Source organism: Dermacentor silvarum, chromosome 3, assembly GCF_013339745.2.
Source record: "Dermacentor silvarum isolate Dsil-2018 chromosome 3, BIME_Dsil_1.4, whole genome shotgun sequence".
Classification (NCBI taxonomy): domain Eukaryota; kingdom Metazoa; phylum Arthropoda; class Arachnida; order Ixodida; family Ixodidae; genus Dermacentor; species Dermacentor silvarum.
Genome location: NC_051156.1, coordinates 61,453,127 through 61,560,101, shown reverse-complemented (window position 1 = coordinate 61,560,101; position 106,975 = coordinate 61,453,127). Strand labels below are relative to the sequence as shown.

General features: G+C 48.1%; 1 protein-coding gene across 1 annotated transcript; it reads right to left on the bottom strand.

The window, feature by feature from the left end:
- Window positions 1–15,622: 15,622 nt before the first annotated feature.
- LOC119444419 (eIF-2-alpha kinase activator GCN1) lies at window positions 15,623–96,050 on the bottom strand. Its single transcript, XM_049664586.1, has 22 exons — window positions 96,035–96,050; window positions 84,288–84,493; window positions 79,724–79,945; window positions 77,296–77,364; window positions 76,725–76,863; window positions 75,965–76,161; window positions 75,657–75,846; window positions 74,790–74,860; window positions 70,335–70,550; window positions 67,832–68,034; window positions 65,118–65,241; window positions 63,706–63,804; window positions 60,766–60,909; window positions 47,349–47,612; window positions 46,154–46,357; window positions 43,679–43,819; window positions 39,968–40,161; window positions 36,834–37,045; window positions 35,738–35,886; window positions 29,586–29,690; window positions 26,288–26,506; window positions 15,623–15,833 (listed from the first exon to the last, which is right to left on the bottom strand). Exons 1-22 carry the CDS (start codon window positions 96,048–96,050, stop codon window positions 15,705–15,707), a joined length of 3,513 nt encoding a protein of 1,170 aa, XP_049520543.1. The 3' UTR covers window positions 15,623–15,704.
- Between the last annotated feature and the right edge of the window lie 10,925 nt (window positions 96,051–106,975).

Below are 106,975 nucleotides of genomic sequence, written 5' to 3'. Positions count from 1 at the left end.
AGCGCACCCAGGATCCTGCTGCCAGGGGGTGGGGGGGGGGGGGGGGGGGGGGGGGTGGGGGGGGACAGTTTGCCAACATCTAAACAGCGCTAATTTTCGATTTATTCACGGTAAATTGTCAAAAAATGCGCTTTTTTGCGAGTGTCAGCCAATTGCGCGTCTTACATCTTAGTTTTGTACTCAAATGCGTAAGGAAATAAAAGGGTTTAAACAAAGGGGGGGGGGGTTAAGTCGGCCTCAGGTGGGGGGGGGGTTACACCCCCGAATCCCCCCCGCCCCCGTCGGTGCGCCACTGCAATAAAACCCCTATATATAAAAGTAGCGACCTCTCCTCCTCCGCCTTCCCTCCTCTTGGTTTCTCCCTCTTTCACGCTCCTTTTTCGACCGTTGCTCCGCCTACACCGCTTGAAACACGTGCACTTGTTTATCTTTCGCCGCTGATCAGATTCGACGATCGCCGACTGTGTTCGCCGCTATCGTTGTGCTCCTCGCCAGTCGGTAGACGCTTCTCGGGCGAAAATGGCGATGGAGCGTGATCGCAAACAAACGCAGCCAGCGACCGGCGGCGCGACGGTCACGTGATGCCATTAGGCCAATACCGACGCGGCATCGGCCTCGGACAGGGTTGCGAGGAGCGGCGGCATTCTTCAAAGCGTGACGCTACTTTTAAAGACGATAGTCTTTCTTTGGGACTTAAACGCTGAAAATTTGGTCTGTCTGTCGTCTGTCTGTCTGTCACCACCCGATTCAGCCACCCGGCAAAGTTGGACCATTGCTTACCGCCCACACTACTTAAACTGGTACGGCTGTTCATACTTGTGAACGTTATCGATCACCAAGTAAATATTACGCATATCTGAGGCGCAACATCACTAGGTAAGTATTAGGAGGTGCGTTCCTTTAATGAAAAAGGTGAAGCATCAATTGCGATAGCAAATTTGTAGAGATCTATACGGAGTAATGATATTGCTTTATCAGCTGTATAAACTTGGACATGCAGCAGCACGGCAACACACCAGAACTGTTGTCGACGCCGTCGGCGTTTTGCCCGCGTTCGCTCCAAATGCGTGCAGCGTGTGGTGACTGTTGCCGGAACCTCTGATATAATAGGCCTTGGTGCCGCAGCTAAACGTCGCCTCCCTTCCCTCCCACACTGCCTCTCGCGCGTTGGAAGAAGCGCGTTTGCTCTACATATATGGTGATTGTGAAGGAGGAAAGAGACGCCTACTTCTGCAGCCCTTAAGCGAGCACGGCGCAGAACGCGCGTTTGTTCTCCGCCGTGCGTTCACTCCCCGTGAAAGCGCGCGCCCCTCGCGCCCTTTCACTCGCACAACAGCGTTCGGCGCGCGGCGACGATTTCATCTCCATTGACGTCATACGGAACCTCACGGCGACGGCGACGCCGACAGCAGAATCTGCTTTTGAGGTCCATATAATTGCTATCGCAACGCAATAAAATACAAGATACGTAACTCTAAGACCCTAGTTTCTTAAGCTGCGCTGAAATGCCATGCTATGGGCGCCGATGCGCCCCTCTGCCATGGAGAAGGAAACCCTCTGCACAAGCTCATGTTTCCCGATGTATTGCCAGATGGCTTCCATGTCTCACGCAGCGCCTCCTCAATTTTATCAATGCCAGCCAGATGCGGCTGATTCACATAAAGGAAGCGCTGTCTGAGGCAGGGCAAACATAAATGGCCGCTTGATGAAATAATGCGGTAAAATGAAATCTGTTCAAACATTCATCCAGGACGGAAATGGACGAGAACAGCATCACGGTTTGCCGCGGATCAACCAGCACTCATGAAGTACGGCGGCCGGCAGAAGACTATCGTCTTTCGACATTTGCAGCGAAGCACGCAGATACGCGGCAAATTTTTTATATATAGGGTTTTTGTGGCAACGGTGCTGCAGTAATGGCGATGGGTAAGGGGAGAAGGGGAATGAGTGGCGACAGCGCCTGTGCATGTGGCCTTGCTCTGTAGTTATAAACGTTTAGCGTGTCGGGGTGCCGGCGCGGCTGTTGCAGTGGTTGCGACAGATGCATGGGGTGTTTGTGACTGCGGTGGCACTGTCTTGGTGTAGTGTGGTGCCGTATGAGAAAATGTATGATTTCGTAATGTATGCAGCCTAAACAGCTTCCCTACTATCCGTCACGATATGAACATGCGGTTCCACAATTTTTTTACTTTGGCCTTCCTTAAAGAACCACAGGTGGTTAAAAAAGTTGACAGACACTTTAGCATGCGCTAAAGAGTGAAAGCAAATGACTGCGCACACGAGACATTAATAACTTGACTTCCTCATTCGACTACGTTTGGGATGTTACTGGCGGATCCTGGCAGCTCGCCCACTGTGATGGGGAAACAACAATGACAAACTCGCCGGTGTTTCCAGTTGGGCCCAGGATCCTTTAATAATGACACGGCAGACGAGAGCTTTCCACACGAAACAGACTTTAACAGACACGCTAGCACGATACAGACTATTTACATACAGACGATTTACATGTACGTGGACTAGAGTCCGCGAATCGTTTGTCCTATATAACATGTGCCTAGCACTCATGCGTCACCACTCGCCCGTGTGCCTCGTCGCTGCGGTGCCCGTGACGGTGGTTGTGACGGTGGAGCGTCGTTATGGCTACGTCGCTGCTGTCGTGCCGCACCTTGTCGCGGCGTGGCAGCAGGAAGAAAACAGCAGGCCGGTAGAACACCAGGCCACTGCTGTAGCTGGCCAGTAACGCCTGGCCTGTAACGCCTCGGCCGCTATAACGTCGGGCTCGGTCGGCTCAGGCGCCCCGGTGGCCAGCAGGAAGCACTGCACCAGGCCGCTATCACAGCAGGCCGCTGGTACACAGGAGAGCAGAGCCACGAGCGGGATCCACGACCAGGTCCGCACGGTAGCAGGACGCCCGGTCGCCAGTCCTCGGGCTCGCTCAGCAGGCTGGTAGCTGGTAGCTCAGTCGTCCCGGTCAAGCAGGAAGCACTGCACCAGGCCGCTATCACAGCAGGCCGCTGGCGCGCAGGAAAGCCCAGCCACGAGCTGTATCTCCGACCAGGTCCGCACGGTAGCTGGACACCCGGTCGCCGGTACCCGAGCCTGGAGCCGCCGTTTTGCGAGCTTGCGTTCGAGGCTGCCGCTCGCTCTCACGCTCTGCGTGCTCTCACGTGCTTCCTTTTTTGTTCATGGCACGTAGTGGTCTTTTTCCATTGTCATCATCAGCAATCCTCTTCTTGGTGCTGCCATACAATCACCATCACTTCAAGCTGGCTTGTCACGCACTTTGTCTTGGCACCGCACGCCACTATCCACATCATCACACCCACCAAAGGTTGCGGGTATTAACTATACCTTAATTAACTTCGCCCTAAGTACTGTCAAAGGTGGTGGGTTCGAGAGCCTTAACTCTATTTTAATTAACTGTGCCCTAAATAACAACACCAAGGGTCATGTGCTCAACTTTCATCAATTTTGGTGCCCCTGAATTTCGGGGCCCGAGTGTCTTAATTAAATCTACCTTAATTAACACCAATGGTGCGGGGTTCGACTCCTATCAAGTTTGGTGTCATTGAATTTTGGTGCACGAGTGCCTTAACTTCCCCTTAATTAATTGCACCTTAATTACCTTCGCCCTAATTAACACTAAAGGTCGTGAGTTCTGACTTCCATCGAAGGTCGAGTTCCTTATTTAACTCTATCATAATTCGCCTTAATTAATACCAAGGGTCGTGGGTTCGACTCCCACCTATGGTTGTGGGTTTTGGTGCGCCTTCTTGGTTCTCATAGCTCCCGTGTTCCTTTGAGATATTAAACCCTATTAAGCGATCATTACTTCGGTGTGCTGCAGGACGCACCTTCATGTAAACAAGAACTAACAGTGTGCGCATCGCACAGTGCAACACGAGCACACATGCCGCACATAATCCAATGTCTGATTTGTCATGACCCCATAAAATTATCAGTGAAGCTCGTAATAAAGTGCCAAGGGCACACATGTTTCCTGTCATCATGATCAGGCTAAATTTATGCCCACTGCAGGACGAAGGCCTCTCCCTGCGATCTCCAATTACTCCTGTATTGGTCGGATACAACTTTAGAAGACAGCGGCATTTGCCCCTCAAAGGCGGATGCACACGAGCTGGCACCAATAGGCGCGCACTTCAGGTGACGTCATGAGCCGGACGGCCGGTGTCCCCGCCGACGGAGAACATGCCTAACATGGCCGCCCTCGCTTCGAACTGGGCCAATGCCATTGACTGGGCCGAGTCGCGTCAGCTCTGTGCGCCTCCCTTCGTCAGAGTGAATTCGAATTGTTTGTGGTGGTGTGTCATGCCGGAAATATTATTTTGAGCTTATGATGCACAATTTGTGCCGCGTGCGTTTGTTCTGAGCCGTGAGCCGGCGAAGAAAGATTGCAGCGAACATCGGTGACGCTGCGCTTCGTGTGGAAACAGGATCCCGCGGCGACATACCGCTGCAAACAAACACCGTACGTGTTTGTTCCGTGGTATTTTGTTTTGCTCCTAAGTGAAGTTACGGCGAGGAGAGTTCGCCAAAGTCTGGTACCTACTGTGAGCGGCGGGTGTGTTTGTGTACTGTGCCCCTGCGTTTCTCGTCGGACGTGGTGAAGTGATGGAGCAAAACCATTATCAGGATAAATGAGAAAAGCGTGCGCGGATGAAACCAACCTGCGAGTTTCTCAACAGAAAAGATTTGTGAAAGCAACCTCCAACGCAAAGATTCGTTGCTGCCAGCTCAGCGTGAAAACGACCGATCGTTGGCAGCAGTGTGATAAGATAGCCGAGCGTCTAGCAGCGTCGTTCGAGTGTTGTGTAGCACCGTCGATTGATTGCTTTCCACCAATGCTAACAATCAGTGACTAACACGCGCTGCTTGAGCGAATGTCATTGGATTGTTAACGGTCAGGCGTTTGGAAGCAGTGTTTGTTTCCTTAATGTCAGCCTGAATGCTAATATAAAATTATGACTGATACACTGGTGCCGTTGCAAGGGAGCTTGGCATGTATTCGCGTCGCTGTGTGGCTTAGAACTCTTCGCTCACTGCACGCGCCAGCTGTAGAAAGCCTGCTGTGATACAATCGCGCATAAGCTGTGCTGTCAGCGCTCGACTTGCTTTCCCACAACACAGCTTTGCGCTTTGTCGTGATATGTCGCTACTAAAAAATTCCTATGACAGTGAAGGCAACAGAGCCAATGTGTGCATTAAAAAAAGTACGACCAAGTAGGCACAGCTGCTTGTGAACTGACTCCTAATAGTTCTGCTCGCGTCTGCGTTAAATGTGTGTGCGTGTTTTCTTGTGTGTTTGTGTATATTTGTTATTTTGCCCTTTTTTGTATTTTAAATCTTAGTTTTCGCGTTTGTGTTCATGTGTGTGATTATGTGAGTTCTTCCGTGCGTGTATGTATTTATTCCTATTTTTATCCTTTTATTTTTGCATTTGATCTTGTAAGCATGCTGCAGCCACGACTTTCTTTGCAATTCCATTAACTCGTCTCATTCAAAGCGCCAAGTCCAGTGAATAGCAGGGCTGGCCTCTTCGATGTCATTAAAGCCATTCTCTCTCGTCACCTTGCCTCCTCAGTCTCTCACCTTGCTTTGTTTTCTCCTACTATGCTGACCTTGCTTCTTGTGCTGTTGCCGCAACGTGATTAGCCAACTTGCACCAAAGAAAGTTCTATCAGCTGTGACAACATAAACATTGACAGATACAAAATGTTAAAAGCATCACATGGCTTGCACAGTTACTTCGTCTCTTACCCCTGTTAATGTGTTTATGCATCAGTGCATACGGTAGCTTGCCAGAAGTGCACATGAAAAGGTGCCATATTGTGAAACAGCACCTTGCTATGTTGTTGCATTCAGTCTTAATAAACAGATGGTTTTGCTGCCCGTCACATGTCGTACACATATATAACATTGTGCAGTGGGGTATCATTTCCTGTCTTGACGCTTTCATCATTACAAATGCAGTTTTCTAGTGAATGCAGTCCAGCAAAGCAGTGCTGTGAGAGCTTTTGCAACTTTCACCATTTAATTTATTACTTCCTCAATATCACTGTCTGAATCTGTCCATCACTTTACAATGCCTACGGCTAGTAATGAACAAAGTGACTCACTAAAACATGTTCAACATTACTGAGCATTTTTCCGATACGTAAATATGACAAAAAAATGCTAGCAAAGTTAATCACGTTAATAATTGTGCTTGCATTCGCATTACTTGCTCGAGCCAGATTAATAAATTGAAAATTGGCTATGACAACACTTCAATTTTCAGTGCAGACTGCTAACGGAGCCATAAAGCGTGCTCCGACTTCTGCTATTTCACTATGGGGAGCATCAAACTCGACAGTGGCTGCCTGAATGAGCATTTTGGGGCTCACTAAGCTAATGATGTCTTATATTTGTTCTCTTAATTGCATTACTTCTGTGAGCCAGATAACAAAATAAACAATGCAACCACATGAATGTTCTTTGGCATTCAAGCTGCTGACTGTGGCTGTCAGTTTCGTGTTGTCTGCTGCTATTTCACCACCACTCGCTAAGACATGCCTGATTTCCAGTGCAGACTGCTAACAGAACCATAAAGCGTGCTATGACTGCTGCTATTTCACTATGGGGCGCGCAGTGATTCCACTCCTGCGCCAACTGCGCCAAAGTGCGCCAAATGGGATTTACTGCGCCATCCTGATACAATCGACGAAAATTGCGCCTAACTGCGCCAAACAGCCTCGGATTTGGCGACGTCTATCGCCAACGGGTAATTAAAACGTGCAACGCGATGATAGGGCTAGCCTTAGTTGCGAACAGGAGACTAAACAGCACTAGCGCGTGCGTCCCGATTAAGGGGGGACGCGGCTTTCGCATCGCGAAAAATGGCAAAAAAATCGATTTTTTGAAAATCACATTTTCAATTTCTGTAACTCTTATTTTATCTGATTCCGAAATATCATCGCTGAAAACCAATTAGAAGTGCTCTAAAAAAATTGTATCAGCCAAGGTGCCGAAAAATTTCGCGGAAATCGCGAAAAAAACGGCGTTTTTCAAGCCACGATATCTCCGGAACGGCGCAGCCGAGCGCCGCCATCTTGGACTCGTTGGAAAGCGCATTTCTCCGTCTTCAAATTTGCCGCTTCAGCTATCTCCTCCATACAGAAACAAGCACACAAAAAGCAAATGATTGAAGGTCGTGCCGGAGCCACCGATTGCCCGCGCCCGCCACGTGACTCCAGCGCGGTTCGCCATTGGTCCGTTGCTCGCTTCGCGATGGCGTCGTCTGCACCGCTTGTTGCGGTCTCTTCGCGAGCTCTGGGCGGTTTCCGTAATCTCGACTAGTATTAGAGCGGGCGTTACGTGGACATCGCAGCAGCGTGGCCGATCCCGCTTTTTGTAGACGTCTCAGACCCGCGGCTAAGCATTCGGAGCATCGGTGACGCGGATTCGCGACCTCGCTTCGGGCACGGAATCCTCGGTCACGCGGCTAAGCCTTTCGCGCGTAGGCGTCTCCGACTCGGCGATCAAGCACATCGCGCGCGGGCTTCTCGGATCCTTGCCTAAGCATTTCGTGCATCGGCGCTTCCGACTGCGCGACTAAGCACCTCGAGCGTCGACTCCTCGAGCCCGCGGCTACGCATTTCGCGCGTCGGCACATCGCTCAGCGAGTCTCGACTCCTCGGACCCGCGGCTAGGCACTTCGCGCGTCGGCCCTGCGAGCGTCAACTCCTCGAGCCCGCGGCTAGGCATTTCGCGCGTCGGCACCTCGGAAGGCGCGACTAAGCTAATCGAGCGTCGCCTCCTCAAGCCCGCGGCTAAGCATATCGCACGTCGGTACATCGCTCATCGAGTGTCGACTCGTCGGACCCGCGGCTAGGCACTTCGCGCGTCGGCACCTCGAGCGTCGACTCCTCGAGCCCGCGGCTAGGCATTTCGCACGTCGGCCCCTCCGACTGCGCGATTACAGAGCGTCTATTATTTGGACCCGCGACCAGGCATTTCGCGCGTCGGCACCTCGTACCCGCGACTTAGCAAACATCGTGTGCCAACTCTATTATCGTAATGCCACGATATCTCGTAACAATACCTATCTACCACCCCTTCATAAAAACCTCATCATGAGCTCTGCTCACTAGACCACTTGCGCTGGCACAGTCACCTGGCTGCAGAAGTGAGGCATCATACAAAAGTACAGGCTGGAAAGCACCTAGCAGCTGCATTGCTGCCTATCTATCAGAGACTCTCCTAACCTCCATGTCAATGGAAGATGATTCAGAAGGCTGCTGAGAGCCTTCATTCAGTAACATGGTCGATTCTACCAAAAAAAAAAAAAAAAAAAACAATGCCTCACTGACTGCACTAGAGACTGCTATCAATGAGGCAGTCTGCAGGTACAACGCTAGAACTACTGTATGTTTATGCCCACATAGTTCTGCACCTCACTTGGTTTGAAACCCAGGCACCATGCTATTTGTAGAGCAGCAGTAAAGAATGCCATACAAACATGAAAAACGCAGAACAAAGGCACAGCAGCCCAGAGGCCACATGATGCGCGAACGGTCCCACATTTGCGACGCAACAGCGATGCTACCAATGCATTGGGAATTATGGGAGCTTAACAGCCGGGAAGACGCAGCGCCCGGGAACGTAACAGCGGGGTTCTACTGTCGCTTGTTTGAAGCGCAGCATGACATGTGGTTATAATAACTGCATGCCGCCAATGTGTCCATCATTTCTGTTTATGGATATACGGAATGACATCTGGGAAAACTAGCAATATATGACACGATATCAATTTGTGTGTGTGTGTGTGTGTGTGTGTGTCGCATGTACACTCGTTTTTTTGAAATACTTCAGGATGTGAAAAATCAGCTGCTCCAAGCTGCTCCCAAATGCCAAATTGCCTGCTCCAAAATGAAATTTCTGATGCTCCAAAAATTGCTCCAAATCAGAAGTCCGCAGTAGCATCACTGGGCGCGTCAAACTCGACGGTGGCTGCCTGAATGAGCATTTTGGGCCTCACTAAGCTAATGATGTCTTATATTTGTTCTCTTATTCGCATTACTTGTGTGAGCCAGATAACAAAATAAACAATGCAACCACATGAATGTGCTTTGGCATTCAAGCTGCTGACAGTGGCTGTCAGTTTCGTGTTGTCTGCTGCTATTTCACCACCACTCGCTATGACATGACTGCGATTTCCAGTGCAGACTGCTAACAGAACCATAAAGCGTGCTCCGACTGCTGCTATTTCATTATGAGGCGCGTCAAACTCGACGGTGGCTGCCTGAATGAGCATTTTGGGCCTCACTAAGCTAATGATGTCTTATATTTGTTCTCTTATTTGCATTACTTGTGTGAGCCAGATAACAAAGTAAACAATGCAACCACATGAATGTGCTTTGGCATTCAAGCTGCTGACAGTGGCTGTCAGTTCCGTGTTGTCTGCTGCTATTTCACCACCACTCGCTATGACATGACTGATTTCCAGTGCAGACTGCTAACAGAACCATAAAGCGTGCTCCGACTCATGCTCTTTCACTATGGGGCGCGTCAAACTCGATGGTGGCTGCCCGAATGAGCTTTTGAGCCCGCCAACGATAATCAGGGTTAACAATAGTGTTTCAATTCAGATATGCCAGCATTTAAATGTGTTTCTATGCCACTTCCTAAATCGAGCACAATGTGTGCAGGACGTTGCTTATCAGAATTGAGCTTCTATTATAAGGAATATGCCATAAATGGAACTGCTTATTTATTTGAGAGGTCACGGAATGGATGGTTGGTTGTTGAGAACCCACCAGCAAAATTTTGGTAGCCCTAATAAGGGCTGTTCTTTTGTTAATAAGAAGCCTTTATGCTTCGTCGAGTGGCTCAATGCCAGACAGCTCGCAGTCGGAGTCGCTTTCTTCAGTGTCATCTTCACCCAGCTGGATGATGATGGGTTGAATGTGCTCACTCCCAGGCATGTCAAGTCTGAACTTTGCCTCCAAGTCCATCACATGCTGAATGCTCTTCCTCCAGTCTTCCGCCGTTACCTGCTTGATTTTCTCGCTCAAGATGACGTCGACCGTGGACAGCTTGAAGTCTCTGTTGTCTGCAGCAATGCCATTTTTGACTTTGGCCCACACAAGCTCAATGGGATTAAATTCGCAGTGGTACGGCGGGAGCCTGAGTACAATGCAACCGGGCCTTACAGCTGTGTTGTCTACGATGTAGCTCAGAAAGCGTGACTTTACAGATGCCACCAGCTCAAGCAGCTGCTTCTTTATCATCCTTTCACCGTAGGTGATGTTCTTGCTTGTGAGCCACTCCTGTATCTTTTCCTTCTTCCAGGCCGTCATCGGCAATTTCTCTTCTCGCCGGCTATGGTAAGGTGCATTGTCTAAAACAATGACGCTACCAGCTGGCAACTTCTGCAGAACGACCTTGAACCAGCCCTCAAAGCGATTGCCGTCCATTTCTTCGTGGTAGTCGCCTGTCTTTTGGCCTCTGAATACATCCAAGCAGCCGTCGACGAAACCATCCTCGCTGCCGATGTGCGTCACGATCAGGCGCTGACCTTTCCCAGAAGGTTGTTTTAGACCCGTCGTCAGGCCATTTGCTCGAGCGAACAGGCATCTGCGCTTCTGCACCACGGTGTCTGTCCACACGATCGACCGAGTGTGTCCCGCCGTCACCCATGTCTCGTCCAGGTAGAAGATCTTTCGGCCTTCCGCCCGGTAGCGCTCCACGTCACGGAGGTAGCGATTCCGCCAATCGGTGATGTCATCCCGGTCGATAAGCAGCGAGTTGCGGCTTCTCTTTTCGTGCTTGAAGCCGATCTCGGCAAGCAGGCGACGCACGGTACACCGCCTTAGTGATGGGAGTTCCATACGCTCCGAGAACTCTGTAGTTATCTTCTCGATCGTCGGTATCTCGTTGCGGCGAAAGAAATCGTGCACACATGACCTCAGCGCGCACAACGTGAAGCTGTCAAACTTCGCGCTGCGTCTTCTCTTCTCCGCATTGCGTGGGCGCTTTCGCGAGGGCGTCGTCAGTTTGCCACCCGAAAAATGCGAAGCTTTAACTTCCTCCCTCACCCTGAACACAGTCCTTTCGCTGACACCGAGCCTGTCGGCGACAAACTTGCTCGTGTCCTCCACGCTGCGTTCAGGCTGCCTGTTACGCCAAAACGTGTAGCAGTGGAAGATCATGTTGCGTGAATCGCTGTTCAGGATGTGGCCGCTCTTGTTCTTGCCGAGGCTCCTTGGTGGTGTGGTCATCGAGGCGACACAAGGCTCGTTCGGCAACAAAGGATTGCGTTTCGATGTCACCTCGCTGGGCTGCATGGCCGAAAACTGGCACGGAATGCCGCGCGCGATCGTGCCCGAACTTACGAGATCGCAGGTTCGCAACCGCGAAAAAAAAAAGAAAATATATAATAATTAAAAATAAGCCCAACACATTAAAAAAATAAGGTTGTGCAAACACACAAAATGTATATATGAATTTTATGCTATTAAGCCAGCGACTGCTACGCCCGGTGCCGTCGATCTTGCTCCGTAGCAGACGACGCACAGCAGTTGTAGAAGGCACGGAGTTATTTTTCTCTCGCGATCCGGCATGTGCGGTAGCATTTCCATCATGATAGTTTTACCAAACCACTCGTCAAGATACACAAATCTTAATTATAGCGACAAATACGCGTTTTAGAAGCAGTCACAATTTTTTGAGCGGGACTATTTCTTTAGTCGCGGAGGATTGGCTGCTGCGCTTCGGTCAACTGGGCGGGGCCTCCTCCTGTCTTCTAAAGTTGTACCCGACTATAGCTGATTCCAACTTGCGCCTGCAAATTTTCCAACTTCATCACCCCACCTAGTTTTCTGCCATCCTCGACTGCGCTTCCCTTCTCTTAGTATTCACTCTGTTACTATAATGGTCCACCGGTTATCCATCCTACGCATTACATGGCCTGCCCAGGCATTTTCAGGGGCGAAGCACCTTAGGGCCGAGCCTTGTCCCTCGTCGTCCATTGTCCGTCTGTAACTCTGGTTTGCATGGAGACCACTAGGGGCGCTGCGGTGCACAAGGGCTATATAGCGCTGTATATACTGTACACATGTATAGTGTATATATATATATATATATACAGAACCTCGCTCATACGTTCCCGCTTAATACGATTACCCGGCTCCTACGTTCGCAATCGCGAAAAATAAACATAACCCCATAGAGGAATGTGTTAATACGTTCGGTTTAATACGTTCCCGGAAAATACGATTATTCGGCAGCAACGTTCAGCATTGCGGCAAACTGCGGTCGTATGATGCGTTCTGCAGCGAAAAATTATCATTCAGGTGTGCAAAAAGGCCGCTCTCATGTGCTTGTGAAGCGCTAAGTGGCAGACGGCCACCGCGCGGCTTCTCTGCAGTGCTCAATCCCCCCCTCCGCGACTTCTCTGCATTGTTCGTTCGCCCGAAGTGACGAAGCGCGGCAGCAGCGGCGAGCAAATTGACCTTAGCGCTACTGCGCCCCTCGCTTCAACGCTTACTAAGCGGCGAAAACAGCGCCCGGCGCTACAAGGAGGTGGTGGGGGACGACGCAGCGGAAGTGGTGGCGGACGAGGCCCCTGAAGACGGCGGCGAGAACGAAGGCTTGCGCCCACCGGCTACCTTCGCCGAAGCCCTTGCTGGCCTGGAAGCCTTACAAAGCTTCTTTCGCACGAAAGACAACGAAAATGCGGACAAGGGTCTGCAATGTGTGCAAAAGGAGTTGTTCCTGTCCAAGGGTGAGATGCACCAGCAGAAAATATAGTCGAATCTCGGTAATTCGAACTCGAAGGGGCCCGAAAATTAGTTCGAATTACAAGGACTTATTTTTGACGTATTTGTGCACCATAGCGCTACGTACGAACGGTGCGAGTCGTGAAATATCGTGGCGCGCAAGCACATAGCGAGTGAGGGCCACGAAACTGCCCACGTCGGCCAACGCTCGCATCACGATAGCGCCTCTTCCTCTACACAACCGCAATCTCTCTCGCATCCCGATAACAGCAGCGAACGAAACTTCAGGGAGCGGGCGGCGCCGGCACGGTGACGCGCGCGCGGAGACCGTCGAAGGTGAGGGAGAAGGGCGGCAGGGAAGCACATTTGGCCTCGGCAACTCCGTCGCTTCGGTGGCTCCCCTCGCCCTCCCTCTCAACTCTCTCATAGCTCCCTCACCTTCGACTGTCTCCATGCGCGCCCGCCGGCCCGGCGCCAGCTTAGCCCGCTCCCCGAAGTTTTGTTTTCTACCGTTGAAGCGAGCATTGGCCGGACTGGGCCTCCGCGTTGCTTCCCTCTACGCCGCAGCGTTGGCCGAGACGTCGGCACGTACACGCGTGTTCCGGCGCGACCAGAAACGGCGACCTTGCCATCTGAGGAAATTTTCGCTGCGGTATTTTTTTTTCTTTTTTATTTCTCCGCGCGGCGTTGAGGGGTCTCTCCTAGGCTTTTGCTTCATAGAGGTATCGGAGCAATGCCGGTAGGAGGCGCCGCCACGTGATTTGGCGTGATGCTGAGAGTATTGTCGGCGCGCTGTTATGTTCGAGTTAACCGTCGCAAATGCTTTCCCGTTCGAATTACTGAGCGTTTTCGCCCATTGGAAAACATAACTTTGACGGGACCACAACGTCAGTTCGAATTAAGCATGTTCGAATTAACAAGATTCGACTGTACTATGTTTTGCAAGAAATAAATTTTTCCCTTGTCAACTTTTGTATACTTTTAATTGACCATTCTTGATGCACACTTAGTCCACTCTTTGATCAAGTGAAGTTGCCTGCACAATTTCCTGTGTTGAAATTGTCAAATGACGAGCTAAAATTGCTATATAATAAGATTCAGCAGGGAATTTAAATTCCCTTGCACCTCAATATGGGCTTGTCATCTTCATTTTTTACTGGATTCGGATCGTATGTTTATTTTTCGCGTATTTTTTGAAAACGTACGAATGAGGTTCTACTGTGCACACACACACACACACACACACACACACACACACACACACACACACACACACACACACATATATATATATATACGGGGAACTCACGGTTACCCGAATGATCCCCCGGTGCTTTGCCCACTCATCATCATTCAGTTCGTGGATATTCGGCGACTTTTTTTCTCCTTAATGTCAACTAGAATATCGGCTATCCCCATTTGCTCTCTGATCCACATTGCTCTTTTCCTATCTCTTAACGTTAGGCCTGACATTTTTCCTTTCCATCCCTCTTTGTGCGGTCCTTAACTTGTTCTCGAGCTTCTTTGTTAAACTCCAAGTTTGTGCCCCATGTGTTAGCACCGGTAGAAGGCAATGATTGTAAACTTATCTCTTAAACGACAGTGGTAAGCTCCCAATCAGGATTTGGTAAATAATGCCTGCCGTATGCACTCCGACTCAACTTTATTCTTCTGTAAATTTCTTTCTCATGATCTGGGTCCCCTGTGAGTAATTGACCTAGATAAACGTACTTCTTTACAGACTACAGGCTGTCTGGCAATCCTGAATTCTTGTTCCCTTGCCAGGCTATTGAACATCATCTTTGCCTTCTGCACATTAATCTTCAACCCCACTCTTTCTCGGTTAAGGTCCAATCATTTGTTGTAATTCGTCCCCATTGTTGGTGAATAGGACAATGTCGTCTGCAAAGGTTGCCGAGATATTCGCCGTTGATCCTCACTCCTAAGCCTTCCCAGTCTAAGAGCTTGAATACTGTGGGAATGCGCGACTCTCGCGCCTCCCCAGATGTTGGGGGATGCGCGAGAGTCGCCACCACGACCGCGACCACCACGACCGCGTGGCTAAGCGCCGAAGGCGGTCGTGGTGGTTGCAGCGCATTGCGAGAGATGGCGCGAGTGTCGCGATGCTAACGCCACCGAATGGCGGGGTGACTTGGGAGAAAAAGGTCAAAGGCGCTTCCTCTTTGGATTGGAATCGGCGACCAACACGCACGAACGCTTCGCGCGTGCGCCGGCCCGCTTCGCGGGACCGTCTCGCGAGGCTAAGAGCAGGACACCGGTATGGACGAACATGGATCATTCGAACGCGCCACCGTTCGCGTGACCGTACACGTGAACGACTAGGCGATGGTGTCGTAGCATGGGGCAAACATATTCGCTCGCTATCCGGTCGCGGTGAGTCCGACTTCCTTGATTTGTGGCGAGCCCATATGTGAATGTTCTATTGATAGTAATTCGGCTAGCGTGTATTAGTGTATGAAAGCTGTAATAAATGCCCTTTTGATTGATTGCACTACTGTGTTGTCGTTCCTTTGTCCCAAGAGCCCGTGTGAGACCCCACAATACTTCTTCTAAGCATGCAGTGAATAGCATTGGAGAGATTGTGTCTCTTTGCCTGACCCCTTTCATGATAGGTAACTTTCAACTTTTTTTTGTGGAGAACGTGTTTGCTGTATCGTATACTAAATCAAAGTATCACATCTGTGGTGCCACGTGCAGGGGCACTTGGTACCACAAACGTTACACTGAAGCTGGTGGTGGAATATGCTACCACTGTCTGCCACAATGGTCGCAAAGTGTACAGACACGAACGGTAACACCACAATAAATCAAGGCAGAAATTAAACTTTACACACATCTTTCTTTTTTAATCTGTGCATTGTTGAGGGGAGAGGATTGGGGAGGGAAGGGCAAGGGAGACGATCAGGAGAGGACTCCATCATCGAGATCTTCCTCCTTAGGCTCTGGATGGGAGGCCACCTTGCGCAGCACTTTGGTGTAGACATCTTGCAGGGACTCCCTCGCCCCTGGGTCGAGCGCCGCTAGGCATTCCTGCGAGCACAGAAGGAGGAGCATGGTCACATGGTTGCACTGAATCTGCTGAATCTTATTAATACCAATTTTAGCTCGTCATTTGACACTTTCAACACAGGAAATCGTGCAGGCAACTTCACTTGATCAAAGAGTGGACTAAGTGTGCATCAAGAATGGTCAATTAAAAGTATACAAAGGTTGACAGGGAACAAGAATTCAGGATCGCCAGTCAGCCTCTAGAGTCTGTAAAGGAGTACGTTTATCTAGGTCAATTACTCACAGGGGACCCTGATAACGAGAAAGAAATTTACAGAAGAATAAAATTGGGTTGGAGTGCATACGGCAGGCATTACCAAATCCTGACTGGGAGCTTACCACTGTCGTTGAAGAGAAAAGTGTACAATCATTGCATTCTACCGGTGCTAACATATGGGGCAGAAACTTGGAGGTTAACAAAGAAGCTCAAGAACAAGTTAAGGACTGCACAAAGAGCGATGGAACGAAAAATCTTAGGACTAACATTAAGAGACAGGAAGAGAGCGGTGTGGATCAGAGAACAAACGGGGATAGCCGATATTCTAGTTGACATTAAGCGGAAGAAATGGAGCTGGGCAGGCCATGTAATGCATAGGATGGATAACCGGTGGACCATTAGGGTTACAAAATGGATACCAAGAGAAGGTAAGCGCAGTCGAGGACGGCAGAAAACCAGATGGGATGATGAAGTTAGGAAACTTGCAGGCGCAAGTTGGAATACGCTAGCGCAAGACAGGGGCGATTGGAGATCGCAGGGAGAGGCCTTCGTCCTGCAGTGAACATAAAATTTAGGCAGATGATGATGATGATGATGAAAAGTTGACAAAAATTGGAGCAGCATTCTTGGTCTGTGCTTATGCCAGCTGCACTGCATTGTTTGGTTATGAACTGAGAACCAACGTATGGTTCTCAGCAAAACTAGAGCGGTTGTTTTCACGGTGACCAGCTACACTTATTACAGATCCTCTATTGGTTATGTAGCGTAGAACAAGTATTGTGACTACCCATTCCAGTGAGAGCCTGAACACCGAGTTAGCAAGAGTGGATGCTTGGGCTAGTTGACAGTGAATTGCTAAAGCCATTGGCAAAGCCCTGTGGTTGTGAGCTCCATCTCTTTGCACTCTTAGCAATACATATCAGGGCTTGCACATCATAATAGTGTTAATGTTAGTGCAAGGTGGCTTGCCTGGTTTCGTTGATTCCTCATTGCTACTGCAAACATAAAAAAAAAAAACAATTGTATCCGTTTTAAATTCAGCGCGTTCATGCAAATAAGTTCACAAAATAAAGTGGTATGTGTTAATGTGTCCCATTGTTACACATTTGTACATAGGGCTAGTGTTGATGTGAGATGGCTGAATAATTTCGCATGTCTGAACTTTTGCAGCCCGAAAAACTGGTCCATGACTATGTGGGTCAGAAGTTTTACTTCATTTCCAATCTAACACGGAAAACAAAACATCTCAAATAACACACATCTAGGTGAACTTTAATCACTAAGATTCCTAGTGCTGTCTAAGAACCAAATCACCAAAAGACAGCACTGCTGCTGCCTTGCTTGAAGAGTAAGTGAAACCAACAAGCTGGCACATAAGTTCTGCGGGCGAATGTGACTGAGGATAATAATGCTCAAAGAAAATTGCCTTATACAGTCACCAACCAATAATGCGGACTTGACTGGGACCGCAAACGTCCGAAAAATCAGGATTCCGAAATCCCAGATTCGCCCAATAATAAGTGACATTATTCAGCAACAAAGGTGTGCCGCATTCTCCAATCGTTGCTTTCCAAAATACTTTCAATTTTGCGTTACTAGAGCACAAAATTCATCAACGTCTAGAAACGACGGCAGACGCTATCCCATCACAGTGCAACGCCTATCAACATTCCCAGAGCTGGTCACGCAAAATATTGCAAAAATCAATGTATCTTTCGACAGTGATCGTCTGAAATTATGGCTGAAGTTTGTCAACACGTGCTGCTGTGTGCACATACGCTTGCCCTTAGCCTAGACATTCCTTTTCATGCTTTTCGCATTTTGTCAGTGGTCGAGTGATGCTCTGCAGGCGTTATCAACGGGATCAGCTGGCCATAAAAAGTGGATGATAAACATGGCATAGAATCGAGAGGAAAGCACTGCTAGAAAATCGTGGCCCATATCTCGACCATTGTCATGCTGTTGCTTAAGACAGACGAAATTACAGTGAATGCACGCACCGAATTCTCAGTGGCAGTTGCTAGATTGACAAGGCTTTGCTAGTTTCGGTTGTCATAGCCAACGACCAGGCTGGAAACGTCTCAAAGCGAAATACAGTAAAACCTCGATAATTCGAAGGTCGCCGGACCGCGAAAATTCTTCGAATTAAGCGGATTTTCGAATTAACCGAAATGAATAATAAAAAGAAAGAAAACAAGCAAGAACTTGCCGCAAAAAGAAATCACCTTTATTTGCCATGTCCGAGAAAAATAACTCAAAGTAATCACCGATGCGGGATTACTTGGCGCGCTGGTTCGCCGCCCCTAGTGCCATGCTCTCCAGCTGGCTCAAAAAACGTAGCATACAAATATCACCCGCACTGCACTCAACAAAGTTGCGGACGATGTTCACGGAATCGATAACTGCCGCAAAAGCGGGCGTGGTGGTGCTCGACTCCAAAAATTTGGACTTGCTGGATATTCCGGACTTCAAAAATGCACCATCAGGGTTCCCATTGAGTTCATGCATTTTCGCATCCAATTTTTCGGACGAATTGAGACCCCAAAGTTCGATTTTGCGGACTAAATCGCTCTTTCCGAGCCACGGTACCCACTCTTGGAGGCTGCCATGTTGGATTTTGCACTGGCTTGAATTCTAGTTACTCGTTATATAGCCTCCAAGATTGGAACGCGCGCTATCAGTAGAGAGCGCGCGCAATCCTCCATTCTCGGAGGCCATGCCCGCTCTTCCTTGGCTGACAAAACGCTCCAGAGTACTGCACTCTTTCTTTTTTCTTAGTATATGCGCTCAGCACTATCGTTGTAACCATTTATTGTGGGATGTTTTTTTATTGCGACAGCAATTATATGGACACTTCAAGCGGATTTTCGCCGTCGGCGTCGCCGCCCTGAGGATCCATACAAAGTCCAAGGGCAATAAAATCATCGCCGCGCGCCCGCCGTATGTGCGAGTGACAGCGCGCGGGGGACGCGCGCTTTCACGGAGAGCGAACGCACGGCGGAGCGTAAACGCGACTTCCTCCCTCGTGCGAAAGGCCGTGGGGGTATGGGAGGGAGGGGGGGGGGGGAGCGACTTCTACTCTTCTAACAACTGCGTACTTAGCGCCGGAGCGGTTTCTCGCGCGCACCGTATCTTGAAAGCGATCTCCAGACGACTCTAACCTTTCGTATGGCTGTGCTCTCGCCGCTCAGTTTCCGTTGAAGCGATAGACCGCATGAACCTTCGCGGGCTGCGGCGGCCGCGCTCGCTCGTGAGTGCTGACACCATGCGTGTTAATTCAGTGAGTTTTTTTTCTCGCAAGTTTTGGTTGCTATTTTGAACGTGGCGTGTACACTGAGCAGGTGTCTCGGAGACCCATGTCTCAGTGATCGGCGCTACTTCCTGTACCTTCGCGAGAGCTAAGCAGTGCGAAGCTCGTTTCTTGGATCTCCATGGCGGCGGAGATCACCAACGCGGTGACGTTCGTGTCGACTGTACACGGAGACGACGTCATTGCTGCGCAAATCCAAGCAAGTCGATCCCCTCCAAGCGTAGTATGAGGCAGGGCATTATTAGAGATTTTCTTTAAGCCGCACTAATAACTTTTTTTTTCGGCCGAACGAGTTTTCCGGACTATTTTTCAGTCCCCACGAGCTCGGAAAATTGGTTGGCGACTGTACGGAGCGCCCTAACCTAACCGCCGCACGTTGCTACTAGCCGGAAACTTCGAATTATCCGAATAGAGCCGCGCGGGCCATTCAAATCATCCGGTAGAATTTGCATTGAGAATGACGGGACCGCTCAAATTCTTTGAATTAACCGAAATTTCGAATTAACCGAGTTCGAATTATCGAGGTTTTACTGTATCTACATTTCTGCTTGACTCGGTGGCTATATTAGCACACAATAATATAATCAGAAATATAACATAATGCAGAAGACAAAGATAATGTTCAGTAGCCTGGCAAGGGAACAAGAATTCAGGATCACCAGTCAGCCTCTAGAGACTGTAAAGCCCGACCCTCATGGAGCGAACTTCCCCGACGATGTTCGCGCGTCAAAAAGTGTAGCGAAACGCGCCGCCGTGTTTTCGCCTCACCGCCCCTCATGCGACGATCCAGCGGCGAACGCCGCCGAGCCGCTATCAATGTGGCCAGCCGTGAAGCAGGATATTACTGTTTTTTAAATGCAACCCACAGTAAGATTTAGCATGTTGCGACACTTAATAACGTCATAACTTAGTGTATTATAATTTTTCTTGAGTTATTTCTTCTACAACATACGTGGTTCCATTACGCTTTGAATTTCGCATACATAGGGCAACCAAGTAATTCTATGTGTGTGTGCGTCAGGAAAGTGCCAGAGGCAGCACAATGGAAGCCAGGAGCGCGTTGTATTTTTCTTCCCATGTCCGCCGATCCGCAGCGAAACAGACAAGCAGTACAAGCTATCTACCATAGCCCCCGAAAGCTTCCCATCTCAGAGGCCATATGCCGTCGTGCGCCTATCTCCTAACTTTACCGACAGGTGGCGCTCGCATCTCAATGAAAATTTCTCTCGCTAGGCTTAGGCGCGTTCGAAACGAGAAGCGATCTCGAAAATTCCTCAAGATTAGCCATAACACTCTCTCGTCGAAGCGGCATGAGACTAAGCAAAAGCCGTTTGCGCAGTCAGTTGCTACGAACGAAGTGAATTCTACAAAAACAACGCCAAATTCAGTTCGAAGCGGGCAACCGGGACCGCCGCCATGTTTTACATAAGCTCAATCCCATGATGCAACGGCCGGAAGTGCTGCCTCCTGATTGGATCGGGCTTGTCGCCGCGCGCTGGACGCTTCCGGCGGCAGGCGAAAATATCTATCCCCTCCAAATCGGTGGCGCGCGTCGCGATTTTTGACGCCGACCGAAGAGCGGCCGCCGTCGGACGAAGTTCGCCGCTTGGACGCCGGAAATTCGTTATGTGAGGGTCGGGCTTAAAGGAGTAAGTTTATCTAGGTCAGTTACTCACAGGGGACCCTGATCATGAGAAAGAAATTTACAGAAGAATAAAATTGGGTTGGAGTGCATACGGCAGGCATTGCCAAATCCTGACTGGGAGCTTACCACTGTCGTTGAAAAGAAAAGTGTACAATCATTGCATTCTACCGGTGCTAACATATGGGGCAGAAACTTGGAGGTTAACAAAGAAGCTCGAGAACAAGTTAAGGACCGCACAAAGAGCGATGGAACGAAAAATCTTAGGACTAACGTTAAGAGACAGGAAGAGAGCGGTGTGGATCAGAGAGCAAACGGGGATAGCCGATATTCTAGTTGACATTAAGCGGAAGAAATGAAGCTGGGCAGGCCATGTAATGCGTAGGATGGATAACCGGTGGACCATTAGGGTTACAGAATAGATACCAAGAGAAGGGAAGCGCAGTCGAGGACGGCAGAAAACCAGATTGGATGATGAAGTTAGGAAATTTGCAGGCGCAAGTTGGAATACGCTGGGGCAAGACAGGGGTAATTGGACATCGCAGGGAGAGGCCTTCGTCCTGCAGTGGACATAAAATAGGCTGATGATGATGATGATGAATATAATCGGAGTCCAAATTATCGCACGACGCATTGTAAGGTGCTGAAAATTTCAGTCGTCCTTACACACATAAGTCTGTAGATGTAGCATGCATGTATTGCACGTGAAGCAGTTGAGCACAAGTAAGCCCAAATCTACAACAAGAACTTATTTATATAGAAATGTTGAGAGGCGAGAAGGGGCAGCGACTTCCTACGCTGCTCGTCGAGTGTCCAGTTCTGCTCTCTTGGTGAAAACGCCGAGCTGCCGCCAGAGGTGAACTGGCACCGCGAGCTGAACGCACTGGCACCGTGTCGCACTGGCACCGCATGCGTTCGGTGCGAACGTGGGAAAACACGGACCGCGTCGGCAGCAGCTCTGCATGTTGCCTCATTTCATTGGTGCTGCTACAAGTTTATGGGACTAGTGGCGGTGCTCTCTGAACAGTCAAGCATGTTCGAATTATCGATGTTCAAATAATCAGTCATTGACTGTATTCGAATAAATACAGTACAGTAATACCTAACTCGAACTCTGATACAGTAGTGCTACTGGCTCATGTCATTTCAGAGCAACTTTTGCAGCAGTGAAAAATGAATTTCGGAGCAGTGAAATGAACTTCCAGAGCAGGTGTATGAAAGCGATTGCAAACAATATTATAAGGGGCTTTTACAATGGGCAAGCCACGTGAAAGCAGTAAGTCGTCACTGGTTCACAAACTCAACCCAAACACTAAAAATGAACCCTCGCCCCTTTCATCGCAGTTCTTGCTGTGGACTGTGACGAAGCGGTAGTGTCCTAAGATCTGCTAAATAGCATTTCAGTGGCTTAGAAAAGCACGGTAGCACTTCAATGAGCTACATGCAGAATTCAAAAGCACTTTGAAAATCTATCTTCAATGTGATCTCGCTGCTATAAATGGATCCTTTAAGACAGAGCACCCTGAAAAGAAAAAAAAAAGGGCACGCCAGCGGTATGAAAAATTTACTTATTTTGCCCTGTGCTGATGCTTCACTGATATACCATTTACAGTGAAACCCCGTTACTACAAACACCAAATTAACAAACATTCAGATTATTGAACCTTTCAGAAATCCCCTGCTGACTTCTTATAGTTTCAATGTAAAAAATATTTCAGCACTACAAACTTTAGAATGCTGAACATTTCAGAACAACGGTTGTTATTCAGTTTCCTTATGTTAACAACGCATCAGTACTTCGAACTAATATTCCGAAATCTAGGGATTCTTAGATTTCCACGTATCCTTTACGGCAGCCGGAACAGTAGACTATAGCAGATGACAAGGCGCAGAGGGTGGACGCTGTGGCGCATGGATCCATATAACCTGAGATGGCGCCAGAAGAAGAAAAGTGGACAAAAACTGCGACTATGGATCAGGTTTTGCGAGCACCTGCTCCACCGAGAAAAGTGTTGCCTAGCAACGAAGGCGCGCATCTTTCCACTTCCGCGCTTCTTTCTGTGGCCGTACTAGCTACGCGCACAGAGAAATGTAACCTCCGTACTTGCGGGGATGCCACACGGTCACACTTTCCGGACAGTGTCGTCTACGTGCGCTTGTGCTTTGGCATAGTTCATGTGTTCACTTCGAGCGAGACAGTTGCGGTGTCCATGGCAAGGAATGTGAAAAACAAACAGCAAGAAACATTGTGCTTTCGAAGTGACATGGAGCTACCTTTTTGTAGGTAGTTTTCTCGACTTCCAACGTCTCTTTTACGCGTGTCACCCTTGTTATACGGTCCTTCGGTAGTGCGTGGCAGGGGAACCTATGGAAAACAGCAATGTTTTCGCAGATTCCTCATATTGTGACACCTTACGAACCGATGGGTTGATGCGTGGAATGGTTAATTTTGGAGCTTTCACTATAACGACCTTTACGAATAATGAACAATTTACTGCGGTCCCCTGAAGTTCATTACATTGAGATTTCACTGTACTTGAAATACTGCGATGGTCAACACTGACGGGGCAGTTTGCTTTCACTCGTTGCACAGCTCGCTGTGCATCGCGCGCCGTAGTGAAGTGCAAATTTATACGCGCGTGACATCCGACTGTGTAACGCTGTCAGATTAGGAACTGATAAGTGAATTCAGTTTGTAGCTTTCTGGCTACACACAAGCTTTTGTTTGTTTTTGCGCTTACTGGACGGGAGTCCAGTAACTTGTGTGACATGCCAGCAACTGCCACAAACGCTTTGATAAGCACAAACACAAACTTCACTCAGACTCTGGACAGACATGCGAGCTTTTGTTTGTTTTTGCGCTTACTGGACGGAAGTCCAGTAACATGGGTGACATGCCAGCAACTGCCGCGAACGCTTTGAGTGAAGTTTGTTTTTGTGCTTACCGGACTCTGGACGGACACGCGAGCTTTTGTTTGTTTTTGCGCTTTCGTCCAGTAACATGGGTGACATGCCACCAACTTCCGTGAACGCTTTGAGTGCTTACGGGACAGAGTCCGGTAAGCACAAAAACAAACTTCACTCAAAGCGTTCGCGGCAGTTGCTGGCATGTCACCCACGGACCCAATCTCGGCTTTCGGCCACCAGTAGTCTAGCCTGTTAGATCACCAAAGTGGTTTACTGGCCCAAACATATTGGAGGCTGCCTGGCCATGACCGGCCTGTTGCCCACCACCGCGTCAGCTGGCAGCGAATTTTCGTCACGGCCGTACAATACAGCATGGCTTAATTAGCTGTGCTTCGTCAGTATCCGGCAGCGAAAGTTGCTCTTTGGTGTCGTGTCAACCAAAGCCTTAGTAGTGGCCCTATGCCTCTCTTATGCCGTGAAATCACCAAACCAAGAAAAGTGGGGAACAGGCGACAAATTGAATAGTGAAAAAATTGTTCAGTGTTTCCATGTCTGCGCCAATGTGCACGTTATGTTAAAAAAAATCTAGCTAACAGCCTCCGAAACTTTAGTCACCGTTTTACATTGGTTATACAGGAGAGGAGATAATTTTGTTTACCACAGCGAGTTGGCTCGGCGCCAGTGCGATCGCTCACTGCCGCCTGAAAAGCTAGGCTGTCTCGTTGCGCAACCTTTACGCGTCGTCGTGGAAGGTCTTAATATAGACAAGATCGCATGGAAGAAACAGCAGTACGATCTAGGCTTAATTGGAGTGGCCCGACTCAGTCCACCACAGAGCTAATGCAGCCAGCCTCTAGTCCATGCCATGCCACTTTTGATGGCACGATAAAACACGCTTGAGGACTTAGTTCCATTTTCGAAAACCCGAGCAACACTGTCAGTGCAGAGTGGGTGCTGATTTCTCATGTATTGTTGAAACGTAACAGAATGTAGCAGGGTTCGCCTCTCGGCACAGTTCGGCACAATGGGTGCAGTGGTAGCATCACTGCTATATGTAGAAATATTGGTCAAATAGAAATTTTTCTCCAACTGGTGTGTCAACCCGATGTGCTTTTCACCCCTTCTCTTAAGAAGATTTCGTACCATACTCCAGATGTCTCGAAATCTCAATTTAGAAAATACTAGGGAAAAAGCAATGGGGCAGCGTCAGCAGTGTCGCTTGCGTTGGCTTTTCAACCGGCGGCAGCGTACTAGCCAAACCAGATGCCGTGCTGGCTCGTGCTCCTTGCTTATCTTTTCCCGTTTGTTTCTATCATAACTCGCGCGCACGTGCTCGAGTGCTTGTTGCCACTTTATTATGGCTTCATGCAGCAGTGGTAAGTTGGGAGCTGAAATCTTTTTTTTCTCCCTCATCTAGGACGCTGTCAGTGACACATCAAATGTGGTGACGGAGTATTAATTGTAACCTTGAGCAAGACGATTCATACTTTTGAGCAGGCGTGATCAGCCCATGCACTGCACCCAAAACAAGCAAGCATGTGAGCGCAAAGCATTTCAGCGAGATTGCGGCTTGATAAGGATGCTCATGCGCCACAACGGTGAGGCGTAAATGCCGCGTCACTCGTGGGTATCTGCTAAAGGCGTGACAACTGCGCTCTTACGCAGTTTAATTTCGGTTTTTGAAGGGAAATCATTTGGAATTTATTACAATGCAGAAAGTAGCAGCATCAAATTCTTGGATGCCTGGAACCGGTTATACTCTGATCTTGCAATATTGCATTAGGATCAATCGTATTGATTCTGTGCCAAACACGATTTCTTGGCAGAGTGCCACTAACACTATTGACCATAGACACTGATGTGTGCCATGCTAATGCAGGCGAGAGTGACCGAGAGTTTTACTGGCAGCATTTTGGAAAGGCTCCACATCGTCTTTGTGTAGCCAACGGGCTTCTATTTTCATGACTTAGCTTCTCCCAGCTTCTATTTTCATGATTTAGCTTCTCCCGAACTCCCCTTATCTTAAAATGTTTTCCAGTTTTTTACAGCTTCGAGTTAACAGGGGTTTACTGTATTGTCATTAGTGATGTTAATTTTGTTTAGCACAGCCAGATTGTGCTGTACGCAATACAATAGCGTCACCTAAACTTAGAGAAGAAATGAATGGCTAAAAGTTTTACGAAATTAGTTCACCAGGCAAAACAAACATTTCTGCATTGTACCCAGATCAAATAAATAACAGATCACATAAATGACAAGTTAAGCTACTGCTGTGGGAGTTTGTGTGCATTGCACAAGACCTTGCAAATTTCTATTTATTTTACCACATAGTGTATGCACACACACGTGCAAGCACCCACCTCGAGCCCCTGTGTGGAGGTGCGCAGGTGCAGCAGGGCGACCAGGGCGTACTCGCTGTTGGCGCGCACCATGGTGTTCTTCTCCTTGGTTCCGTTCACCAGTTGGGGCACCAGGGTTCGCAGCAGTTGTGGGGGCGCGCCCTTGTCCAGGCTGCGCGACAGCCATTGCACCGTCTGGGCCACCAGCTGCTTCACTTCGTTGCTCCCGTGGTTCAGGCACTGCGCAGAGAAGGGGCAACTACTAACGCAAACTGATGGTAACAAGGCGCTTCACTTAACCATTACTGGTGCCAAAAACGGGGAGGGAAGGAAAGGCAGAGCTCAAGACCACCATGCCCGAACAAGAAAGCTGCAACTATAAACAGAAAAAACAATGATTCAAGAGGATAGATGACATAACCTCTCCAAACAACCATGAGGTAAATACCGTATTTATTTGAATCTAGGCCGACTCCGATTCTAAGCCTACCCCCCAAAAGTCCGAAGCCAGCACGAAAAAAAAAAAAAAACTTACCTTGAATGTAGGCCGAACAAAAACGCGAGGACAGCATTCGCAAAATAAAACAGCATTTATTAAATATGAACATGCCGAGGTCATTCTACGTCGCCATCGCTGCTAGCCTTGTCGCTATCTTCTATCTTCAAACAGTGCACTATTTTCAGTACCATCAAGCGCATTAGAGATGCTGAACATTTGGAAGGAGCGCACGATCCATGTTTGCCATCCTCGTTGCGGCGCACGCAAAAAGCATCTCCCATGGCCCCCTCCGACGATGGACGTTTTTCTTATCGATGCCGAAGTCCCACCCGGCTTGAACATTTGACTATGCCTCTACGGCTCGCACAACTACCGTATTTACTCGATTCTAACGCGCCCTCGATTGTAACGCGCACCCGTTTTTCGTGACGACAAAAAAGTCTTTTACAGTACCGCTCACATGCTTTTAAACAGAAATACAACTTTCTGTCATTTGGAAAAACAGATTTCCTCCCGATGCACTGAAGTTGCGTTGAATAAAAGAAGTCGCAGTTTCATCGAATACGATGAGTACGATCTTGGAGGCTGCCATGTAGGATTTGCCACTGGCTTGGCTTCGAGCAGCCCACTCTGTAGCCTCCAAGATTGGGAGATGCCCGCTATCACTAGAGAGCGTGTGCCATCCTCCAGTCTCAAAGGCCATGCGTGCTCTCCTTAGCTGACAGAACGCTTGAGGGGACGGCACTTTCTTTTGCTTTTTACAGCGCAGCTGTTAAGGGCTAAGTCTTCGATGGTCATGTCCGCGTGTAGAAAAAAACTCTCATTGGCCGTATGCTGTAGCTGCGAGTGAAAGCACGCGAGGGACGCGCTTTCACGGAGAGCGAACACACGGCAGACAGCAAACGCGACTTCTTCCGTCGCGCGAAAGGCCGCGGGGGGACGGGAGGTGACGTTTAGCTGCGGCACCAAATGCGTATCTTGCGACCGGGCCCAAGGGAAACTGGCGACTCAATCACCTGCGCGAAAGGAGGAAAACGGGAAGGCAGCGCAGGAAGGAGGGAGTGCGGCTTTTGCTCTGCAAGCAGTTAACTACGTACTTGCACATTGCGCGGCGACGGGCGGTCGCGCGCACCGCATCTTGAAAGCGATCTCCACACGGCTCTGACCTTTGTATGCGCTATGCTTTCGCCGCTCAGTTTCCGTTGAAGTGATAGACCGCATGAACCTTCGCTCAGTGCTGCTGGCGCGTTTGCTCACGCCAGCGTTTTCACAGCGGTTGTGTGCGATCATCGAGTGTGATCTATTCATGTCTGCGTGTGTGCGCTGACACCATCCTTGTTAATTCAGTTAGTAGGCGAATGTGTCCAAGTTTATACAGCCGATAAAACTACTATCCTTACTCCGTATAGCTCGCTACTAATTTGCTATCGCAATTGATGCTTTGCAATTCTAGCGAAACTGCATCTTTTTTTGTTTCGCACTTTTAATATTTCAGTCTAAGAAGATTTAACATAAAAGGCATGCGCTGCTGGTGTTTTGTTTCATGACATTTGTTTATGGGCTGTCATTCGCAAATTCAGCAATGCGCAGAACTGTTGCCGACGGCGGCGTTCTGCCCGCGTTCGCACCGAACGTGCGCGGCATTGGTGACGTGTTTATGAATAACGTGCCAACCTTTGCCGTACACCCTACGGCGGTGTATCGTAGCGCCCATAAGGCTATGGTCCCTATGGTCACTATATAAATGAAAACCACCGGATCATATATAATTCTCATTCTTTAATAGTTCAAATAACCAATTGCACCATCACATCTGAATAGTTATAATTGGAAATAAGTAATTCCCACCATAGTACAGCTTTGCTAGTCTTCTATCTCCACCCCACTGGAAGGGCTGACAGTTTTTTATGGCGACAGTATGGATCGCTCCGTAACAATATCTTTTTTTCTGGGGGGGGGGGGGGGGGCAGCACTATCGTCTTAATCACTTAATGAGGGATCAGTCTTTTTTAAGTTTGGTTGCTATTTTGCACGTGGTGTGTCCACAGAGCAGGTGTGTCTTGGAGACGTCGCATCTTTGTGTGTGTTAGTGCGGCTTCGCATTTGTGTGATCAGCACCACCTCCTGTGCTTTCGCAAATCCAAGTAGTGCAAAGTAATGGGGCTCATTTCTTCAATCTCTATAGCGATCTCTGCCAACAGAAATTGCCAACGCGGTGACACTCTTGTGGACTGTATACAGAGACAATGTCAGTCTTGTGCAAATCGGAGCAAATCTGATCGCCTCCAAGCGTAGTATGAGACAGCATTATTAGATCTGTCAATTCAGCAATATTAGCAATTCATTTTTTGGGGTGAACGAATTTTTCGGACTTTTCGATTTTTCCTGCTATCTTTCGGTCCCCGCGAGGTGCGGAAAATTGGTCGGCAACTGCACCTCCCATGGTGGCTGCACGATTGCAGCGCCAGACTTCCCTCTAGTAAGTATTTTAGGAAACTATGCCTGTGAGGCCGTCACTGTTGCATTGTCGTCATTCCAGCTTTGTCATCCGAGTGTTGTCATGCCGTCATCGTCATGCAGTCGCTTTGCAGTCCATTGCCAAGCGAGACAGAAATCTTCCTCAAAATTTTGACAATTTTTGTTGTCGGGGAAGTTCTCACGATAAACATGCAGGGGTTCTTTTACACTGTTCACCTCTGTAACTAACCGTGCCTGTCATTCTGTTCAGCAGCAATGTATCAGATTCCAAATCAGAGCACTGGCTTTTATGAGCACTGAGCCCACATGGCTGTAGCCTCCCCTTCATGTAGCTCCACCTACCTTGGCAAATGTTGTCAGTAGCACTTGCGGCAGCTCCTCAGAGTTGAGAAGCATGTGACGTAAGCAGTGGCCAGTCCCACGCACTCCACCAATCACAATGGGCACCTGCAAATGCAAAGAACATTTCAAGTGAATGCACCTTGAGCCAAAAAGCCGTATATTATAACACGGACATAATTTTTTTTGTACACATACATTGTCACACATTGTTTTGCTTTCTTTATTATTACATACACATTACCTCGCTTTTTGACAGCGACCATTTTTCACCGGATTGCTACTGTTATTTATCGCATGGTGCATGATGCACATATTGCATCCAAAAGTTCTTGAATGTTAAAGTACTAAAAGTTGTGCGAGTTTACCAACTCACCCACCAACTACCAGCACTTGTGTGTTACCTTTGCCTTGTGTCCTCGTTTCTCGTGTGTGCGGTGCAGTTTCAGAATTCTTGAATGTTGTCAACAGTTCTTCAGTGAAGGGCTTTGTCCAATCAGATTACGTGCACAACTTGAACAGTGTTGCACCTTCTCAAGTGGACGCGAGCATGAGCAATTATTTTGGAATGTACCATGATACGCATTTAAATAGCCCATCGACTTGACTCGTGAACTTGCGACCAATTCATATGATAGCCTTGCCATTATGTGGACTCAGTTTCGCATTTATCTGCTACACTCAAGAAAAACTGGAAGCGCATGCAATTAAGTTTGTCTTGCCCTTTTCTCTGCCTCTTGTTTGTTCTTTTCACACTGTTCTTTCCATTTCAGCCACGAATACACACTAACTTGCTTCACTTTCAGTGCTTCAGACTGGCTCGAAGACATACTGACATTAATGCATATTCACTTCGACTTGCTCAGAAGTGGACTTGCATGCCACAGAGGCTTTACTCAGGTTTCCTCAAGCATGCCCTCCGAATCTGAGTGAGTCTGCCAACCTATGGCAGCGACAACTTCATCTGTTGGGGAGGAGCTTCGGGTATAGGCATGTATGTGAATACAGCTATAAATATGGCCATAAAGTTTGCACCTCTTCAAGCCATGCACGGCTGGGATGATTACCCTGTAAGACAAACAGTTTGAGATGTCTGTTTGACTTACCTTTAACGTATGATCAATCGTCTTAAGAACTTCAGATCAAGATTTTTAAAGTCCCATAAGGTTAATCTGAAAGAGAGTACAGTTGACTTCTGCTAATTCGACCCTGACGGGACTGATGGAATTGGTAGAATTATCCGGCTGGTCGAATTAAACAAAAAGAAAAAGAATCACAGAACACACCGCTGATATCTTTGGCAGAACTGTCGACTTCCATTAATTCGACTCCGGCTAATTCAATCCCGATCAAAGGTCCTGGCCGGCACCCATACATTTCTATGGGCCCAAACTATCGTTATTTCAATCCTAAAATTGGCCTTTGCCAGACAATTCAAACTTGACCAGTCAGCACACACATGCCCGACTCCTACGGTGGCCCCAGTAGCGACCCATTAGGTGGCAGCGTCTGTCTCGGCAGAGTTTAGGGGACAGTGCATGCTATGACCAAACGTCAAAAAAGCCTGCCCTTCACATTGAGCACACGTAAAAATTTTCCAAGGGCTTGCCCTAGGGAGATTTTTGAGCAATAACCGTAGCTAACAATATCTAATTATGGTATTTACCAGATTTGTGCCTCTTTTGTTCGTCCTTTTCAAGAAAGAAGATGAGGACTGCTGCAGCAACACGACCGCGACAGCAGCCACGACGGACAAAATGCTCCCTGCACTCGACGTGCTGAGGCATTCAGTGGCGTGCGGAAACATTCGCGACATCATGTGCGCGCACTTCTATGCCTTCCAGAAGGGGATCGTTGACGATTTGGGCAAGAGGAAAACGCACACGGATAGTAGAACCTCATTAATGTTCTTCAAGGAACTGCGAAAAAAAAAAGTTGCAGTTTCGCTCGAAAGGTTAAGCAATGATTGCGATAGCAAATTAGTACACAGCTGTACGAAGTAAGGATAGTAGTTTTATCAGCCAAATAAACTTGTTAACATTCACTTACTAAATAAATTAGCAAGCACGGTGTCCCGCACGCACAGGTAAACATGAACACATCTCGCTCGATGACCACGAAAACTTGCTGTTAAAACGCTGGAGTCGGGAAGCGTGGCTACAGCAATGAACGAATTGACCTTCGCGCCGTCTCTTGCTTCAACGCGAACCAAACGTCGAAAGCACAGCACAACATCGAAGATCATTTTGAAGATGAGGCCCGCGTGAGCGCGTACTTTGCGCAAGTCGCAGATCGCTTTGAAGAAACCTCGCTCGCGCGACTGCACTGTATAGGTAACGTGCCGGTCGCTTGTTGCAACGTACAAGCTGGCTGCACTGCTAAATTTACGTGACCGCCACATTCAAACGCAACGCAAGGTGCAGGAAAATTAGATTGGTGACGTATCAAGGGGAACTTAATACATGGAAGTCAATGAGATTTAGGTAGGGACTGCGAAAATGCGACGTATCAGCCGGGAAAACGCAGCAGCGAGGAACTTATCAAAAGGGTTCCATTATTAGGAATTTTTTCTGCTAAAAATAGTCGACTCCCGTTAATACGAAGTGCACGGGCACCGCGAAAAACTTCGAATTAAACAAACTTCCAATTAACCACAAGGAACAAAAACGGATATTTTTATTCGAAAAATGACTATGAAAAAAAATCGGTTATTGCCGTCTGCTTCTGCTTGCGGCATCTTGCTACGGAGAGCAAGTTCTGCAGGCTGTAGACGTGGCCGAGTGCTTCGTCGGCATTGCTCTCTGCAGCAAAAAACCGCTGCGCGATGGCAAGGCCCGCAGCTACATCAGCAGCCGCAGGTTGTGGCTCACTTAGAATGTTGTAGTCCTCGTCACTTTCATTAGCAGCCTCGTTGGGCCGAACCATTTCAATTATTTGACTGTCCGTCAGCGTACCGCACATTTCAACACTGCCATCAACGGCGACGTACTCTTCGAAAGTGACGTCACCGAAAGCTGCTTGAAGAGTATGGTCGTCGAGCTCGCTTGTGTCTGCTTCCCCCGCTGGAGAAGACGAACCAACTCCAGCCACACTTGCACTAAAACCACATACCCTGAAGCAGTTTGCAATTGTTTCTTCTTTAACGCGGCCCCACGCTCACGCTAACAAGTGGCTAGCACTGAGGAGGCTCACCTCGTACTGCATGGAGCTCTCCATGCACAAGAGCTTCCGCTCGAGAAGGTGCTTTCGGTACAGCACCTTCACATTTTTTATGATCCCCTGATCCATAGGTTGCAACACCGATGTTGTGTTGGCTGCCAGGTAGGCGACGCGGATGGCACTCAAGGCCGGCACATTCATGTAGGCACTGCACTGATCTACAAGAAGCAATACCTTGCGGTTAGATGACGCGAACTTGCGATCTAGTTTATGTAGCCAGTCTTTAAATAGTTCCGACGTCATCCACGCCTTTCTATTGGATGCGTAATCGACAGGCAGCGTTTTGACGCCCTTAAAACATCTAGGCTTAGCGGCCTTGCCAAGCACCAGCAGGCGACATCGCTCCGTGCCAGTCATGTTCGCGGCAATTAAAACGGACACTCTCTCTTTGCTGCGTTTCCCTCCAGCACAGTCATCGTCCTTGAAGGTCAATGTCTTCTCGGGTAACATCTTGTAAAAAAGTGCCGTCTCGTCGGGATTGAAGATGTCTTCCGGCTTATATTTGCTCAAGTATTCGCGAAGCTTTTTGTTCTCTCCACGTCGCACATGTTTCCTGGTCGACGGACGCCCTTTCGCCACTCACGCTTTTGAACACCAGGTCGTGCCGTTGCTTCAAGCGTGTCAACCATCCATCCGAAGAGGCAAAGTTTTCAATTCCTAACATTGCCGCAAGCGATGAGGCTTTCGGTGCAACGATATCGCCACTGAGCGGAAGGTGATTGCTCCGTGCCTCCCTAATCCAAATGAGCAACGCTTGCTCTAACTCCGGGTGGGCGCTGGTGCGCATTCTCTTGCGAGACATCTTGAACTGGTCTTTTTCAACCGCTTCGAGTATCGAGCGCTTGTTCTTCAGGAAGTTTGAAAGAGTGTTGGGCTTGATGCCGTACCTTCGTGCGATGTCCTGCTTGGCGATGCCTCCTTCCTCAACTTCTTTCATAATCTTTACTTTCGTCGCCAAGTCGAGCGTCCGATAAGGTCCGCGGGTTGCCATTGTCGCGACTGCAGGTGTAAATGCGGCACGCCGCAAGCGGAACCTCTGTGCAACGAGGCTTGACGCACTACAACACTCGAGGAAACAAACGGATAGCGCAGAGAGGCCTAGTACGTCAACGCCACAGAAAGACCACGTGACGCGGCTAACCTTGCCGCCTGATGATCTTTGGCGCTGTCGTCAGCTGCGATGCCGAAGACGCCAGTACCTAACATTGACGCTTCATGAGCTGTGGCGCTGTAGTCAGCTGCGATGCCAACGATGCCCGTGCGGCACGCAAAGCTGATTTTCACTTTAAAAATAGCAAATTTCTCTAACATTACGATCACGTCGAGACATCCGATTGAGAAATAACTTCTAATTAACCACTATTTTAGACTTCTAACTTCTAATTACCGAGCATTTTTTTCGGTTGGTTTGCATGCAAAACTGACGGGACCCCTGCTTCACTTCCAATTAACCGAAATTTCCAATTAAGCGACTTCGAATTATCGGGAGTCGACTGTAAATTCATCTTTTCTTGATTTTGTGTATGTTTTGATGATACAACCCCACAAGATTCGTATCACCGAGATTTTACTGTAGATCCATGCGCATTTTTCTTGCAAAAAAATCGGGTGCGCATTTAAGATTTCTATTTTGTTTAGGTGCTTTAATGTTATTCCTACGTTAGTTTTCTACTTTATACCCATAGAAAGGGGGCGTGCAGTTGATCCAGGATCATGTTAGAATCAAGCGAATATTGCCAAATGAATCCACGGTGTGTCTGCCATTATTTCTGCAACTCAAACGTTTAACTCGATCACCCAGATAATTTGATAAATTTTGTTAGTCCCTTCAGGGCCAAATTAGCGGAAGCCAATTGTATTCGCCGCGACTCAAACATGTCCCCACATCGAAAGCGCACCCACATTTTACGGGTTCGGAGTGGAATGCTAATAATTAAAAACGACATTAAAGGTCCTAAACAAAGTAGAAAGAGAACGCGCATCCGATTTTTTTAAAGCAAGAAACACACAGCATGCCTTCGACTCTGGCAATAAGAAAAAGACAAGACCGGCAAACTTTAACTTCGCAGAATATAAATTAATTATTATTCATCGTCATCTCCTCAGACAGCACTCTATCGCTGTTTATGAAGAACCGCAACGTGTCGTCCTTTGTACAGTCCAAAGTGCTTTTGATATTCTGCATTTATCAAATGATTCTGCAACAGTCGAAGAGGGAATGATGGCGCACGCCTAGACTAACCAATTCGCTACTTCATCCTGCGATGCATGCGATTCTTCGAAATGCCAGGAACACGTATGTGACACGACTTTTGTTACGGCTAGCTGAACACGTAGAATAACTTATTGTTTGAATGTGTTTTCATAATCAGACTAAAAGCAGCGCATGGTTGCCGTCGTGCTATGAAAAAACTCGGTCTGTCACCATCCATGGTTGCCATCTTGTGATGGCAGTGGCGATGACACTGGCTAGGCTGGCTCTGATCGTAGAGGCTATGGTGAACAGATTACACCCCCCCGAACAACTACTGGGTCAACTTTCTGAGAAAAAAAAAAAAAAAAAAAAAAAGGTGTAGTAGAATTGGGTAAACATTGCAATAATTCATTGCGAGCTATTGTTCTCGCTTTAAAATCTTTCTGGGTCAGGCCGAAAATAGCCGTTTTTGACGGGAGACAATATGTGTGACACATTGTCTGTACCCTAACCCAAGACGGACTCTGCCACTATTAGAGTCACCACTGCGGTCAGCACTGGGGTCGAATTTCACAGCGAACACTAATTTCAAGATCGAAATAATGAAAGTTTGTCCCACAGAAATGCATGGGTGCCAGCGGGGATCTTTTGACAAATTAACCGAAAAATAGAATTAATCAGAGTCGAATTATGGAAGTATTGAATACTGTATAAGGTATCCCTGATACTGTTGACTACTCACCCGGTCGGCAGTCATGTACTTGATCAGTGTCTTGAACACTCGTTCTCTCCAGTCGTCCGTGAGGATGCGCTCGGGAGCTTGCTTCAGCGCCACCGAGAGCGTCACGCTGCAACCATGCCTTAATGTCCAGTCCTCGCTAGGGTCATCGCCTGCAGCAACATTTGTCCTATTTGTTACAGCGAGCTTCGACTGTCTTCAGGACACTCAAAGAATGTGTCAGCCAGAAAGCTGACTATTCACACACTCCCAATACAAATGCATTTCATTAAGATGACACAGCTTGACGACAACATCATTGCACAGCTCAGAGAACCAGGCTCCTGAGCCCTCACAATATCACGCATGCTGTCAGAAGCTCACAAAGCTAAATCACACTGCCATGCACAAAAAGCTTTACGATTATATCAATTTATGACTCGGGCTTTGGAACAATCTATCACGAAGCAGCTGTAAAACAAGGCTATTGACTATTCAAACAGGCCACGATTTCGAGTTATTGACCAGCGATTCCTTATATCAATTCACTAGATCAACAATTACAGTAGACTCCTTTCAAGATGAGCGAATTTCAGAAAACTGCTCGTCATGCCAGAGGTAGAGCTTGAAACTACAGTGCACCAAGTCTAAGAAACTAAATAAGAATCTCTGAACTGTTCAGCTTATCAAATTGTAGCTTCACAGGTTCATGATGTTACGGAGGAGTGGGGTGTAGTGCTGAAGATACGGCTGACTCTCAACAAACAAGACGATTTCGTGGGAAAAGCATGCAAATGGTCTGTAAACACAGCATGCAAATAATCTGTGAAGACACCTTTTTACGTAATTGCACCAATATTCCCATGCCGTCAAACTTTTGTGGAGCTGCGGAGTACAAATAGGGAAGCGATTATGTAAAAAGTGACAATATTAATGGGCAGTCTATCTAAACGTGTGGACGAAAGTGGCCGACAAAAGTGGGCCTTTGGGACAAGCAATTTGAGAAGAACCAGATGATAATGCGAGTGAACGACTGAGGCTACATTTCTGAGACACGTATTAGAGAGGAATTCGCTCGAGAAACAATGGTAGAAGAACAGAGCATCGGGGGACGACTCACTTAGTAGGTGTTCTCGGGCGAAGACGGCCAGCTCATCCGGTGGCAGCCACCGGCAAAGAGAGCCCAGGCACCCGGCAGCAGCCGTGCGGCAGCCATCCTCGGAGCTGCTCAGGTAGCTGCTCACGCTGGCCGTCACACTCCGCCGCATCAGGTCCGACATCTTGTGGCCCGCTGCTGCCACCACACGGTGCAGCGCGTACAGCATCGTCTCTCTGCGCCGACCAGGCATGTAAAACGCGTCGTGTATTGAAATAGGTGGTCGTTGACGACTTGATGCCCTCAGCAAAGATGTTAAAGGTTAAGAATAAGCAAATCCTAAATTAGAAGAAAGGGCAACAGATGACTGAAAGAACGGGGTTTATAGTACAGTTCAACCACAATATAAGGAACTTCAATGCAACAAAATTCTCTATACAGTAGAACTGCACATTGTGCGGCCGTGCACGCCCTATCTTGAAAGCTATCTGCGTCGGGGGCTGAGTCTAGGTGCGACGGCGGCTTATACCTTTGTGTGTGCTTTCGTTCTCGCTGCTAAGTTTGCGTTGAAGCAATACACGATACAAAGGTCACTTCGCTCGCCATTGCTGCCGTGCTTCCTCACGCCAGCATTTTGACAGCGAGTGTCCACGGTCATCGAGTGGGATGTGTTCACGTTTGCCTGTGCGCGCTGATACCATGCTTGTTAATTTGCATAGTTAGTGAATGTTTGCAAGTTTACAAAAACTACTATCCTTACTTCGTATAGCTGTCTACGCATTTACGATTGCAATAAATGGTTCGCCTTTTGGGCAGAACTGCAACTTATTTGAAGTGGCGGCGGAAAAAAAATCTCTCAAAATTTTACCCTGCATAATAAACGCACCCCCCAACTTTGCATATTTTTCGGGGAAAAAAAAGTGCGTTCATTATGCAAGTAAATACGGTAAACTGCCAAAATCAAGATGGTGGGATAAAATGGAACAAAGTTCGTAAAGAGACGCTTGTATCTACTGAGAAAAAAATGTTATGAAAATTATGAGATATACAAAATGTAATGCCATCGAATTGGCACCATCTCTGAAAAAATCTAAATTTTTCATGGAACAGGTACTCCGCTACAAAAATATAACTGCAAGCACTACAGTTGGGCGGGCCGGGCCGTGGCCACTGATGTTCCGGGATGGTTTGCGTTGTCGTCGCTCCGAGAGTCAAAGTCCGACGAAAAAGCAGCATCCTCAGACTCGCTGCTGCTTGATCCATCGATAAAATCAACTGCAGACGCAGCAAAATCACAAAATCTGCGATCTCTCGAAGCGCGCTTGCCGCTCTCGGAGGCAGCTATTTTTGCTTTCTACTTTGACAATGCCGAAACTTCTATAGACCGTTTTTTCATGGGCGCCGCCATTTCGTAGGCAATGGCGCCATCTATGGGCAGTTGGCACGCTGGCTTGGGCGAACGCCCGTGTTGTATGCTATGGTATACGCTCGGTGGCAGTTTCTAGTAGATTTTTTCGCACTCGCGCATTCTATTTAGCATGAAATGGCGTCTTCTACGTGAGGTAGGGTGCTGTGAGGCGTAGTGAAGGAATTTAAGTCTGAAGTAATTAAGCGGCTGGAGTTTCTGCTGGCGTTAGGGCGGACGGAGCACCTAGAGCGAGGTGTGCGCGTTTGTTTGAGCTTACAATCAGCCTCGGATATCAGTTAGGTATTTCGTAAAATTCGTTTCACGAGTATTATCATACTGCAACATTCTCAGCACTGTAATTATAAGCTCTGGCTGGTTTAGCTGCAACAAGTAGTTACGAAACAGTTGACGATCCTAACAGCGTGGGTACCGTTCTGCTGGCGAATAAGTTGTACTGTTTACTTCGACAAGCGTTCAAGTTGCTATCTGTGGATACACTGCGCGACTGCCTTGTTTGTTGGGCAAGGTTTCCGCCCACAAATAAAATAGTTTGGTTAATAATAACCGCATACCGTACAGTGTGAATCACACTTTTCTAGTGGTCGAACGAGCAGCTACAGACTGCGCGAGCTTCCGAGACAGAACTAAATGCTGTGTTATAGATCTGTTCTATATAGCGCATGGTCCAAGCATGCGGCACGACCACGCGAAGTCTTATTGCGCCGTTATCCCCTATTCTGGTTTATTTGGCCGCAAAAGGCGGACATATAAACTTTTTTTCTGATTTTTTTTTTCAGTCTCGTAAGTTCAGTCATCTACGACGCATTCACCCATCCTACGGAAATTGTGTCCTTACAAAAGCTGTGGGATTCTCATGTGATCCCCTTTGTATATTATGCCTTACAGAGCAAAATGGAAGTTCCAATCGAAGGATGATGCTTGTGTATGTCATGTTGGTTTGCCAACCGGAGTGCTCGCTGTGTTGAGCAAAGCCTTCGGCCTCCTGTAGGAGGATAACGTAGAGATAGTGATTTTAAGTCTTCTAGACTTAAGATGCGTGAGAACGATGCCGGTGGCTGATGGAAATGTTTTACAACTCTTCGTTGAGTGAAAACCGATACATCCAACATAGTTCACAACACATACACACACCGTGGCTAATGATGCGCGTCGCATTCTTGCACATCCAAGAGAAATTTCCAGATACTGTAGCTACTGCTGCACCTAAAGGCTACACAGTGGTTGTTCGACAACCTCGTAAGAACTGACATCCTGTAAATTGCACTCAGAACTAGCTAAAACACCTCCAAATCGTTCCGCAGCGTGCGACCGGCAACACATTCAAGCCGCGCCGCGCCGGCTCGCCCAAGCCAGAGAGGAGGAAAGGATGGCCGCGCGCCCTTTTCTCCTCGCCCGATGAAAAGGTCTATAGCACGTTCAAAAATTACCGCCTGGCAGGAAAAAAAGCGAAGTGCTTAGAAAACTAAAATCTAGTTCGCCTACTTTCCGTTTGACAGTGCAGTGTGTCCGTGAGCGGCGCAGAAGGTCTTGAAAGTGGTGTTTCAAGCCATCAATAGCGGGCTAATGATGCCAAATAGGCGTGGTACGGAAAGAGTTAAAAGCCTAAAAACTTTAGTTTTTTGGTTATAATGTGGTACTGCTAAGAGCGCAGTTTTTCGCAACTCCCGCATCCTTTTTATAAGCGATCTGGACTGCATAATGGCTGACATTAGGCACCACTAGCACTCACCTGACAGTGGGATCATCCTGGTTCTTGACCGAGTTGTGCAACTCCTGGAAGACTGGATCGCAGCGTGTGTGAATGACAATGAGGTGACTCAGCGCTACCGAGGCCTTTAGCCTCACCTGCCGGTTGCCGTCATTGAGTGCTTTCAAGAAGGTGGTTTGCAGCTGAGGCAGGAATGGTTTCAGCTGCACCCCAACCTGCATTGGCCATCAAGTCCTCCCTTGAAGCACAGCTTGCCAAGTCGACAACCTGACAGTGAAACTTGCCACGAGGGTGTGAAACACCACCACACACAAGCAGCATGTGCACCACGTGAAGAATCCAATGGCTGCTCTCTCACAGTTCTTTAACGTGTAACCCACAAGTCCAAGCTGTACTCATTCTAACACTTTGTACCAGTATACCAAGGACAAATCCCATATGTGCAGGTCACTTTGCTTTGTTTTTAGCCATGAACAAGTTACACGCATCTGCTCATCCAGTCACTTATTGCCGAGTGTGGACAGTCATGCATATTATTTCGCTGCGGCCAGAGGGGCTCTACAAGAGGGCTCCACACAAGATTAACCGCACCACTCTTCGTACAATCAAGTTTATTTATCATCATCATCATGCATATTATTTTGTAACATTTATTTTGCTGTCTCGCATTGATACAATACTATTCAAGACTTATGTAATGTGGAAAAACTGCCTTTCTCAAAATACGTTTTATTACTGAATGATTTCACTAAGTAAGAAACAAGCCATACATTTCTTCTTCCTGGGGTTTTACATTTAACTAGGGTTGTACGAATACTGAACATACTAGACTTCCGTTAATTCGATCCTGACCGAAGGTCCCAGCTGTCGCCCATGCATTTCTATGGGCCCAAACTGTAGTTATTTCGATCCTAGAATTGGCCTTTGCCGGATAATTCGAACTTGAGCAGTCAGCATACACGTTCCTGACCCCCGTGGTGACCCCAAGAGCCACCCCTTTAGTGGCAGCGACTGTCTCTGTGCAGCGACTGTCTCTCGCATCGAAAACGCCCATTTTTGGCCTGCCCTAGCAGGATTTCCAAGCAATAACTGTAGCTCACAATGTCCGATTACGGTATTTAGCTGATTCTGACGCGCGCCCTTTTTTTTTTTTTTTTTTTTGTCATACAAGAAAATTGGGTTGAAAATAGCCTAAATGGTGCAATCGAACACGGAACCAAAGATGCCCTCGTGGCATTCGTATGCCTTTACCTGCATAACGCAGATGTATTTCAGCAAAGCTGACTTAAAGAGAAAAAAGAAAAATGTACGGTGATGCTGACTTAATGAAACCGGTGCAACATATATTAGACCCCTGCCCATTTTTCTTGCTAAAACAATGCGAGCGCATCAGATTTCTACTTTGTTTAGGAGCTTTGTTGTCATTTCTATGTTAGTTTTCTACTTCAGACACATAGAAAGTGGCCGTACATTTGATTCGGGCACATGTTAAAATAGGACAAATACTGCAAAATGAATCAGCAGTGTGTTTTGACGTTTTTTCTGCATCACGTTTAAATTAATTCAACCCGCTGGATAATGTGATCAATTTCGTTGTTCCTGTAAGGGTCGAATTTATGAGAGTCGGCTGTAGTATATTTCAAACCGAATACCAAATTGAATAGAGAAGAAAAAACCAAATATCAAATACCGTATTTATTCCATTATAAGGTGGTCACGATTATAAGGTGAGGGTGCAAGTTGCAGGACACAAGAAAAAAAAAATACTGCCTTATAGTGTGGCTTCATGGCATTGTGGTGTGCGCTGCTGTAAAGCCACACTATGAGGTGAAACTCATGCTGCCGTGAAGCCACACTACACGGTGACATTCACGCTGCTGTGAAGCCACACCTGAAGGCAAATTTCGCGTATATGACTGAGGCTGAAGATTCCAGGAGAAAAAAAAAAAAAAACACCTCACCTTATATTTGAATAAATACGGTATCAGAACACTTCTCACGAAGTTTAATGCTTACAAATTTTATGCAAGAAAACATGGTGCTGCACATGCACGGTAGTCTACTAGCATTATATACTAAGACTGTAGCCAGCAATCGGTAACTTCGGTATATAAGAATAAAGAATTATGGGATTTTACGTGCCAAAACCACGATCTGATTATGAGGCATGCTGTAGTGGGGGACTCCGGAAAATTTCGACCACCTGGAGTTCTTTAACGTGCACGTAAATCTAAGAACACGGGTGTTTTCGCATTTCGCCCCCATCGAAATACGGCCACCGTGGCCGGGACTCGATCCCATGACCTAGTGCTTAGCAGTCCAACACCATAGCCACTAAGCAACCACGGCGGGTGGTATTTAGGAATAAAGATGTAGACAGTGGTGGCACTGACGAACTGAGATTTGGAGCAATTTTTAGAGAAGCTAATGTTCATTTTGGAGCAGTTTGATGCACCTAAATACAGATTTCAGAACACTTTGGAGCAAAATAAAAAAAAGTCAACTGTTGGACACGTCCTAGACACTTTCGAGCACTTAAAATAGACAAGCGCTATTCCATAAAGTATTTACGTGCTGTAAAACAATGTTACTCTGCCTCTAAATACAAGAAATAGAAACACAAACCCATTCACACAGCCTGCAGCGATTAGTTTATTTCAGATTGTGTGAGGCTGCTCAGAAGTTGCCATTTACATGTTTTGAATTTTTTATTAGAGACTGCCAGCTTAGCCTTGTTTTCAGCCTAGAGATAGCATCAGCCAGAAACACCTGGCCAGACTCAATGCCATCAATGCTCTTCTGAGCCAGGCTATCTTTGATAAGCCCCTGGTGACGCTCAAGCATTGTTTTAGATGACACCAGGCGCTTTTCAGTGGTCTCTTTTTTTATCGTTAAGCTGGAGCCTCTGCTCTGCAACTGGCTGGTTCACAACTGACACCAGCTGATTATTCGGACACCAATAGTTCAGGCATGCTAAATTATTTGGACTCCTGCGTGGCACTCTTACTGGCCCATGAACCAAATATATAATGACGATAGAAAATTTTGATTGCAGTTTTGTTCAATTTTATTCTAAAATCTTGTTTCTGGGAATTCACATATTTTTTATGACATAAATTTCGTTAATAAATGCTTTATGCCTGAAAAATGGATTGATTCTGCTTTGCTTTCATGTATTGCATAAAATGTTTGATGCAACAGTTTCTTCAGCAAAAGAGATCCAGTGTAACCGACAAAAACCAGCCATTTTCCTCACGATAGGAAAAGAGTTAGGTAAGCATTGTAATAACGAGGTTTAATTTATAACATTGTACAATCTCAAATCCTACATGATCGCACAGTTTTTTTACACCCAGATCCCACCAATCAGCTTCTTTATCATGTTCACTTTTCAATGCCAGCATGTCAATGCTGCCACTATCAATGTTTTGCTTATGAACTGAGAGCCCCAGCCCATTATCAATACCGTAATTACCTCTGCCATGCGCAACAGCCAAAGGAGGACATGTTCTCAAGCCCCCTCATTCAGTTTGCCACGAGCCCTGAAGGAGGTTATTTCAATAGCACAAGACACATGGTAACGATATGACAGTACTCCAGATAAATGGTGCGAACAAGTATCAAAAGTTATTTCTTTTTTTTTTTTTGTGGTGTTTCACACACCCTCGAGAGTGAAGCATCATCAAACACCAGAGACCTCGCCGAAGCTTTTGGGAGGGCCAAGTGACTAACCTTTGCGAGTAATAGAGCAAGCGTCTCAAGCACAGCCACTTTGACGCTGAAGCTGAATCGGTCGCCTAGGATACGAATGAGCGGCCCCGTGATGCTGATGACCGACTGCCGCAAGGAGGCGGCATCTGTTAGCCGGATCACCTGAAAGAGAGAGACTTCGTTGAAGGGACTGACAAGTGGCCAACAAATGTGCTGCGACACGTTGACGGAAACGAAATGACCACGATTTGTAGTGACAGAATCCAGCACGCAGTTTGCGATTTAAGTAGGAATTATAATTATAAGTTTGCAAAGAAAGTCTCAAAAACCAGCAAGTGGCGTGACTTGGTACTTCCGATGTACTATATGAGACTACTGTAGGTAAGTTGGCTCTTATTAAGTACTGCACACTTATTGCTTAAAAGTGCAGTTCGTATATTATTAGGCTTTTGCACTTTACAAATTAAAAAAAGTCCACACTATCAAGCACCTTAACAGAACACGTTGCTGGGCCAGTTGGTTCATTATTGCTGAAATAAGAGAAAACGCAAACTTTGAACAGGACGCAAAGGAAGACGGAGACAAAGGACAGGTGCGACATGGGTTGGAGGGAAAAACGGCCACGACCGCACTTGTCGTCTGCCTCCCACCAATGCCGGCGTATAATCGCTATTGCGCTCACCAATCATTGTTTCCAGCATGCTTCCAGTCAATGACTACATCGTCACTGCAGATTGAAAAATTTGGATAAAAAAAAATGTTCCACGGCATTTTCCGCGTTACCACAGCATGATTTGACACTCTAAGTGGTAAGCTTTCCATTGCACGAAAAAAAAGAAAAAAAAAAGAGGGCCCCATAAAAATTGGTTGTCAGTTCCTTTGAATCATCCATCAAACAGTGCAGATAGTACTATCGGAGACAGAAGTTTGCAGACCACACGAGCATTGCCTAAACAGTATTGCTAGGTCCATTAACAGACCAACACTCGTTTCGCAATCAATCCATCACATGCTTGTTCAGATGGCCACTCAATTGTCGCAATGCATTGCAGCCTGCTTTTACGCATTGTCATGTTGAGCCAGGAAATTTGTGCACTTTGCAACACGTGACACCCATTTAATCTGATGCAGTTTTTCATTTTCATGAATTTGAGCAAACTAATGTTGAACCATTGAGACATGGGAATGAAAAGCTGTTACGCATTAGTTCTCAAGATAACCATATCGGTGAAGCATGAAATGGACATGCCATGCACTTTATTGTACTCGGAGTACTGGGTTGCCAGGTATTGCACAGTTGATGCTGCAGGGTTTGCAAACATTTGTCTTTCATAGTACTACACCGTTCATGTGATTCACGGGGGCAGAAAATGCTCACACACACAAGTTGGAATAACGTCTCCTGTTTAGAAAGATGGCAGTAGTCAGAAATATTCAAAGATATTAAACAGGTCTAGGAACAGTGAGCTGAAGCTAACTATCTTCTGCACAATCCATCGACATGAAAAACAGTATTTTTTTTAAAGTTGCAATATTTTTGCGCATGCATGTACATTGCACAAGACAACGAAACTGAATGCAATTTTGTTTTAATGCTTGCTCTTTCTGAGCAAACAGTAAAACAAATTAACATTCAGTTTCATCGTTTGAGTAGCCATTATACTCTAGCTCTGCAATATATTTATCAGCATTAATTCAAATGCGAACAAGTTGAAAACTCAAATGCATTATTGCATTTCTATCTTTGCCTGGATTTTAATCAGCGGCTTAATTCAGGCTCTTATATGTTACATTAGGAACCATAACCTGTTCAGAAGCTGTCTACACGGCTTTGCATGTTGCATTCCCACGTAATTACGCACAGCAGGCATTGCAATTAGTTCTCTTCCTGTTCTTATTTTTAATTTATGACCACGGTACATGACGGTGATGTGAAATAAAGGTGAATAGACATGTGGGCCTCGAAAATTGGCTGATGACTGACTGCACAGACAAGCTACCAAGCATGACATAACACAGGTGTGGCTGTGCTTTCACTTTCAGTGCAGAAAAAAGAGAAAGCAGTAGCAGCTACAAACTTCACAAGCAAAAATTTAACTTACGGGCAAGGTCACACGGGCAAGTCTTCAAAAGTTAGTGAGCAAAGATTACTGTCCAAATTAGCAAATAGTAAAAAAAAAAAGGAAAAAAGAAAACTGGTCTCGTCGTCTTGTCTGCACTGTGCCCCTATGCAAGCATCGGGCTTGTCTTTAGACTGTCCTGTGGACTTTCCTGAAGAATGGGACTGTTTATCCAAATGCACAAAGCCCTTTCAGAAGAAGAGGTTCAATAAAAATGACATATTGGTTAATTCCTTCCCTAAAGACCCCCTAAAAGCACTGAAAACTAACAATGACAAGTAAACAGGAAATGGGAACACTTCATTGGTCACAAACTGCAACTGATGCAGCAGTTGCTGCAGAAGACAAGTCAAGCATGTGGAAGACAAGTCGTCACCTCGCCAAGCCCCTGTGCCGCTTGTTCCTTGAGTTCGGGCACCCCGATGAGGATGGCCTCACGGAAGATGGGCAGAATGGGCGAGATGCCCTTCTCCTGGCAGAAGCCCGGCAGGTACTCCTGGCCCTTCAGGTCGCTAGCCGCAAAACGGATCGCCTGCCGCACATCCATCACGTACTCAATCTGCTGGTTCGTGTCCAGGGTCTGCAATGTTGCAAGGAGACCACACATTACAGGAGAATGCGGTGAGCACGGTCCGAGGCAATGGAGTGCATGACACACTAGCTCTTCTTGATGTCTTCTTTTTTTTTTTGCATCTGAAGCCGAAACAAAGTGCTTACTATATCAACAAGCTTTTATTTAGTAAATGAATGAGCAAATCCTGTTTCTACGGTATTTTGCGCAAAAGCACTGCAGAAGGTGCAATTCTCATTTCTTGACTGATTGGCTCTCGCAGTGGCGAATACCTCGCGACTTCCTTCGCAGCGCTTCCCTGGCGCGCGCCTTCATCTTAGATACACTTTTCACTACCGCACGCACATCCCAATTATTTTTTCGTCAGTGAGCTGGTCGCCAACAGATCGTACGTCCATCGCGATGTAAACGGTGCTCTTCATCCACGACAACTTTGCATCAAGACGCTATTATATATTAAAATAGACGCTCAAAAACTTCGGTCATCAGTGATCGATGCCTAGTGCCGTGGTAAGGAAAGAGTTAAATTGTGGCCTTATGTTTTACTGTGCTGTACCCTACGAGTCTACAAAATTGGTCCAGACCGTTTCAGGGACCCTTTAAATAATACATATGCCAACTGGGACAAGAGGAGGAGTGCCAATTATCCAAATTAACAAGGGCCGAATTAAGGTTTGAGTGTAATTTGATTTCTCGGTTACACTGCATAAAAAGCCTTGGCGCACAGGTAACAGTTTCAAAGCAGTATGCCATGCGCACGTTTGGATGATGTGCGATGGTGAATGAAAAGCCATCGGTGTCACTTTGCTGCTGATATGTGGCAGCACAGTGGCAGTGACAAATTGGCAGTTTAACACTCAGACACTTCCTAACGACACTGGGGAATGATGTCATATGTGATCAGCGTCTACAATAATGCATAGGTTCGGGACCGAGCAAGATGAAGCCAGAGCTTGGCCAGAGTAGACCCAAAGCAAGCCCAGTATGCCTTGTAGTTTACCTTGGTGACGGCAGCAAGGGCCTCCCCGGCAAGCTGCAGCACGTGGCGGTCTGTGTCGGTGAATAGACGCAGCAGCTCCCTAAGCAGCTGAGGCACGTGCGGAGTGAGGGGTGCCCTGGAATGGGCGCAGAACGCGCACAGCAATGCCACGGCCGCACGCCGCTGGCTGGGCTGTCGGGCACCCGCGAGCAGCTGCTCCACCACCGTCTGCACTCCGGCCTCGTCCACCACCGACAGCACCACAGCTTGGCAATGTTCCAGCTCCTGCAGGGTAGGCATTGACCCCACATCACACAGGTATGGTTGTTGAAACAGTTAAATATTCAAATGAAATCAAATACAAATGCTAGACTAAAACGGCGTTAGAATATTGAATCGAATACCAAATACTCTTGAATTTCAAAACAGAAATATAAAGGTTTCGTAGAGCACATACATCTAGAGTTGAACCCACTTATAATGATCCCAGATATAATGATCATATTTCTGTGCACTTACGATTTTACTACTCTATCTACTGAAATTGCGCCCAGATCTATAGAACATTTTTTTTTTAAAGTGCCATACTGTTACAAAGAACACTTCAAACTGGTGCTGTGAGCCACAACTGCGGCTTTCCTGCAGAAAAATCATTTGGTACAGTCACCACTTGCATCATTCACTCCTTCTCCTGGTAGACAACAATATGTGTTGTTACCCATTATATTCGAACAGGAACGAATATTCAACAATTTGTATAGCCAAATCTCGAATTGAATAAAGTTAGCGCTGAATGCAATGCTTTCAAACTCTGTTTCCATGAGTTTACTGTATTGTGCAGTAAAAGCAGTTGGTCAGTTGAGAAGTTGGAAATTACAAGCCAACACCTTGAAGGTCAACAAATGAGCAAGCTAATGCTCAGAAGTTTGAGACGTTTGCCCACGTATGCACCCACGTATGCAAGCACGAAGCCTATATTGGTTGTCCCTAATGCTTTGTTTGGGCACAGCAAACTCTTAAAAAACTATGAGAGCTTACTTTTCCTGTGCTGCTGAGCTCTTGTCTATGATGACTAGAGGCCGGATCTTTAGGCATTAAAAAAGCACATTTTAGGTGCCAAAAATAGGCGGGCAAAACAAGGTTTTAGTCCTCCAATGTCGTAAATATAGGCACAATAAATTTTTACATAGATGCAAATAATTTCAAACGAAGACGTGCGCGGCCTATATCTACGATAGGAAAACAAGAAATGTTATTGTCTACGATGGCACAAAGGTGCCAACAGTTAAACATAGCCGTGCAATTGTCCCATAAAACTGCTGAACTAATGACACTCAATTGGCCTAATTCAATAAGCACACTGCTCATATTCATGTTCAATGGCCACTGTACTCGAGCGTCGCATATGGTGAAACAGGCATGAAAAAGAATACTTGAAAGCTGGGAATCCTGATAAAAAAAGCGTTAGTGTGGGCATTTCTCAGTCACTTCTTCGTTGGCTGCACATGTTCATCATCATATCGGCTTCTTCGTCTTCATCGCTTGTGGGGACTCATCTTGAGACTGATCTGTGCCTTGAGCGTGATCGGTTCGCCACGCCTTCGTGGCGCATTAAAGGTCGTGTTAACGCTACGTCGCAAGTGGTGGACTCGGTCCCCCGTCCTCTGCTCGCCCGCTCTACCTCCTGGAGCTTCGCTCAGGTCGCCGTTTGTGCCAGCTGTCCGCCAACATGCCGCAGGACGAGCACTCTGGCACTTCTACATCTACAATCTCGGCTCCGCCTGCCGCAGCCTCTCCATCTTGGATCGTCAGTGGGCCCCAGCGCGAACCCCATCTGTTTGCTGGCTTTCGTGGTGAAGATGTGGAGGATTGGCTTGACAACTACGACCGGGTGAGTTCTGCTAACCACTGGGACGAGGTGACGAAGCTACGCCATGTCTCCTTCTATCTCATGTGCGTAGCGAAGACTTGGTTTTTCAACCACGAGATCGACCTCACCTACTTGAGTAGTTTCAAACAGCAGCTCCGACAAGTTTTTGGTACTCCGGCCGTTCGTTCCGCCATCTCGAAGAAGGCACTCGACACTCGCAAACAACAACTCGGCGAGTCATATACCTCGTATATAGAGGATGTCCTCGCTCTCTGTCGGCGCGTCAACACTTCAATGGCCGAATCAGACAGAGTACGCCACATACTCAAAGGCATTGGGCCTCTCGCCTTCAATGCGTTGGCCATCAAGGACCCGGCTACCATCGCTGACATTGTAGATACGTGCCAGCGCCTCGACGAACTCGAATCTGTCCGATTGCCACCCCCGGACACCCCTGACAACAACCCTACCGCAGATCCCTCGTGCGCGCAATGGTCCACGCAATCATACAGTAAAAGCTCGTTAATTCGACCCTGGTTAATTCGGAAAATCGGTTAATTCGGACACGTCCTTTGGTCCCGGCAGGTGTTTTCATTATTTAATGCAATGAAACTCTCGTTAATTCGGACATATTTGGCCGCACATCGGTTAATTCAGACAACTCTCGGTGCTCGGCGAGCGCGGAGCGCCGCAAATGTGCGACGCAAACGACCCATAACTAGAGTGAACTCAACCATAACGGCGTTAGCGTCCACCGAAACAAAGCGACGGAGTTCGCATCGCCATAGCCATCAGTGGAAATCGTACGGGAATGACAGCAACACAGAACGCTTCGTGCCTATTTGAGCCTTTAAAGCTTTTATTCTTGCGTTTGCCGGCGCGCATAGCACTGCGTTGGCCACGTGCCTTCAAAACTGCGTAGTCGCCATCCGTGATCGCGTTGATAGCGGCCGCGGTTTCATCCACAGCGGTTGCGGCAAAAAGTAGTTTCGTTTTCACTCAGTGTCCGTGCCGACAGAGAGTGGAATACGAAATCCTTGAAAAGAAAAAAAAAAAAAAAAAAAATATGAGCCATTCCACGCCGCCGCGTGTTGTTTTCCATCCTTCTCCGCATCGCCAGCCTCGCGCGCCTGTGTCCCGCCGTTGCCCTTCCGCCCCTCCGAACACGAATGGTCCGCGCCCATAGCTCTGTAAGCCACGCCACCCTCCGAAACATAAATGGACCGAGCGAAAACAACGTTATCGTCCACCGAAACGAAGCGACGAAGTTCGCTCCGCTATAGTCATCACTAAAATTCGTACTGGAATGACAACGCCGGAAGGCTTCGTGCCTATTTGTGCCTTTAAAGCTTGCGTTTACCGCCGCACATAGCACCGCGTTGGCCGCGTGCCTTCATGACTGCGTAGTCACCATCCATGATCGTCACGATAGCGGCCGCGATTCCGTCCGCCGCGGTTGCAGCAAACAGTAGTTTCGTTTTGGCTCGGTACGCACGTCGGCCGCGTGCTTTCATAACTAGGTAGTCGCCATGCATGATCGCGTCGATATTGACAGCGGTTTCATCCGCAGTTGCAGCAAACGGTAGTTTCGGTTTGACTCTGCGTGCGTTGGCTGCGCACCTTCAGAACCGCAAGGTCGCTGTGCATGATCGCGTTGACAGTGGCCGTGGTCGCGGCAAGCAATAGTTTCGTTTTTACTCAGTGCAAAGCTGTCGAGGATGAAGAGAGATATTGCGGTTGTGAAGAGAAAGAGGCGCACCGCCTACATCGCGATGGGCGGCGACCCGGCGACATTGGTGAAAAAATAAACGGGATGTGCGCGCGCTAGTGAAAAGCGCGTCTCAGATGAAGACGCGCGCCACGGCCGCGATGTGAACGAAGTCACGAGACCTTCGCCGCTGCGAGCTCTAATCAGTCGTGAGATGACGAGAATTGCAGTTTACGCATTGCGTTTATGCAAAATAGAAACAGAATTTACTGATTCATACTGCAAATAAGAGCGTGTTGACGTAGTAAGCATTTGTTTATTGTTTTCTTGATACCCTCGATAATTCGACGTTCGGTTAATTCGGACATTTTTTTCGGTCCCGTGAAATCCGAATTAACGAGCTTTTACTGTACGAGAAGAGCTGCAGTCTCTTGGCTTCTCGGCAGGTCCCATTCCTGCCCACGCCCCCAATACCACTTTGCGTGACGTTGTCAAGGAGGAGTTGGCGTCTATGGCGGTTACTGCGTATACGGACCCTCTAGTCCCTAGGCCGCCACCAACGTACACGCAGGTAGCCGCAGTTACCACAGCCCTCATGCCATCGATGCCTCTTAAACCAACGCAGACGCACTTGGCTTCGATGTCTACCAGCACACCTCACCAACCTTACTTTCCACCATGGTGTCCAACCCGACCTATATGTTACTACTGTGGATATCGTGGCCACATCGCACGTTTCTGTCACAAGCGGCAGCAAGACGAGCGTCGCGGATTTGACACCAAGAACGAGACGACTTTTCTGCTGGGGCCTCTTTCCAACGCCGTCCTTATGCTCCGCGTTCCAACCGCTCTCCATCGCCACCTGCAACCTCCGCGACGGCTCCTAGCTACCGTCCAGCCAGACGCCGCTCGCCGTCACCCCTTCGTGGCTCTACGTCACCACTTCGACCAGCTTCTCCATTCGCCGATCGTCGCCCGGAAAACTAAATTATGCAGCTTTTGGAGGAAAAGCTGCATTGCTCGACAGGAAAGCAATTCCTCCAGCGCGTCCGCATAATATGCTATCTGTTTTCGTTGAAGGAGTGCACGTGGAAGCTTTAATAGACACTGGTGCTAGTTTGTCAATTATTCACCGTGATTTGTGTTCGCGCCTCAGGAAAGTCACCACTCCTCATGATGGACCTACGCTACTCGCTGCTCAAGGGAACGCCATTCGACCTGCCGCCATGTGCACTGTTCGTGTCTACATTGATGGCATTCTGCATTATATACAATTCGCAGTGCTAAGTTCGTGTACCCAGCAGCTGATATTAGGATGGGATTTTCTTTTTATGGCGTCCGCTTCCATCTGCTGTCGGAAATGTGTTCTCCACATGACCGACACCGCCCATTCACTTCATACAGATGACTCACCGCTTCGCTTGCTTGCTGCAGAAGACACCGAGCTACTTCCTTGCCGTCAGAGAATTGTTGCAATCGCGTCGGATGTCATTGAACATGGTGACGTGTTCGTACAACCATCTGTGAACTGTCTCATAAGAGGGATAGTCTTTGCGTCAGGGCTGGTCCGGTTTAAAAATGGCTCCGCATTCGTCTGCACTACCAACCCGACATCCGAAAAACATCTGATCCCTAAAGGCACTACGTTGGCTTGCGTCACTAAATCCGAGCATCTCTCTGTTGTTTCTGTTGAAGCGGCTTCCTCTGAAGCTCCTTCTGTTGGGCGTTCCGCATCTTTCTCTACCCTTGAAGCTGCCATCAGTTCCGACCTAACCCCTTCACAGTCACAACAGTTGCTTGCTTTGCTGAAAAAGTATGAAGCTTCGTTTGACGCGCATGCCTCTTCATTGGGACAGACTTCCGTCATCACGCATCGGATAGAACAGATGGCGGGTCCATTGTTCACCGTCGACTATATCGCGTCTCTCTCGTCGAGCGGAAAGTCATTGAAGAAAACGTCGACGACATGCTGCAACGGAAGATAATACGCCCCTCCGCTAGCCCATGGTCATCCCCCGTCGTTCTAGTTCGGAAAAAAGACGGCTGTGTGCGGTTTTGCGTCGAATTACCGGGCACTCAATAAGATCACGCGTAAGGATGTATACCCTATGCCTCGCATAGACGATGTCTTGGATTCACTGCAGAATGCCGAGTACTTCTCGAGTCTTGATTTGCGTTCGGGGCTACTGGCAAATACCTATGCATGAGGATGATAAAGAAAAAACAGCGTTTTCAACACCAGATGGGCTATATGAGTTCAATGTAATGCCATTCGGACTCTGCAATGCACCCGCAACATTCGAACGCATGATTGACACCGTTCTGCGTGGCCTGAAGTGGAAGACTTGCCTGTGCTATCTGGATGACGTCGTAGTTTTCTCTTCCACCTTCTCTCAACGCCTGCAACGCCTGGCTGAAGTTCTCACGTGCCTTGCCAACGCTGGCCTACAGCTGAGCACGAAAAAGTGCCGTTTTGCCAGCAAGACAATTAAGGTCTTGGGTCACATTGTGAGCAAGGACAGCATTCGTCCAGATCCCGATCTGGTTTCAGCGGTTCTTCACTTCCCTCGCCCCGAAAGGGCCAAAGATTTGCGCAGTTTCCTTGGCCTCGCTTCTTATTTTCGCCGCTTTATACATGAATTCGCCTCAATAGCTGCACCGTTGCACAAATTACTCGGTTCTGGCATTGCCTTTGCGTGGTCTCCCGAATGCGAATCAGCGTTTACCCATCTGAAAAACGCCCTCACATCTGAACCAGTACTTCGCTATTTCGATGAAACCGCACCCACACTCGTGCATACGGACGCTAGCGGTCATGGCATCAGTGGTAGTCTCCTACAGCGAGATGAGTCTTCACGTGAGAGGGTCGTCGCTTACGCAAGCCGCGTACTGACGAACACCGAGAAGAATTATACCATCACTGAGCAGGAGTGCCTAGCTGTCGTTTGGTCGGTACAGAAATTTCGACCCTATCTTCACGGCTGCCATTTTACCATCGTTACGGACCACCATGCCTTATGTTGGCTTTCCACGCAACTTGACCGGACGCCTTGGTCGTTGGATTATCCGTCTGCAAGAACATGACTTCACTATTATCTACAAGTGTGGTAAAAAGCATCAGGACGCAGACGCGCTTTCTCGCTGCCCGCTTCCAACGACGCCATGCCACGGTTCCGCTCCTGCCTTCCGCGACAAGCTTTCGGACCGTCCTTCCCCGCATGTGTTGTCCTTAACCGCTATTGACCAGATTCCTTCTGATGACCATGGATCGCTCATATCTCACCAACTCGCTGACCCCTACTGTCGACGCATCATAGACCGCATTCAGGAAACTTCACGCCCGCCCAATGCTTGCCTTCGTCGACAGCTCACGCAATTCAAGCTCGACAACTGCGCCCTGTACCACCATATCTATCACCCTGATGGTCAACGCTGGGTGCCTGTTCTGCCTCGCTCTCTTCGCGCCAATGTTCTTAAGGCCTATCACGACAACATGACTGCTGGTCATCTTGGTTTTCAGAAAACATACTACCGCATCAAAGGTCGCTTCTACTGGCCTGGCTTATCCACTAGTGTGGCGCGGTACGTCGCTTCCTGCGCCATTTGCCAGCTTCGAAAGCTACCAACATCTGTTTCATGCGGAGAACTCCAACCACTCCCGTATCCGTCGGCACCATTAGAAGTCGTTGGCATTGACCTGTATGGTCCCCTTCCCACGACTCTCACCGGCAATCAATGGATAGTGACAGCCGTCGACCACTTGACACGTTACGCCGAAACAGCTTGCGTGACTTCGGCGTCGGCTGCTGAAGTGGCTGCATTTATACTTCAAGCAATAATCCTGTGTCACGGTGCTCCTCATGTCATCCTGAGCGACCGTGGAAAGGCATTCCTTTCACAAATCGTAGCCGAATTGCTCCGAGCCTCCGGCACCACCCACAAGACAACCTCGAGTTACCACCCTCAAACCAACGGACTAACTGAGCGCTTTCATCGCACGCTCTCCGACATGATAGCCATGTATATTGAACCAGACCACACAAACTGGGACGCAATTTTGTCATATACAATGACATTATCCGAATTGTACAGGCAAGATGTCGCAACACTGCCACATACTTCCACTTATTTGAAGTGCACGTGTTTGACGAAATCTGTTTGGAGAGCACGCGAAACATGGTCTAAGAACCACTGTGAAGATTGTGGAAACAATAGAAAACTACCAGTATCTCCAGATTTTTGGATTCAAAATTGTGCCTCTTGTCACTGAGAATGATCTCATACGCTGAGAAGGAGCGCCCGACGGTGGTGAGCACCTTAAAAAGTAAATTACAAACAAAACAAAAGCCGCGTGCACATCAAAATTTTCTTTCTTCTTTTGCTCTTCACTCGCCTTTCCCCTGATGGCTCTCCGCGGTTTCGCATTCGCCAACCGCTCGCGCAATGTCAGCGCGGCGGCGTATGGTGGCCGGCGTGTCCCATTTCAATGCTGCTAGCAGTTGTTTTCGGGAGTTGGTTGAACTAAAGGACTAGGTTGAACTCCATAGAGTTCCGAACAGTCAATGTTGCCCGGTAACATGAATAATGGTCTCTAACTGCGAAACTTGAGGCTAAATAGTGTTCATATAGGCGCCGATATTGAAAATAGGCATGTAAGGACTGTGTGGCGGAGACAACCACCGCAAGGCCGAGAGATGGCGCCACCGGACAGAGCGACATCATCATCACCGATACGGAGCCGAGAGATGGCGCCACTGGACGGAGCGACATCGTGAGGATGGAGAAGGAGTCGTGGGAGGCCGAGCAGAGTGAATAAAGGGTTGTACTTGTTCGAGACACGGTGTGCACGCTTCCTCCCTGACAAGTGGGGGCTCGTCCGGGATTGGAAATAGATAGCGTGAATGTTCCGGAGGAAGTAGTGCAGTACCTCGTCAACCAGACAGACGGATCGCCCATCCAGCGGGAACAGGTCGCCTCCCTGCTGTGGCAACGAGTGATGACCGCCGCCGTGACTACCGCGCCGGTAGGCCTAGGGGTGCCGGTGGCTGTGTTGCAGCCACCTGCCGTGACTTGCATGCCATACGGGACATCAGAGCCGCCGAAGTTCACGGGATTCAATGACTTACAGTCGCCGGAGGTGTTCCTCGAACGTTTGGAGAACTTTTGCCTCGTGTCTGGTATCGACTCAGCCAGAAGGCTTAGTAACGTGGTGCCGGCCGCCTTAGAGGGCAGCGCTAAGCTGTGGTGGCGCTTTGTCGGCGTTTTCGCCACGTGGGAAGAATTCACACAAGCGCTCCGCACGGAGTTCGCTACAATCAAGGAGTTCATTTATGTCATATCGGCATACTATGACCGCATCGGTGAAACCGTACCGGAAGAGGAAAAAGTCCAGCGGGTTCTCCGCCAAATGCACCCACAGCTACAAGACCTCGCAGAAGGGTCAACCTTTACCACTCTGAGGGAGCTCGCGACGGAGGCGGACGGATTGATGGAAAGCGTGGCGGCGATGGCAGTACAAACCGCCGCCACCACCAACAAATCAGGTTGCAAAGGATTTGGCATTTCAACCACACAGGGCAGTCGCTAACGCTCTCGGACCGCGGCCCATGTCGGCGGCTGCCACCGTGGGCACCACTACGTCAGCCACAATGTCTCCGCCGTACCACTGGCCAATACACCCCGCGGCGGTCCAACCGTCCTATCTTCGTGATAGAATTCATCCCGCCCCCACCCTCCCTACGCTGACGCAGCTGATTGCCTACACTTCGCAACCGGCCGCTCGTTGGCAGCAGCCCAACACACGACAAGTCCACTGCCAGCGCTGCGGAGGGATCGGCCATGTTGCCCGCCAATGCGCCACGGGCAGGCAAAATGCGCCGCCCAGGTGTTTTCAGTGCCATCAACTGGGGCACGTGCGGGCCGAATGCCCAGAGAATCAGTACTCGAGAAACATCCATTGGTAGATGCTATGCCGGCGGGCATCTACGACAGCGCGCTCCAGGTTGCGGCCACTGCTGGCAGAAAGGAACCTCTTCTCGACATCCGCATCGGAGCAACGACATTCCAGGCCCTCGTGGACACGGGATCCAGCGTCAGCCTTCTGGGACAACAAGCGATGGCGGCCGCTGAAGCCACAGGAGCCAGTCACAAAAGAGAGGTACGCACGCTCCGCCTGGCCACGGGCTGGTCTCAATCTACGTCCTCGCTCCGATGCAAGATCCACTGGGCAGCAGGCTCCCGCCGCCAGCGGTTCCTGTGTGTGCCTGACCTCTGTAAGGACATTGTACTCGGGAGGGATTTCCTGACAGTGACTGGAATATCGCTCCATATTGCACTGGGAGGTTGGACAATTGGGACGGAACCGCAGTGCATGGTACCCTTCGTCAAAGGAGAGCAGCAGGTTAAGGGGGAGCTAGAATCATATGACCTGCAAGCAATCTTTACCGAGCAACCAATCTTCGCTGAGCAACCTGAGCCTATGGTCAGCTCTGAGGTCTCAACCGCCAATGACCCTGCTAGCTTTGCGGCTCAGATGAATGTTGATCCACGTCTGGTGCAGGTGCTCGACACTTTCAGCCCAATTATTACAACTACCCCCGGGCGCACGACAATTGCTGAACATCGAATTGACACTGGGGACAGCCTACCTGTACGTTGCAAGCTTCGCCCCGTCAATGCCAAAAAACAGGCCATTATGGATAATTGCATCCATGACCTCCTAGAACAGGAGCTCATACGCCCGAGTACCAGTCAGTGGACGAGTGCTCCTGTTTTGGTCGCAAAAAAGTCTGGTGGCTTCCGCCTCGCCATTGATTATCGGCCACTGAATAGCCGAACAAGGGTGCCTGTTTACCCTATGCCCAGGACCGACTGGCTGTTGGCACAGCTGGGTCAGGCACAATGGTTTTCAAGTTTTGATCTGTCACAAGGCTTTTTCCAAATCCCAGTGTGCCAACCGGATATCCCTAAAACTGCATTTATCTGCCACCAGGGCACCTCTGAATTCACTAGGATGCCCTTCGGAGTGGCAGGTGGGCCAGCAACCTTCCAAACGTTGATGGACAGAGTTTTGGATGGTATAAATCATAAATTCGCAATGGCATTCCTCGATGACGTCCTGGTGTATTCAGACACTCTGGACAACCATGTGGAACACATCCAATGTGTACTCGAGCGCATCAGAGCCGCAGGCCTCACCATCAACCCAGACAAAATCCAACTCTGCCACCACTCGCTCAGGTTCCTTGGACATATTATTTCACCTGGGCAGTGTAGACCTGACAAAGACAAAGTGCTTGCTGTGTTGCACTACCCTCGACCAGCAACAGTCAAACAACAGCAAGCTTTCCTTGGCCTGGCGGGGTATTATCGAAGCTTCATACCTCGATTTTCGCTCACAGCCCACCCCCTCACCAGCCTTTTGAAGAAAGATGCACCCTGGCAGTGGACCAACCAGCAAGAGTGCGCATTCCAGAGTCTGAAGCAGTCCTTGGCCAATGATGCCGTGGTGAACCTGCCTGACCTCAACCAGCCCTTTGTGGTGGAAACAGATGCCAGTGGTATTGGAATAGCTGCTGTGATACTCCAGGCAAGCCTCGAGGAACTCAGACCTGTGTCATTCATAAGCAGGGTCCTCACGGAGGCAGAAAAACAGTACACTGTTCAGGAATGGGAGCGCCTGGCAGTGGTCTGGGCAGTCGATAAATTCAGACCTTACCTCGACTTCACGGAATTCGAAATCCATTGTGACCATTCTTCTCTCTCATGGATGTTTCAAACAAATCAAGCCTCACCTAGAGTCAAGCGGTGGGTCCTTAGGCTGCAAGGCCTTAACTGCAAGATCAAACACAGGAGAGGACTTGCCAACATTCCAGCAGATGCCCTTAGCAGAGCCCCCTTGAACTGTCCAGACAACCCAAGCCAGACTCTACCCGAAACTCTGTTCCCGATTACCGTTCAAGAGCCTGAGCAACACATTACGTTCGAGACAGTTGCCCTCCTGTCTGTGACAGACGATGTGACTCTCCTCAACGATATAGAATGCCTGATTGAGGAGCAAATTCGTGATCCAATGTTCGCCAAGCTGAAAAGCGTCATGCAAGGTACAACCCTCCCAGAGAACGACCCACAATCACGCCTAATTAGGGACTTGGCTGCTTCGACAGAACTGGAGTCTACTGGGTTGCTCGTTCAGCACAGAGGGAACCAAAAGGTGCCTTGGCTACCAGAGTGCTTGCGGACTCTGGTGCTGAAAATGGCGCATGACCACCCCACGAGTGCACATGCGGGTTTTTTCAAGACATTGCAGCGGGTCTCTTCTCGTTTCGTATGGGTGGGTATGCGAGCAGATGTATCTAAATATGTCAGATGCTGCAAAGTTTGCCAGCGCTCCAAGGCAAATCGCCAAAAGCCAGCGGGCCTTATGAGCAGCCAGTGGGCCACTGCACCGATGGAAGAACTTAGTGTAGATGTCATTGGACCGTTACCACTCACACCACGGCGCCACCAGTACCTGCTGGTGGTGGTTGACAAGTTCACAAAGTTCATTGAATTGTTTCCTCTAAGAGCAGCTACCAGCCAAAACATTGTTGATAGTATGCGGCAAGTCTTCTGTCGGCATGGAGTACCAGTAGCAATTTCCAGCGACAACGGGCGCCCATATGTCAGTACGCTTTGGAAGAGCCTCCTGAAGCAATGGGGCATAAAAGACCGTCATACCGTGCCTTACCGCCCCGCTGGACAGATGGTAGAACGCCATAACGGTACAGTTAAGGAATGCCTCCGGGCCTACTGCACAAACCACAGGGAGTGGGACTCTCACATCCCCGAAATTGCCTTTGCTCTCCGCACTGCAGAGAGTGTTGTGACAGGCTACACGCCTGCCTTCCTGTGTTATGGTCGAGAGCTGCGCACTCCATGGGAACCACCTGGCACCAAAGACAACGTTGAACCGCCTGCCACGGCTTACCATGCCTTTTTCAAAGAAGTCCGCCAGTGCCTTGCCCAGGCCTTTGAATTTACTCACGGACAGCAAACTGCCGCTCAGGCAAAACAAAAGACATATTACGACCACCACAGGCGGCCAGTTACCCTGAAACCAGGCGATCTTGTTCTCCTGGACAGCCATACTTTAAGTAATGCAGCAACAGGCGTATCATCGAAGCTCGCACCAAGACGTTCAGGTCCCTATAGGATTACAAGGAATGTCAGTGCTAACAACTTCATGCTGACAGACCCAACGACAGGGCGCCGTCGCGGGATAGCCCATGCTGACCAGCTGACCGCGTATTATGAACCTCGACTGGACATGCCCGCGACGGGTTCACGTTCTACGGGGGGGGGGGGAGACGTGTAAGGACTGTGTGGCGGAGACGACCACCGCAAGGCCGAGAGATGGCGCCACCGGACAGAGCGACATCATCATCACCGATACGGAGCCGAGAGATGGCGCCACTGGACGGAGCGACATCGTGAGGATGGAGAAGGAGTCGTGGGAGGCCGAGCAGAGTGAATAAAGGGTTGTACTTGTTCGAGACGCGGTGTGCACGCTTCCTCCCTGACAGGCATTTATAGGCATTTAGGCACAAACGCCAAAATAGGCATTTATAGGCACTATAAAAACACTATAAAAGCCCTTCTTAACCTCTAATTCATGCTCATATATCAAAATGGGGCGATAGGAGCGCAAGGAACAAAAAAGGCATTTGCCTAAAATCCTGTCTCTAATGATGACTAAGCAGACCCGACTGCTAGATGTCGTCAATGCAAGTCTATTTCCTTCTTTTTGGACATTCAGCTTACGCAGTACATGCACGTGCATAACAGGGGTACACTGGTCCAGTACGAATGAGCCCACCCACCTCCTGTTGTTTGGGTGTGTCCAGCGAGGCACTGAACGCTGTCAGCAGTGCCGGCAGGATCTTGGGCAGGTGCCGCGACAGGGACTCTCCAGCCACGGCTGACAAATGCGACAGGGCTTTGGTGTTTACAGGAGGCGTTGTCAGCTGCAAGCAGGAACCAGGGAATGAGAACAGTGCAAGAAATACATGACAGCAATAACAAGACAGAGATGTTGCCTTTGACGACAAGCATTGAATCTTACAGAACAGCTTTCTGGGGCCATTTTAAGTAGCAAAAATCTATTCCATTTCCCACTCTTCCTTTGTAATCAATTCTGGTAGAGAGAGAAAGATAAATGAGACGCAAAAGGCAAGCTGGTAGCATCAGCGTGGCAGCACCTGAGCCCATAAAGCAGGATGAAAAGAATGGGAAACTAAATGGACTGATACAAAACACAGCTCATGGAGGCACTCCAAAGCTAAGGCTCTTTGAGCTGCTTTTCTTTCCAGTATTGCAAGCTGCTTTAGAGACCACTTCTGGGCTTCTATCAAGCAACTTACATTATAAATAGGGGTGTGCCAATACTCGAATATTTGATTTCTAATCAAATAGAGGATATTCAAATAATTGGATTCGTGGATTGAATATAAATTTTTTTTTTCAAATATGCGTATATTTGGTTAAAGATTCGGCTGTGGGCGGTATCTTGGCGTGCGCAGTGTTCCCACAGTGCGCAATCTCTATCGATACAAGGTTCATCCAGGTCGAAGAGACCAATTGTAACGATTAACGCTACGTGGACAGACGGGACAACAAAAGCAGCACATATGGAAAGCACAAAAGCATTTGCGAAAACCAATTCCCCACCGGATGCCACATAGATTGTATGAGATACGCTTGTTCAGTGTTCACTTATGCAGATTACCGCAGTTAGGAGCTTTCTGCCAACATGCGAGTTTAAGCACACGGACGAACTTGGAACGCATGCTCGCCTTAGTTGCCAGCTGGTTGCCTGTGGATCCAACGCCACTTCAAAGGCATTCCAACCCGTATGTGTGATCATTGTGACTGATGAGCCACCCATAGGAACACATTAGCAACAAGCTTTCTGTGACGGCGTGCAGGTCATTGTTACATCGGCTGGTGGATAACTTGTGTCACGGTTGTTAGGCCTAAATGGAATTGCATCGTCAGGTGTCGGCGACTAAAGTTAATTTTATTCTGTACCAAAACCTCCTCGCCAACCACCTTGCCAACCACCTCGCCAACGAAAGCGAGTATATGGAATGACCGTAGTTCACGGCTGCCATTGTTGCAAACCACCGTACGGTGACCCCTCGAGCATTCCGGTGTCCTTTCGTAGCTTTGAGCGACCCGTCACAAGACTAGTTAGACATGGCAGGCTAGAAAATATTACGTGAAAGCATGCTGAACCTCAGCTGCAGACGTATTTACACTGACGGCAGATGGATGCAGGCAGAAGGAAGGAAGGAAGGAAGGAAGGAAGGAAGGAAGGAAGGAAGGGGGGGGGGGTCACTTAAACTTGCTGTAGGCCTCCCGATTTGGGAACCTACAACAGGCAGCAGATGACACGAAACCCGGTCGACCTGTCCTGCACTGATGACGACGCAGAACGGTGCCAATGTCATGCGATGCACGGTTTCCACTTCAGTCTGTTGCGCCAAATACCCACAGAAACTACTTGCCATATAAAGATGGAAAAACCCTTCTGTTTTGTAGAAGAAAACTGGAAAGCAACACTTTCTACGCAATAGAAGATTGGCGTTAAGCAAAGTATGGCCAACTATAAAACTGAAAACCTCATTGGTATTCAGGACAACATAACTTCTCTATTTCTTCAACTTCAGGGGGTAAAAAACACTTGATTCTATTTGACAGACATTGCATTGATAAAAAATATTTTCCAGGCCTTTGTATGTGAACCGAGTTGTTATCAGTGCTGGCGTACTAATTTGGTTATACACTGCAATACCTAGGCACCTAAGTTACTGATAGCTAGCAACATTCTCGTTGCCCAACATGAGTACACTCCTGAGCATGTGCAGCACAGTATCCTTTTGCATAAAATTTGTAAGCATAAAGCTTTGTGTTAAATTTTCTGATAGTCGATTTGATATACACCTTGTTTTTTATTCAATTCAATACTCGCTTCAAGATCTACTACAGTAAAAGCTTCATTACAAGAGACACTCAAGGGATCCAGGAAACATGTCTCTTGTAACCAAAAATTCTAAAAATACTGAGGAGTCCGACTAGATAATTTTATTATACACCAGCATCCCCCCCCCAAAGTGTGTTTAAATACATCTACAGGAAACTGCCCAGAACAGCTTAGAGAAGTCATTCATAGTAGTTTGTATTTGGTGACTGCAGATTTTATTGCATTCCTTCCCAACTTCTGGAGGTAAAGAACTTCACTTTGCAAGCCTTCCTGTTGCTCACAATAGCGTTCAGTTCCATGCAACCTAGTAAGCGCACGAGCGGAGAAGAAGGGGAGGGGGGGGGGATGCAAACTGCGGATGGAGCGATAACAGCACGAAGCAGAAAGTGAGTGAAGATGGCCTACAAAAACCCAACATTTTTTTTTTTTTTCAGGGATTGAGACATTGTTAGGCAGCTCAACTCAATCATCAGGTAAGAAAGAAGCACTTGCTGGCCTTGTATGCTGGTCGTGCTTTGTTGTTCTTATACCATTAGCCAAAATGTGCAAGTTTCTTATATAACTGCACGACCTTCTAGAAACTGCACGAGTGCACAAATGTACATGCTGCTTTATACTGAAGTCTGGGCTGGTTGTGTAACACAGTTTTAAAATAAATCTGACAACTTTTCATGCTCGCAATGTTGCCATTCTTGTACAAACGTAATATTAAAGAAAAAGAGGAACATTAAGCAAACTAGCATTATGCCCTTGCAATGAAGGCAAGCAGTTGTCCCACCTGTGGTATCAAGTAGGGCAGCACGACTCTGCTCTTGATGGCCATCACTTGCCGCAGGCCGTCCAGTGTGTTCTCGGCCAGTACAGAGTCACCCTGGCCCTGAAATTGTATCGTTGCATTAACATACAACAACGTTAGATTTGAAGGTGCCAGCACTAGGCACGTTTTGCATCCTTTACACATCACACTCGGAATGTGACCTACAAGACATGGTTTGGTATGCCAATAAAGGTTCAGTTGAAGAGTCTCTAAACCTACTTGTCATCAACGCTGTTGTCTCTGTAAGGATACAAATCTTTATGGTAAAGTGATGCAAATGTGTCACAAGACATTTCACTTATTCTTCACAGCGGAGAAAGTTTTCCAGAGCTACGTCCATAGACAATTCTCCGTGAACCACAGGATTTCGTACAAAAATGACTAAAGGGCATGGTGCTAGTGCAACAGAAGATGCAAATATGGTGTTTCAGCCAGCGGGAAAATAAGGGCGTAGTACGTCAATTTGCATAACAACCTTCGTCCTTTTGGCTTCAAACGACCTGGCGATTTGCAAATTGACCATTTTCAACAAATCATTGTGTTATATTGTAACAATTCACAATGACTATGCACATATGCAGGGACCTATTGCCTTGCTGTGTTTAGAAAAAAAAAACACTTGTGGAAGTCCAGCGCATTTTTTTCTTCCAATTTTTCACAAGAAGCAGGCCTTAAGCTTATGCTTATGGCAGGTTTGATGGCTACAGATTGAAGCCTCAAACTGCACTCAGACTGCTATGCAGAATAACGCAGCCACTGGTGGCTACCTATGAACACATTTATTCACCCTTCAGATGCCCTCATCATGCTTGCCTGATGAGCTTGCCTCATCTACACTCTCCTCAAGCTGGTCTTCCTCCTTGAGATTGAATCATTTAGATACCCGGTCAGCTTGAAGCCGCACGCCACGCATTCAAAATTAATGCACACAATTCTTGCAGTGATACCCTATTCGTGCAACCAGTGAGGCCCTTCTCGAAATCGCCCGTGGCCATCCACTAGGAACTGCAGCACTGAAATTTTGCTTTGAAATGCGGGTTGACGCACATGTTAAGTGGCCTTTGCAGAGCATGATCTGAAACAGTAAATACAGCCATTTTGCAGTGGCTTCCAGAACTAGCATGCGAGCTCGGGCATGATGCTTAGTGAAACTTTTCTTGCCTCCCAGATTTTGTGCTCCAAAGTGTGGACGCTGGTCTTACGCGAGTAAATATGGTAAATAAAGCCACAACAACTTCCAAAGGCACAAGCACAAAGATAATCGTTCCCATAGTAACTGAACGACAACAGCACTTGAGTTCCTTCTAGTAATTTCAAAAAGAATTTTAGTCGTGAGCCAACGCTTGAGAAACGTCGATCTTTAATAATCTCACCAGCTGCATCAGCAACGGGGACAGGATGTCGTCCAGAGCCCTGGAGCCAACTGTCGAGTGCAGGTTGTCAAATGTCTTCGCTGCGGCTACGCGCACCTCCTTCAGGGGATCGCACAAGGCTCTCCTGCGAGTGCGGAGAGAAACGAAGAAGCGTGGCAGTCCCATACTGGCATCATTGCACTGGCGAAAGAGGCCCAACCCAATGACAGTTGGACAAGCTTTGAAAAATGTTGTGAGCACCTGCTTTTAAGCACCGATTGCACAGAGATGTTATCAGAACACTGTGCGGACATGCTGGCTTGCTACTAGACAAGCTTTTCTACATATAATTATTTTGCCCCATCACGTCCAGTTTAAAACGCCTATTTTCAGCCTGCCCTATGAAGGTTTTCAAGCAATAACCGTAGCTCACAATGTCCGAGTATGGTACTTACCCGATGGTAAAATGGGCATCTTTTCCCAAGAAAATCGGGCTGACAATTGCCTGAGCGGTGCAATTGGATAAGAAACCAAAACTGCCTTCGCAACATTTGTATACCTTACCGCATAGATCGGGTGTACTGCAGCGAAGCTGACTTAACAAAACCACCAACTGGTCGTCATTGTGTAACAAGTATTAAGGCTCGTTCACGCCGAAAGCAAAGCGTCTAAGCGGCCAAGTGGATTTTCAACATGGCGAGCACGTGGGCCTGTTCAGGCCGGACGGCTTGCCTGGCTGCCCACGCCGCCGAGGAGGCGGAGCATCTAGCGCCTAGTGGAGGACGTGTCGCCATCTCGTGGCACTGGTCGTCCGCCCTCACCACACGCGCGCAGATCTTGCGCCGAGATACACCTGCGTCACCCATCATCTGGCGTTCTGGTTGGCTGCGCCAAAGCGGAGAGCTCCGGCGGGGAGAAAAAAATTGGTCCGAGAGCAATCGGGCCCGCCGCCTCGTTTTCCAGCCGCTTCACCCACCCGGCGAGGAGGTTTTGCCCGCTTTCCACCTGCCCACTTGCCCGCTCTGGCCGCTCCCGCCTTTGGTGTGAACGTGCCTTTAGATCCTTGCCCATTTTTTTTCTTCGCTACTTTGTTTTCTACTTTGTTTAGGAGCTTTCATGTCATTTCTATCTCAGTTTTCTACTTTAGACACATAGAAGGTGAGTGTGCGTTTGATTTGGTGGTGCATTAAAATCAGGCAAATACTACCAAATGAATCAGTAGTGTATTTTACCATTTTTTCTGCCTTGCCCATTTTTTTTCTTCGCTACTTTGTTTTCTACTTTTTCACGTCCTTTCTATCTCAGTTTTCTACTTTAGACACATAGAAGGTGAGTGTGCGTTTGATTTGGTGGTGCATTAAAATCAGGCAAATACTACCAAATGAATCAGTAGTGTATTTTACCATTTTTTCTGCCTTGCCCATTTTTTTTCTTCGCTACTTTGTTTTCTACTTTTTCATGTCCTTTCTATCTCAGTTTTCTACTTTAGACACATAGAAGGTGAGTGTGCGTATGATTTGGTGGTGCATTAAAATCAGGCAAATACTACCAAATGAATCAGTAGTGTATTTTACCATTTTTTGTGCATCTCATTTATATCGACTTGCCGGATAATTGAATCAATTTTGTTGGTCCTATCAGGACCAAATTAACAGAAGTCGACAGTAGTGCAAATAGGAAGTCCTATTGCCATGCATGCCTGTGTGTACCATGGTAACAAATCGCCCACTGTTCTATGCTGAAGCGTTCTAAAGCAAGAGCGCAATGAGATGCGTCGACAGGACCGACGTATGCACAGCGAGGCAGGGGGATCTGTGTTGTGAGGCTGCAAGAGTGCACACTGGTGTAATGTATCCGGCGAATATAGTCTCTAGACAAGCTTTCCTACTGTAATTGCAACCTTTTGTGCTGTCATCACCTTCTCTTCAGCAGAACTCAGTTGTGCTCTCGTTGTTTGCACATTCATGATCCTACCATCGACAGGTTGGCTTTTCCGCAAAGCTCAGCTCCCCAGTGGCTCAGCTTCCATGCCAAATGCGAGCCCATTTTATCACCCACTGAGCCAGCATGGCTAGATCCACAATGCACATCACCACATGGCAGACAGCAGAGGTCACGTGTGACACAACTTTCGAGATAATGCACACACTTTTAAGACACGTGTCAGCCATGACATGACGCCAGTGCCATGTAACAGATGGCGAGAAAAACAGGCCGGTCCTAATTTCAGAGGCCATTGCGTGAGCAAAGCTCCTCGCGCTAAGTGGGCTTGACATGCCATGGAAGCTGGTCATGTTTTTGCAGCACTTCAAGACGCTGACAGTAATCTAGAAATGCTGCTGCATGCTTTGTAGGTAGCTCACCACCAAAGAAGAAAAACAGAAGGCACTGCTGACACTCATCGGGCGGCAGCTGACTCATGAAAAATAGTACAAACAGAAAACATGAGAGGAGGAGGCAAGATAAACAAGAAGAACCCTGACCGGTGTATTTTGGCTGTAGAAGGTGTTGTTATACAAAGGGTTTATACATTTTGATGGTACTTGAATCATGCACTCTACGGCTTTTATTCTTGTTCTTTGCGATTGTGTCACCCATCTGTTGCCTGTAACCTCAATGCCTATGGATAAACACGTTTCAGTTATAGCTTGTTGTGTCTCCTTTCTCATTCGTCTGTTCTGTCTGCACTGTCTATCACACAATTCTAGCCAAATGGCCAAGTCCTGCACCAGTACCTGACGGTGGGCACGAGGCTGTCGAGGAAGGTGAGCACCATGTCACGCGATGTCGAGGCCAGGATCTCGCTCAGCCCAACGCACACACCCTGGCGCTGGTCGGGCAGATCCGAGTCCAGGCCTTGTTCCAGGATGGGCACAATTTCAGGCAGCACCCGCTCGCCCAGCTTGCGCACCAGGTCGCCCAGGGTGCGCGCTGCCACCTGCAATGAGTCCCCACTGCTGCAGTGCACGTTTGTTACACTACAAGGCCGGCTTACAAGGATATACAGTATAGACCACTTATAACGTAACCGCTTATAGTGCAGGACCGGATATAGTGCGGTCTTTTCAGATTCCCGTTAATTTTCCCATAGCACTCCGTGTATACACGTATCGCTTATAGTGCAGTTGCGGGAAACCAAATACCGGTTACAGTGCGGCTACCTGGGAGTACGGAAGTCAGCGGAGACGGCGAACGCTCCTCTCAAACGGGTGCTCCAAGGAATGCTCGAGGAAGAAAAAGAGACGAAGTGGAGGAGAAGGGCACGTGGTGCGAACGCACAGCCAGTAAGGCTGAAACCAGAATCTTGAGTGCGAGTTATGAAGTATTACGGCGCGCATAGCGAGCGAGGACCACGAAACTGCCAACGCCGGCCAACGCTCGCTTCACGATAATGGCAGTAAACGAAACTTCAGGGAGCGGGCTGCGCCGGCACGGCACGACAAAGGGCGCACGTGGAGACCGTGGAATGTGAGGGAGGAGGGCGGCAGTGAAGCGGATTTCGCCTCGGCAATTCCGCCGCTTTGGTGGCTCCCCTCGCCCTCCCTCGTAGCTCCCTCACTTTCGACTGTCACCGTGCGCGCCCATTGCCGTGCAGGCGCCGCCGCTCCAGCCGGCCCGGTGCCAGTTCACCAAAGTTTCGTTTTTTGCCGTTATCGGGAAGCGGGCGTTTGCCGGCGTGGGCAGTTTCGTTGGCCGGCCTGGGACACCGCCGCTGCTTCCCTCTGCGCCGTAGCCGCAGCGCGCAAGGTCAACACATGACTAGAAAGTAGAGGAAGCATAAAGGAGAAAGAAGGGTTCACTGCCATTTTCTACGCGCGGCTATGGTAGCGTGGCTGAGACGTCGGCACGTACACGCATCATTCGGCGCAACGCAGAATCGGCGACCTTGCCATTTGAGAGAGGGTGAAATTTCCGCTGTTTTTTTTTTCTTTCCTTTTTTTTGTTTCGTTCGCGCGCGACATTGAGGGGTCTCTCCAAAGCTTTTACTCTATGGCGGTGCCGGAGCAATGCCGGTTGGAGGCGCCGTCGTGTGAATTATTTCGAATTAACGAGATTCGACTGTACATTGAATGAAAACGTTCTAGCCGCATTCCTCGACTGTCGCATACGCGTGGCGGCTCGGTGCACATGTTTTGCATATGTGCGGGCCTTGAAAATTGTTGCTTTGGTTATAGTGCGGTACCGCTTAAAGTGCGGATATTCGCGACTCCAGCGACTTACGTTATAAGCGGTTTACACTGTACAATGAATGAAGTTGCTGGAAACATGTGCACCTCAGATATATATGGTGTCTCGCACTGCCACAAGAGGGCAGCACATGTACCATCACAATTTTTGCAAGCGTTGTTCCACCCCATCATGTGCCACCCTATCTTTGAATACCTTTAAAGCCTTTATCCAAACAGAATAATTTTTTTTGTAGAATTTGACGCAACATTCTCAAGATAGTAGAAATAGCCCAAATTCACAGTGCTTACGAAAAATTCAGAAGAGGTGACAGGTGTGCACCTATTAAGTTGAACAACACAGCAATGTGGCTTTGCAACCACTGAAGGGGCCTTTTAGAAAGCTGCATTCGGGCTTCCGACTACAGTAAAACCTCATTACAAGAGACACTCAAGGGACCCGGGAAAGATGTCTCTCGTAACCAAAAATTCTAAAAACACTGAGGAGTCGGACTAGACTTCTTTACTATACATCAGCACCCAAGTGTGTTTAAACACATCTTTGATGCGAACAGAGCTGTCTCATGGAAACATGGCAATGGCTCCGGAGTCCGACTACCGGCATACAAAGCAAACAGCATCTTAGATGCTGTGACGGAAATCCAACTCAATGGTAATCTGTCGCAGAGTCGGTGTGGGAGTGCGACAGCGATTATAGAAACATAGTGAAAGAAAATTCAGTGCAATTTGTAGCCGCAACCATGCGAGGAATGACATCTGGCTGCGGAACGAAACAAAATCGAGCCATGGGAATGAAAATTGCAGCGCATACCGGTTGGTATGACGTTGGCCACGTCACGTGAACGTGTCTGGGTTGTGTCTCTTATAAATAACGAAGAGTTTACTCTAGGGACCTAAAAAAGCTGTCCTTAGTTGTGTCTCTTGTAACCATGTCTCTTGTATGCGATGTTGACATGGCGAACATAGGAAAACCAACCAAACCATTTTCAAATGTTTCTTATAACCAAGTGCCTCTTGTAACAAGATTTTACTATTTTACTATACCACTCACCTGCTGCTTGTCGTAGCTGCTGCTGGCCAGGAATCCCAGGAGCAGGGAGAACAGGGTGGGCAGGATCTCGCGCAGGGTGCGGGGCGTGTTGGTCACCACCACTTTCCAGACGTGCAGGGACGCCTGGCGCACCATCAGCGAGGTGTCCAGGCGACCCATGTACAGGCCAGCCAGCACCCGGTTGCGACGTTCCTCACCCAGGGCTATCATGATCGCCTGCCAGAAGAGCATCATTACCTTCATTCAAACCAGTTCTCGACAGCACGCGCGTGATCCTACAATTGTCATGCGGGGGAAAAACATAGACTGATATTTGAAACCTACTGCACTAAACAGGTAGTACGTCGAAATTGCACGAGTGGTGATTCTATTACATTGCTGATTCTACTGATTGTGCAATGCAGTAGGCAACCGTATGTTACACAATCAGTGGGTGTACAGAGACCTAAAATATATTATGTATGCACAAAAAAAATGCGCAGATCCAACGCACATGTTGGTATCCATGTGAAGCGAAGTTTTCGTGAAGAGGTTCATGAAATGCAATAACATTGCTTGAGTCATTTCTGCGTCCTTGGCGTACAGGAAACTGACACGCGCATGTGCTCTCGTGTACCTGCGCTACACATTGTGACAAATCTTACATAGGCTTGTATTTCTTCATTTCTTATTTATTTATTTTAAATGCACCAGCTGCTTCTTGGCCAGTCCCCCGTTACGAGTATGTGTCATAGTATGGAAATCATATTCATCACGAACACAAACAAACATTTCAAAGAGACAGTTGGCGTTGGCATATGCACCTCCTGCAGAGTATGTGCAGTTATGGGGTAATGGTTAGAGCATAGGTTCTCAAAGTGGGTTCCGCAGGCCCGTGCTTGGGGTTCCGCGAGCCACTGATAAATTTTCCCTGGTCCCGCTCTCGACAAGTGTCTAAAACGGCGAACACGAGGTGCGCTTGATCCAAAGAACCTCCATTACCCATTTCCGAGTGTCAAAAAGCACATCACAGCGCGTAACAGCAACGTGCGAACTGCGCAATAAATACGCAAGCAGCTTTTAGCCACCCAACCTCTGAGAACGGGCAGTGCGCCTAAGCTTTCGCACTTGAATCTCGGAGGCCGTAACTTACCACCATGCGCCTTTCTCCTATTTGTAGATAGGGTAGGTGCCGATACCGTGCGCACTGACGTATACGTTGGCGGAATAAAAAAAAAAAAAAAAAAATCCGCAGAGCACCGCAAATGCGCGCCCCGCAGAAGAGCAATAACGGCGTAGCGTCCAACCGAAACGAAGCGGCGCAGTCCGCATCGCCGTGGCCCTCAGCGACAATCGTACGCGGCACGTGAATGACAGCAACGCCGAAGCGCTTCGTGCCTAATTGTGCCTTTAAAGCCTTTATTCTTGCGTTTATCGCCGCGCGTAACACCGCGTTGGCGGCTAGCCACGTGCCTCCGTAAGTGCGTAGTCGCTATCTCTGATCGCGTCGATAACCACCGCAGTTTCATCCGCAGCGGTTGCGGCAAATAGTAGTTTCGTTTTCACTCGATGCGCGTGTCGGCTGCGTGCCTTCACAACTGCGTCGTCGCCTCCCATGGCAGCGTCGATAGCGACCGCAGTTTCGTCCGCACTTCTTGCAGCGAAAGGTAGTTTCGTTTTGCCTTGGTGCGTGTGTCAGCCGCATTGCCTTAACAGCAAAGTCGCCGTCCATGATCGCGTCGATAGCGGCCGCGGTTTCGTCCACAGCGGTTGCGGCAAATAGTAGTTTCGTTTTCACTCGATGCGCGTGTCGGCTGCGTGCCTTCACAACTGCGTCGTCGCCTCCCATGGCAGCGTCGATAGCGACCGCAGTTTCGTCCGCACTTCTTGCAGCGAAAGGTAGTTTCGTTTTGCCTTGGTGCGTGTGTCAGCCGCATTGCCTTAACAGCAAAGTCGCCGTCCATGATCGCGTCGATAGCGGCCGCGGTTTCGTCCACAGCGGTTGCGGCAAGCAGTAGTTTTGCTTTGACTCAGTGCAAGGCTGTCGAAGATAAAAAGCACCGGCTACATCGCGATGGACGGACAATTTGTTGGCGAGCAGCTGAGTGGCGAAAAAATAATCGGGATGTCGCCCGTTGGTGCAAAGCGCATCTCAGATGAAAATGCGCGCCGCGAAGGATGTCGCGAGGCCTTCGCCGCTGCTAGCGCTAATCAGTCATGAGATGAAGAGAATTTCAGCTTCCGCACTGGTCTTGTGCTAAATAGAAACAAGATTTGACGATTAATTGAGTAAATAAAAGCGTGTTGACGTAGTGAAGCATTTGTTTATTGTTTTCTTGATACCCTCGATAATACGACATTCGGTTAATTCGGCGGAGGGGGGGGGGGGGGGTTCCTTGGCACTTTATGGAGCTTAGCAGGGTTCCCTGGGATGAATGTAGTTGAGAACCCCTGGGTTAGAGTATCGGGCTGCTGAGCTGGGAGGCTGAAGTTGGAATCCTACCGCTGAACGTGCTTCACTTTTTTTTTTTTTGTGTGTCTGTGTGTTTGCGTGAATGCGAATCTACTTGGCGACAAACTTGAAAACCCGACCGACCAATTGACCGACCCAGGCGAAATGGTCGGCAAAGCAAGCTTCACTTTAAAGCTGTTTTCTCGCCCTGCGCACTGACAAATTAACATTTTTTAGACTCTTTTCGTGCATTTTCAGCCAAACCACTTTGATACAACGTAGATTAGGCGTTGCATATTATGACATAACATTATGATGTTATGCCACGTGACAAACCAAGAGAAAAAACAACATATATATATATATATATATATATATATATACTAAAACATGTGGTTTTCAAAAATTGATTTCTTTCCCGATTTTCGCGATCTGATCCCCACGTCCCCCCTCGATAGAGGTGTTTATAGTCCTGTGGGTTGAGAACATTAAATGGTGACGATATGTAAATGGTGAAGATATGCAGCCAATGGTATAAGTAAGTACAGTTAAACTTCTATATAACGAAGTTGAATATAGCGAAACTCTCAATATAACAAAGCATTTTACTTTTCATAACTTCTTGTCCATAGGACACCATGTATTTCTATTAGAACCTCAATATAGTAGAACCTCGTTGATACGAGCCCGTTACGTACATTTCCTGATGCCAACGTTCACGATCGAGAACACAATAAAATGACACAATCTTTTTCACCAGTTCATACATTCCCGAACAACATGATCTTTCGGCACTACTGTTCAGTACATCGCCAGACTGCGATTATATAACGTTTTCCGGCCGCTACATCGCTCACGCGCAGTCGAAATGCTGACACCACCATGTCCGAGACCTTTGCAGAATGGCAGCATGCTGCAGTACCGTATTTATTCGATTATAAGGCGAGGGTGCCAGTTGCAGGACCCAAGAAAAAAAGTATCGCCTTATAGTGTAGCTTCACGGCATCACAGTGCGCACTGCCATAAAGCCACACTACGCGACGAAATTCGCACTGCCATGAAGCTACACCTAAAGGCAAAATTCGCGTATATGGCGGGGGGGGGGGGGGGGGGGTGACTTTGAGGCTAAGGTTCGGGGAAAAAAACCTCACCTTATATTCGAATAAATACGGTAGTTCCAGAAGTTTACGCTTCCGGCCAACTAGAACGCTTTGCTCTCTTGTGCAGAATACAGTCATGTCCTGCTGGTAGTAGAATATATCACAAGCACACTTGATAGTGTGCTCTTTGGGAGTGTCCCACATAAGCCTTGCCGTTTGCTCGTATGTGCCTTTGTTAGTAAGGCTTCACCTGCAAATGACTTAGGCGTTGCGTGTCTGGCATGGCACGAACACATTCAATCGGTAGCTTTACGTTGCGAGTAGAAGTTCCTCGATTTCTCAGCCTATTCCACCAGCCTGTCCCAATCGTTTTGTGAATTCAGCTAGCTGGCTTCTGTATAAAAGGTGCAATAAATATTCTTTTGTTTGTTACCGCTACTTGAACAGTGTCCTTTTGTTCCAAGGGTGCTTGAGACCCCAAACATTCTCTAGGCCTGCATGTTAATTGTGCACCCTGGGCCGCGATTTTGTAGCGAGGCATTATGACTTATTCTACTCTAGTCCTATCATTCACCGCTCACGGCCGGCTGATCCCGTTGACAACGCGAGCGGACCGTCGCTCCGACCACTGACAAAGCGCGATAAGCGTGAAAAGGCATTATTACATGAAAGGCATCGCTACAAGTACCGGCCCTGGTCCACTACACATTCATTGTATATTAAAAACTCCAGCAGAATTGTACACAGGGCTCCCTTAAACAAACATCAATGATTTCTTCAATGATATGTGCAAACAGTCTTTCATCAACTACAGAAGTAGAAACACAGAAACACCTGTGGTTAGATTGCAAGTGTCAGTTGCTTTCATGTCCCAATTGTAATTCGTCTCAAGGAAGCTGAAGTGATGCACTAGTTCACTTTTACCTTATGAGACTGTTCTGTGCCAAAGTTGTCATCTTCGTGGGCAGTTTCTGTGGTCATCTTTCCTGTCACACCTGAAACAAGAAATAGAGCCATGAACAGAGCAAAAAACATGTAAAAACTTGTAGGGTTTTAGGCACTAAAATGTGCACAATACACAGGCATTTTTGCATTTCGACCCCATCTAAATGCAGCCGTTGTGGCCGGATTTTCATCCCGCACCCTCGGGCTTAGCAGGGTAAAGCTGTAGCCACGACGACACCATAGCGGGTGTGCAAAAAAAAAAAAAAAAGAAGAGAGAGAGAGATAGTAAAAGTCAAACATATTTCAGTGTATTCCTCAAGCAGCAGATGAAGCGTGTACAAGAACCACATTCTCGGTTGATCACTTTCGGTGATATGAGCACTTTTGCAAGATTTCCCTAGATTCAGTGCTGGATACGCTGGCAGCTATGGGCAACAGTGGGCCCTTCGATTTTCAAAGTTCTGGCAGCCCGCTGGCAGCCATATGGCAACCAGCTTGTTCCGGGCACTGATAGGAAGTCCCGTGGGCTGGGATCTCAAGACAACCCGAAGCTGCCCGAAGTTTGCAAAATCGAACTCCAGGACAGCTCTGGGACACAACACACGTTTTGCATGCATTTTGACAGTGGGAGCTCAGCATTTCATTTCTATGTTGCGGCAATGTTTGGTGATCGCTGTAGGATGCGTCGCTAGCTAGCGTTGGTTTCGTTAATGCATCCAAAAAACAAAATTGGTGAATGCATAATTGACAATGGGCGTATGGCCACATTGGGGAAAAAAAGAAGAAATAAATAAATAAAAGACGGAGAGGGAGGCTTAGCAAAGGCAAGCCAGCTGTGTGGCTCACCCGAGATCTTGTACAGAAGGTCACCAAGGAGCTGAACCGAAGAGTATCGGATGCGCCAGTTGTCATCAAAGAGCCCTTTCTCCAGTTGGGGCAGCAGCAGGGTCATGGCCGTTTCTGCGTACATGTTCACCATGCGTTGGCCTGCCCGGAGTGCTGTCTCCCGCACATACTCGTTCTCGTCTGCTAATGCCTGTAATGCGCATATGCACTCGGCATCAGCGCACGCTACTTGTGGAATGGTACTTAGAGATAAGCCACGTGAACCAGCTCCTGCAGTAGTAAAGAAAGGATGAAACAGGTGGACTGACCTTGAGAATGGGGTTGATGATCTGTGATATGTAGGGGGTGAACTCCTTCTGGAACACGCCCGGCAGGTATATGAACATCATGACATAGCCATCCTTGACGTGCGGTGCAATGTCTGTCCGCTCCGCCGTCAAGATGATCTCTGGCATCAGCGTCTGCAGCTTCTCCACTCCCAAGCCTCCGAGCACTTCACTCAGGCCTTCCCCAAGGAACAAGAGGAAAAACAGTTAAACATAGCTAATTAATTAATTAAATATTGGGGTTACACATGCGAAAAGCATGTGTAACCGCAGTTTGATTATGAGACACGCCATAAAGGAAGGGGGAGGGGGGGACTACGGAATATTAAGAATAGAAAGCTACGGATGCACAGCGTAGATGAAGAACAGCACTCCTGAAAATAGTTAGTCTTATCAGCATTAGCTTAAACTAGAGAACAATATTATGTTTTATTAAAATAAGACAAATTACGTCACTTTTACTTAGCTTTTCAGTTTTTTTCTGCAGTGTTCAGCAAAATACGATACCCTCGCACGTGGAAGCTATACTTATTCATTATCTGCTCTAAGAAACTGAAAGTGCACTGAAGTACTGCCGGACTACTTGACACGTTTAACAGAGGTGCAGGAATTCCACACCCTTGTACCTTTCTCTCTTCATTGCCACACAACGCGGTCTGCGAGTATAGTTAACCCCTGTTATCTACTTTATGCCAGATCTCTAGCTGTGGGGGGTATACGTCAGACATGGGGCCACACACACCTTGGGCTGCTCCCGATCTATCAACGGGCGAGGACTCCGAGGTGAGTGTCTGCATGAGCCAGGGGATGAGGTCCTCAAAGCAGGTCTCACCCATGCCCTTGATCATCGCGCCCAGGGCACGCGAGGACACGCTCCGCACCTGAAACCACGTGGACGAGCATGCCATTCAAAGCTCGTGCACAGAGGAGGCAACACGCCATGGGGTTGACAAAAGCAGCCAAAGGAGATAAGCATGCACAGCAAAGTTTGGAGGAGAGTAACAAAGACTTATTCATTAGCACCAGCTATAAATTGTTCTGACTGTATCACTTCATTCTTGGCCTAGTCGGTACACAGTTCAATTAAATGAAGAATGGCGCACATGAATAGACACAAGAGGGGAGATAAAAATAAAGCCACTTTGCAAACTGAGAAGTATAAGAGAGAGAGCCAATCAAGGCAAGGCAAAGGAAACATAGTATGTACAATACAAACATGATAAAGCACACAATTCGTCACGGTATGCTTTGTCATGCAGAAAGCATTCATGCCAAGTTGTGACTGTGGCTTACAAGGGAGAAACAAAACTCACCTCTGGTACAGGATCCAGGAGGGCCTGCTTCAGGCCCGGTATAATGGCTGGTAGGTAAGGGGCCAGGTCCTATAGACATAGAAAGCAGCAAACTCAGAACACTGGCAAACAAGGTAGGCAACAGTCGAGGTAAGCAACACCCGAGGCTTCAAGGACACTAAAGAGAAAAATGATTTCACCTGCATAATTAAACTACCTTTCAACAATGCCAAAAATTCCCCTCTTACTACGAGAAGAGGCTTAGTAAGCCACAAAAGGCACAAAACAAATGTCTAGCGATGACGCAACCTTGAGGTTCCTGCACCAGCTTTCTGTGAAATCATGCATCTTGACGCCCTCAGCTCGGGCCTAGTTAAATATTCATCGGTAAAAATAGACTACAGTGTGTTCTTGAAGGTGCTAATATTTCAATATGGCAAGTTATGCAAAGATTTAATGAGCCGAGAGGGTCCAAATGCGAAAACATACTTTGAAATTCATGATGTGACAGACAGGAAAAAAACTTTTCAGGATATACTTGAGCAGCCTGAACTGATTTTGTGTTTCTATTTAGTGTCCGTTTAATGCTGACAGCTTCCACAGTGCTGAAAGTCTGGATTATAGAATGTCTTCAACCTCCCGATGCCTTTATGCACTTGTGTGCCCCGATTTGTCAGCAACACAACTGCAGTTCTCCCTACATTAACAAGTGCCAGAAAGCCGTGCTTGAACTCCCCATCCTCACTGGAACATCAGATTTATTTATTTAGGGGATGCACGAATACTCAAATACGCAAGTACGAATCAAATAGCGAACATTCGAATAATACCATTTGCAAATCAAACATCTACTATTCCACTTTCCAAATATTTGTTATACAATAAACCCTCGTTAAAGGCTGAGCTACATGGAGCGAACTTTCACAAGCTCTGTGCAGCAAAAATAGACGCGGCAGCTCGACCCTGACTGTTCACTGGCTTGGGCTACATGGAGCAAAAAACAGGTAGATGCTGAAGCGTGCTCGCCGTGTAGCTATCAGTGTTGCCAGCTCATGTGTTTTTCGCCCCTTATCTCGAAAAGCTTTTGCGCTGGATGCCGGATATCTCGAAAAAGAGAAAATTAAAGGTAATGGGGCAGCATCGCTTGTACTAGCTTTTCACCCAACGAGAGCGAGCAATAGCGATGTCACCAAGCTCACTAGCTGAGCCAGACACTGTGTCAGGCTGCGCTCTCCGTTTCTTCAGACTACCACTAATCGCGTGCACTTTCTCGACTGCTCCCTGCCACTTCATTGTGGTCTCGTGCAGCAGCAGGGAGCTCAGAGCCGAAGTATTCTTTTCCCCCCTCTTATATTAAGCAATGAAAGATTGCCATTAAGTCACAGTATGGCCCACTAATAAACTGCACTGACAATGTACCTCATTTCTTCAGCTTCAGAGGGGGAAAAAAAAGCACTTGATGTTATTTAAACAGACATCCTATTCATAAACAAAGAGAATATTTTCCAGAACTTTGTGTACAAACTGAGCTGTAATCAGTGGTGGCAAACTAATTTAGTGTTCCTTTTACTAAGAGTAGACCGTAATGTACCATAAAAGCCCGCTTATAATATGGACCTGAATTTACTCGAGGTAAAATAACGAGGGAAAAAAAAAAGTTTCATCAGCGTTTAAAACGAGTGAGGCAACCTCAGCGAAAAGATTTAGTTACATTAGACTGTGCTTCCAATCGTCGTCTTCATCGTCTTCAGTCATCTTTTGTGCTGTTGAGCACATTCAAAATGCTGCAATTCTTAAAAGCATGACTGACAAGGTCCACTGGGATATGCTATGTCAACATGTTATGGCAGCCAAACCCGTGCTGTCTTTTGATGGCACCTCCTGTATGGTAATGGACGATGAGGAAGATGGTAGCCGTGCAGCAAACATGAAACCAAAACGTCGACTCGGTTTCTGGCTGAAATTTGAGTTTGGATCCGCATACAGTATGAGGTGGTAATTTGGGATGCTTAACTGGAAAAAAATCCTTGTGTTATATGCAGGTCTTTACGGAACATCTTGATTCCTAGGTTCCAAGAAGTTGTTGATGCTAGCAACATTCTTATTAGGCAATGCTAGTAGACTCCTGAGCATGTGCGGCACCTGGTTTTCTTGCACAAAATTTGTAAGCATTAAACTTGGTGAAATATATTCTGAGGTTCAAATCCAATTTGAAATGTACTACTTGGCATGTGCACGATTGATTGATCAAGTCTAATGTCTCAAAACATCAAAGGTGCTATAAGAAGTGGAAGGCTCCGTAAGCCATAAAAGAGCCGTAGTGCAAGGCTCCGGGAAAATGTTTACCCTGTGGGGTTCCCGCTTTGGCTTGGGTCATACAACAGGTACACGCTTTGGCTTGTGCAGGTACACAGAGAGTGAACAGACCAAGATAGCTAGAGAGGCGCACCTTGTGGTCGGTGAGGGAGTACATGTTGCCGATGATCTGTGCGGCCATCTTCTTGGTCTCTGTCGAGCGATCCTGGAAGGCACGCTGCACCACAGGCATGATCAATGCCAACGACGGCGCGTCTATGAAGTGCACAAACTTTGTATTCAGCAGTGTCGCCAGACAGCCGGATGTCTTCTCGGCCGGGTCTTGTAGGGCATCCAACAGCACTGGCACAATGGCCTGCATGCAAGCAGTGTTATTTTAAAAAATCAAAAAGAGATGAAAAAGAAATAAAAGAACAAACCACACAGACTCAGACACCTTTGGTGTGCTGAAGCCATTTGCTACATAAGGCATTTAACTAGGTATGATCGTTATTGCTAATTTCAATCAAGTTCGAGCAAGATACAGTCTACACTCATTACAATGGATCCGCGTACAACAGACTTTCGGATATAACGGACCATATTTCAACCTTAGTTTGCTCTACCTATTTTAGTAATGGAACGAAGTTCGCTTTTAATAGACCACGCTACAACAGACCATCGGCTACAGTGGACGAAATTAGCGGCATTAAAAAAAAAATCGAGCCTATAAAGCGTACTTTTGCCGTGTTGACACAGGATGACAAGACTTGCGAGGGTCAGTCAACAATCGTGGCTCAATATCGGGCGCGCAAGGGAGGAAGGCGGGGCAGAAGAGCGCAGTCTCTTTCCCACGCGAGGCACGGGAGAGGAGGCAAGGGATAGGGAGGGGCGTTCAGCTCCAGCGGCTGCTGCCGCGCCGCGCGGGCAGCAGCCGAAAAGCGTGGGCAGCATCTTGAAAAGCGCGGGCAGCGTCTTGAAAGCGATCTTATCTTGAAAGAACAAAGTGCGCTCAGTGCCGGTAGCTTCGTATGCCCTGTGCTTTCAACGTTCAGTTTGCTTGCTGCTGCTGCAGCGCTCCCTGACTCCAGCGTTTTGACAGTGCCTTTCCGCGGTCATCAAGCGAGATGTGCTCATGTTTACCGGTGCGCGCATGATACCGTGCTTGTTAATTTAGTAAGTAAGCAAATGTTCACAACCTTACACGGACGATAAAGTCACTATCCTTACTTCGTATACAGTTTAAACCTGCTTATAACGAACCTCCATATAACGAATTCCTGGATATAACGAAGTTTTTCTATTCCCCGCCGTTATTCCATAGAAGCACATGTATTTGAGACCTCTACGTAACGAAGTGGCAGCGGGAGACCCCCTCGAAATAACCAATTTTTCCCCGCCGACAAACTAGAGTTTTCACGCCAAATTTTGTCATTTTTGCACGAGCGGCAACCGGAAGCACCTTCTCCGCTGCGACGGAACGCGAAGCGGCGGCGTCACGCTTGGCGTGCTCGAATTCACGGCAACTGCGAGGCAAGAGCGAGTGTGCATGCATGAGGCGGGCCTGCATCCCTCGACCCAGCGATCTTGCCGCTGCGGGCGTGACCTTTCCCTCTCCCTTCATTCAAACCTGATCCCGCCGCTTGCTGCAGCTGGCCTAGCTCGCCAAGCCGGCACTCTCCTTTTCCTGTTGATGTTGCCGAAGGAAAAAAAAAAAAAATCCCTTTTTTTTTTTCAACGCGCTGGCAGCGCCACTCTTTGGTTACTGCGCAAGTCTCTACGCTTCACCTCACTAACCGGACACTAGGTGTCACTATACAATGCTACGACACCATTGTGTCGCTCGCTCTTCGTTTCCGGCGCCTCACGCTTGTGCGAAATGACGAGTCCACGCATCCAGTACCTGATGTGGCATTCCAAGGATGAGTGCTTCGACGAAGAAACGCAAGATATTGACCTTGTCTGCAGTTCGCTTTGAAGATAAGCCCGCGCGGGCGCACACTTTTTCCACATTGCAGATCGCTTTCAAGATACGGCGGCGGCCGCCGAAGTAAACGCCTCCCTTTCTCGCCTCCCCTGCCGTGCCTAGCGCGGAAGCGCGCTTCCGCCCCCTCCCCCCCTCCCTTCTCTCCTTCGTACGCGCGAGATGAAGTCGGCTGATCCCCGCATGCTTTCACTCGCACACACAGCGTACAGCGACGTCCACGGTGACAGCACAAATGCGTTTCGCAATAAAATGTGCTTCTGGGCGGTTACTACTCCGACGGCGACATTGAATTCGCACCCCCTACCGGCAGCTTCTTCGCGTTACCGGGAACTTATCTCGAAGGCCATGCGTTTGTGTGCGGCAATCGGCAGGAACTACGTCATGGTGGCCATGTTGCAAGTTCACTATCGCTGGTGACTGTCGTCCGGGCGTTGCAACTCGAGAATCGAACGTCTGCGCACATGAGATTTTGCCGATTTTGTGCCTATGCGTGAAGAACAAGAAAAATAGTAGCACTAACCGTTTGGTGGGCAATGAGGGACTACAGCTTAAACGGTCAGTCAATATATGGGCTTCAATGGGGGATGGGTGGGGGAATCTTCGCGACTACATTTAAACCGCAATTACGCATTAAGCGGGTACGTATTAACGAGGTTTGACTGTACTATCCTTACTTCGTATAGCTGTCTGCTAGTTTTCTGTTGCAATCGCAAAGACCTTCGCCTTTCGGGCGAAACTGGGACCTTTTTTGTTCATCGCAACTTCAGTGTATTGGGAGTAAATCTTGAGCGATAATACATACGGTAAGCGTTTCTTTTCCGAATTTTCGTGCTGAACCTGCATATAACGAAATCCTTTTTATAACGAAGTTTTTCGGGAATTTATAAATTTCGTTATATCCAGGTTTAACTGTAGCTGTCTAATAATCTGCTATTGCAATCGATGCTTCGCCTTTCGGGCGAAACTGCGACTTTTTTTTTCTACTTTGAATGTTCGTCACTCACTCTTTGCAATAACGTTGTTATACATCGTGACCAAAGTTTCGGAAGTGATTCGTTTCGGACATTACGGACTTCGGATAAAACAGACATTCTTTGCCAGATTATGAGGGGCTGTTGTAACGAGAGTAGACAGTAGACCTGCTTCTCGTGGCAGTGGTGTGTCTCGTAGAAGTGGTCCATTCAAGCTGACCCAGGCCACACGAATACTGATAGCAATGCTCGAGAGGCTGTTCGTTCACACTAGTCCAAATTGTCCAAACAGCATACATAACATAGTGCACATAGTGCCGCATAGAAAACAGCAAAAACGAGAGTGCTGCCGCCGTAGCTTCGCAAGATTGCACGTGGTGCGACCAAAGTGCCCCACGGAGAACTCCGCATTTGTGCGCTGCTGTCGTGGCCTCCATGATCAGAGGCCACACCCGCCGTACTGCTTTGCCCTGACGCATGCTAGAGACATGCTTTAAAAGCACGTTTACGCTGGCATGATCAAAAGCGAGTGACTTTCATTGCAGCTCCTGAAATCCACACGCAGCGTTCAAATCTTCATCGCAGTCGGACTGAAGCAGGGAGCTGCGTTGCCGTGCATCCAGTTCGGTTGCACTTCCGTGCTTCGGAACATCGGGTGCGCCCTCCTTCTACAGCGACTGGGTTTGAAGTGTTCGTTGTAACAGTACGGCACTTTCGAAAATGTTCATTATATCCGGACGCAGTTTCAATGGGCAGGGTGGGAGAATCGTAAATGCCATGAAATGTGGGCATTATAACCAATAGATTGTTATATCTGGGATTGTTATAAGTGGGTTCGACTGTAGTTATTGCATAATATTCGATTTGTATTCGAAACTTTGGACATGTGCCAACCCCTAGTATTTCGCTTTCTTTACACAGCTATTGCAGACACCTTGTGCTTCCTATACCCTACCCTGCCAGCTCCATCATTTGTTTCACGTTCACACACACTGTCCCATTATTATAAGAGTGAGAGACAGAAAGCGAGTGCGTAATAATCTGTTATCCCTTCATCTTTGTCTTTATCATTTTATCTATGTCTTTCACTTTTTCTATGTCCTCGTCACTTTACTTGCGGGAAAGAGCACCTCAACTGTCAAAATGTGACAGCTGTCATGAGTAGTGTGTGGCAAACGAGAATTAGTTGTGATGCTCGTGTGTTTCCAAGCATAAATGACTGTTTCTATGGTCTGACAGGACAAGCTGCCACAAGTGAAGTGTGGTAACACTGAGAAGTAATCATGAGCCATTCAAATATCCCACGCAATATGGTCATTTCTTTCGTCTTTAGGTGTAGCCACACACAGCTGTCACCCTGTGTATATTGAGCACATTTGCCAATCGATATGATTTCATTTAGAGAAGCGATTTTAAGCCCTTTCATGGCATTTGTGAGTGTTAATGCAGGGTTCAACATGTCGAAGTACTGGTCGCCACGAGTGAAGAGTGGTAAAGCTGAATATTTAGAGTTTATTAGAAGCCTGCGCTTGTGCTCCAATAGTCAAGAGCGTCGTGCTATTGTGTCTGGGGATATTGGATCGAATTCCACCATCAGCCATGCCATTTTTTTGGTTGAGTAACAGATTGAGTTGAATGCTCCAACCGACCCACTGCAAACCCCAGGAAGGTAGTCAAAAAAAGCTTCTCTTTATGTTTTCGTGCAGCAGCACTAAGACCAATGCAAATGAGAGGTGTCGACAACAACGGGAGAGACGTACCTGGATCTCTGGGTTCTTGATGACGGAACCAATCTGCTTGAGAGCCTGGGCGCCCGCCCGCTGCACTTTGACGTGCGAGTCCGACAGCACCTCGATGAGCTTGGGCACGATGGAGGGCAGGCAGGACGACAGCTGCTTGGGCGCACAGTACGCCATCGCACCCAGCAGCTCCACTGACCCTGAACGCGACAGCGGCACAACGTTTACTGGTAAGCACTCTCAGCTTCTGTCTGAGGCTTGTTTGTCTCAAACAAAACCATGCTGAGATGACTGCAGCATGGCGCTTGTGTGTGCAAAGTTGACAAAGCATTCAGGATTTTATTAGAACCAAGCTCGAAATGCAATGCATCAGAACCCTTTCCAGATTCACCAAACTCAATAACCAGACCAGTTGGGCTTCACAAGAAAGCTACCTCACAGGAGTCCTATGCAGAACACAGATGCGCATGGCTGACACAAGGTGTAGATTGGCGAGAAAACGAGACACACAATTATGAGGAAAGGGGCGTAGTCACACCGTTGAAGTTTCTTTCAGAAATACACAACTTGTCGAGGGACATCAGGTCCAATGGTTCCATCCGTTACCAGAATGTGCATCTGAGGGTTGATTTGAACCAACACAGCTCTCCCGAAATACGCGTCTCTCATTCCTTGAAACAGCACAATGTGGACCAGTTAGAATGCTTTAGCACAGTGTAATGAATGACCCATTATCCACAGTAACGTATGTGGAAACGTCAAGCACATGAGCAGGCGGCCCTTTGTGCGCAAGTATCATTGTCGTGAATAATGTAGTCTAAATTTGCTGTAATGAACTAATCAATGTAACAAAATAATCCAATTAATATTTGAATTAAGAAATTAAGGTTCGGTGCATGCATCGATTGTACTTTCGTCTATCTGTGGCGACAGCATGACAATGATAGAGATACGAACTGACCAAATTGTAGGCAAGCGTACGTGCGTGCAGGAACGCACTGACGAACTTCTACTTCATTTTTGGACGATCCCTTTCGGGGATAACTTCACTTTCGCAACATTTTGCGCGACTAGCACCAGACATGTTGATAGACGATAGCGACCCTGGCACAGTGCCAAGAACGGCGGCGCTCTGTGATGCTGATGTGTCTGATGTTAGTGAAGCGTAATCCCGTAAACGTGAACGTATCCCCAAAAGTGTTCATCCGAGAATACGGTACTTTAATGACTCGTGGAATAAAGTCACTAGCTTTCTGATGAATTTGGATATTTCAGACTCTCAATTATGCAGACTTTTAGGCCGTCCTCATTGAGCCGGATTATCGGTTGGCGATGTATAGATAACGTGAAGTTCGATTTACGAAGCCACTTTAGTCACGCGCTCTACGCCGAGTCTGCAGACCACTGCGGCCACACCTGTAATGTGTAGTAGCCAATTTTCATGCACTTCGGTGCAGGAGTGGGAGGACTGCGCACCCCTACTTTACATGTTGTGGGAACCCTCGGGTCCCATAACCGCCGCACGGGCAGCGAACGTCGCGTCAAGCGCATGCGTGCCAGGGAGAGTTGGGAGAGGGGAAACTTTCCATCCAAGGGCGCAGCGCACGGGAATCGCAAGTGCTATCAGCGCCACCCAGGTGGGTCACGCGAGATCCCGCTGATATCGCCCGGGTCTCTTTGGTCTCCAGCAAGCGGCGACGGCGGAAGTCTCCGCCGCCGCTCCCGTATACCCGCACGTGGTTAGTCAACCGCGTTCTTGCCGCGGCAAACGCCGCGGCCCCCCCGTATTCCCCAGTTGGTAAGTCGGAAGCCCTTCTTTACCTAGTGCAGGGGTTCTCAGGTACGTTCATCCCAGGGAACCCTGCTAAGCTCCATAAACTGCCAAGGAACCCCCCCCCCCCCCTGATTTAACCGAATTATCGAGGGTATCAAGAAAACAAACAAATGCTGCACTACATCAACACGCTTTTATTTACTCAATGAATCGTCAAATCTTGTTTCTATTTAGCACAAGACCAGTGCGGAAGCTGAAATTCTCTTCATCTCATGATTAGCGCTAGCAGCGGCGAAGGCCTCGCGACATCCTTCGCGGCGCGCGTTTTCATCTGAGACGCACTTTGCACCAACGGGCGCACATCCCGATTATTTTTTCGCCACTCAGCTGCTCGCGAACAAATTGTTCGTCCATCGCGATGTAGCCGGTGCTTTTTATCTTTGACAGCTTTGCACAGAGTAAAAGCGAAACTACTGCTTGCCGCAACCGCTGTCGACGAAACCGCGGCCGCTATCAACGCGATCATGGACGGCGATCTTGCGGTTCAGAAGGCAGGCGGCTGACGCACGCACCAAGTCAAAACGAAACTACCTTTCGCTGCAAGAAGTGCGGACGAAACTGCGGTCGCTATCGACGCTGCCATGGGAGGCGACGACGCAGTTGTGAAGGCACGCAGCCGATACGCGCATCGAGTGAAAACAAACTACTATTTGCCGCAACCGCTGCGGACGAAACTGCGGTGGTTATCGACGCGATCATAGATGGCGACTACGCACTTATGGAGGCACGCGGCTAGCCGCCAACGCGGTGTTACGCGCGGCGATAAATGCAAGAATAAAGTCTTTAAGGGCACAATTAGGCACGAAGCGCTTCAGCGTTGCTGTCAGTTACGTGCCGCGTACGATTGCCGCTGCGGACCACGCTGCAAGCTGAGAACCACGGCGATGCGGACTGCGCCGCTTCGTTTCGGTTGGACGCTACGCCGTTCTTGCTCTTCTGCGGCGCGCATTTGCGGTGCTCCGCGTTTTTTTTTTTTTCCTTCAACGTATAGGTCAGTGCGCACGCTATCGGCACCTACCCTATCTACAAATAGGAGAAAGGCGCATGGTGGTAAGTTATGGCCTCCGAGATTCAAGTGCGAAAGCTTAGGCGCGCTGCCCGTTCTCAGAGGTTGGGTGGCTACAAGCTGCTTGCGTATTTATTGCGCAGTTCGCGCGTTGCTGTTACGCACTGTGATGTACTTTTTGACACTCGGGCATGGGTAATGGAGGTTATTTGGATCAAGCGCACCTCGTGTTCGCCGTTTTAGACACTTGTCGGGAGCAGGACCAGGGAAAATGATCAGTGGCTCGCGGAACCCCGAGCAGGGGCCTGCGGAATCCGTAGGTTCCGCGGAACCCACTTTGAGAACCCATGACCTAGTGTATTATTCTCTTCGAGGGAACCCTCAGCGATGTCAACTATAGCTAGCTGGCCTGCTCGAAGTGTTAGTTGCAGTCGTAATAAATGGTTTCCGAGTGTACACGTGGTTGTCGTCTATTGTTTCCTCGAGCTTGTACCGGGACCGCGGTTGATGCGCAGGCATACGCCAACCGCGGGGCTCGGTGTGTCGAGGCAGAGGGCCGTTGGCATCCCTCCCTTATCCCGACATTTCGGCGTTCCCAACGTGGGGCAAGCTCTTGGAAAACGGGACGACGATCTGTCGGGACAAGCGTTAGGCCTCAACCGAAGGCGTGATTGCTAGCTAGATCTGTGTGTGCTTTCTTGAGGGCGAGTTAACGCTGCGCCAGTGTCGCCGAACTCGTGTAGACGCTAAGATTTGCAGCAAGTTTTCTTTTAAGAGTACGCCCGAAGCGAGTGAGTGCAGCAGCTGGCGCGGTGGTCGATTTTCCCCTGTACATATGTAAACAGCCTCCTTTCTGTATCTTTGGCTCTGGGAACCGGGCGCCGGAAACGCTGGCTAGGACGTCAGCGGGGCGCAGTCCCAGGAGTCGGCTCGAAAGCTGCGTGTTGAGCAGCGAGCGGGGACCGCTTAGCTAGGCCTGCTCTCCTCGCGGCGGCTCATTGGAACCCTTTATGGGTCTTTTGTGGCATTGGTATCCGTCATGGACGCGATTAGGCCTAAGGCTATGCGGAGCTGCCGGTCGCACGTTCGAAGGCCACCATGCCACGACATTTAGCGGGTGCAACCGGATTCGCTAGTTCTACTATACTCGCCCGAGCGGAGAAACCTCGTTCGAAATAGAAAGCTTATTTTGTTCAGATGAACTCAATATCTTGCGGGCGGAATAACCGAAATCTCGGGGGACCAGAGAGCGCTTTGTTCATACGAGCATCGCCCACTTTCGCGCTGTATCGGACCGGAAAAATTCGGTCGAAGCGAATAACTTAATTCAAACGAACTGGATTGTTTTTTTTTTTTCTCGTTGCCACATAAAGCTATGCGGTAGACGGGTGGTTCAGCATCGTGTCAGACGGCCGACGCTGCGGCGGCCTCTACTGCCTTAATTCTAAGTGTTTGTGGAGTGCATTTGAGTGACTTTGCAGAACGAGTGAAACCGTCATGACTTGCTATTGCTGCCATCATCCACGTCCCTGCCTGGTGCCTCGGCCTCAGATTGCAGCGGAGGCCCCTCCCTGTTCGCAGCCCGATGCAGCAGCACATGGCAGCCACAAATAGGGAGGCCCACCATCATACACTCCCACGAGGATGCGTCGGTGCGAGCTTCATCGTGCTGGCACGCGCGCCGCTTCGAGAAAGTCCTGACCCGCTGTTCCCGGGTGGACATTGCGGCGCGCATCTTGAGGGCAAGCCATCTTCAGCCCCCGTCATCGTCAACAACTGTGACGGCTGCCACATGTGGGCGGCCGCCACACAGGACTGTGCTGCCTATCAACGTGGATTCGGACATTTCCTGCCGGAGTTTACCATCGCATCTGCCCGGATACTTTGTCAATGCCGTCGTTCCAGCGATTTCTCCACCGTAGGGCAATATTTAAGGGTGGAGGGATGTGGGAACCCTCAGGTCCCATAACTGCCGCACGGGCAGCGAACGTCGCGTCAAGCGCATGCGTGCCAGGGAGAGTTGGGAGAGGGGAAACTTTCCATCCACGGGCGCAGCGCACGGGAATCGCAAGTGCTATCAGCGCCACCCAGGTGGGTCACGCGAGATCCCGCTGATATCGCCCGGGTCGCTTTGGTCTCCAGCAAGCGGCGACGGCGGAAGTCTCTGCCGCCGCTCCCGTATACCCGCACGTGGTTAGTCAACCGCGTTCTTGCCGCGGCAAAGGCCGCGGCCCCCCCCCTCGTATTACCTAGTGTATTCTCTTCGAGGGAACCCTCAGCGATGTCAACTATAGCTAGCTGGCCTGCTCGAAGTGTTAGTTGCAGTCGTAATAAATGCTTTCCGAGTGTACACGTGGTTGTCGTCTTTTGTTTCCTCGAGCTTGTACCGGACTGCGGTTGATGCGCAGGCATGCGACAACCGCGGGCTCGGTGTGTCGAGGCAGAGGGCCGTTGGCATCCCCCCATATCCCGACAATGTAACAAGACGCTTCTCCGCTTTGGACATCACACACAATTTGATAGCAGCGATCACAAGCAGCTGCTTGTAATTCAACCATTTGACCATCTGTGTTTGCAGAAGTTTGCTTTTATTGACTCCGTATTCCTTCGCGGTGGCAGTGAAACTTTGTTATATTAAAATCGTATTGCCACCTGGTGTTTTGAGCCAGCCAACAATCATCATTGGGTGCCCAGCAAGAACGGAGAAGACGACGAAGTCGAAGATCCCGCGCCAGCTGGAGAACCGTCCCCTTCGTGTCTGGCATTCTTCGTGTCTGGCTGCTGGTACTGTTGCTTGCGCTTGCCTTAGCGCGTGACAAACTGGTGGAGGTGCTGGGCAATCTAATCTATGCACCAAACCCCTCCGAGCAGCAGGAGCTCCAGTCCCGTACCGGTGGTTACGCCTGTACACCGCGCCAGCAGAAGGATCCGTGGACAAGCCCCTGAGTTTGGACTCCTCCCAGAGACAATGGCAGCTCCGACCACCCCAACCGGTATGGAAGGCACTACGCCGATTCATTGTACGCTACTCAATCCGCGAACACCGAATCCCTTCCACGGTGCCATGCATGAGGATGTTGAAGATTGGCTGGTGCACTATGAACGTGTTGCCGCGTTCAACAAGTGGGACGATGTAGACAAACTGAAAAACGGATATTTCAGCCTTAACGATGGCGCACGTGTTTGGTATGAGAACCGTGCAGATACCCTAACTTCATGGGAAGAATTCAAACGCCGTCTTTTTGAGACCTATGCGAGCCCTGATCGCCGAGAACGAGCTGAGCGTGATCTCCAGTCCCGTATTCAAATGCCGAACGAAGGTGTCGCAATGTATGTCGAGGACATGACGCGTCTCTTCGACGAGCCGACCCCAGCATGTCAGAAGAAAAGAAGGTGCGGTACCTGATGCGCAGAGTGAAAGAGCAGCTGTTCGGTGGTCTCGTACGCAGTCCTCCCAAGACTGTGTCAGAATTTCTTTCCGAGGCCGTCACCATGGAACAGACTCTTCGGCAGCGGGCACCATCATACGAACGCCAAGTGAACGCTGCCTCACCTACGGACTTCTTCGGAGCTCTCGGGGGCCACGTCGATTTCTTCCGAGAGCTCATCCGTTCCGTAATCCGCGAAGAACTCCAGAAACTGTCGGTACCTTCACAGCCGACGCTCAGCTCTTTGTCCAGCGTTGTCCGTGACGAAGTCCAGCATGCGCTAAGAGAACCACCCTTCAACACGGAAGCTCAACCGGTAAGAACTAACAGCCCCCGTATGTCATATTCGCAAGCTTTGCGGCAACCTGCACCACCTTCCTCCCCGTTTCGCACCGCGTCCCCGGCCATACTACAGCCCGACCAAGCGGCCTCGTATTACCACGACAACCGACAGGAGGCCCCAAGAAAATCAGACGTGTGGCGGGCACCTGATCGCCGTCCCCTTTGCTTTCACTGTGGCGAAGCTGGGCATGTCTACCGACAGTGCTCATATAGAGAGCTCGGACTACGCGGATTCCCAGCAAACTCGCCGCGCCCTAGGTTCGGCCAGCGTCCTCCTGCAATGAAGAATACGTTGCCCAGCAGCGCGGATCCTCATCAGCTCGACACAAGTCACGCTCCCCTTCGCCGCGGTCGGTTTTCTCCGACTCGCCGTACATATTCGAGCGTGGTGCAGGGTCGGTCGCCCAGCCCGCGCCGGGAAAAACTAACCACAGCGGCCTTCGGGGGCGAGGCCGCTCAGTCTGGACGTACTCAAGGACCCCTGCTGACGCGTACGCGGATCGACGATACATCGACGACGACAGTACCTGCTTATTACGGAAGAAAAATTTCCTTGGACATTCCTGTATTGCTCGACGGTCGTGAATTGACTGCTTTAGTGGACACTGGAGCGGATTATTCAATAATCAGCGAAAACCTGGCCACCCTTCTAAAGAAAGTGACGACGCCTTGGAATCGAACGCCAGTTCGTACAGCTGGCGGGCACATTGTCACGCCACTCGGCATGTGCACGGCACGAATAGAGATTCGCGGCTCTACATTTGTTGCCAGCTTGAGCATTCTCCCTCAGTGTTCTCGAGACCTAATTCGGCATGGACTTTCTCAGGGAGCACGGAGCTATCATCGACATTCGCCAACGCCTCGTCACTTTCTCGACAAAGAGCGCCGCAGCGACGACCAACACCATCCACCCTCGAGCACCTCTTCGTGTTACCGACGACGCTGTCACGTTACCACCGCGTGCAAGTGTCGTGGTTCAAGTGGCATGTGACAGGCTCTTACACGGTGAAGCGGTCGCAGAAAGCAATCACTCGCTCCTGCTTTCTCAAGGTATTTGCGTAGCAAGAAGCCTTATTGATCTTCATGATGGCCACTCTGACGTTCTTGTCACGAACTTCAGCTACGAACACCGCCACCTTTTCCCCGGTACTGTCATCGCCTACGCTTACCCAATCGCCGATGTCACTGAATGTTTTGTTTCCGAGGCAATTGACACTGCTGAAGCACCTTTACGCAACGTCGACATTAGTCCAACGCTTCCTGAAGACAACAAACAACCCTTGCGCGAGCTGTTACTCGAGTTTCACTCTTGCTTTGCACGGTCGTCGAAGATACGTCAAACGGCGATTACGAAACACCGTATCATCACCTATGACGACGCGCACCCCATACGGCAACAGCCTTATCGTGTCTCCCAAACCGAACGACATGCCATTCAAACGCAGGTGAAGGAAATGCTTCAAGACGGCGTAATACAGCCTTCATGCAGCCCCTGGTCATCGCCAGTCGTGCTTGTTAAAAAGAAAGATGGCACGCTTCGGTTTTGTGTTGACTACCGGAAGCTAAACAACGTCACAAAGAAAGACGTGTACCCGTTGCCTCGTGTCGACGATTCTCTGGACAGGCTGAGGCACGCGAAGTATTTCTCCTCTATCGATCTGAAAAGTGGCTACTGGCAGATTGAAGTAGATGAACGGGACCGCGAAAAAACTGCCTTTGTTACTGCGGACGGCCTTTACGAATTTCGAGTACTCCCTTTCGGCCTCTGTTCCGCTCCAGCCACATTCCAGCGAATGATGGATACCATTCTCGCTGACCTCAAATGGAAAAGCTGCCTCGTCTATCTCGATCATGTCGTTGTCTTTTCGGAATCTTTTGACGAGCACCTTCGACGCCTTCGGAATGTACTCGAAGCCATTCGATCGGCTGACCTTACCCTCAAGCCAGAGAAATGCCATTTTGGTTACGAGGAACTGAAGTTTCTCGGACACGTCGTGAGCGCGGCAGGTGTTCGGCCCGACCCCGATGAAGACTGCTGCCGTAGCTGCTTTTCCAGCTCCAACAGACAAGAAAGGTGTCAGACGATTTTTGGGCTTGTGCGCATATTATCGACGCTTCATTGAAAATTTTCGAAGATTGCAGAGCCGCTATTTCGCCTTACGCGTGACGACGTGCCATTCCTCTGGACTGATGAACAACAGACCGCCTTTGCGGAGCTACAACGTCGATTGTCTTCTCATCCCGTGCTTGGTCATTTCGATGAGGACGCGACACAGAAGTACGCACTGACGCCAGCAATATCGGTCTCGGAGCTATCCTGGTGCAAAGGCAAGACGGGACTGAACGGGTTATAGCCTACGCGAGCCGCACTCTGTCACGCGCCGAGGTCCAATTATTCCACCACAGAGAAGGAGTGCCTCGCGGTCATTTGGGCTACTACAAAGTTTAGGCCGTATCTCTACGGGCGGCCATTTAAAGTTGTGACTGATCATCACGCTTTATGCTGGTTGGCCAACCTTCGAGACTCTTCTGGACGATTAGCGCGTTGGAGTCTACGACTCCAGGAATTTAACATCACCATCGTATACAAGTCAGGCAGAAAACATGAAGATGCTGACACGCTATCACGAGCACCTGTTGAATCTGAGAATCCTGACGAGGAAGATGACAGCGCCTTCCTGGGAGCCCTCAGCGGGCCGGATCTGCTCGCTAAACAGCGATCGGACACTGAGTTAAGGCCCATCATCTATCACTTAGAAGGCGGCATCGCGTCCATTCCTCGCTCGATTTCGCGACGGTTGTCGTCGTTTTGCCTACGAGAGGGCATCTTATACAAAAGAAACACAGCTGCCGGCGACAAACCACATCTTCTAGTAGTGCCTCAAGCCCTTCGCGACGACATTCTATTAGCCTGCCACGACGAGCCGACATCTGGTCACTTGGGCTACTCAAGGACTCTGGACAGGGTACGAAAATTGTACTACTGGCCTAGACTGACTGCTTGCGTCAAACGCTACGTGAAAGGATGTCGTGAATGCCAGCGCCGCAAGTCACCCCCCTTCAAGCCTGCAGGCCTTCTACAACCCATCGACCCTCCGCGTACGCCGTTTGATCAAGTTGGAATGGACCTTCTTGGTCCATTTCCCTTGTCTTCCTCCGGCAATAAGTGGATCATTGTCGCAACTGATTACTTGACGCGTTACGCTGAGACGAAGGCACTACCACGCGGGACAGCATCTCAGGCTGCCCAGTTTTTTATGCATCACATTGTGCTTCGGCATGGCGCACCGTCATTCATCATCACTGACCGAGGGACCGCATTTACGGCGAAGCTCCTGGACGACATCTTCAAGTTGAGTTATACGAGTCATCGAAAGGCCACTGCATACCACTCTCAGACTAACGGCTTCACAGAAAGACTAAACAAAACACTGGCAGACATGATATCTATGTACGTGGATGTGCAACACAAAACGTGGGACGAAATCCTGCCGTACGTAACGTTTGCGTACAACACTGCCACGCAGGAAACTACACGATTCACGCCGTTTCGTCTCGTTTATGGTCGAGATGTCCAAACTATGCTCGACGCCATGATTCCGTATGACGACATCGATGAGCTCGACCAGTTAGCTCCTGACGTCGAGGAGTACATTCAGCGCGCCGAGGAAGCACGTCAACTGGCCCGTGTGCACATAAGACAGCAGCAGTCTACAGATGCAATAAGGTACAATCTCCACCATCGACAAGTTACCTATGAGCCCGGCGACCAAGTTTGGGTTTGGACCCCCATTAGACGGCGAGGCCTCAGCGAGAAACTCCTGAGCAAGTACTTCGGACCGTACACAGTGCTAAGGCGTGTTAGCGACGTGAACTATGAAGTGATTCCTGACGGAGACCTGCCATCGTCCAAGCGCCGATTACCCCGTGCAGAGATTGTACATGTCGTCCGCCTCAAGCCGTATTTTACACGGTGATGTTCACATAGCGTACTGTTGAACAAACTTTTTGCTGTAGTCGCATCGTCCTCCGAAGAACTCCGAAGCGAATTGTTTTTCCCGACCACAGAACGCATTTTTTGCCTAGTGTGCATGTCCGTATCTGGGCTAGCACGTTTACATTTTTTTGTGCGTCTTACCTCATTTGTGTACTTTCCATGTACGTCTTCTGTTTGAGCATCGAGTCGATGCTTCATTGGGAGGGGGAATAATGCCACCTGGGGTGTTTTGAGCCAGCCAACAATCATCATTGGGTGCCCAGCAAGAACGGAGAAGACGACGAAGTCGAAGATCCCGCGCCAGCTGGAGAACCGTCCCCTTGAACGCTTGAAGAACGCTTGATCGGGCTATACATGAACAGTGCGGTAACCGAGCTGCGGCGTTCCTGCGGCGTTCCGGTGCCTCTCCAAGCTTCGTTGGCCTGCAGTGGTATTTTGGCTGTGTATCGGGTGGTTTCAGGTTTCTAACTACCTTTATTTAATCCCTGATTTATTCACATTCCTTGCATCAGCCATCTTGGGCTGATGTCGACCAATTGTCCCGGCCAGGCGCGATCCGCCTGGTCAGCATCCCTGCCATCTAATGAATTACCTTTAGATTTGTTTTTTCGCAGTGGCGTAAGCACCATTCCTGTTGCGCTCGTGCCTACCAATGGAGGTTCCATCAGGCTGACGAACCCACAAGCCGTCCAGAAGTAACTTAAGACCATGTCCAACCACTTCCAGACCATCACTGACGTGCGAGCGTTCGGACGCGGAGGTATACTGTGTCGGTCACCGGACCAGACCTGTGTTGAAGATCTACTGAAATGCACTTCATTCGCTTCCATCCCGGTGAGAACTTTTATTCCGCCTCACCTTGCGTGCACCAAGGGCCTCGTACGGGGCGTAGACTCCCACTTAAGTCCAACTGAAACCCTGGACAAGCTCTCCGCAGCAGGTGTCATTGCTATTTATCGTTGCAATCGCCTCGTAAATAATGAGAGGATTCCGACTGAGTCAGTAATTGCCACGTTTGTGGGCACATCATGTCCGTCCGAAATCAATGCGTGGCCTCTTGTGTTCGTGTAGAACCACTCGCGTCACGTCCAATCAATGTCAGAATTGTTGGAGATTCGGGCACAGCGCAGGAGGTTGCAAGTCGAGCCTACGCTGCCGCACCTGTGGAGATGGTCATCCCTCAAGTGAGTGCTCTGCGCAATCTGAAAACTGCTGCCTCTGCGGGGGAACACACCCAGCAGGCTATTCTAATTGCTCAGCTCGCGCCCAAGAAACTCAAATTCTTGAAGTAATCGACCGCCGTCGTTGCTCCCGAAGAGATGCAATTGCAGTCGTTAAAGACAGGGCCTTCGGATACTCTGGTGTTACAGCCCGCAACACTCCAAGTAATCAAATCAAATCAAATCATTTTTATTTCCTAGAAAGAAACAGGTTCTGGAGAGGTTCACTGGCTAAAAGCTGTTTATGGACAGCTTGACGAGGCCAGTGAACCCTATACAAGGCAGTTGGGACAATGAAAAAAGATGTGTAATAACAATAAAGACCATAAGCTAGCATTACAATACCAAATACGGTGCAAGAAAAACATATATATATATACATTACTACGAAAACATCCTGATACTAACATATCACAGAAATATAGTTACATGGACGCGAGCAAAAAAACACGGAAGAAGAATCCAACAACCATAACACCATTATTGCCAAAAATAAAATAATAAAAATAAAAAAAAATAATGACAAAATATCAGGGAAGATATATACAAATTTGCTCCTTGTGTATGTCCTGCATCATACAATGTACATCAGATGTCAGACAAAAAAAATTATACAGATACTATTTTTGCTATATGTTTTTCATCATATAACCTATTCGGTACAGCATGGATGCACAAACTGAAAGAAAAGTGAAATCGTACAGACAGCACATTTTACAACGTCAAAAAAGTTAGCCTATATTTACAAAAAAGGATCGCAGTTCTTTTAATGAGAAACTGTTTACATGACTGTATTTATTGAGAATGTTTGGTAGGTTGTATTGCAATGTTTGAGATTTGTAATTATTGCGAAACCTCGGAACAAACCAAACATCATTGCTTCTTGTTCCTAAGAAAACATTTTTTGCAGTTAGACATGCGGTATTTTTAATGAATTGTTTAAACGAAATGGAAGAAAAATAGTAGGATCGCAGAATGCGAAAGATATACATATATTCCACTTTAATAATACCGTAGTCCCGACACACAAGTTGTGTTGATGCCAAATAATCTAAATTAGCGACATGTCTAATGACTTTTTTTGCATGGTCTGAAGTTTCATTATGTTAGTTTTTGTCGTGGTTGCCCACACCAAACTGCAGTAATTTATGTGCGAAAGAAAAAGAGCATTGTATATCTGTAGTTTCACCTTTGCGGGTAAGATATGTCTACAACGAGCTAGCACACCGACTACACTAGAGGCTTTTTTGCAGATATCAACGACGTGTTGGTTCCAGCTGAGGTTTGATGAAAACGTGACACCAAGAATTTTATGTTCATCTACAAAAAGAATGTCTTCACCTGCATAAGCTAACGCTTGTGTTGATGAAAATATTTTGTTTTTTGCTCGGAATACGATGGCTTTTGTTTTCAGTGGATTAATTTTCAATAAATTTTTGCTAGACCACAAGAAAAGCTTGTTCAATAACTTATTACACCGAATAATTAACTCATTTGCGTCAGGGCCTGAAAAAAGTAAGTTCGTGTCATCGGCATATATAACAAAGCTGACACTGGGATCAATATCCACGATGTCATTAATGTAAGCATTAAATAATAGCGGCCCCAGTACGCTTCCCTGGGGCACACCATTTAAAACAGGTAAATATGATGACGTATGACTGCTTAATTGAACGCATTGCTGTCTGTTTTGCAGGTATGACTTTATCAACTGAAGTGACGTGCCCCGGATTCCGTATGATTCTAGCTTAAGCAGTAAGATGGTATGATTAATGCAATCGAAAGCCTTACTGAAATCAAGAAAAACAGCTAACGTGAAAAGATTTCGTTCAAAATTTTGCAATATCATTTCCTTAAGTGTTAATAGGGCCGTCTCCGTTGACCTTCCTTTCCTAAAACCAAACTGAAAGTCAGTGATTATATTTCTGGAGCAGAAGAAGGCAGATATACGCGTATAGATTAATTTTTCTAATCCCTTAGAAAACACAGGAATAATAGATATAGGTCTATAATTAGTCACCAGGTCACTGTCACCACCCTTAAACAAAACAGTCACTCTGCCTCTTTTCATATCGTCTGGAAAAACACCTGACTCAAGTATCAAATTAAAAATGTGGCTGAGCGCAGGAGTAATGCAATCTAAGACATATTTTATAGGTTTTATTTGAATGTTGTCAATGTCTAGTGCTTTACTGTTCTTTAGATTCATGAATGTCGTGTAAATTTCTTGTTCATCCGTTGGCGCTAGAAAAATACTGTCGGGGCATTTCTTTCCTGTTGTAGCCCTGAAAAGTCTGCTTGCAAAGGCATGTTTGCTGATATACCCACATTGACAAAATGATTATTCAAGTGATCCGCAAGTTCTTTACCAGCGAGCTCGACATTGTCAACGGTAATCTTTGCCGGTGCGGAGTCCCGCTTACCGCGATCAAGCAAATCATTAATTAAGCGCCATACAACGACGTTGATTGCTGTGCGCTTTCAGCAAACATTTTCTCGTAGTAAGTTGCCTTAGCTCGCCTTAGCTCCCGATTCAGCTTGTTACTTATTTTTTTTAAACTCTGCCAAATCTGTCAGCACTCTTGATTTCAAGAATAAGTTATAAAGTTTATTCTTAAGTCGTATCATACTAGCAAGAGAGGGGGTCACCCATGGTTTACGTATATTTTTGATAGTTTAACTTGCTTGAATGGGAAGTGTTTCGCATATATATGTAAAAAGACAGCAAGAAATTTTCGATAGGCTTCATCTGCACAAGTTAAGTCGAAAAGAAAAGACCAATCATGTTCACTAATCTCCTTCTTAAAAGTACGAATATTAATCTATCGGAAGCAATTGACGCTGCTGTTGAAAAGGCCATGACTAAGGCTATGGATAAATTGGTATCCAGCCTATCAGAATGCTTAGCCCAAATCATTTCCAGTCAGATGATTCAAATGTTGCAAGCCACTAAGCTACAGTCCTCAGTACTTAACGCCACACCTCGAATGCCTAGCAACGACGTAGAAGCGCCTTCTACATTTACAGATCACTCGACGGACACTACTCCGCCAATTCAACCAGGCGAGGGTGAGTCCTCTTCCTCAGACTCCCTTACTGTCACAGATATGGAACTTGACGCTCGAGCTCCCAAACGCATGGGATCTCCAATTTCTAAGATTATGAAACCGAAACCAAAAAAGAGTCAACCATCGCCTATGAATAAAGAAAGCTTTCTTAAGGCGGCAGTTGCCGCTGCTGTGCGATCAACACCATTGGACAGTTGAAAGTACTGCAGTGGAACTGTCGCTCTATCTTCTCAGCTTTAACAGATTTGTTTTACCTATCTCATCAGCTTAATCCAGATGTTATACTTCTTCAGGAAACTTGGCTATCACCAGATAAAAATTTTCATTTGAAAGGTTTTCGTTCGTTCCGATTAGATCGTAACCCGCGAGGCGGAGGACTATTGATACTTGCTTCAAATAAAATTTGTCATAAGGCAAACCTTTCTTTTAAATTCATGGACTCCGACTGCGAAATTTTGGCGATAGACTTATGTCTCCCAGGATATCAACCATTTTCAATTATTAATACCTATTTCCCCACCGGTGTGCAAAGTACGCGTCAACTTGATAGGGCTGTTGCTGCTTGTAGAAAAGAAATTTTGTTCGCAGGAGATTTTAATTCGCATCACGTGTCCTGGGGTCTAAAAACAGATTTGTGTGGTAAGCGACTATGGGAATGGGCTATTGATAGTAACCTTTCATGTCAGAACACAGGACATGTGACATTTGTTAGAGGCCACTTTCGGTCAGTGTTAGACTTAACATTTTGTAGTGCTGGCCTCAATGTTTCTTCGTGGTTAACGGTTGACTCAGCAACCAACAGTGATCATCTTCCTGTGTCATTTGAAATCATGTGTCCAATAACATCTTTAGAATACCAGGTGTGCACATTTGTCAACCACAATAAATTTAAGACTGTCTTACTTGCATCCGTTTCGAAACTTGCCAATGCCAATGACGAGGAAATCGCTTCAAAGATTTGTTCGGTTCTTGAGGGTTCCCGGAAGCAAGCTCAATTTGTCATCCCTTCGGCTAAACGCAGCGCTTGTCGTTAGTGGAATGATGAGTGTACGCGTGATTACAGGAAAAGAAAAGCAGCCTGGAAAACACTTCTCCATAATCAATGCCCGACAAATTGGAAAAATTATCAGTTTCACGCTGGTGTATTTAAACGTACTGTTAACCGAGCCAAAGATGAATATAATATTAGGCATTACGATTATCTATCAAAATCAAAAAACAAGCGAGCTCTGTTCGCATTTCTTCGCGCTAGAAAGGGGCTACCAACGCCGTTGACATTAGACTCCATCGTTTTGACCCCGCAAGAAATGAGCTCTTCTTTAGAAGCGATTGCCAAAGGTTTAGAAAATCGATTTGCAGCCCGGCTTCCAACTATTCATTATGCTTTAGACTCTTCGGACTGGCTTCACCTCAATTCATTATCTGAGCTCAATCAGACTGCAGCATGCTTGCCAAATACAGCACCTGGCCCTGACGGAATCACAAATGCAATGCTAAAATAGTTGTTAAAGGAATCGCCGAACATTGTTTTAGACGTGGTAAATTATTCGATTAAAATGCTTGGATTCCTTTGCAGTGGAAGCTTGCCAAAGTAATAATGATACTTAAGAAACAAGGGGGAGGGTACACATTGGAGAACATCAGGCCTGTAGCGCTTACGTCGAATGTAGTAAAATTAATTGAGAGGCTTATTCACCTTCGTATCATCAAATTTTTAAACGATAATTCAATTCTTATTCCATGTCAGATTGGTTTCAGGGCTGGCTGCTCTATCTGGCATGCCCATGTCGACTTAGAAAGCCGGATACAACTTGCTCGACGTCATAAGCAATATGCTGCCTAAGTGACGCTTGATATCGCTAAAGCATATGATACCGTGGAACACACAGTTTTGATAAATCGGCTAACATCTTGTGGTGTTCCTGCTTATATAATAGCGTGGATTCATTCATTTTTAAGTGAGAGAGAATTCTACTGCTACAAAAGCGGCTTTTCGTCTTCTAGGTGCAAACAAACGAGAGGAGTACCACAAGGTTCAGTCCTTTCCCCGGCGCTTTTTAATATTCTCATGAGCTCAATTCCCCATCATGAAGAAGTCACAACTTATGTTTATGCAGATGATATTGCGTTTTTCGCATCTGCAAATGATATTCATACGTTATATCAACGACTGCAAACTTACCTTTGTGCCCTGGAGAGCTGGTTAGATGTTAACCAGTTTTTACTCAATACCAGCAAATGTGCCATTCTCGTTTTCCCGATAAATGACCCAGTGCATATCTCTCTCTCTTACCACCTACAAGACATACCACAGGTAGAATCGGTTAAGTACCTTGGAATAATTTATAACTCCTCTCTCAACTGGCGGCCACATATAGATCATATGACTGGAAAAGGTACCCGTGCAATTGGCATTTTGCGCAGGCTGAGCAATCGTCGAATAGGATTGAGAAGAGATACACTTCTAATGATATATCGCATGTACGTTCGCCCTGTATTGGAATTTGGTTCGCACTCTTCTCTGGAGCTCCCGCTTACACTTACCGCCCTTTGATCCTCTTAGAAAGAGAAGCATTACGTTTGTGCCTAGGGCTTCCTAAATTTGTTGCAAATTCTGTTCTTTATCTAGAATCCCGTGTTCCTCCTCTTTCGTGTAGGTTCCATCTTTTGACAGTACAGACGTTTTTGAGAATTTACGAATCACCGGTGCGACGCTCTCAAACAATATTCATTTCCCACCCTGATTGGTTTTTTCGTGTAAACTGGCCGCGTTCACATACTCCCCAAATTACATTCACGCAACATTTACATGACCCTTTGGATGTGCGCATCTGTGATGTACTTCCGATTCCCGACAGATCTGTTACCACTGATATTCAATTCGATGACACATTTCCTAATAATTCGAAATTACTTCCACATAGTATTCTAGATGGTATATTACAAGATCATCTGCAGAGCCTGCAAACAAACATCGTTATTGCGACAGATGCCTCACAATGTGAGGAAAAATCAGGTGTTGGTATATTTTCCCCTATTCTCCATTGGACATTTTCTCTTCGGTTGCCAGATTTTATACCCATATTTTTAGCTGAATTTATGGCGGTGGTGCTGGCTCTACGCAAATTAGACCCATCAATTACGTCTGCCGTGATAGTCACTGATTCATTGTCATTATGCTCATCCCTCACTGCTTCTTGTGACTCTCGCGTATTGAGGACGTTTAATTCATTGATACCTGTTTATTTGAAAAGTTTGCGTTTAATTTGGGTGCCTGGCCATAAAGGACTTTTTATAAATGAAATAGCAGATTCACTAGCCAAGGCATCGATAACCGGACCAATTTTTCCGTATTGTCCTTTGACTGCTCATGTCACTGCTGCTAGATTTCGCAGGAGTGTCATTATGCAGGCAGTGTCAGGCTCTGCTCTAACTCTTTGGAATACAGACATCTCCTATACCCTTGGCACAGAGACTTTTGCCAAAGCCGGAAAATTGAAGTGGCCATCACGAGGCTGCGCTGCCGTATCCCTACGTTAAACTTTTACTTACACAGGTCTGGTTTGGTCCCCTCACCATTATGCTCATTCTGTGGCGAAGCGGAGACAATAGACCATTTCTTGTTGTCTTGTAGGCGTTTTTCTGCAATAAGGAAAAGACTACTGGAAATTCCACTTCGCAATATTGGCCTATATTTATCGGAACCTGTAATTCTATCGTTTGGAGCCTCCATTATTGGGTTCAGCCACAGAAATGCTTGCTTGGCAATCCAAAATTATCTCATTGAATCAAATCGATTACCATGATAAACTTATTGTCACCTTTGCCACCATAGTTTTCTTTTATTCATATATTTCTTTTTCACCTATTTTTAATTAGTGTTCTTTTTTTCTTTTCCTCTCACAAAATTTTCCTGTCTAAACTCCAGTATTCTATTCGTTAATTCTCTTGTTTTTATGCACCGAACATAACCACCCGATTCATGGCCAATCCCCCACTGTGGGTATGCGCCACAACCCACTCAGGACAACAACAACCGTCCCCTTCGTGTCTGGCATTCTTCGTGTCTGGCTGCTGGTACTGTTGCTTGCGCTTGCCTTAGCGCGTGACAATATATTTTTCGTTTTTTTTTTTTCGCGGTTGCGAACCTGCGATCTCGTGAGTTCGGGCACGATCGCGCGCGGCATTCCGTGCCAGTTTTCGACCATGGAGCCCAGCGATATGACATCGGAACGGGATCCTTTGTTGCCGAACGAGCCTTGTGTCGCCTCGATGACCACACCACCAAGGAGCCTCGGCAAGAACAAGAGCGGCCACATCCTGAACAGCGATTCACGCATCATGATCTTCCACTGCTAACGTTTTGGCGTAACAGGCAGCCTGAACGCAGCGTGGACGACACGAGCAAGTTTATCGCCGACATGCTCGGTGTCAGCGAAAGGACTGTGTTCAGGGTGAGGGAGGAAGTTAAAGCTTCGCATTTTTCGGGTGGTAAACTGACGACGCCCTCGCGAAAGCGCCCACGCAATGCGGAGAAGAGAAGACGCAGGGCGAAGTTTGACAGCTTGACGTTGTGCGCGCTGAGGTCATGTGTGCACGATTTCTTTCGCCGCAACGAGATACCGACGGTCGAGAAGATAACTACAGAGTTCTCGGAGCGTATAGAACTCCCATCACTAAGGCGGTGTACTGTGCGTCGCCTGCTTGCCGAGATCGGCTTCAAGCACGGAAAGAGAAGCCGCAACTCGCTGCTTATCGACCGGGATGACATCACCGATTGGCGGAATCGCTACCTCCGTGACGTGGAGCGCTACCGGGCGGAAGGCCGAAAGATCTACCTGGACGAGACATGGGTGACGGCGAGACACACTCGGTCGATCGTGTGGACAGACACCGTGGTGCAGAAGCGGGGACGCCTGTTCGCTCGAACAAATGGCCTGACGACGGGTCTAAAACAACCTTCTGGGAAAGGTCAGCGCCTGATCGTGACGCACATTGGCAGCGAGGATGGTTTCGTCGACGGCTGCTTGGATGTATTCAGAGGCCAAAAGACAGGCGACTACCACGAAGAAATGGACGGCAATCGCTTTGAGGGCTGGTTCAAGGACGTTCTGCAGAAGTTGCCAGCTTGTAGCGTCATTGTTTTAGACAATGCACCTTACCATAGCCGGCGAGAAGAGAAATTGCCGACGACGGCCTGGAAGAAGGAAAAGATACAGGAGTGGCTCACAAGCAAGAACATCACCTACGGTGAAAGGATGATAAAGAAGCAGCTGCTTGAGCTGGTGGCATCTGTAAAGTCACGCTTTCTGAGCTACATCATAGACAACACAGCTGTAAGGGCCGGTTGCATTGTACTCAGGCTCCCGCCGTACCACTGCGAATTTAATCCCATTGAGCTTGTGTGGGCGAAAGTCAAAAATGGCATCGCTGCGGTCAACAGAGACTTGAAGCTGTCCACGGTCGACGTCATCTTGAGCGAGAAAATCAAGCAGGTAACGGCGGAAGACTGGAGGAAGAGCATTCAGCATGTGATGGACTTGGAGGCAAAGTTCAGACTTGACATGTCTAGGAGTGAGCACATTCAACCCATCGTCATCCAGCTGGGTGAAGATGACACTGAAGAAAGCGACTCCGACTGCGAGCTGTCTGGAATTGAGCCACTCGACGAAGCATAAAGTTTCGGCCACATTCTAAAAGCCTTTACGAATTAACGGAGGCCAATTGTGGATTGCAATCTCGTGCCCAACACTACAGGTTTCATTTTTTAGAAGTGTGGTAAATTCGTGAGCATTTAAGTTAGTCCCATTTCAGTCGACCTAGGTGTGTTGCACCAAATGACTTGAGAATGTACAGTTATTTGTGAGTGCATATTGAAAAGCAGTAAAAAGGCATATAACACAGAAAAAATGTGCATGTACACATGCACAGCTTACCGCTTCATCCTCCCTCTTGCAGCAATAAGAGTGCCATTGCGAAATGCAAAATTGCGCGTGTGCTAGCATTGCAGTAGCACGTTAAAGAACCCCAGGTGGTCAAATTTAATCCGGAACCCTCCACTACGGCGACCTCATAATCAGAACTGGTTTGGGCACGTAAAACCCCAGAAGTGCCATGAAAATTTTTCTAGTTTACGGCAGTCGCATTACGTGCCTTGAAGGCAACAGTCTGCATTCATTGCATGTCCTCACTGCTCCGCTTGTTTTGCAGGCCAGCCATCATGTGATCCAAATCACCCGGACTACGCCCCTACAGTGTTTCCGTATAGAGCACAAACAAGGAAATTCTGGGCAGAAGATTGCAAGGTTTCAGCGTGCTCAAAGAAAAAGTCCTTTTGACCGAGCAGACAATGTTGCCGATTCCAGTTCCTACCGTTCAACATCCACGAGTGACGCTACTAGCCTCTGTGACAGTCCAGAGATGTGTGATGGTGAAACACAAGCAGAACTCACCACAAGGGACATTGCAGTTCTGCTACAAGAAAATGAGGCGATGAAGCAACGTCTGAGAGATATGGAACACAGCTCTGAACCTGCTGAAAAGCAAGAAGCGATCAACCTTCCAGAAATTACACGAACCCTGGTGATGCAGTCAGATAAAACTTTGAAGTTTTACACAGGGCTAGTCTCTGCTACAATGTTCAGGGCTCTGCTGCAGTTTGTGTTGTCTATTTGGACACTATCACACACGACATGCCTGGATGCAGGGCAGCAGCTGTTTCTGGTGCTCATGAGACTGCGTCTGGGGCTGCTCACCAATGATCTTGCGTACCGATTCGGCATTTCAGTAGGTTCCGTGAGTGTCATTTTCGATTCATGGCTTGATGTTCTAGCCAAGAACTTTAAGAAGTTCATCATTTGGCCATCCCGACGAGCACTACGATCTCACCGCCTGCCAGCTTTTGAGGACACATTACTTGACAACCTGAGAGGTATAATTGACTGCACAGAAATATTTATTCAGCGCCCAACTGCTCTGGAAGCTCGGAGTCAGACCTATTCCAATTACAAGCACCACAATACCGTGAAGGTGCTTGTTGTGATTTCACCTTCAGGTTCAGTATCGTTTGTGTCCAAGGCATGGGGTGGAAGACCATCTCACAAAGATATCACACTGCGTAGTGGAGTGCTAGATATGGCTGAGGAAGGGGATTGCTTTCTGGTCGACAGAGGCTTCCGATGTGAAGAGATGTTTGCTGCTCGAGGTGCAACAATACTGATGCCCTCCTTGACAAAAAAAAAAAACTACCACAGCTTTGAGGAGGAGAGGTAACAACATCAAGAAAGCTCTCTCGGGTTCGCATCCATGTTGAAAGAGCTATTCAGCGACTGAAGCTCTTCAGATCGCTCCAACGTGTGCTACCGGTGAGCTTTGTTAAAAGATCAAGTGAGATGGATTGTGCAACAATCGCAAGATGCTAGTCGTCTGCAGTGGGCTCGTCAACCTGCAAACTCCATTCATCAACAACCTTGAAAAAGACATTCCATGGATCATGAAACAGCATGAACACTTGCTCCATTCTCCACGTGAATGTTATGCAACCGTGATGGAAAGTACCTGTGGTGTGATGTTTTTTCAGTGAGTAGGAGATGATGATGATGATATATGGGGTTTAACGGCGCAAGGGCCAATAATGGCCAAAGAGCGCCGGGCCAGTGTTAATGAGTTTAAATTGATGCGATGGATTACGAGTGGTGGATATGACGTGGCTGTAAAGGGGCCTAAAATTGTCGCTGTAAAGTGCATAAAATCTACAGGTAATAAGATTATGGGAATGACTAATGGCGTGTGCTATGACATTGATAGTGCATTGC

What these genes read in the sequence shown, in the direction of transcription:
- LOC119444419 (XM_049664586.1), bottom strand. An exon ending in TGCCCTACTTGATACCACAG is followed by an intron (nt 60,910 to 63,705) that starts GTGGGACAACTG and finishes TCCTGCTTGCAG; the next exon opens with CTGACAACGCCTCCTGTAAA. An exon ending in CGCCCGAGAACACCTACTAA is followed by an intron (nt 35,887 to 36,833) that starts GTGAGTCGTCCC and finishes ATGTTGCTGCAG; the next exon opens with GCGATGACCCTAGCGAGGAC.